This window comes from Ambystoma mexicanum, chromosome 1q (genome assembly GCF_040938575.1).
Source record: "Ambystoma mexicanum isolate Mex_15411 chromosome 1q, UKY_AmexF1_1, whole genome shotgun sequence".
Classification (NCBI taxonomy): Eukaryota; Metazoa; Chordata; class Amphibia; order Caudata; family Ambystomatidae; genus Ambystoma; species Ambystoma mexicanum.
The window spans coordinates 973802231-973946409 of record NC_090922.1 but is presented as its reverse complement, the minus strand read 5'-3'; positions in this window follow the sequence as shown (position 1 = coordinate 973946409).

The window sequence follows — 144179 nt, the reverse complement described above, 5'->3', positions numbered from 1 at the left end:
TTGACTCATATAGGTAGAATAAATGGCAACCTCGGTCAGTAGTAGTAATTATATATATATACCTATTTTATTGGTATGATAAACACAATTTCATAAAAGTAGACAAGATATTAGTCATAAAATGTATACAAACACATGAAAGTTCTAAAAACATTCCAATGTGAGTAAACAATATATACTCTATGTGTAAGGAGAATTTTCTTATGTGAATGAGCCTAAAACAATGGGTACTGAATTGTCCTCATTATAACTAGCCAACTGCCGATATTGTACCTATTTTTATTGATGCTTATGGCTAAATCTTTTCTGATAGTGAATTCAATGCTGCCTCAAATACATGGATGCTAATGGCAAAAGTGCAAAGTATCATAAAGTGCTAAAACAGTGCATAAATGCTGACAAAATTGCAGTGTCGACTACAAGTATCTTGAATGAACTTATATATTGCATATCCAAAAATATCTTGTGTTGCGTAGTTTCGACGAGTATGTATATCTAGTTCAATCGAGAAACTGATATTCCTCTTCCTCAGGACACACAAGGATCAGATAGCACAGCGAGTAGAATGCTCGCTTTGACATCCGTGCAGAGCCTGCTGACGCAGGTTTGAATCCCGGCAGGGCCAAACTCAGCCTTTCATCCTTCCGTGGTCGATAAATGAGCACCACACACTGTGGGAAATAAGCAGCGCTCAGATACCTGAGGGTTCGTAGCGCTATATAAATGCACAAACACCATGAAACAATGTTTAACAATCTATATACGAAACCATATATAAAGTTTGATCATATCCAGGCTTGCTGCAGGCTTGCTCCTGTTTGAATATTCAATTGACTATCATCTTGAATCAATTTCGAGCCACATATTTTGCTTTAAAAGTGAAAATATTAAAGATACAATTCAAAAACAGACCGAGTCTGCAGCCCAAGACCATCAACTTGAGTTCAATATTATAAATTTCAAGAAACAAATCAAAACATTGTCCTTGCTACATTCAATATGGGTATGCAGATCAAGTGCCTCATTCTGCCACCCCATCAATGGACAGATAATGGATAATTTATCTGCAGAGACATAATAAAGGAACTGGTATTAGAACTAAAGTTTCAAGGGGCTGAGGAGTTTTAGTGTCGGGACAGCCGGTCCCCTGTGCACCTCCTATTGGTCATTGTAGTTTTGCCTGCAGCCTGGCACATGGTTTGTTTGGGGACCAGATTCTGGGTTCCCAGGTTATTTTGTGCTTGGTGGGGTGACAAACCCTTGTTAGGTGTGGGCGCTGACTGGATTTGATAGTCCAATTGTGCATGTTTTTGCTGTTTGTGACAGTCTAGTGATAGCCCAGTCATTGGATCACAGACAAGGACTATAAGCCTCCTCCTGGCACCCCAATCTGGGCCGACCAGCCACCAGCTCTACCACGAACCTGCTGCCACTTCACCTCTTCCTTGATGAAGACTTTGGTTGAAAAGCGCGTCGGCTTTTTGTTTCACCATTTTTGGCACCCAATGCCAATTGGCTATGTTGTATTTAAACACCAATAAATCACCATGCTTATGATCCAATGACTGGACTATCACTAGACTGTCACAAACAGCAAAAACTTGCAAAATTGGACTATCAAATCCAGTCAGCGCCCACACCTAACAAGGGTTTATCACCCCACCTGGTATTAGAACTTTCCCTAGTTCAACCTAAAATGCGAAATTTAATAAGACAAAAGACTATGCATGTGGCATTGGGCAAACCTGACCCACCTCCATTGATATATTAAAGAGGCATCATGTGCTTGTAAGGACACCCATATGTTGTGGCGGCCAATAGGACTCTATTGCAGACAATTTATTTGTTCTTATGTAGAAATCCCATGGCAAAGAGACACAGTCAACCCTGATGGAACAGAGAATTTCAGATCATTTAGCATACCTGAACCTGAGAAGTCGTCTGCCAATAGAATACAATTAAGTATAAATGGAAAGTGACTGCAAGCCCTCTAGAGCTCCCTTGCCATGTCAGGTACGTGTTCAAAAAAGGACATAGAACATTAAGCGTTTCTGCCTTTTAACGCCAGATCAAAGTAAATCTGGCTCTAAAATTAAGGTAAGTAAGAAGAAAAAGAAACGTCTATTAATAAAGTCTCAAAAGAGGGTTGCCTAATGCCCTGCTAGCAAACATAGCTGCGAAAAATACTAGACCCAAAAGCTGAAGTATCCAGTGTAGAGCCTCAAGGGTAAAGCAGTCAAACTGTGTTGGTACTAATGGCAAAATTCCAAACGGCTAGGTGCCAGAGGCAAACGTAGTCAGGTTAATATGTTGTGCTAATAAAGTGAATGCAGAGGGCTAGAGAATAAATAGCACACAAGGGCAAGCTACTCACCTTTTCAATTATCGGAGACAGCAGTGCAAGGCTGCAAAACGGTTTCTGGCATTCCAACCAACGTGGAATTGATGCTGCTCTGAGCTGAGTGTTTTAAATGGAGCTGATGAGCTTCTGCTCAACTAAGTTCCTGAGCAGAGGGCATGAACATAGAAATAGGACTGGAACTTCTCAAGGGGTGTATATCCAACATATCCAAAGCAGTCTGCAAATTTAGATCACTCAAATCAGGAATTGTGTGAATTATCCAAGCAGGCTTTGATTCCAGCTATTTAGGAAACAAAGTATGTTTTAAACACAATCGTCAAAATGATCATAGAAACAAGACTACATGCACACCCACCGATCTAGCCTCCCACTTGGATGAGACTATAGCAGTGTCCTTTTATCATCCCACAATGGAAATATACAAGAAAGCAATGCAGTTAAGCAAAAAATGCTTCTTCAGCTAATATAGAGTATTGCATACAATTGTGATCAATTTAGGTAGAGCATCATAAGGATTAAAGACCCTATTAGAGACTAGTGTGTAGCCCATGGCCAAGTTGAAGTTGTACTATTTCGACATCTCTTAGGGTACACAATGGAGCGATTCCTCTTATTGGTTGAGACCCATGTGGTAGCTCAGAGTATTACACATCCGCCATTGTTCGTGCTGTGCCAATCTGGCTGTAACGCTTACCTGTACTCCTCGGGAGTGTAATGCATTCTCAGCCTGTGGACCTGGTGCTTGATACTTTTGGGATTCTCTTTCTGTTTAAACAACAATAACAATAAAATAACACTATAACATCTACTGACTAAAATACTACTGCACAAGATGTGTACACTTTTAATCCCTCCCTTTTCACCTGTGTTTATTTTTTGTGGAGCTCTCCATCCTGCTTTTCTACAGGGGCGCATTGTGATGAAGAAAAGATGGGACATTGGGTAGCTGAAGTAGTCCATAGTCTCTTGTCACAAAATGTCTTAACTTTTTTTTAGGAATGAGACTTGGGGTAAGTAACTGGAGAAAATCCTATGATCTTTAGGGCTTGGATTAATTCCTACGTTGGAGAGATCTCTCTTTCTAATAACTTGCTCTTTTTTCAATCTTTTGCAGGTTCTCTAAAGTTAAAAAAAGGAATTTTGGCTGCGGAGGGCTGCAGAGCTACTCAGGATGAGAAAACGTTTTAAAACATATGTTTTATTATACGGAGCAACTGCAGCCTTCAGGGAAGCGCGAGAAATGACTGTGAGGTTAAAACTTGTAGAACTTTCAGGTACGTAAAATGCTTAGTAAACGTCTTCTTTCTTTAAGTATTTAATTAATTTATTGTTATTTTAAATACCTCTTGTCTTGTCTGCAGGTTTTCGGAATGCTGAGGAAAAATACCTTCGGAAGATGCAGTGGCTGCAAAGAAACTTCTGAATGAAATTGCTGTGATTACAACCGAAAACCACTGACGGAAGATGCTGCGACTACGACCGAAGACTGCTGACTGAAGATGCTGCGGCTGTGAGTGAAAACTGCAGACGGAAGATGCTGCGACTTCGAGTGAAGACTTCTGACTGAAGATGCTGTGGCTGTGAGTCAGACTTCTTACACAAGTCAGTTGCTTCGGAGATAACCTGAGACAGGTAAGTCTTTTTTATTAACTTATTGAACTATGTAGTTTGCTGTAAAGCTATTGTCTCTATTATCTCCTTTTACAGGTTCTGTGAGGAGAAACACTGGTAGCGTTACCTGCTGTCAGCGGAGCAGATTCAAAGCGTGGGTTCCAGCAGAGGCAGGGCTTAAATAGCTCCCTCTGCAATATGAATAGAATGTGCTGCAACTTATAAAAGGACCTTGCGGCAGCCATGTTAAGTGATTGGAATTTCTGTAAAATATCTCAAAAGTCTATGGAGTGTATGCTGAGAATGATTTAAATGCCATGTGTGCCAGACTAAAGCCCACCTTTGACCTGCTGTTGTGTCTAATGTTCTCTGCCTAGCCTGAAAGCCTGAATTAGGGCTATGCCCACTGACTGGGATCATGACACTCGCTCCTGTACTATGTGAATCAACGCCTTCAACCTGCTTTAGAGCCCACCATTTGAAATCATCACAACTGTGATTATTCTTAAGAAAGTGGGCTACTAATGGGGATGTTGCTGTTTTTGTCCGGATCTTAGATTTATGTTCTGTTATCCTTAATTTAATGGGTCTGGATGTTTACCAATGTATGTTTTTAGACAGGGACAGACATAAATGAAATGTTTATTATCACAAGTCATGTGGTGTTTTAAGTACCAAGACCTGCCATTCATAATGACCGATGTACATGCAGTCGTGGATTTACATTGACCACAAAAACTGCTTGAAAAATGTCCTCTTATTGGCTTGGCACCCCAAAGAGCCAAGATAGTCATTTACCTTTTTGAATGCATAGATAGGATGTTCCAAGTCTGGATTGTTGAGCTGAAACAAATGCCAATATTTAGAGATAATCTTCTTGTTTTTAATCTGATGCGTGTTATAGGTCATAGTACAAACTATACGCTCCTTAGTAATGGTGTCCTTGTTTTTATTGACCAGCAAGATATCCCAAGGTTGTTTTTTGGCCCTTTTACAGGATTGCCTTAATAAATGAGGGGGATAACCCATAGCCTGGAGGGTATCTTGGATGGTGTCAGCCTGGGACATATAGTCCTCTACTCTGGTACAATTGCGTCTTGCACTTAAGAATTTCCCATATGGAATGCTTTCTCGCAGGGCATAGGAGTGGAAGCTGCCAAAACGAAGGATAGTATTTCTATCAGTTTCTTTCCGATAAAAATCTGCAATGATGTTGCCATCGCTGATCTTAATTAGAAGGTCCAGGAAAGGTAAAGATAGGTTGCTGGCAGCCATTGTAATCTTAAAATTGGCATTCAACATATTGATCCACAGAAGAAATTCAGTGTATTCGCCTTTTGTTTTGTCTCATACAATGATAATATTGTCTATGTATCATTTATACAGTCTGATGGCAGGCCGAAATGGGTTGGTATCATCAGGATAAATGTTTTCTTGAATTTACACATGTATAAAGTGGCATAATTGGGGGCAAAAGCTGCTCCATAGCCGTTCCCTTAATCTGCAAGTAAAACACTGTCATGAATCAGAAATCATTCTTAGTTAGAGTTACTTCTAACAATTCTAGCAAGAATTCACTCAAATTTGATGAAAACCTTGTCTGATGTCAAGGGATTCTTTCATAGTATTAAGGAACTCTAATTGGGGTATGTTGGAATAAAGAGATTCCACATCTAGTGTGATCAATATATCTGTCTCTGGATTGAAAGGTGACCCCTCTAAATGTATGATTGCATCAGTGGTATCAGACAAATATGTATCTGGACCAGCAGCCACAGGTTTGAGAAAAAAGTTGAGGAATTGTCCGATCAGTTCTAAGATGGAACTGCAAAGAGACATTACCAGTCGACCTGGAGGATTCAAAATATTGTTATGTATTTTTGGCAGTATATATATTAACAGAGGCCTAGTGCCTTTGGCTGTTAGAAATTGGAACTCCTTTTCATTTATGGCTCCAGCATCGCAAGCATGAACTGGATACTTGAGACACAAATTCTCACCAATTGAGAAAGAGAAGTAGTGGGAAGGTGATATTGTGCACACGTACTCATGAAGTGATCTGGGACACCTGGATTGTAATGACTGTACAGCCTGGCATAGTCATGTGCCAGAGCTTCCTTTGTTCCCTTTGTTCCTCCTGGCCTTGATGCACACTCCTTCTTTGTCACTGTCCTCTCTGCACCCTATTTACAAAACTATACCCCCTACTGACACAGCCGAGTTATCAATGCTTATTTTAGTGGGTTGATATAAAAATAACTTTCATATACCATGATTGTGGTGTCAAATGATTGCCCTGTTATTTAGAAATAGGTGTATTTACCTTTCAATTGTGTGAAATGTCATGTTCTGTGCATGCATTGCTCATCTCTTAACATGACATGCTGCATTTTGCCTTTCCCTCAACCAACATATTTTAAGAAAAATGACAATCAATTAACCCTTGAGTATGGCAATATCACAAGGTTATATCTCTGCACCTGAAAAAAAAACAATGAACCTGCATTCAACATAGATTTAGAAAAAATACAAAAAGTGCTACTGTCAAACATTAAACCTTGAGGTGCAAAAACAGTATTAATTATGGAAACTGTATTCTGAGTAATTATGGATAACCAACTGCAATCAGAGACCATATGTTACTGGATGAATATAATTAATAAACATATGACTTAGATCAGCAAAAGCTAATCAAATTACAGCATAATATAATTGCATTAACTCAATCTGGAAGGTTCTTAACATATATATAGCACAGGATCATTAAATGGTACATTTACAAATTGGCTGAGATGATGAATTCATTGGGGAAGTTTAAGGTGCATTGAAAGATGCAAGAGTTCACTAAGTCAGGAAACATTAATGTCCAAAACCGTAAAAGACTCTTGGGTATTTAATGTGCCACTGCCAGAACTAAATTGCTATTTCTTGAAACTGTGTCATTCTCACTTATAGTTTTATTATCCTGGACATCTAAATCCTTTACAATGCCATTACCACAAAGCATCTAAGAATTTGAAGACTATTTTATAGAGCATACTACCTTCTTTAATCAAGGTCTGCCTTTGAATAATTGTCTATTCTGTGTTAACCCATTACGAAATCACACCCTACCATCATTATTATTAAGTGCTACTGGTAGCTTATAAAAATATCTATAGCTTGTTTAGTAATGTTAATGTTAAAGTTAAGGGTATTTATACCGTGCACCATCACCAAATTGGTCCCCAGGTGGCCAGGCAGATCTGCAAAGAAGGAGGTTGGGGTGGGTTAGTAGGGTGTAAAGGTGGTGTCCTGTTGGCAGCTTCAGTTTGGTAGTCACTGTGCGCTGGGCTTGGGTGTGAATATCAGATCAATGCGAGTCCTCATGTGCTGTTGGTGCGATTTATGTGTTGTTTGTTTGTTGTTAAGGTGTGATGAAGTGCATGTGGTATGCTGTGTGAGAAGTGTGAGAAGTGGTTGTGTGGATTTTTGTGTTAAGTACGCAGAAATTTGAGCTCTGGTATTGGTGCTGTATTTAGATCCACCAGCTCCCTTCCTATTTATTTACTGTCAGTGGTCCATTGCTGCCTGTGATTACACTGTGGGCCAAAGTGTTATTGATAGGTCAGCCTTACCCTTCCATCCCGATTGATCTGCGATCGTTCTTTTGGCATGATTCTAGTTTATCTATCTTTTAATTGGTAAGTTGATATGTTGTAGATTGGTATATCCATTACTTCTGTTGATGGTCAACACCTTAGGGATAGGAGATTGGTTTCCTTTCTCAGCTTTGTTTAACTGTGTATTGTATAGTCGTGAAATTAGACAGCACAACGAGTAGAGTGCTCGCTTTGACATCTGTGCAAAGCCTGCCGACACAGGTTCGAATCCTGGCAGGACAAAATGCACTCTTTCATCCATCCTAGATCAATAAATGATCACCACACAACGTGGGCAAGCAGCGCTCAGATGTCTGAGGGTCCGTAGCGCTAAATAAATGCAAAAAATGTTGGCGTTATGGTGGAAAGTAACAGTGGATATTCCTTAAATGTTTCCCTGTAAAATATACAGTGCCACAGAAAAATACATCTGAATAAATATATGGGAGGCTGATGTACAACACAGGGCGAAATACTCACACCGTCAGCAACCTTTATATTTATTATTGGATAATATCTGCCCACTTAAAAATCCAGACATTTTATATGGCTAATTTGGCCTTATTCCCTGTCTTTATTAACATGAATCCTGTAAGAAACCTGAGGGTATTCTCACTCCTACTCCCCTTGGATCCTGTGCGTAGGTGGCCAGGAAAAAGGACATCACTTTTGGATCCTGAACCTGGGGGTGGAGAAGCGAGGGAGGATCACCTGGATGGAGGCTTCTTGAATATTGGGAGTGGTGTGCCCTTGGGAGAGACATGGTATTCCCATTTTCCCATTTAGGATCAACCTATTCCTCCTCCAACCTTTATGGGCTATTATAAGCCAACTCCCATAATTTCCCCAACTGTGACACTTAACAGTACTGAGATGAGGAAGAGAAGTCTGGGAGTAATGCACATCAGACCATTTCACCACTTTAGTATTGGGACAAGGAAGATGCCTATAAAGTTTAGTGAAGGTCAGGAATTTCCTCTTAATCATTATCAGGCAAATTAAATTGGAAGTACACACCTGCAACCTGTTAAAAAGTTACAGGTGTATACAAGCAGAATGAATGTGCACCAAGAGAGAGACAGGGAGATCTGTGGGAAGGAGACCAACAAGAGGCCCGTGTTTGGAGAAAGAAGCCATGGTGTGATCTGTGGGACAGGCAGGACACCGGCCCAAAGTCCAGTGTGCAGGAACATTAGCACCTGTGATGAGAGACATGCAGCAGGAGCTGCAGAAGCATTGGAGGGAGTTGGATGTTGTCTGCGTCCTGTCCAAGGCAGTGGTGCACTCAGTGAGGCAGAGACAAGGCACAGAACAGTTAGAGTTAGGAGAGGCACTCCACATCTGGGGGGCATTCCTAGCAGGTGGCGAAGGTGCAAGGTGCAATACATTACCGAAAACGTACAATTAAATCTGCTGGATTTATATTGAACAGCGAACCAAATGGGAAATTAAAATTAAGCATATTGAACATTTATTGCACAACAAACTGAATGAAACATAACCATTGAGCATATTGCATATTTTATTAATACTGAGCAGATTGAAATCACACAATTAAGCCTGTGGAATATAAATCTAAAGGAAGCTTTATGGGCAAAGCAAGTGATAAAAGGCTACACAAAGAAAAGTGCACAAGTAACAATAACATTTAAGGAAGTACATCAATATGAAAGAGAACCATAAAATGTGGGACAAAAGTAAGACCACCACAAAATGAGCTTTACAAACAGTTGCAGTGCGGCAAGGCCAAAGACTGGCGAGAGGTGTGTGAAATACTCTGACAGAGCCAGGAAGATACCAAGGAGAAGCCAAAGAAGTGTGAATATTATTCACAAAGCCAAGAGGCCACAAGGAGAGGTTCACGCGACCTGTGGTGGGTGGACCGTGTGGTCTGACAACTGCGCCTAGACCAGTGAGCCCTGAACTGCGAGAACCAAAAGACATTGTGGATTAATACTACAAAGGGGAACTGCCAGTGAATGGATGAGGCAATCCAAGAATATGGTCAAACGACCTTAAATTGTGTTAACCTTTGTGTTCGAAAAGGTTAAATTAACTGTAACAGGTGGAGTTGAAGTCATGGCGAAGGGAGCCGTGAGATGTGATACATGTTACTTGGTGTTTTGGGGAAAAATGTTGAGACTATTTTCCTTTGAACTGTATTACTTGGAACTTAGGGACGCGAGAACCATGAGGGTTGTGAGGAAACGGTATTACCTTGAGTGTAAGAAAATTAATTCTAAAACATTTTGGTAGAACTTTTTTGAATTTAGGGAAGGAAGCTGAAGAAGCAGCTGAGAACTTTGGGTTGAACACTGTTTCTTTTGACTTTGACATCCATGAACACGGTCTGTCTTTAATTGTGAAGGTAAGCATAGGTTTTGGACACAGACAGACTGTTTAGTTGAACTCTTTGACTCTGACTTTGTTAGTTTCATTCACGTAGGGAAATTCCACCTTCGCATTGGGTAATTTAGGCCTTCAACCATCCTGACATTTAAGTTAATAAATATCTTTTGTTTGAGTTTTAAGTATGTTGTCTGTGTCTTACTTCCTTATGTTTTCACTATCCACTTCTCAAAAACAAAGAAAAACCTCCACCAGTTAAAATGAGAGATCATGGCATTTTGTGCAGATACATTTGGGGATTTTAAATGCTTTTTAAATGCAACAGTAATGTCCTCAATATGTATAAAAACCAAGGCTGATTCAGCATTATTTATTTTTCTATTATATGTGTATTAAATTAAATTGAGCAAGTGTCACTCAAATCTGTATGTTCAGACATTCAATAAACAACTCATTAGTTATACTAACATACATGAATTTGTGTATTTCAATATGAAATGAGATGACATTAGAAGCTTATCTGATGGAACTTAAGGATTCCTGTCTTGAAAAATCGGTGTGTAAAGATGGTGACAGAAAAACTATGACACTCTGGATAATCTTTGGGACTTTGTTGGGTCATAATATATTACAGTGGGGAACAGCAAACATCAAACATTAAACAAAGTAGAACTGATCAATGACGAGTTACTAAAAGGAAAGGAGACATGATTAACGTATGCTATGTAGTGTAACATGTTGTGGTATTTTCACTAAATCCGATCATATAAGTCTAATCATTTCAGTCTAATGGGTTGGTGTTGCGATAAGGGTGGTCAGGTTCCTCTCAAATCAAGTCAGTGAGTTGCATTCCTGACTGTTGCCATCTGGTGTGTGTAGCTTATTTGTTCAAGAAGTTGGTATCTTATTCCCCATGATTTAGAGAGATGAGAAAAGGTCTCCATATTTCTTGATATATCTGTGCTTGATCTTGTAATCTGTATATTATTTTTTCATAGTTCCCTTTCCAAATTCGGAGGGTGTTCATTTTAACTATCATGAGTGCACCAATAATCCATCTGTGCATATATTTAGAGGTTGATTCTATTTCCAAGAAGAAATAACACTACATGAGCTGTGAAGGGCGGTTTTGTGCCCATGTGATTGGTCATTGAACAACATGTTTTTTCCCAATATTTTTGGATATGAGGGCATGTCCATAAAATGTGAGCTGTGTGTGCTTCACTTTGGTTGCATCGCCAGCACTTGCTCAGCTAGTTGTATATTCCATCTTTGCAGTTTTGCAATAGTCAATGCTACTAATGCAGAATTTCAAGTTGGGGGAGCACCAATCTGCCTTCGCTTATGCATGTAAACTGATTATGTGTAATTTACAGCCATTGTGCATCTGTGAATTGTTAATGTAGTGTTTGCTCCCTTTTGATCATCAGGTGTTGTACTGTTGGCTTAGAATTTATCTCTGACATCAGCAGAGAAATATTCCTGCGATAGATAACCTTTGATCTTTATATTTGAATATTTTTTGCTGCTAACAGAGATAAGGTAATCATATTGCAGCATGTGTCTTGCAGCGCTGCTAGTATACATTTTTTGATTTGGCAGTATTACAGGTTTTCTGAGTGTGGTAGTGCATAGCGCTCTTGTACATTTGAGCATATGGTTTGAAGCATCAAACATGTTGGTGATTCCATTTATTCCGCTGTTGATCCACTTTCGCACAGTTACAGTATTGTCTCCAATTTTCCTTGTTGCTCCATATGGGAACTGCCCTGTGGATGTAAGAGTGTTCTCCTATTATTTTGCAGGGTCTTTCCCATACCAATATATTGGACTTAATTATTGGGTGCTGGATTTTACTTGGAGGAGATACTCTCACAAAATCCATGTATCTGTAAGAACAGCTCTCTTTCTATTCAAACTCAAAAGGGCATATTATATATAATACCAGGAAGTTGTAAATGTTGTTGTAGTTGGGTTGCTAAGAAGAAGGTCTCAGGATTGGTAGGTTTATGCCACCAGCTGATGTTTTAATATGCATGCTGGGGAGCATAGCAGGTATTTTATTTTTAAACATTGGTTTCTCCCCCATAGTGAACGTTTCAGAGATGCCGATTTATGCACAGATGATGTTACTTCATTCCAGACTGCATAACAGTTGTCTTCTACAATGTTGGTTACATTTTTACTTAGTTTGATTCCTAGATATTTCAAGTTGCTTTTCACCCATCTGAACTGAAACATTGATATGTGGGATGTATATGATTGAGGATTGTTGTCCCAATTGATTTACTAGCCAGAAAAGAATTTTGAGATTGTTGCAATTAATTGGCAAACAGAAGTTTTGAGTCTTCTCAGTACTAGCTTGATATCATCCACACAGAGAATTTTTTGGATTTAGCTAGTGCTGTTCATTATACCCTGGAGGTCTCTGTCTTGTTTTATCACTATGGTCAGGGGTTGCAATGCTAGTAGGAATAGTAGGGGTGTAATGTGCATCCCTGTCTTGTTCTACATGTTATGCCAAAGGGGGGTGATATAAATCTTTTACTAGTTATGGTAGTTGTGGAATTGTTGTATTGTATCCTTACTTTGGAGTTGAAGTCCTCTCGCAGGCTGAATTTTCTAGCACATTAGATAAATCAGAGCATTCCATTCTTTAAAACATTTTTCAGTGTTTAATGACAGGGCAAATGATGCAAATGCATGCTCAGCATTCATGTTTTGCCATACAGTATGTAGTAAAGTACTCATATTATTCTTACATGACTTATACAGTACACAGTCTGTCTGAGCATCATCTATTAGGTTTGATATTACTTTGTTAATACGTCTGGCTCGAATGTTCACTAAGACGTTCATGTCCTTATTATTGAGGCAGATTGGTCTATAATTGGAGCATAGGGTGGGGTACTTGCCTGGTTTGTGTATTTCTGATATAATGGCCTGGATACATTCTGGTCACAGGTCATATGGGATTTTGTCTTATTGATAGATCATTTTTGCTACCAGTGCTATTGCACTGCTGCAAAGTTTATAGACATTTCTTGGAATTGTGTGCATGCCCAGAGATTTACTAAGTGGCAATAGATTGATCGTATTCTTAATTTACTTTTCAGTGATCTTTCTCCCTAGTTCACACTTCTTCAGGATTCTTGAGAGTTAAAGTTTTCAGGGAAGTATAGTGACTCGCAAAAATATGGACTTCTTGGTTTATGATCACTGGTGTTGTCAGGTGAAACATGTTTTCAATTATTCTAAATGGGGGATTTCCCATCAATTCTGTTTTAGATGCGCAGCGAACACTCGGCCAGCTTTTTCTTTTTGTTCATATTGGCGTAGCTTCAAGAATAATAGTGATCATTCTGATTTTTTGGATTATAATTTATTAAGACTATATCTAGCTTTGACAAAATACTTTAGGAGTGAGTCGCTAGGTGAGTTGATATATGACTTTGCTAATGTCTTGTTTTCCAGTTCTAATTGATTCTGTTTAGATTGGCCTCTTATGTGTTGCAGCTTTGGCCGTCATGAGGCCTCTTATACACGCTTTGCTTGCTGCCCACAGAGTGCCAATTTGTGAGATTGATTGAATGATTATCTCCAGAAATTCCTTTAGAATTCTCTGTAGGTTGTTTTGTTTCTCTTTAGGTTACCAGTACAGACTGATGTTAATTTGCAATTTAGTTCTAATATGATTTTATAGCTGAAAGTCAACAGGTATTTGGATTGGTGGGTGATCTGAGATTCCTGCAGGCATTATTTTACATGTTTGCACTCCAGAGATTAACAATTGTGAGATTACATAATAATCTAATCTGTCAAATGTGTTGTGTACACATGATTGGTGTGTGTTTCATTTGTCTGTTGGATGTAAAATGCACCAGGGATCCAGGAGGCCATTATCTTTAAGAATTTCTAGTAGGTATTGTCTCCCTCAGTGTGTTAGAAATTAGGTTTCTCAGATCTGTCAGTAATCGTGCAAAAACAATGTCCAAATCTACTCCAATTGTTTCCTTTTTGTGAGATGTTTCTGACAGTAATATGTTAACAAAGGAGAAAAAAAACACTATTCAGATCAAATTTGTATTGTGTCTTCCCCAAAGTGTACATTTATCATGATCTATCTGGCCTTTTGGTCTGACCTCTGTTTCGTGATCATGCAATTTAGGTTTTTGTGTACCACAATTGCCACTCCACATTTCCTTTCATTCACTAGTGAACTGTGATACACTTTCCCAATGCATTGCCTTTTTAATGTGTCTACTTCAGATAGAGAGAGGTGCATTTCTTGTAAAAGTACTATATCTTGGTGCAGTTTTTTAGATTTTGTTTGACCTTTGCTCTCTTCAGGTAGTGAGTGAGGGGGTCATCACAAGTTGGGGCGCATCCCGGAGGTAAGTCCGCTGGCATGCCACCTAGTGCAAATAGCATTTAATGCAACTCGGTCTGTATCCCGAGTTTTAGCAAGGTTGTAAATCCCTATTTTATTCAGGGTCCAAAGGACTCTATGAGGCATTTACGACACATTTACTGTGGCGCCAATTGCACCATGGGAAATGCAAAGAAAATTTCTGGAAAGTCGGCAGATTCACCTCCAGCTCAAAGCTGGAGGTGAATCTCCCAACTTTCTGCAAATATTCAGGATTGAGCGGAGCAGTAATTTTACTGCTCCGCCCAACCAGTGATGAAGCCCTCAATATACATTGAGATAATATTCAAATTGGTCATTATTATTAGGCAGTTCAGTTATTCCTTCACCCAGCATAAACCCTTTGTTTCTCTTTCCATATGAGTATAGTACTGTTTTAATCCTTTTCTTGTGTGTATCCTCGCCTTGGACTGCATGCCTCCTTATATTGCAATGCTATTTTAAACATGTCGTTTACGTATTATTCAAATCTATTGTTTAGTACATTCCTCTGTGGTTGTGCCAGCATTGGAAACATTTTGAATGTGAATAACAATAAACAATTACTCTTAAATATTGTGTTGGCTAAAGTGTTTGGTATATGTATACTTCATTCCAAGATTTTCTTCCATGTTCATTAACCTTGGTACCTCAGAGGTTTGTGATCGGCTATTCTTGTTAGGGGTTTTTATCCAGCTATGGGAATAGATGTCTATTGTTGTCCTTTCTATGGTAGTGTCTCATTCATTGCAAGCTATTACAATTATGTGGGTCTTGTTTCTCAATTGCAGCCATGGGGTATTTAAAAAACTCATTTTACTTTTTGATTGGAGATCTGGACTTGTCTCTAACATTCCTGTCTTGATGACCTTTATGTGTGGGCCTTAGTGGTTCTGTGCACCTACATTTATTTGAAGGGGTTTTCTGATACTTAATCCTGATCCACATGTATTCTCTGTGCAGTTGATAATTCCTTTATGAATGTTATGGTTGCATTTGCTTTTTCTGCAGTGTCCATCTCTGTAGTCTCATTCTGTATGCTGTCCAGGTATATGATCACATCTTCTATGTCTGCATATTCCCTGGTTATCTCATCTGGGCAGATCATTTTGGCCAGTTCTAGCAATGCATATTAGTGTTTCCTCTTTCCTCAGTTCTGGCCCTAGTGCTAGGAATCTTCTACTTCTGGGTAAAGTTTGTTTTGAGAAATCTTCTGATGTATAGAGGTTAGGTGCTTGCTTTGTGTGGAGGGTTTTCTTCTTTGCTCTTTTGGAATGGCTCTTGCATGCTGATGTCAGAGGGTGCAGATTATTATTGGTCTCAGGCTTATTCTCTTGCTGTCCTACCTGTCATTAAACCTATGTGCTTGTTGCAGTTCAAGCAGTGGCATAAAGGTGAATGTAGAAATTGAGGGATCCATGATTCCATGAACTTCAGAATTTCTTTCACTTCTATTTTTTCCATTTTTTTCTGGTAGCCCAAAAATAGAACATTGTTTTTTTCTGCTACTTTGCAGGTGTTTTCTAGCGTTTCTATGCAGGCATTTCTAGTTCTTGGCTCTGAGTTGTAGATTTTCCAATCCTTCCTGTTTTCTAATGCAGACATCCTGTCTTCAACATCTGTCACTGTTCCTGGTAGCGTGTGTATGGCTTCATGTAGTAACATGAACTCTGCTTGGATATTCAAAGTTCACTGTTCCACTGCTAGCAGTGTTTTTTTTGATGTAGGCTAATTCTTGTTGCGTAGATGAAATGTATCTTTGAAGATAGTCATTGGTGGAATCTTTTTCTTTAGGTGCATCTTGCTGTTGCATTTGTTGAGTTATTTATGGGGCTTGGCCAGGTTTTGAAACAGCCCCTTGCAGAGTATTTGGACACTGACATTTGTGCACTGCTAACCATCTTATGGCAAGTAATGTCTGTTATTGTATGGATTCCTGCATTTCTTTCTTGTTGCAATAACTTTGCAGCCTTTTTTTTAATGTCCTGATGCCTCAGGGGGATTGCAGCTAAATACTATCCATGGTTTAGGGACTGTCCCCTCTCTGTGGGCATCTTCATTAGTGACGTTTCCTACTATTCCAGGTTCAGATTCTAGTTGCTGCATTACTCCTAATACGGCCCCCAGATATGCTGCTTAGTTCTTTTTCAGTAGTCCAGTGTTTATTGTTATTTCTATTAATATTTGGTATGTGAAGTATTGTAAATGTTTAGTGGGGTGTTACTGCAGAACCTCTGTCTCCAGAGCTGCAGGGTCACGTTGGTGCCTCACCATTGAAGGCTTCATTGGGCCTCATTGGGCCTCATGATGAGGTGGAAGGTAAGGGATTACCGGCAACGGTAAGGGCACTGGTGCCGGTAATCCCTTACCTCCCTACTACGCAGTTCCCTTTGCGGGTCTATCCTTAACGCCTGGTTTTTGCAGGCAGTCTTTTCCTGCATTGGCGAGTGAGTTTGCATACAACCAGGTCACTACTGCAAATTCACATCACAGCCTTGTTAATGGTGTGCGCCTCTGCAATGGTGATTTGTGGTTCCACCATAGGCCCAGTGTTAACCCAGTGATTAATAGCTTTGCACTAATAGCTTTGCTTTTCTTGTTGTTTTCTCATTATGATTTCATTCTATTTGGTGCATTCCAATAAGGCCATGTGCTCAGTGCTGTGCTTTATTGTATACTGATATGGCTTCCTCTTTTCCGAGTTTACACAGTTATCTTGTGATCAGCTAGACACACCCCACAGATACAGAATCTTAAAGGTTCAGTCTAATTTCATCCAGGTGGTCAAGTGGCTTTTAAAAGCCTCATGACCAATTCAGAATTCTCCACGACCAGCTACTTTGGTACCTGATTGAAATCCGTGTTAATATATGTTACTGTCATAGACGTCATCAGTGTAAAATATTCCACCTACACTTCACATCTTCTGTTCTTTGAAATGTAACCCTGAAACCAAGTCACATACCCAGTGCTAAAAGAAGGTTGGACTGATTTGCTAAAGGGGAGATTTTGCCAGAATCCTTAAGTCATTGGCTCATGCACAGCCCCAAAGTATAAGGTACTTATCCTGAAGGGTGCAAAGGATGATGTGACACATTTCAATATAATAGGGTACACCTTCCAACTGTGTTTTCTAAAAACATTTTAGGAGGTCTAGTGAATATATTCTGCATGGCAGTTAAGTCAAATGAACAACCTTACTTCCCCAAAATGTTATTTGACTTAAAGACGGGTCTTATTGTTTTCATCCATGAAGGACCTCCCAGACAATTGGGTGCATACTTGGATTACCGATATCCACATATAGAGATTCTTCTCAAAATTCCTGGTAAAAGCAAATATAGCTGCAGCTGAATTACTGCCACTTTCACCCTTCAACCCAATTCCAAGGCAAACAAAAATGGTTGGTATTCCTGCGGTGATAGATGGCCTAAAGAACACTCCAACTGCCAGAGGTTTTTCAAGTATTTTCTTTCAACTCTGTTCTAGGACGCTAATGGATGTCCCTGCAATCCTAAGTGATGACAGGCATATGCACTACAAGCCTGAAGTGGACCTCTTCCTTTTACACCATGATGTTTCTCTCCCTATGTCTCTCTACTTCTCCACACCTTCCTGATTCCTCTCTTCCTATCCCCTCCTCCTGTGCTTCAGGATCCAACCAATCTGGATTTGTCTTCCCTGTCTGGGTGTTGTTACAATGTTCATAATTTACATAAAAATGGTTAAGCCCCAACACCTTTCTCATTGCATTGCTGCCATGTTCCCACAGTAGTGGCTATGTTGTCAAGTTTCCAAGTTCATGGGGTGGGCTGCTTTACAGCAAACGTCCAGGTAAGTCAAAGGGGATTGGTAGTAGCATGAAACTCTGAGTCACTTTGTGGGGTTTCTGTAGCTGCTCCCGGCACATGGCATATACTGCATTCACATTGTGGTGCACCACATTTCTCACAGCTGTGCGGTTCCTTTCTCTCTTGGATTGCCAGTTCAGTCTCAGTGTTTAGCACTCCACTAATGTGAATGCTGGTGCTTAAGTCTTCGCAGCCTTGGCTTTTGCAGTCATTGTGCATAGGTTTTGCTGAGATGTGGTTGCCTGTAAGGATAGAAATGAGACAGGCAAGAATTTGGTTTCACAGATATGCTGTCATACAACGCCATTGGGATACAAACAGGCACTTGGAAAGGGATAAGAATTGAGGCCTCTGAACTGCAACCACCCCCCTATTGGGGTAGGACTGGCTCTGGCTTCTACTCTGGTAGGCCTCCCTCCCCGGGCCGAAAGAGATTCCCATTCCTAACAAATTCAGATTAGAGATCTTGTCACACTACCAATGGAAGAATTAGCACAGTAAACTAAATTGATAAATCCACAGCATTACAAATTGAGATACTGGCAAAATCAAAATTCTGCCTAAAAGAAAGTACTAATTCCTCCAAAAAACAATTCAGAGGAAGGCGTATATGGATCTAGGAGATAAAAACAAAACACAGGTAGATCACCTGAAGCACTGGTGAGGTTGAGAAGAATATTGTTGATTGTGAAATGCTGCACATCCTCTGGATTCAGAGTTATCCCCTTATGCCATTGCAACCACTGACTCAACGCATGAGGATGATATTGAGATGTGCATGCCTTCACAGGGGGGATGGTCAGATGGACGGTATGGGTTCATCTCCTGACAGGAACTCATCAACAAAAATTATTCATCATATATGCATTCACCATTCAAAAGACTCTTACACATCACTACAATCACATTTATAAAACAACTAAAACGATCACAGGATTCATTTCTATTGAGTAAAATGTGATTTATTGACACAAACATTCCCATTCCCTCCTACCTCCCTCAAGCCCAAAACAGCTGCCCTTCCAACATCTTAAACCCAATCAACCATGATCTGCCAACATCCTTGACCACAGAACCAATGTCAGTGGTATGACAGTTCATATATTTCCCTTTGTCTACCATGCCCCGGCATAGCTAGTGCAGAATGCTGAGCTATCTGGTGAGAATGTGTTAATGAACTGCTTGTGACAACTTACCTGTGACATATTTTGACTTACTTAGTGTTTTCTGGTGACTGCCAGAACTGCAACAACCATTTCTGGATATTGTTTCAAAGCATTATACTGGAGGTAATAGTCATGGATGTCGATAACATATTGTCACCATCTTCATCTGCTTATTTTCCTTGGGTGCCTGTTGGGAGAGATGTGACACGGTGGTACTTGAAATAAACATAATGGCATTATTCTAATGAGGGCAGTGCAGTGCCACTCAGGAAGGGCACACACATTAATCATGTGGTATATATTTCTGCATAAGGCTATGCTCTGCCTCTGTGAGTTTGGGATTCCTCAGTCTGATTTCAGCTCCCTCCTTCTCTCTTGCATCAGGAAATTGGTGATTTTTAATGGATTCTATTTTTAAAGATTGCCCACCACTCAACATGCCATTGCTCCTATTTTTTTGCCTATCAGTAATTCAGCCATTTTCTGGAGGAATTACCAATCAATCATTTCACTACTCATTGCTGAGATGGATCTTCCTGAGTCCCCCCAGTATGTTGGATTGCAACATCCCTCAGCATGGTTTTATGTGCCTCAGACATGGCATCTGTCAAGACATAGACATCCACCCTCTGTACAACTAAAATCATGGACGCAATGCCATCAGCAAACTGCCTGTGCTTCCTCTCCATGGCTGTAATAAACTTGATACCCCTTGCTCAACACTTTGCATTACCTGTGAATGTCACAGTGGTTCATAGGAAATGTGTTCCATATGTTCCTGGGGTATGACGTTCATTCATTGACAGTGTTTATTCGATTGTCTTTTTGTGGAAAATGATGTTTTGAAAAAAACGATTGCAAAATATAGGGAGCTGTGAGTAATGGAATGTAAGTTGTGGGGAGGGGGTTTGGGAATAGTGTGCAATTAATAGAGAAGGGACGATGGGCGGAACAGCCCAACAATAAAAAGAAACATTTTGATGAGTTTTTTTGAAAAAAAAAACAGTTTGGCAAAACACCCATAGGAAAAAAACAGTCAATTAATGAATATAGAACTGTTCCTGGTGATTCTTCTTCATGTTGAGTTTCTACCATAAATACTTCAGGGTCTGTTGCAGTACTGAGGATGGTGGAACACATGGCTGGCCTAGCCAGATTTACATGTGCCATTCAATTCCATCATCATCGGGGTGGAGTTGGTGTCCCAGTGATGGTGCCTCTACATTGCATGGCAGATGAATATGGGTGAATTAATTGTGGGGCGAGGGGAAAAGGTGGGAGGTAGAGAGGAGCCCCTCATGTGAATGCCCACCCTACCAGCAACCGTAAATGTGTGTAATGGACATGGAGACAGGTGCAAGCAGACACCAGTCTGAGGTGGCAGTGGCTTTAATGTGGTAGGAGCAGAAGAAACATGAATGGCGGCAGTAGCTCAATGCCTTTCATGTATGGTAATGCATGACTCTACTACATACACTACTACATACTCCATGGGGTATCTCTGTCTGCATACGGCCCAGATCAGACTCTATGAGTTTGGAATTCCTCCGCTTCAATCAGGCACTGACATTTTGTATTTTAGCATATTACCTCCCTCCGTCTTCCATGGATTGCACCAGGACTTTGAAAGGATTATGTTTTTGAAGATTTTCCTTTTTTGGTGTTTCACTATATTTGCCTACTGGCAGTTCTGCTGTTTCTCAAGGAATTAGCAATCAGTAATTCTAATGAAATTTACTGAAGCTAGTGGTAAATAGGCCAAATTTGGAAGATTAAACCAGTTGGTCCGTTGGTCCGTTCTAATTTTTGTTCCATTTCTTGGCTTCCATTTTTAATGAAATTACTTGTGTCCTTGGTCTCCCCACTGACTCACTAGCACCTTTTTGGAATTTTCAGGTTTTTTTTATCCATTTAAATCAGGCTTCCGGCCTGGCCGAGGTACCGAATCAGTTTTGGTATCAATAGTTGACGGTTTGGCACGGCTGGTGGACAAGGATGGGGTGGGTGCCCTGATCTTGATGGATCTGTCAGCAGCGTTTCACACCATAGACCACACTACCGTGATTGCCTATGTCCCCTCCGCAGGCCTCTTTGGTCAGGTCCTGGCCTGGTTTTCCTCCTTTCTGGGGGACAATCTCAATCTTTGTCTCTGCCACCTTTCTATTCCCTTCCTGTCTTATGGTTGTGTGGAGTCCCCTTTGGCTCCTCACTTGCCCCCTCCTTGTTCAACGTCTATATTCAACCACTTCTTTGCTTAATCCACGCAAACGGCATCCTGTGCTACTCCTACACCAACAATATGATAATTATTGTGTGACTTGATCTAGTCCAGCCAGAGATGGCTGGTCGGCTGAGGAGTTGCCTGAAGGCAGTGGCTGATTGAATGGCCAAGAACTGGCTTAAGTTGAACGGTGAGAAAATTGAGTTGTTGGTGGTTGGTACAGCTACCCCTTCCTGGTTCTGGACCATGGAGTTCTTGCCTGAAAATCTCTGTCCTTTTCCTCTATCCATCTCTTCTGTGAAAAATCTAGGGGTAAAAATGACAGCCTCATTGCCTATGGCCATACAGGTGTCAGCTACCTGTCAGAAGGGACACTTTAAGTTGAGTACCCTACTGTAAGTGATTTCAATCCGGCACACACCCAAGTCAAAGCTCAGCATGTAGCGCACAACTGAAATCCTTATTTATTTTTGTCTAAAGTTCAATATTCTGAACGATATACCACTCATATCACACCCTTCTCTTGGAACCCCCCCCCCCAGTCACACTGAACCAGGAATCAGGCTGGTTTGCAAAGGTAATTATTTATTTATGTATTTAAAATTTAATCACAATAGGATTTAATAATCAACAACAATCACTAATGGGGTGACAGAACACTGAATAATATCTTTAATACACGAGGAGTAAGTAATGAGCAAAACAATTTCAGCACAGAAAATAATACTTTTGTGTTAATCCAGATCAGATAGCACTGTGGTTAGCAGTTCCCCCTGCAACACCCCTCAAACCCCCAATAGGGAATGTAAAGAGATAGGAAGAGAGAGCAGGTATTCAGGATGGCACAAATCAAACAGAATATCAGTCCCACTTTCCACCTTTCAAACACAAGAGAAAACAGAATTGACTGTCCAGCTGTCAGAATGGCTTTTAAGATTGTTTTTAGAATGGACTGGGCAAACACCAAATATGTTCTAAAATACTGAAATTGTTATACATCCCTATGGGAGCTGCTTTAAACAGTTGCACACACGCACAAGCACAAGCAATGATTTGGTCAGCAGGAAACAATTAAAATCTTAAGGTCTAAGTCAGAAGCAGTTTAGAGCTACTTTACCCATGTAAAACTTTCTGATTTTTAAAATTGCGGCAAACTTTTCATTGTGCAATATTCACGATAACGGGAGAATCACGCTTTCTTTTCTATCACAAAAACTGAGGGAGTAATGAAGGTTTTAGTGAAGGTCGTTTTTGTAAAATAGGTGCGAGAATTGAAAACAGAAATGCACTTTTGAAAATGACAAATGGGTTTGCTTACACTAGGGGATGACTATGAAGAAGTGAATACCACACAGGAATGGTACAGCCACTGGATCAGGGTGACCCACCTGATAAGGAAACTCGACTTCTCCAGGTGAGAAAAGCGTCAGCGCAAAGATAGTTCTAACAATATTGGTTCTGAAGGAAAGGTAGGATGGGTTGATAGGGGTGAGACAAGGCAAAGATACTCCTAACAATACTGGTTCTGAATAAAAGATAGGATGGCTTGGAAATAGGGACAAGACTATGCAAAGTACATCTGCTATGGGACACAGTTCTTCCTATGTACACTCACTGGATAAGTTTTAAATGGGACCGTCAGTTCTGGTCATGGATTGGGCCTGGTCTAGGAAAAACAGCACATCAGGCACGGGACTGGATCCTCTAGGCCGGTCGCCGGATTGGCACAGGATCTGCTCTCCTAGTCTGTGGGTATTATCAGCTGGATAGCGAGTTCCTCAGGCAAGCCAAGTGGTGGCAAGCCAGAGAATTTCTGGATACTGGTTCAAAATGATCGTCTCACACCACACAGTGCTTTACTGGGTAGAGAGAATACATTTGAGGATTGGGGCCTTGCTGGAAATTAATAGTCTCTATTGCTGGCAAGAGATTTAGCATCTGGATCTGGAAGAATTTTTAAAGCTGAATGTGGAAAGTGTATGGGCCAGTTTAGCTAAGCTTGCCCCTGTGAAAGGTGACTGGGTCAGAGTCTACTCTGTGCCTTGATAGGAGGAGAGAAACAGAGTGTCATCTTCATGGTATAATTTTATGATGCTGAGAATCCACCCCTAGCCACTGGAACACAAAGTCTAATTTTGGCAAAATACATATTTACACATGTGCAACCTCTATAAAAATCACATACACAGATTGCATATTTTACATAGCAGCTATTCCTCAAAAGATCGTAGCTGTGGGATCTTGTCTCCGCTTTCTACAGAATTTTACCCTTTTCACTATGAACACAATTTCCAATTTTTCTGCAAATTTCCACCAATGTGCGTTTTTACCATAGGGATATACGTGTCCATTTTCACAATTCTAACAGTAATACATTTAGCGTAAAATCACATATCTTGCCATTCCTGTCCAGAACATGTAACACAGTTTTGCCACCTCTTCACGCATGCAGCCAGAAATTAAATTATCAACTCTGTCATTTTTATATTTTTCACCATTTTGAATAGCAAGTTATAAGTCTTTTAAAATGTGTTCTTTGTTCAGGTTTTGCAACAGATGGTCACTTGGCTCCGCCTCTTTTTGTCTCCCTGCAGTCCAGGGGCATGCTCCTCCTTGTTTGTTCCTTCCAGAGGCCATTTACAACCCTCTTCCCACTTCTAGTTTCCTGAACTGCAGCTTGTCATTGTTCCTTTGCTCTCTGTAGACAAGATTCTGTCCCAACCCTGCAATTAAAACCTCCCTGTGACTTTCTGCTGAGGGGAAGGCCCTCCTTCTGGGAAGAAACCTGCTTTCCCAAGTTTTTTTCAACTTCAGCCAAGCTAATTACTTCTTAAACTTAACAAAACCCACATTTGTTGCATCACATACACATACATTTCTTCCTTGGCCTTAAAATCTGTGGAATCAAAAACACAACTAAAATCGGTATTCCTTTTTGGCAACAATCCTGTTTATGTTTGCTAATTCAGTAGACTTTTGAGTTTTAGGTCATTTTAAAGCTGCCTTAGTACAGCTGTCATTCAGGTCGCCCCGGATACTGCACCAAGATTTTGGCATAGAGGCTGTCAGGTTTCATACTTTGTATGTTTCACAATGTTTCATTTGATACATCGGTTTTAGCAGCAGGCAAGATTGTGAATGTTGAATGTGTTGTTTTATAGGCATTTTAGAGTTTTTGGGCAACAAAGCAAATGACAATTGTAGGCACATTTTTAGGTTTCACTTGCAAAGTGCTGCTTTTCTCTCTGCACTCTGTTTGCTGGTTATGGGACCCACTGGCAAAATTCTGCAGGGTGTGCTCCATTCCACTGCACAAACACCATGGGTGGCAGATTGTGCATCCCTCTTTTTGTATGCTGAAGCACACGGTTTTTGTGGGTTTTTGTAGGTTTTGGCACGCACAAGGGTTTTGCCACCATTGTTGCTGTTTCTTTCCCCATAACTGGCAGGGTGATGCTGCATAGCATAGCGGAGTGGGTCAATACATCCCACACTACTGAAGGTTCTCCCGCATATTCCATCAAAATGCCATGAACTGGTGGTATCCTCTTTGGTAATCACTGGTATTGATAGCTGTAATTTGCTATATCTGTCTCTACCACAATATTGTCTCTGCCGTCTACAGCTGCTGCAGAATATGGCAGAAAGAGCAGTGCTCCACTCCCCATGTGGTGCCCATATGATGCTGCTTCTCTGCCAACTCCACTGGCTTCCATTTGAACAACGCGTTAGGTTTAAGTCTCTGTGCTTGGCTCACAGAGCCTTCTATAAAAAAGGGGCAGAATACCTTCATGCTAAGTTCTGCCCATACATTCCCCATAGATCACGGTGGTACCAAATCTCTAAAATGGTTCAGCTTCCGAGGATTAGACTCTCTCGGGTTGGAATGCATGGAAATCTCTCCCTCTCCACCTGCATGCCATTGAGGCCTATCACCCCTTTTGGCGGGTCTTGAAGCCCTTTCTTTTCTAGTATTCTGCTCCACCCAGTCTGTTCGTAGACTTCTGCGGTTATAGCACCATGATGCCTTTGTGCGAACAATGCACTTTATAAGTACTATTAAGATAAAATAAGATAACGTTATTTTGGAGGTTATTCCAACAGTCAGAATGACTGTTGTGGCAGGCCGATTACAGCATGACCATGAGCTCTTGATATGACTGTAACTCTCTGGGCTCATTAGTGGAAATGGTAATTCCACCTGGAAGAATTGCCATGATTTTTATTGCCAAATGGATAAAAATCCCCAATTAAACCTCTGTATATTTTCTGCCCTTCACACTACACTGACACACAAGCAGATGTCTGGCAACACAACGCCCCTTCAATGAAGTTACATACTGTAGATACAAGCACATATGTTTTGCTGAATATGCAGTATTCATTGAATTGTCATCAAATTCTTTGGGGCTATAGGACATGTACAATAGAATCAAAGCTATTCATTAGAGACTATATAATCAATATTCCAAACAAGTGCTAGGCCTAAATCCATATTTAAGCAGAATGAGGATTACTTAAATCATGCAGTTCCATAGTGCAACACACATGGCCTCATTGCAAGTTGGGTGGTGCAGGGAAAATGCAGCAGTATTACATTATACCACTGCATTACTGCACCGCCAACTATAAGTTTGGCAGAAGTATACGTTTGGCGGAAAGATGGAGGATTCACCTCCAGTTATGAGCTGGCGGTAAATCCACCAACCTTCCACCCAATTCCACCTAAATATCCCTTTGAGTCCAATGGACTGAAATTAATGTGTACTAACACTTGTAACCCGGCCCCAATACTGCTGGGTCAAGTGGGGGTAACGGTAATACCATTTGGTGGTATCTAAGTGTATTTACCGCACAGATAACACCAAACTCATAATGAGGCCCAAATTGTTACGTATTTATTCTGTCAATTGCTGGTGGCAGTGTACTAGCAGTCTCAACTTTAGTTGAAAGATTAATATTAAACAGCTTATTTCTAAATAATTCTTTTCTCATGTGTACATAACGCAGTTGGCTTTGAGACGACGGATATTTGAGGCTATAGCCAAGGCTACAGAAATATTTGTGTTTGAAACTCAGCACCTAGACCCCCTCCAACTCCCACATTTCACTTGGTGCCCTCTAGCCACCTATCCCCCACTTCTAGTCTGATGGCATTTGCATGTTTTTGAGGTGCAATAGCTTGTTTCCTTTGCTTCATTTACCCATATGCTCGGCTATAGCCGCAAATATCTCTCACATCGAGAGAAAAATAAGATGGTGGCGATTTCATTTCTAAAACCCCTGGTTTTGGGTAAAAACCCAAGATATAGCTATCTCTTTTTGAGAAGTGGACAGCCCCTTCTCCATCAAATATTTAAATAACTACTGCATGGAATAACCCCAACCCCAAACCAGGCATGGATCGAGAGTCAACGCTTTGTGCCCAAGTTGTTTTGGACCTGGTCCAAAACTGTCAAGTCGTTTGGGCTGTGCGCTTTTCCAAATATTTAATTCCTTTATATGGTTAAACGGATCTTTACGCACATATGTATTATTAAAATATGAATCGCGTTATCTGAACTGTGATGTTACATTAAGTTAATAATGGATATTGGAATTTTGAGAAATGGAATCTTGCTGCAGAATTAATTTTTCTTGGTAATATCTAAGTAGAAGCTTGTTCCACACCCTTAGTTGAGCCTTTCATTTTCTTTTTTAAAGTCCCCACGTTTCCCAACTCTAACACTTTGTCCCCAGTACAGGCTGTTTGTGCTTCCATTGTGCTGAGCGCGTTGTTTCTCCACCTCCCCCCTGCCCCCTGCAGCCACTTCCTGGTCCTCCCTCCCGCCTACCTGCCCGCCCCCACTCTGATTGGTGGCTTGTTGTGTCCCTCCTGGACTAGAAGATGGCTGCTCTCCCCGTTCACTTCTTTGCAGAGCTGAGCGGGTGTGAGCGGTCGCCACTAGCCCAGACTGCTGATTGCAGCCCAGCATGGTCCCCAGGCCTCCAGTGAGTGTTTTTTGACCATTTATTTATTTTTATTTATTTTTCCAAGACCCGCGCTCTGAGCATGTTGTTTCTCCACCTCCCCCCTCCCCCCTGCAGCCACTTCCTGGTCCTCCCTCCCTCCCTCCCGCCTACCTGCCCACCCACCCCACTCTGATTGGTGGCTTGTTGTGTCCCTCCTGGACTAGTCGACCGCTGCTCTCCCTGCTCGCTTCTTTGCAGAGCTGAGGGGGTGTGAGCCGTAGCGCTAGCCCAGACTGCTGATTGCAGCCCAGCACGGTCCCCGGGCCTCCAGTGAGTGTTTTTTGTCCATTTATTTATTTTATTTATTTTAAAAAGCCCTGTGCTCTGAGCGCGTTGTTTCTCCACCTCCCCCCTCCCCTCTGCAGCCACTTCCTGGTCCTCCCTCCCGCCTACCTGCCCACCCACCTCCCCTTCCCCCCCTCCTATTGGGTGCTTTCTCTGGTTTAAACTGTCCCTCTTGGGCAGTCCCCCTGCCCGGTAGCCCCTCGGCTAAGGGCCCCTTAGGGTAAAGGGCGGCTCCCTGACAGGCGGCTCCTGGTGGTGTCTGCAGGTGTCCGCAGGGGACGCCTGTTGCCACCCTGCTCATTGGTCTGGGCCCCCTGTCCACTGTGTCCACCTGGTTTGACCTACTAACTCAGCTGTGATCTCACTTGCTTCAACTATGCACTGTCTCCATATTTAAAGTTGGTCTGTGAAACCTAGGCCTTTTTCTCCCTCTTCAGGATTCTCAAATTTAGGTGGAATTTTTTACCTGTTATAACATGCACTGTCACCGTATTTAAAGTTGCTCTCTGAAACCTAGGCCTTTTTCTCCCTCTTCAGGATTCTCAAATTTAGGTGGGATTTTCTACCTGTTATAAGATACACTGTCACCTTATTTAAAGTTGCTCTGTGAAACATAGGCCTTTTTTGCCTTTTTAGTATTCTCAAATATTGGTTTGTCTTCTTTCCTGTCTTATAATGTTCTGTTCGTCTCTTGCGCTCACCGCATAATTACAGTCGTCCTGTGCTACTCTCCTTCTCACTTGCCTCTCGCTGTCTTGTCTACCTACCCCTAGCACCCCCTCCTCTCCCACCTACTCTATGGTGCTCTCTGTCTCCCCCATCTGTTCAAACTGTTTCACTATTGACTATCCTGCTCTCCTCACTAAATCTGGTAGGAAAAAGTTTAAAAAGGACATCCTTGTCTCCAACCCAGGCCTCCCTATCGCTGACACCTACATCAGTGCCTCCTCCTCACCGACATCCTCTTTGTTGTTCCTTCTCCAGATCTATGGACCCCACATATGGTCTCTGTTCTCTCGCCTTTCTCCTCTTCTCCCAATAATGGTGGTACCCGTTGGGATGCCCTCCTGGCCTCCTTCCTTTCCTCTAAGGTCATCATTAATGTCTACTCTAATGGAACCATCTTGGTCCTAGGCCTCAGGCCAACCTTCCTCTCTTTGATAAACGCTTTCTGTGCCTCATCAACTTCCTTTCTTCTCCTGCTGTCCCCTCGCCCCTTTCCTTGACTATCTTGCCTTCCTCCTCCCTCTCTGCACCCTCTTGGGCACTTTCTACACCTCTGCAGGGCGTACCTCTGATCTGTACCCCTCCCCGGATGTCCTTCAAGGAGGGTAACCTTCTCCACATTGCCACTCTTAACTCCCGCTCCGCTGTCAAACACTCCTCTGATATCTGCCACCTTCTTGAAGAACTTGACCTCGATGTCCTCTGTCTCACTGAGACATGGTTTATGGCCAGCTCTGTCACCAGCTTTGACACGCTCCTACCTGATGGCTACAAGATCCTCTCCTCTTTTGAATGCCTCGCCTGCAGGCTCTCTCTCTCACCTAGCCATTCCCTTACTGTGGCTACTATCTATCGGCCACCTGTCAGGTTTCTTCCTTTCTCTCTGAGTGGGCAGACCTCTCCTTCTCACTCCTGGCCTCAACCACTCAACTCCTCCTTCTCTGAGACGTCAACATCCGCCTGGATGCCTCCTGTCCCCCCTCTGAACTTTTTCGCGACCTCTGCAACTCTCTCTCCCTCACTATTCTCCCCTCTGGTCTGACTCACTCTGCAGGGAACACTCTCGATGTTCTGATCTCTTCAGTCCTTCCCCTCTCTATCCCTCTCTCCACTCCTCTCTCCTGGAGTGACCACTTTCTCCTATTCTCCCACCTCACCCTCCGTACCCCGCAGGCCAAGCCACCTCTGTCACTGCTACCCACCTTATCGGTCACCCGACCCATGAAGCGCATGTCAGTTGAGGCTTTCGCTGCCACCTTCTCACCACCTCCTCCCCCCCTGGCTGACCCTCACCCTGACACAGCCCTTTCCACTCTGCTATATCTGATACTCTTGACATCCTTGCCCCTGGCATGAGAATCTGCCTGAAGCCCAAAGCCAAGTGCAATTCCTGGTATGACTCAGACCTCGTCAGCCTAAAACGCAAGTGCAGGGTTGCCGAGAGGAAATGGCGTGCTTCAAGTTCATCCTCTGACAAACTGGCCTGCCGCCTGCTGCAAAGGAAATACCGGCTCTTTCGGTCCTCACCAAGAAGAGAGCTCATATCCAAGCCTGCGTCTCTGCGGCATCTAACAACGGCTGAACTCTTTAAAATGTGAAAGGAACTGGCCAATCCTGCCGCAGTCTCTACCTCTCCTGTCCCTTCCCAGGCCCTCTGCACGGCATTGGCCTCTAACTTCATTTCTAAAACTCAGGACATCCTGTCCTCACTCTCCTCCTCTCATCCCCCTCCTGCTTTTCCCTGCTCTTCCTCTGGCCCTTCTGCTGCCACCCCTCCTCCCTCCTTCTCTACCTTTCCCCTTTTCTCTCCAGATGAGGTTTCTAGACAAGTCCGATCTTTGAAAGTCTTGTCAAAACAGGTTCACCCCTGTTCCTCCAAAACTATCAAGGATCACATTGACTCCCTGGCTACTGCCCTGGCGGATTTCTGCAATCACTCCTTCACCACTGGAGTCTTCCCTTCCCCCCTAAAGCACTCCCTTGTGCACCCTCTTCTTAAGAAACCCTCTGCCAACCCCTCCTGCCCGGCTAACTATCGCTCAATCTCCATAACTCCCTTCCTGGGCAAGCTCCTGGAGAAACTGGCTATCTCCCAACTCAATCTCCACACTGAATCTGCCGGTTGTCTTCATGACCATCAGCCTGGCGTCAAAGCTGCCAGAAGCAGGGAAACTGCTCTCCTGAACATTCGTGAAGACCTGCCCTCCAACCTCGACTCTAACTCCCCTTGCATTCTTATCCTGCTTGATCTCTCTTCTGCCTTTGACACTGTCAACCATGCCATCCTGCTCAACCGTCTCCGTGACAACCTGAGTATCACTGGTCAGCCTCTGGCATGGCTGACTTCTTTCCCCTCTGACTGACCATCCCAGGTCCAACGTGGGTCCTTCCTCTCCGACATATTTTTCTCTACCTGTGGTGTCCCCCAGGGATCTTACCTCTCTCCCTGGCTGTCCCACAAATACCTGGCACTCCTTGCCCACTGGATCACCACTCTCTGTCCCAACTTTCAGTGCTATGCGGATGATACCCAGCTCATTTTCATGCTACACTCGGCCTCCTCCTCCCCCTCTCCTTCCCTCATCTCTGACTGCCTGTCTGCCATCCAGGATTGGTGTGCCACCAACGACCTCTGCCTTAATGCCACTAAGACTGAGATTCTACTCATCGGCACACCCACTCCCTCCTTCCCTGCAGCTCTCTGGCCGGCCTCTCTTGGCCCTCCTCCCGTCTCCTACCTGCAATGCAAAAAACCTCAGGGTCATCTTCAAATCTGCACTCTCCTTCTCCCCTCACATCTCTGACGTCTCTAAGAGGTCTCACTACCAGCTGCACCTCCTTAGAGGTATTCTTCCTTTCGTATCCTTCCCCCAGAAGCTCACTGTCACCAGAGCCCTGGTCCTCTCCAAGCTGGACTACTGTAACAGCCTCTATCTAAATCTTCCTGCCTCCACTCTGCACCCTGTGCAACTTATCCAGAACAGGACTGCGAGACTTGTCCTTGACTCAAGCCCAGGGATCGTATCTCTCCAGGACTGAAATCTCTGCACTGGCTCCCAGTGGCTGCGAGGATTACATTCAAAACCCTCTGCATTGTACACAAGGCCTTCTGGGGTCTGGGGACGAAATATCTTCAACTCTCTCTTCCTAAATATCTTCCTTCTCGAGCTCTTTCGCTCATCTGCCTCCAACACCCTCAGGGTCAATCGCTTCACCAAGCAATGAGTTGGTGGCAGATGTTAGGGAGAATTCTCTGTTTAGGCTGAATTTCCTAACCTAGTGAGTCCCCCAGCAGCTTTGCTGGATTTCTGGAATTTGTTTTTTCATCCTGCCAATAGTGAGACTCTTTTCCTCCCACTCTTGGACATGATTTGTGGTATTTCTTTGAATGTTAATGTGTTCTATGGGCTATGGGGTCTTTTACTCCATAGGGTGTCATGTGTTTTACTATGTGTGTTACACAGCACCCTCCATGCCGTAACACTGGGGTGTCCTAGGTGACCCCCACCATAGACTCCATACCCTGGGACTGACTACTGTCTTTCGGGGCATGTAAAGTCACCATTGGCTTTACTAGACCTAAATTTACTAACAGAACTAGTACAAACCATCCTATTGTGGACGTACTGGTAGGGGTAATTCGATTACCCCTGGGTCTGTTGTTCGAGGGGGCACTGTCCCGTCCCCCCTCATCGAGTTTTGGCTGGTGGCAGTGGATACTACTTTTTATATTCAACCGCAAATATATTCCTATGGGATTCTTCCCATTGTTCGAGGCTAATACTTTTTCACATTAGTCTCTAACATACCGCCGGTTTATTTATCTTAAATAAATTCATCGGTTGGTATTTTCTGCCAGAACTTGGTTTTTAAAACGGCGTATGTGTTCGCCTCTGTAACTCCAAACCAAAAGTTGAGCCCTCTGTTCCACTTTTGGCGGGCTTCTACACAGAAGCCCTCCAGAGTGGTGCCATTCTGTCTGGGTACCACAGGGGGTGTGGGAGTGGGTTTAGGCACCCTGGACTGAGTTGCCTTGCCAACTCAAGTCGCACTCTGGTGTGATTGGCCAAAGTGGTGAGCCACCGCGCTCACCGAATAGCATGTTTGAGTGACAGCTAGGCTGAATGAATGGGGGTTTTCTGCATAAAAGCAGGGCTTTTGGGACTGGAATTTCAGAAGTCACCACAGGACCTAAGAATCCGACGAGGGTAAAGCTGAGCCGACCTGCAATGACGACACCTCTGGTGGAGCCCTGCTGAACCGACTCACCACTTCCCGACGACAGAGGAGATCTCCCTGCTGGAGAGTCTTCTTCCCTTGACTGGTGGGAACAACCGGCCCCTTGCTTTTTCTTCGCTTCCAGGACCTCTAGTGGTCGAATTGCCCGTGCTGAGCACCCCGGCAACCGGATAGCCATTAACCACTGTACCGCGACCAAAAGGTGCTGCCTTGTGACAGAGCACTCTGCGGCTGGTCTCTTCCCTGGTGGTGCAACGATCTTCAACTTTTACTCAACGACGAGATCCTCTCATCGTCTGGCAAAGCCCCGACTTGCATCCACCACCAGGAACAACTGCCCCCGCCGGAGCTGTCTCTTCACTTTCAAGGTACTGTGTCCACCTGGCTTCCCTTGTGACGGTTAGCGTGAGGTGTCTTAAATCCTTACCTTTCTACTGGGTCGCCTCCAGACCTTCTTAACTTTTGTTCTAAAACTGGTCCAACCTTTCTGTGACATTTTGCTACAAAGACTTGAAGTGCATTTCCACTGTGATACTTTTTGGGGACATATCGCCTTGCCTCTCTCCGAGTGGGCCTGGCCTCTGAACTTTGTGATCTACAGTAGACCCTGCCTTACTTGTCTTGCATTTGCTTCGTAAAAGTGTTGGTACATAGTTGGTTTCATACCCTGCCTTTTCTCTCCCTTTCTAACGAATATTAGAGTTCCATCTAGGTGAAAGCATTCACCTCTGTCTGCAAATAAGTGGTGCCGTTGAACCTAGACTTGTCGAAATATTTGTTAGGGGATTGATATACTTATAGTAATTGTGATTGAAGTTGTTTGCCATATTAGTGCCAGTGTGTTTTTCGTAGATGTGTTTTTAAATAAATCCTTATATATCTTTACACCAAAGCTCTGATCCATGATTGCTTGTTCTACTGTGTAAATTGCCCTATTTTGTATACTCTAAATACTGCCTAACTCATCTTGAGAGAGGTCTGGCTGCTCAAACACAGCTACCAGGTAAATCTGTGTGGTACAGACTGCTACCAATTGGGTTTACTGCTAACTCCTGTAGACTTAAACTTTTTGCAGTGGTCCCAGAGGGGACTGCACAGGTTTCTGCCTAACAGCAGATCACACTCTTCGGCAGGGTCCTCTCTCTGGAACAGCCTTCCTGCCTCCCTGAAACTCGAGGAGAATCATCTCCAGTTCCAGAAACACCTCAAATCCTTCAACTTTGCTTCTGCTTTCTCTCCTCCCCTCCCTTGCTGAATTCCTGACTGAAATTGCACTGGTTACCTGGCCACCCTCTCTGATCTCTGGCCCAGGCCCTGGCATCTGCCCACCTGCACTGCCTCCCTGGCAACCTCTGCACTTGGGGACCGTTTTCTGTATCCCTTCAGTCCCCTTTCCAGCACTTGTCTGCACTTCCTTGCACTTGCCACCAGCTGGCTGTTTTATGTGTTTTATTTATCTTATTTGTTCCACTTCCCATGTACTGCACTTTCCCCTCTGCCTTCCCCCCTTGCACTTTTCCTTTCTCCCTTCCCATGCACTTGCACGATCTGAATGACACCTGGCCTAGTAGGATCGTTGTCTGTCCTCCCTTTGTTCCCCCCCTTGCCTCGTCGCGCCTTGAAACAATTGTGTATAGGCGCTTTGTAAATGCAATATATCATATCATATCATGCCTCATGATTTAGTTCAGGGGTTCCTGGCCAAAGATGTGTAGTGCCTGTCCCATACTTCCCCCAACTACTTGCTGGGACATTGGCAGCAACAGGGGCAAAACTTATGGATTAAATTTGTGTACCCTATAAGACAATGGGAGAGACTTCATTTATCATTATGGGCAAAAATAAATGCCATAAAGATGATTTTACTACCAAACGTATTATATATTATCCAGTCAATTCCGTTATTAATTACCAAAAAGCAAATATTGCAGATTGACAAAGATTTTCAATGTTTTTTATGGGGTTTGGGCAAAAGGCCTCGAATTCCAAGATGCATATTGATGCAGAAAGTTGAGGAAGGTGGATTTGGTTATCCAGATTTGTATAAGTATTGTAAGGCATTTCTGCTTAATAAGGGAACTTACTATTATTTTAAAAATGAAGATTTTAAAGGTGCTCTTTGGTTGCGCATGGAAAGGGATATTTGCTGTCCGTATTGTTTAAATAACCTTTATACTATGGGGAATATGGCAGCCAGTAGATTGAAGTTAAAGACAATGATGGCAACTAGAAAAGTTATGTGCATGTGGTTTAGAGAGAATGATCAGACATATGGATTCAGTGTGGATGCTTCACTCTGGCATACTGAGGTATTACAGCTCAACAATAGATGCCTGAAATGGCAGAATTGGGTCCAGAAGGGTATTTTGACTTTGGGTGATATATTGGATGGAGATCATCTTTTGACATTTGAGAAAGTACAGAGAAAATATGGACTGAATGCAAGAGAAAGGAGGAAATATGTTGAATTAATCTCATTGATTAACCTCAGGAAAAGTATGGTTAATAATTTCTTAGGTGTCAGACCTGTTCTGTGTCAACTGCGTACTGGGCAGGAATATACTGTGCGTACCTACAAGAACATTTTGCAATTAGAAAGCAAACATGTTGTGGCATGAGAACTGCATGGTCAGTTGATATGAATATTGACTTCACGGATGAAGATTGGAAAGGTGTACTAAGGGTGAGTGCCAATGTGGGTATGGACTTGAATTTGCGTTTGATCAGGCAGAAATAATAGGTAGGGTGTACTGGACACTGGTTAAAATGTATAAACTAAAACTACAAACTGATGATTTGAGCTGGGGGTGTGGAACTGAAAGGGGTACCCTTTTGCACCTCCTCTGGAACTGTTCGAGGGTTCAGAGTTTCTGGAATGAGGTGATTGATAGAATTGAAATGATTTTAAATATAGTTTTACAGAGATCTGCAGGAAATATAATCTTACTCCTACACCGAGATAGATGTAAGCGTTCAATGCAATACAATAATTGGATAAATAAGGCTATGTTAATGACAATGAGACTGATCCTCCGGTTTTGGAAAACTAGCAAGAAGCCTTCAGTAGAGGACTGGTTGGTTGATTTGCAAACTTTATGGAAATATGAAAAACTCTCATTCAAGGTAAAAGATCAGGAAGAGGAGTACACCCTATTTGGGGGACCATTCAATGCCTATATGACTGAATATATATGTTGTGGGTAATAATAAGGATTGGGCTGCTTTCTCTCCTTTTTTTCTTTTCTTTTTCTTCTCTCTCCTTCCCTCTCTCTTCTCTTTCTATTTCTTCTTATACTTCTTCTCTGTCCTTTTTGAGTGGTTTGGTTTGGTGCTGTCTGAGAGATGTTTGTATTTGTGTCTGTGTCCTAAAATTAGTTGTGTTTTTATCTTTTGCAATTTGTTATTTTACTGCTTGCATAAATTAAAGGTTTCTTAGTATGTCTAGGGGGGAGATTTGATTGTGATGTTTATTCATTGTTATGCAATTGACAAAATGTTGTTTAATTGTTCGTTTTGGTTTTGCTAATCACCTCTGTATTATACTGTTACAACATTTATTTGTTGACATGCAAATAAAAAGATGTTTTAAAAAAAAAAGAAATTAGCTCAATTTTGATGAATACGTTGTTCGCAATCAACAACTCGACTTTGGCATGTTTGTAGTTAAATGTTGAGGGGACGTTAACTCAACAGATTAATTGTGGTAGGAAAATTGCATTGAAAAGGCTGTATGCAGCATAACATCAATGCAAAGGGAGGGCAAACAATGAAGTATCTAAATGTTAATGAGTCAACTCTGGATCTGATTCAGAGCAGGTGCTAAATATAGTGAGGAAAGCAGGCATTCTCCCCTCTAGTTTCCAACACCATCATTCTGCAATGGGAGGAAACACTGAAGGGGAAATGTTGTGCGTCCCAGCAGCAAAAGCTCCTAAAATCTATCTTTGTAGGGGAAACATGTATGCCAGCGCCTAGCGAGTATTTCTCAAAAGACTGCCACTTTCCTAATTCAAGAAAGTGCTCTTAAACTTTCATTGAGCTAGAAAAGTGTTGCTGCAGTCTGAGACGTGTTATCTACATAATGGGAGGAAGTGTGATGTGGGGGTTCAACGGCACCTCCAAGTGTACCGTAAATGTACGCATCTTTTGGCTGGTGCAGGAAGGGTGTCCTGGCCTCTGAATGCACTCCTTGCCAGCCCCTTGCACGTGAGGTTGTCGGCAAGGCTGTTGCCATGCTGTAAATCACGATTTTTCAGCAGTGTCGGGCTACATCGGAATGCATGTCTTAATGGAAATGTGTCTCACAGCATTTTGCCATTTCAACCTCTAAATCAGCCTTTTGATAGTATTGCCAACAAGTGTATATAGATATATATATATATATATATATATATACACACACACACACACACACACACTTAGAAAAGTTCACACAGTACCATACAACCACTTGTCCACCACAAACACACACTGAAACAAACACCAGCACATATATAGACTTGGTTGTATGTGTCTCTCTGTATTGAAGTCTATCTATCTATCTATCTATCTATCTATCTATCTATCTATCTATCTATCTATCTATCTATCTATCTATATGTGCATGGATCTACCCACCTCTACATGCATTTCCCTATCACTCAATCTAACTAAAAACCCTAAGGTGCTTAAATAATATGGGTAAGGAATTGTGGCTTTCCGTTATTGAATTAATGCAATTGTCCATACATCTGTACACAATCGGTCGCCAATTGCTGAAGTGTACACGCTGTTCCGTTGCATTTCTTTAAAACAGATATGAGATACGGTAAGAGTATTGTTATGACAATAAAAAAAAACTCAATGTTTTATTTGGAAGGGAAAGGGAATTTGTTAAGAAACCTCCTTGACAGCATGATGGAGCGCACTTCTTTTGTTTTTTTTCCCACAGTGTGTTTGCGTGAGAGCCAACGCAAAGCTACAGTGGGCTTACACCGACTGTCAATTAGATTTTAAAACCCTAGGAAATACGATCTCATAATGGTACCTAATGGGATTGTGAAATAAAGTCTACTCCTCTCATGTATCACCAGGTACTGGGATTAAAAGAAAGAAAGAAAGAAAAAAAACACAAAGAAACTCAATTATTGCAGAAATCAGCTCTTTCGGCCTGCTGTCAAACTGGAAGCTTCCTTTGCTCCACAGCAATATTGCGAACTCCACATCCTGTCTACCATTAGAGACTATTATATCCCATGCAATTAATAAATGTGTATCTACTGATTGGCATCTCGCGATGAATGCAGGGAACATCCCCGGGGATTCCTATTGCTGTTTCTGAAAACGGCAGGTAATGGGATCAAACAATTCATCAATGCAGGCTGGGGAATCCGATCCAGCGTTAACATTCCATGCAGACTGCCTAATTATTCCGCCTTCCTTTATATGGAAATGATGGCAGGACGCAGACGCACAATAAAGACGATCTTGGCTTAACCTGTAACTGGATCAACCCCACTGACAATTCCAAGAGTCTGCATACTTGGAGACACCGGTGGAAACGTCAGTCCTGTTGATTAGGTTAGCGCTCGGCAATTATTAAAAGCACGTGAGCTCGGATGAAATGTGTATCTGTAACCGCCATTAGATGAAATAGTGTCGCAATACGCATTAGACGAGGGGGCGCTTACGCCCCAATGATTGTGCACATCCATCAGTATCACAGCGCTCCCCGAAGTGCTTGCATGGCTGCGTCTCTCAGGTGCGACTGACGAGAGGCTTCATCTTGGTGCAAGGCTGAGATGCCAACACGGGTTGGATCAGGCCGCAGTGGCTTAGTGAATCATCTGTGCTGGTTGCCTGGTAGCGGTGGGTGGTGACAGAGTAATCGTTGATATATTTCCCAGCGGCATCCCAGAGCAGTGCAGAAATAGGCCAATACAATCAGGCTGTCGCATGCGTCCCTTCTATGCGTGCGCAGTGAGGCAGCTGATCGCGGTTGGGCTCAGTACACGGGACAAGACTCGCCTTTTCTTTTTTTTAAACAAAATTCGCTGCTTACATTTAGTAGTGGTGGACAGCCCTCCAACAAGGGAGCTCTTAACTGCTCAACAATAACAATTGGCATTTATATAGCACAATGGCTTTCATATATGATTTTGGGATATTATAACTATGCAATTCGAAAATAAAAAAAAGCAATGTTGCTTTTAACAGGTTGGCAAGTGGTCCTCCATATCATGTGGGAACATATTTGACCCCTACACCACAAATAGATATATTAGCAGCTCCAATACCACCCACAATTTGGCAATGCGAGCGGAGGCATCATTAATATCCATTTATAGGTCTGACACTTAAAGGGTGATTCAGGGAATAAATGTGCGTGGAAAACGGGGCGCACGCGTGGCGCACGCTCCTTCTTGGCGCGCAACGCTTGCGCTGCTTCTGCGCTGGATTCTATGAATCGGGCCCTTAATCAGTGAATCCCAATTCATTTTGTTTAAGTGTTCATAGTAGATTTGTTGGAATATTCGGCCTCACGTTTGAAAGGGGCCACACATTAGCCACACATTAGGATCAATTCACATTTCTTAACAGGTATTCGCTCTGTTTTAAAAATACGAAAACACTATGATGTGTAATATACTAGCCAAACAGCTAAAATGTACCATACGTTCTAACGTATCCATTTATATAGACAGGAAGTATGCGGAAAAGAATACACACATTCTAAAACATACACAGAAAAGTGCGCAAACCTCATGTACACAAAGAAAACAACTCATTTTATAGATGCATTTGGAGTAAATGATAAAGTAAATAAAGTGTTTGCCATTAGATAACAATTGCAGACACGCCCCAATTGATATGGATTAATTAACATGCGTGAGCCTGGTGTTCCGTGCCGTTATTGTAGCGTCTTAGCTCGCATGTGCATCGTTCTGCAGCAATGTTGTACTTTCTGAACAGCCGAATTAACCAATGTCTTCTTAAGTGAACCAGCAGGAAGCGGCAGGATGAAGGCGCATAAGCATGTAGCTGTCGCATAGGGCGGCCAATTCTTAACACAGTTTGCGATCGTTAGGAAGCCCAGGCGCAGCTTCGTGTATAGCTGCATCTGTGAACATTATTACAATGGAGAGAGATACAGGTCTAATGAAAATGCATGTTTCGATATTATATAGTCATCAAACAGAGGATAGCACTACCCTTTGGGGCGCAGGTCCTGTATAGCTCATTCATGGTAAGAATTCTTAAGCCTATGGATGTGTGCATATCAGAGGTCAAAGTGGGCGGGAGTGGTCGGGATCGGTGCGCCTATACTTTTTATTTTTAAATGTCACTGTTCCTATACTTTTATTTTAAATGTAAACCGTTCTGGAATGGTTTTGTTTGAAAATAAAACTGTAGGAAGAAGTTGAACCTTGCACTTCAGAGCGGTGCACTGAACATTCCTTTAAATAGCAGTTGTGTTTGTTTGGGGGTTTGGATTGTGTGTGGGAGGGGGTGAACCGATGGGGTTTGTGGAGAGCGGGGGCAGGCCAGCAGGGAACATAGTTCCACTACTTCTTTTCGTACACTTCGACCACTGGTGCATACTGCATTCACTCAGAGTAATCCCAGAGGCACTGCCAACCAATTGTATACAGCAATGAATGGACGTGTCTAGCCCAAAGTCATGATGATGCTATCATGGAATGTAACACCCGCAAATACAGATCTTTTACACAGTTTGAGTGAAGCCCACCTACGTAGCCGTAACAGCACTGGTTTTAATACAGCCATGCACTGTATGAAACACTGCTATATAGGCACAATATAAATGCCATATCATATATAATATGCCTGCCCATGGACCCTGCATGCACAGTGGTAAATTGCTGGTGCAATTTGGTAGCAAGCGTAATTTTAAAAAACGCATTTCCCCTAATGATAAGTGGTTTCGTATTAATCATTCGCCAAATCCCTGCTCTGTACAGCACTGCTGTAATTGGCTTGTCTCTGTAGATCTCTAAAGGTGGGAGTATGGGACAATTCAGTTGAAGAGGCCTATTAGAATCATGTTGCTTCTGAACAGCTTCCAGCCTCTTATTTCACTCTCTCTTTTTATATATATATTAAAAGGTCTGCGGTAGGAAGAGCAGTTTTTGAGTGGCTTATTACTTTGTCGCCATTCAACAAGTTTACATGAAACTTCAAAGAAAGCATATACCTGATTCTAAATTTGTTTGTAAAGTTTGGTGCAATTTCATCATGTGGTGGCAAACTCAAAGGGGAGTCCCAAAACCTTTGAAAACGGGACAGACATGAATGGAAAAATGTTTAGCTCCTGGCTACAGCCCTAGCCGCTGGCACGATTTGAACCAAATTTGCGCGAGGATCAGGAGCCTGGTCCTGAAAGCATGTTTTGCATTTTTGGAATTAATCCATCCAGTAGATTTTTTAAAAATTCACAAAAAGTAGCTACAAAAACCGTGAAATTTCCATCCGATCTGCTGACTTAATTCCTGATTCAGAGTCCGCAGACACCTCTAGGTAGTTGAGTAACTCTTGAAGACATCATAAATGGGAAATTATTTGTTAATTAAAAATGTGAGGTGCGTCAAAACCTTTGAAACGGACATGATGTTGGATTCGCGAACTGTGTCGGTAGTCTGCGAACATCTTGGTAAAAACATATTAAAAAACATAACATAACACTTGTCAAACAAATGAAGCAATGTCTGGGGAGGTGATGGCTGATAAGGATGGGATGAGATATTCCCAAAAAGCAAAACATCAGGGGCCTGATTCATGGAAGTGTTTTATAAAGGCACAATCCCAGAGGAAAAAGTTCCATGAATCAGGCCCCAGGTGTTTTTCTTCTCTGATGTTCACAACCATCTTAAATGTTTGGGGACATTGCTGCAATGGTCGGGAACATGACAAATATTCTGTGACCTACAAGCATCAGTGTGCATTACAGGGTCGATGAAGAACAGACATCAGACTGCTTATAACTTTGGCACCATTCAAAGAACTTTACAAAATGTTGCATTAAAAATATAGAAAAAACTTGGAATGTTGTTGCAAAGTTTAGTACCATTTTTTCAAAACAGGGCAAAATTAGAGGCGGGGTCCCATCATTTTCGGAAGGCTTATATCTTTGGTGGAATTTGACGAGATGGTACAAAAGTTTGCAAGAAAGATAAACTTTGAATGTTTGTGCAAAGATGAAGGGATATTGTCAAGAGAGGGAAAATGTGTAGTGGGTTCCCAAAATGTTTAAAATCGGGAAAGGCTAAAACGGGAAAAAAATTCTGTTTGTGGTTACAGCCTGAACTGCTGAACGGATTTGCAGCAAACCTGTGCAAGGAGCATTGGCAAGGACCTGAAAGCATGCTTTTGAAACTCTGTCCTGCGTTTTTTTTGAAAAGTGTCATAATGTTGGTATACAAAATCGTGATATAATTTTGGTGCCTGTGGCCGTGGCCAGTGGCCAGATTGTCCAGGGCATAGCATCTGGTGCATGGATGCCCTGGACAATCTGGCCACTGGCCATGGCCACCAGGGACCAGAAATGGGGTTAAAGTGGGCATGGCCACAAGGGACTGTCTATGTGCTAACATTTTTTAAATGTAGGTAGACTTGAATGTGAATAATAATTCTGCTTGGAGCTACAGTTTGAAATGCTGGACAGATATTCAGCAATCTTGAGCAAGGGGCATCAGCAAGGAACTAAAAGCATGTTTTTGAAAATCTGTCCTGTGGTTTATTTTTTCCAAAGTTTAAAATATATATAAAACAAATAGTGATATAACTTTCATGCCTAGGCACTGTTAAGTACAAATGTCTACTCTGATTTAGTTATTGGGGCATGCAGTATGGCCGAAAGCCCATGCCCTAGGATTGTGGACAATGGCCACGGCTGCAAGCCATGTTCACTGGCCTTTTGTCACATTATGGGATATAATGGACACTGGACCAGGATGCTGGCTAAGTGCAGTTGGTAACGAGGGAAGCTTGTTGGAGTCTGGGTCATAGTCGAGCCACTGACAATTACACACATCAGTATGCATTACAAAAAATAGTTTGTTAAAGGAGGTTTATAGCACTTTCATATGTTAAAATAGCAATTATTAATAAGTACAAGTAACATCATGAAACATTTTCACTTATAAAACCATTGAAATCCGTGAACATTTTTCGTTAAAGGGATATTAAGGATAAGTTGCACTAATTAAAACCTATGAAATTCGATTTTACCTTGCAAACATTACGTCCCTTTAAGAAAGATGTTTTTCAATGATTTCCATCTTTTGTTTAGTGCAACTTAAGCATTATATCCCTTTAACAAAGTGTTTTCTGTTAATTACATGGCCCGCGGTAGCAGGTGTGTATTTATCGTTAAGTTGCTAAACGCATAGGAAGAGCACTTTTTTGGCGGCTTATAACTTCGCTCCCCCTGGACAAATCCTCACCAAACCTTGCAAATAAAGTATATGCCCCACTCTGAATTTGTTCACCAACTTTGGTGAGGTTTCGTGCAGGGGGGAAATCTTATAGGGGGGTCCCAACATTTTTTTTCCATAGACTGAATGGGGAAAAACTTTGCGGACGCCTACAGGCGGAACGGCTGAACGGATTAGCACCAAATTTGCAGCAGGAGCTAGGGCTAGGGCTTGGGTCAGAAAGCGTGCTTTTGTGTGTTTGGTGGATATCGGACCAATACTTTTGTTACAAAGGGCTTAAATGTATGTCCCAAAAAATGTGTGATATCGGACGGGTCTGCAAAATATACCGTATGCCATGTGTTGGCGGCAAGAAGGGAGGGAAAGGGAGGTGGAGTGAGAAGTGGTTCATGTGGCATATGTAAATAGGTTGAAGAAAATGGAGGAGTGACTGCAGTATTTGTGCATATTGCGCCAATTCGCTGGTACCTAGACATGCGACTACTTTGTCTGTGGTGAGTGGTGGCCGGTGATTTTCAGAAGGGGAGTGAATTGCACATGACATAGGTTGGGTGGGAGTGCGGGTGGCTTTGCTCTGCGGATGGATAGCGGTAGTTGGGCACATGGTGGCATGCATGGGTGCATGAAGTGGTGGTGGATCTGTTGAAGGATTAGACTATTGGGTCCATGGCAGAAGGTCGTAGGCCGTAGGGCATGCACTCAAGAGCCTAGGGCTTCAGCACACCCACTGCAGCAACGCATGTCTGACTCTGCATCCGGTAGAGGGAGGTGCTTGCATAGTGTGGTGTATGCACATTGGTTGGAGTAGGGCCAATGTTGCAAACCGTATGTGGGTAGGTTGGCAGTGACACACTACTTTGTGAATGGACGTGGGTACGGCCGTAGTATGTGAATGAAAGTGCACAGTGGTGCAGGAGACAGTGTTTTATTTATACATTAGGGTAACTGTTGCAATTTTTTCCTGCATTTCTCCATGGCAGTGCGCAGGTTGGGAAGGAGTGCTAGTGACAGTGCTGTGTATGTCAATTGTCGTAGTTGGTGACATGGTGACATGCCTGGTGGCATTACGTTGTGGTGGGTGTGTGCAAGCCTTAGACAATTGGGTGCATGGCTGAAGTCTGTAGGACGTAGGCCATGCACTCAAGAACCTACAGCTTGACCACACCCACGGCAGTAATGCATTTTTGGCTCTGCATCAGTAAGAGGGTGGTCACTTGTACAAACTGGGTGTGGAGCATATTTCTGACACAATAGAGCAGCAGAAGGGACTGCCATGCGTGCATGTTTGGTTTCACAGGTCAGGCGACTGTTAGAACATGATAAAGTTTTCCATGTGTGGTTGGAGATGGAGCATTGAAAAGTCACGCAGTGTTGGCACTGGGTTCAGTGTTTGCATACTGTTAGTATGGTAGCAGGTATGGTTTCAGGGCAGCTTATATGTGCTTGGATAGTGTGCTGTGTGCAGACTGCTTGAAGTATGGGCAATGTTGTGAACATTTTGTGGTTAGGTTGGCAGTGACACAATACTTTCTGAGGGAAAGTGGGTAAGACAATAGTATGTGAATGAAAGAGTGTAGGGGTGCCGGAGACAGTGTAATGTTTGTACATTATGGTAACTGTTGCATTTAACGCTGTGCATATCCATTGCGGTGTGGAGGTTGGGTAGGAGTGCTGGTGTCAGTGGTGCGTATGTGCAAAGTGGTAGTTGGTGACATGCTGACATGCATGGCTGCATTATGGTGCAGGAAATGTGTGCAAGGAGAACACCCACTGCAGCAATGCAGGTTTGATAGTGCATCAGGCACAGGGTGGTGACATTGGAGGAATGGGTGTGGAGCACATTGTAGACATGCTACAGCAGCACATGTGAGTTGCAAAGTGTTTACTGTGCGTTCCATGGTTGTGGTGATAGTTGCAACCTGCTACAGTATTTAGGCCCTCATTACAACTCAGGCGGTAAGGGGTTTACGGCGCCGTAAACAGCGCCGACCCTTACCGCCTGAGTACGGGGTCCCTTAGCGCCATGGCGGATTTAACACCTGCTTTTAGCAGGTGTTAAAATCCATGGCGCTAAGGGACCATGGAGTTAATTACGCCACCGTAATTTACGGTGGCGTAATTAACGCCTTCCCCACTCCCATTATGCCCTATGGGGCAAAAATGGGAATGGGGAAGGGTAAATGGGGATTGGGGACTTACCGCCCTGCCAAGGTCGGAATGGGGCGGTAAATCCGCCAACCACCATGGCGTAAACCTAGTTTACGCCATGGTGGTAAAGTCACGGCCCAGGCGGTAACTTACCGCCTGGGTCGTAATGAGGCCCTTAGTGTACAACAGGAGATGGTGCAGTGAGAAGTTGTGTAGTGTGGCCACAGGGTGTAGTGTTTACGTAATGTGAATATGGAAGAGGGTATGGTTGAAGTGCATCTTATATGTGCTTGGTTACTCTAATGTGTGCAGATTTATTGAAGTAGGCCCAATCTTGTGAAGCTGTTATGCATAGGTTGCCAGTGACACAATACTTTGTGAATGGTAGTTGTTAGTGGTGGTGCAGGCAGTGGTATGTTTGTGGATGCTGCTAATTGTGACACGTATTAGTGAATGTGTGTTTTATGGTGTGGGGGAGTTGGGTAGAAGTGCCGCTACGTATGTTACATGTGTGCTTAATGTTAGGTGCCCACATGGTCGCATGCATGGATCCATAGTGTTGAGGTGGGTGTGGAAAGGGCTGCACTGTTGGGTGCATAGCCAAATGTGTTCTGGGTGCGCCTCAGGATCTTTGTGGATGCTGCAATCGTTCATTCTTTAGCAGAAGTTACAGGTGGAGAGGCTTTGGAATCAAACGGAATGTGTACTGAGAGTGTTTAATGGTAAATATGCAGTGGTTTACAGAAATGATAGTGTGCAATGCAGAGGTTTTGCGTGTGATTGCTACTTGCGTGTTTGAACATTTGACAGCACCCAATGGGGGAGTGCTGCAAAAATGTACTGTGTGTGCTCTACTGGGCCATGCCCCTCAGTGGAGATGGGAAAGTGCACGTGCCACATTCTGCCATTATCAGCATGGTGGACATGGAAATGAAATTGTGGGAAATAGGCAATTAGGTGTTTAGGGTGTGGTTGACCGGAAAGACCGGTACCATTTCATCCCAATACTGTGTTGTGAGGTTGGTGGAAATGGAGAGACGCACAGTGCTTATCATCGGTTATACCTTTGTGCACCATCTGCACAGGCGTTGTGTGCAAAGATGCGTTGCTGGTAATTGAGTTGGAAGGAATGGTGGACGCATTCTGGGGCTGTCACAGTGACTGCAGCTTCAGCTGGATGGTTCGCTTTTGCAGATATGTGGCATCCATCACGAACGTTGACTTTGTCGTGGTGCACTGTGGAAGATTACATTTGTGTTACATGTTGTGTGGAATTTTGATCTGTCACCTGAAAAGGTTTCTGAACGCAGTGATGCCAATTTTTTCTACTGCCAAGGTTGTTTTCTCATGCATAACACCAAGAGGAGTATGGGCCCATGACGGTGTAATTTGTCCCCAGACAGAAGTCGGAAGGTGTGTTATAAACAGAATTATGCATGAATGTATGCAGACTGCTGGCATGTTCTCCACCCACTATGAGATCATGATGTCGCAAAATAAGCAGTGGTTCCGCAGAATTGGCATTTATATAAGCGCCATTGGCAATGCCTTTTGCTTTTACACTGTGCAAGAAGCATTTACCAGAATGTGATAAAAATGTGAGGCGAGGCATACAGAACCGCATATACAGAGAAAAAATAAAAAAAGTTACTTGCACACACGTAAAAAAAAAATTATCTTTATACAGCTATGATGGAAGACCCAATCCCCTACCCAGCTTGATATTGCTGACCCAACACCCGCCCACTCCTCCCTTAGTATCACAAAAAGGTAGCGGATTCCACAGTACTTTCAGGATTACAAATGCCACTATGGAGAAATCGTGCATACTTTTACTGAGCTTTGTAGTGGACCAGCTTTGGAATGGCATGACACTTGTACAGTAAATGTGTAACGGAACATTTGAAGTGTTGTACAGGAGTGGCAGTGTTGGATGATGGCGGCTTCGATGGGATTGGTGGATCCGTGTGTGCCTATTTATGCATAACCCAATGAGGTAGTGGTGTGGAAAAGGAAAGAAGGACTGTTCCAGCTTTACAGGGGTGTGGCCCTCGCGGTTCTTGGGAGAATCTGCCCTTCACACCATGTTGCCCAATTGACATGGCACTGTGGGGATTAGCCAATCAGGTACTGTGGGTTTGGTTAAGGCGGGAAACTGTTGTACATTATACTCTGCGTACAGAGGGCGGCTGACAAAGCAAAACACATTGGGCCTCAACACGACTTCGGCGGGGGGGAAATCCGCCGAAAATTTGCGCTATTACCGCTGGCGGGAAATCCGCCGGCGGTATTAGCGCGAAGATTCCCCATTGAGCCCAATGGGGAATGGGGCATTCCCGAATGGGCTCAGTGGGGAATGGGGACTTACATTACTGCCGAATTCGTGATTCGGCGCTATTAGCGCCGGGGAGTTCGGCGGTAGGGCTAATACCGCCCGCGCTAATAGCGTTACCGTTACTGCCCAAGTCGTGATGAGGCCCATTGTGTTGACTGTAGGCGAATCCTTTGTCATAGATCTGCACAACTATTCCCTTGAAAAACACTTTGAAGGCACTTTTGGTTTGGAATGAATGGACGCATTGTGGAACGCTGTGTATGAGTTCAATTTCACCGATATGCATGCACTTTACGAAGACCTAGCCACTTTTGCAGCAGTAGATGTTATCGTCATCCAATACGGCGGCATGCATATGGGTTACCTGGCTTGCTTTGATTTGTTCTATATAGACTGGATGTCGTGAAGATGCTTTTTCCCACTGCCAAGGTGCTTTTCTCATCCATTATACCATGAAGAGTATGGGCCACTGGTCATGGATGTTGTTCCGAGCCAGATGCAGGAAGTTGTCTTATCAACAGAAGCATGCATACTTTTTGTCCGCTCGTGGAATGTTCTTCTGCAATGTTCTTCTGCAACAATCATTTAATTAGTTGTGGAAATGTGGAATTCTTCCAAGAAAATGGCGTTTTGTTGTCACCCATTGCCAATGCAGTTTTGTTTGCCCGTCTTGTAAGCGATATTCAATCAACACTAGAGCCAAGTCAATGCCTAGTCTGGGATGCTGAGGAAAACCCTTATTAATGTATTTTTACGTCTAGTTCAGTACTCTGGATGACCACCCTTGTATAACACCCCCCTCTTAGAATCCCCCTGACCCCACTGAGCCAAGAAGTAGGTTTGTTTTGCAAATTAAAAGGTTTGTTTGAGAATTTAAAGTTACTATATATATATATCACACTTTATGATAAATTAATATCTGACAGTACACTTAGACATATGATGTTGATCAACAATGGGTAATCTGGCACTAGCACACTTCTTTACAATCAATGAGGAGTTAGTATAGGATGGATAAAGTAGCAAAAATACTTTTAAGATTTCAAGGGAAAAGCAATGAGGAATAAAATGCAGTGCAGAAATACTTGATATGATTTTAGCAAAAGATAAAATAATCACTTTTTCTCTGGCAATTCACCCCCCTCCACTATGCAATGTACGAAATGGAAGGAGATGGAAAGAGGAGCACACAGTTCTCAGGAATCCCAACAATCACACTTTATAATGCAATACACAGTTCCAGTTCTCCCAGCAAGCTTAGGAAAACAGGGATGAGTTTTAAACACAGGCGAATTACTTTAATGTGGTTTGCAAGGAAGTGAAAAGGTGCTAAAATTGCTTTAAATCCCCTCTAGAGGTTCAGGGTAGGTGATGGCTACTTTATATTAGTTCAGGCTCACTTTAGCAATGCTCTATGAGTTATTACCAAGTTGCAAACGGATTTTAACAAAAGAAAGAATGGAGCTGCTATTTTGACAAGTGGAGAAATTGAGCCAAAATCGCGAATCGCGGTAAATTTGTGTGTGCGTGTCTCGCGATTATAGGGAGTAGTAGGTTCCTTGGAAAGCTTAGATTCTAAGCTTTCAGATGAAAGTTAAATTTCGTTCCTAGCCCAAACGGTTCCAGAGATATGGACGATTAAATAAAGGTAGATTTTCGGATTAAAGTAAAACTCAAAATGATAGGTGACAGCTTGCAGCTTCAGAATTGACAGGTGACAGTTGTGCAGCTTTACAAATGACAGATGACACGATTTCTAGGAGGCTGTTCTACTTAGGTTAAAATAGTTTGGATTAGATTATTTTAACTAAGAGATTGGTTCTGCACAGTTCTGCTAGGTACTCACAATATAAATTTGAAATAGGCCTCGCCACAGATCTGGTCAGGTTTTGGACTGGACTCCGGTTCTGGTCTCGGCACTTCACAGTGATCTGGGTCAGCTCTCTGGCTCTGCTCACAGCGGTCTGGGTCACTCTGGATCTCTGGTCTGGTCTCTGGCAATTGTTCTTGGCAAAAGAATTCAAACAGCTCGCCCGGCTGTGGAATAGTTTGCAAATGATTTTAAGGTTGCTGAGGCCTGCTGAGAAGAGTTGTCAGTTTGTGGGTTTAGGCCCTTGCTTTAAGTTCTGAAGTAACGTTCTGGTCTTTGGAGATTGATGGATTTGAAGTCTGGATCTCTGGATGTGAAGTCGTCGGTCAGCATGCTTCGCAGCAAATGGAATTGAATCTTTCTACCTGTCCCAGCAGTCTCTTTTTATGTGTTTTGGAAAGGGGTGTGTGCCTGGGCCTAGCTAAGCCTGCCCCTCTCTACTTGTCATTGGCCCATTTCTCCCCTCTCCCATGATTGGGGGAAGGAAATGGATTGTCATCATGATGAGGTCTGTTTATGGGTCAGAGGATCCTCCCCTGGTCAGTTTGCCCACAAATCTATATTTGATTCAAATACATCTTTCCCAGATATACAATTTGTTGAAATTACATGTACACATTATATATTCCTTATGGTCCATGCTTGTCCGCCTCTGATCTTCCTGGGGGCTTGCATTCAAAAATGAGAACATTTTGCACTTTTTAACTGGTTTTGCAATATCGGACATTTACCCAAAATTGCACACATGTGCGCAAGGAGTATTAATTGATGAAGTGTCAGATTTTTAACATGCAGACATTTGGAGTAAGACCCTATTTTCCGCTAGCACCCCCCCAGAATAGACTACAGGGTCCTAATACCTCTTAAAATGTTCACAGAAAAATCACAAAAATAATGATATCCCTTATATGATTCTGACAAGTCCGCACTATGAGTTATCTATCTTTTTAAAATTATGCTCTGGTCAAAAAGGGGTGTGGCTTCCCCCATCACAGGGTGGAATAACTGGTTTATCCACTTCCCCCAAGCTCAGCTGCTAGCAGAGGCACTGCCCCTCCCAGTTTCCCCTAAGAGGAAGCCACTTTACGACGCCCCCAATATAACATTTGCCTGAGTCAAGGGAGTTGCATTCTTCTGTTCCTTCCAGTTCCCAGGTGCTCCACCCCTAATCTAATCAGAGAGGTGACAACTCCTTTTGGCAAGGGGCAGCAGGATGCAGCTAGGCCTGGGAAGAGTGGCTGAACAGGTTTCTCCTGTCGGGGGTAGTTGTCAGGCAGAATCCAGTTTCACTAAGCCAGGTTTCAGCTAAATGTCACTTTTTGTTCCCAGTTTTCTACATTCAAATCAAATTGACAATTTTTACCTATACATTAAATAATTATTTCCTTCAAGTCATTTCAGAATATAGTTTTACATTGTATCCACCTCTTAGCAAGTCTTTCCTTGGTCTGGTTTTGTTTCATTTGTTCAGTTTTACACAAAAGTCTGGTGGTTTTAAAACGCCGGCTTTCTGATAGTGGTGAGTATTGGTAATGCAACCATTTTTGGGATTAAGAAAATGAATTCCCCACAGTTCTGGGTTGCTTTTGGCAATCAGCATTGCCATTCCCAATGGTTTCAGGCTACTGTGTGTGTAGCCCAATGGTGGTTTTAGGCAGTGCCCTCCTGTGCTCACTACATAGGCAAAAATGGGTGGCAGCCTATTCTTCATGTTTTCCCTGTGCACTCTCTGGGGAGTTCTGGCCATCATGATGTTTTCCATGCCAGTACTGCACAGTTTTATTGTAGGGCTTGGATGCATGGGTAAAAACATCCCACAGTCTACAGGATGCGGCGAAGAGTTTACTGTACTAATGTGAGCATAAGACAACACGAAAGCAAATAAAACTGACAAAAAAAGGTGTTTCTGTAGAAGCATCTAAAAAAACCAACAAAAAACAAAAAACCTATTTTAAGAGCTCCCCCTTACCATGAACTCGCTCTACCCTGGTTGAAATGTATTCCCCCATGCCCGCACACAGCACGAAAGCCACATCGAGGGGTTTTGCGGGTGGCGGTCACGGAAATGGGACTATGGAGATTGTCCAATCAGGTGCTTAAGGTGTGCAGCAATAGGATGAAGGATTCCTGCTTCACTCTGGCCCAGCCCTCGCTGTACTTGGGGAACCACATGTGCCACATTCTGCGCTTCTCACCATGCTGGCCTTTGGAAATTGGACTGTAGAGATTGTCCGATCAGGTGCTCAGGGTGTGCATCACAGGAAAGCATGCCAATAGGAAGGACTCCTCCTGCTTAACTGGGGCGCAGCACTCGCAGTACTTTGGGAAAGGCACATGCCACATTCTGCACTTCTCACCATGCTGGCCAATGGAAATGGGACTATGACCTTTGGCCAATCAGGTGCTCAGGGTGTACGTCACAGAAAGAGCACTAATAGGGAGAAGGACTTCTCCTGCTTCACTAGGGTGTGGCCCTCGCGCTAATTAGAGAAAGACATGTGCCACATTCTGCGCTTCTCACCATAGTGGGCAATGGAAATGGGAATATGGCGTTTGGCCAATCAGGTGCTCAGGGTGTAGGTAACAGGAAAGGGTGGCAATCATTTCTTCCATTACTTTGTGTAGCACGGCTGGCAAACATGGCAGGAGGAACAGTTTTCGTTGTGAGTGATGCCTTGGTGGAAGATGTGGTCATGTATGCCCTCCAAGAAGGCTTTTTTGGCAATTTCAGTTTGGAGGGAGTGGAAGCTTTGTGGCACAGTGTAGAAGTGTGCTGTTTCGGCACAGTGCTTGTAGAATGTCAATGCATGGCCACTTCTGGACCTGTACAGGTTGGAGTTGTGCACTTAGGAGCCTTCTTTTTGGGTTCCATACCTTGTTCATGTGTGTACCGTCAACTGAAGAAGATAATGAAAGCAGTGCAGCGTGTTTTTCCCACTGCCAAGGAACTTTTATCATGTATACCCCCGAGAATAGTGTGGAACTATTCCAATGATTCCTGTCACCAGCCAGAGGTCGCAAGGGGTCTCATCAACAGAAGCATGCGTGACTTCTTCACTGCTGCTGGCATGTTCTCCTGTGAGAATGACATTTGTGATTGAGATTTGTGATGGCATATTTGATGTCATGGGTGTTAGTCCTTGTAGTGCACACTGTTGGCTCGAGTTATGGTTGCTTATCTTACCATAACTGGCAAATTTCGGGTGGTTTTCGGTTTTACCTGTAACCATAACATCCCTGTAACAACGTTTTGCCATTGCTTTTCATAGGTTTTTGCTAGTGCAACTTAACCATAAAGTCATTTTAACAATGATTTTGTTAGTGATATATTACATGGAAGCAGTAGCGTCCATGTAGTTATGGTTAAGTTGGTGTTTCCATAGGAAGAGCATTTTTTGGGTGGCTTATAACTTCGCTCCCTCTGGACCAAAACTTTGCAAAAAAGTATATGGCCCACTCTGAATTGTCTTGCCAAGTTTGGAGAGGTTTGGTTCAGGGGGGGCAAAGCTATAGGGGGGGTCCCAAAACTTTTGTTTTATCCCATAGACATAATGGGAAAAAACTTTGCCATGTCTACAGCCCAAACCGCTGGACGGATTTACACCAAATTTGCGGCAGGAGCGGGGGCCTGGTCCCAAAAGCGTGCTTTTGTAAATTTGGTGTAAATCAGTCCAGTAGTTTTTTTTTAAAATGACCAAAATGTAAGGCAAAAAAATTAGTGATCTCTCCGTTCGCTCCGCGGACGGACTTCACTGTTCGCTCCGCGAACAGCACCCCGATTGGCAAAACGGCTTCCGTGATGTCCGTGGACATGCAACGTCTTTGCTGATTGGACGGCGTGGTGCGTGAAGCACGTCAGATTTTTTGTGGCACCTGCCATCTTGCATTCGCAGACGACCGCGGACAGCACGGTGAAACTTGGATTAGAAATTGTATTTAGTGGAGTGTGTTGGTGTGTAAGAGTGTTTGGGGAGGGTGGGGGAGTATGAGATAGGTTCAATGTTCTGTTTTTTTTATGTGCTAGACGCTTTTGTTGTGTTCGATTTGTCTGCGGACAACATGGCTGTTCTGAAATTTTCTATATAAACTAAATGGTGGGGTGTTCTGAGGACGGAGTATGTGTCCATTTTGTTCGCAAGTAAGCTAAAATTGAGCTAAGAACACTCGCGGTGTCCTTAAATGTTCGTACATAAACAAAATGGGGGTGTCCTGAGGACGCTGTCCGTATTGTACTCTGGCAAGTTGAATGTGTTGTAAGAACACTTGCGGTGTCCTGAAATGTTTGCAATTAAACAAAATGGGGGTGTTCTGAGAACGCTGTTCGTATTGTTCGTTGTCAGGTTTAAAGTGTTCTAAGAACCCTCCTTATGTCCGCTGACATTACAATTTCCTATGGGCCTTACCCAACTTTTTGTCCACTAAACAAACGATAAATCAGGCTGCTGTGCGCCGACATTATGTGATAATCCTATCACTTGCCCCATTGACCTGGCTGACCTGTTTTTGCAACACTAAATCATATCTCCCGCCCCTAAGCCTGACATTACCAAAGCATTCACATTCCCCGTCTCTCTCCGTGACGTTACAGGGTGCGTAGCCAAACGCGCCCAGTCGTCTCCAGTCCTACGCGACTTTACACAGAACCCAGAAACCAACACACATCATCTCAAAACACAGCGCGCCACAATTCGGAATATGAAACTGTGATTTAAAAGCAAACAGCAACATTGTACATTTCGTAAAGTACATTTATTTGATATCAAATTTTTAGAGAATATTCAGCGGTTTGCATTTGTCTTTGCTGTCGATCCGCAAAAGTTCATCTTGAGTAACGCGCTGTTCCTTTGCGCTACACATGGTGTTGGTTTATGATAAAAGAAGCACTATGGTCGCACTGATAATCGGAAGGCTGTTCCAACAACGAGGCATTATGGATTATAAAATACTAGCATATTAAAAATGGCAGTACATGTTTAAGAAGCGACAACAGAACAACCTAATCATTGTGGGGTTTATTTAAATACTACTGCATTTGCATGTGAATGTATGCATATGTATGTCATGAGTTTGCATCTGTGCATTCGCGACTTTCATTACAAAAAAGGAGTGAGCTCAATGAGAGGCTATAACAACCATGCCCTCGGCAATCACCCATCATGCACCTGGTGAATTATGCAAATTAGGTTATGACGTCATTTAGCTACTTTTATGACCGCCAATAGCTACTTTTCTTACTAAGGAGTTGCCAACACTGCTCCTACGCGACTTCATACAGAATCCGGAAAACAACACAGATCATCTCACAACACAGCGCGCCACAATTCGGAATATGAAACTGTGATTTAAAAGCAAACAGCAAGATTGTACATTTCGTAAAGTACATTTATTTGACATCAAATGTTTAGAGAATATTCAGCAATTTGTATTTGTCTTTGCTGTCGATCCGCAAAAGTTCATCTTGAGTCACGCGCTGTTCCTTTGCGCTACACAGGGTGTTGGTTTATGATAAAAGAAGGACTGTGGTCGCACTGATAATCGGAAGGCTGTTCCAACAACGAGGTATTAGACCACCATAACGGTTGGTATGTTGCTTCTAGCCGCTAGTACCACGTAAGGGCATATTGGTCTTTGGCGATTGTCCCATAAAATGGTGAGGGTCATGAAGTTGTTTACTAGGAGCTGCACCTGGCAGTTAAAAAATTCGTCGGCTGGGGTCTGAAAATCGTGGCATTGACAGTACGGAAGGATATACCTGTTTTAAAAACATAAATTAGTCTCACGAGCCGATCTTCATTAAAAATATTCATTTTATTTATTAGGGCGTGAAACTATTTGCTAGTGAGGATAGTGCAACGGAGTATGTTAACCTATTCCCACTAACCCACCCTCTCTCCTCTGCCTTTTTCAGAGCCGTCTGAGCGCCAGGGGACCACTTCGGCGGTGATAGTGCACGGTACAAAACAATATGCCACATTGAACGAACAAGTACAACTTAACCGGGCTTTAACGCCACGCTATTGTTATTATATTCTGGTATAAAATATTCTAAAGGGTTACTTACATTGTATTGGCATTTTCCATTGTCTACGCGTAATGCAGTCCCTAAATACGACTCCGTCTGTGCCAACGATCTTTCTCAAAGTGATATAATATATAAAAGCGGTTTCGTTTCAGAAATGTCATCCTTATCGTCTCTTACATTTTTGCACCCCTCCTTCAAAAGAAGTCTTTTGGCACGATCCCTGTCTGTCAAGGTCAAAAAACAATAGAACCTTATAGTGCGAGTCGTGGGCCACTCCGGCCCGCGAGCAGAAAATGGAAGCAGCTGACCTTCACTGTTAACGAGCATAAATTCTTACTTTGCAACATTCTGTGCAAAGCCATCCCTGAGAAATTGCTTTTTACACTCCATCTTTGTATATTGTCTGCGTGCTAATGAAAAAAGTTTGTTAAAGGGAGTTTATGGTTAACTTGCGCTGCTAACAACTGATGAAATTCAGTAAAAAAACTTTGTTAACGGGACGTTATGGTTAAGTTGCGCTACTAAAAACCTATGAAATTCAGTAAAAAAACTTTGTTAACGGGACGTTATGGTTAAGTTGCGCAACTAAAAACCTATGAAATTCAGTGAAAAAACTTTCTTAAAGGAACGTTATGGTTCCAAGTAAAACCGAAAAACCCCTGAAATTCGCCAGTTATGGTAAGCTAAGCAACCATAACTCGCGCCATCACTGTGCACTGCTAAGACTAACACCCACGACATCAAAGACATCAAAGATGACATCACAAATGTCATTGATGACATCACTAATGCCAGGGAGCATGTTTTTTTTTCTGATAGCTGTGGCTAGTAAAGGACTACAGATAGCCAAGGGTATCTGTAGTTCTGTTCCCGCCATTACAATTCTTTTTTAAAGATAGTTTTACAGCTACAGTGACGTTGGGGGTGAAAAATCATGACACGGAAGGCATCCAGCACTCCTATCCATGCAGTAACTAGGAGTGACCCTTCCTAGCTTCAAAGTGAGGGCGCACCCCCCGCCCCGCCCCTCAGGCCATGCTGCCTACTAAATGAGCACAAGTTCACGTTACAAAACAAAACCACTTAGAACTTTTTCGTTTTTTTGTCTTTTGCTCAATTATATTATGGTATTTCTAGTCTCTTAGAGAAGGTGGGTGGTGGGGGGTAAAGCCACAATTGTGCACTTTTTGCCTAACACAGTTTTTTAAGGATTTATATATTTGAGTGACACTATTGTATATGTACTACTTTTCAAGTTATTTTTTTATAAAGCAGAGTATTGTTGGAAGCCTTACATGGGGGCGACCCAGGGAAAATATGAGACAGCAAGTAAGTCATGATTATTTGCCCAGGATGTGGAAATAGAGTTTGCAATCCTGAACACTGGTGCAGTTTTTTTCCCCTGATTGTAGCTGCTTTTCAGGGCACAAGTAAAGGACACATGTGGGTGGACAACATAACTTTTTTTTAGAGGGCAGATACAATCCCTTGTTTTTATTTTTAAAGTTGGCAAGCTTGCTCAAGTATTTGGCAATCCGGATTGTACTCAGGTTATCATGTTCAATGTGCAGACCATGAGCTCTTGTCTCGCATAAGGATTCTGTTTTCTAATTATATATATTTTGTTTAGTGTGAAAAGTGCACATTTTGAATTCAGTGCAGTGTGCATATTACCGTCCCTATGGCTGGTGTCTCTAACTCTTCACTTTTTGCATTGCACCTTCTCTACATCCTCCCAATCTCCCCAACCTCTCTACACTGTCCACCCAAAAGTCTACTTCTCACTTTATGTTCTCTCATGTTACCTTATCTGAATCCCAAATGTACTCAAACTACTTCTTCTGTGCCCTTTCCCAGCCTACCCGCCCCCCTTGACCACTACCTGTAATGTTCTCCCATTATCTCTTATACTCTATATATCTCAAAATACAATTTACAAGGCATACTGAATAAACACACAAATCCATATGTAAATAATTATTTTACAAAAAAGAAATAGTAGCCACAGCTTTTGGACAAGCAATGTGAATGGTCAAAACGCACATGTGGATAATTGCAGCAAAAAATGGAGTGTACACCCATGACTATGGAAGCACCAATCACTCCAATTTCACTTAGTCGCAGCTAATCGTGGAACCCTGTGTAATTGAAGCTACACACAGTCCATTGGTACGTCATGTTTTTCCCCAGATTGCATACCTGCGACAACCCGACATTTCAATTGAAACTGCATCACAGAAACAATGAGTGTGATAGGGGGAATTGCAGAGGGTAAGGGAGGTGAGGAAGACAGGGTAGTGGGTGGAGGTGGCAGAGATGGTGGGGGCACTTACAGAGGGCCTTGGAGTACAGGAACATATTTTGTTTCCATCTTTTTTACAGATAGCCACAGCCACGAATCAAGCAATTTAATTTGGCCCAGGCGTACGTAGGCACGCTAATGTATCGCGTCAGTTGAGTGGCTGCTGATGTACATGAAACTATGTAAATAGGCGTGGGAATTAAGCCAAAAATGTCCTTGAAATAATTATATTATTCTGTGGATGTTAGACCACCCATTTTTACTTGTGTTTCTGATTTCATGTCCTCATCTCTACCCATGTCTTCTTTGAATTTTTAAAGGTTGGCATTGTCTGTTTGTGTGGTAATCAAAAATGTATGTGCGTATGTGTTATAAGAGGTTATTTATAGCCAAGAGTTGGCTAGACGCAGCTATACAAGTATGGTTGGAAAACAAACGTAATCTATGTGTTTCGGTATTTGCAATTGGTTGGTGTTACTGTTGTAATGTTGTACTTGCTTGTGATAGGTTGCTGTGAACATGTGTGAGGCATTTTAGTACTTTGCTTACTATATAGTCCTCTTTTTGTGCTATTGATTTTGGAAAGTATAAAAGCCACCATTTTGTCCATGATTATCATTTTGATTACATAACTCATGGTGTACACATGCTGAGTGTGTGGCTGATGTGAAAATAAGTGTCAGTAAATATTTACATATTTAAAGCTTTATTTGCAGTGGTGTGTATGTCCGCTATATTAACCACTGCTATCAAATGGCATATACTGCCTCTATTTGCAACATGCTCACATTAAGTGACAGTTAATTGTATCATGAAAGTGTCCAGACAATGCATGTATGTTAGGTTTATAGCATTAGAAAATACATATTTAGTGCTGCTGATACACCTGTACATTGTCAGTGTTTTACTGAGATGTTATTAAATATAACCATCTCTTTTGATACACCTATGCATTATTTGTGTTAGATTCTACTACTCTTAGAAGTAGGTATACCTAAAGTGTAGCACTGTTTGTCTATATCTAAAGATACACTATTTTATAAGTGCTGCTATCAGATTACATGTAGTGCTAACATAGCACACCTGCTCTTGCACTTATCAGTACTGTAGAAATGTTTTGCTATTGCTTTGTCCTTACTTAAATAAGGTAGAAATGGCAAGGCTCCTAATTCCCTATGCACTAGTTTAACTTTCACTAACATTCTGCTTAAAAAATACATGTTAAAATCAACAGAATTGTTATGCAACTAGTTCCCTTTTTCTATGCAGGTTAATGAGGTTAATTGTCAAAACGTTTTACTGCTCCTCCACCATGAAGTACAGCTGTCTGCAGTTTTCTCTTGGGTGGAAAATGTAAACAAATTGGAAAAGACATGAGAAATGTTACTATGCCTCTGAAAATAAAAATAAAATAAAAAATATATTTCTGAGGCAGAAAATGAAACAATTGTGACATTTGCAGCAGAAAACAATGTTTGCCGTGGAGGATGTGGAAGGTACAGTGCTGGAGGTGTATGCCACAGAGGTTCTTGTGGTGGTGGTTGCTAGTGTGGAGGGTAATACCACAGCAGCTGTTGGCAGAAGTGAGAAGAAAAAGCAATGAAGAAAAGTAAAGAGGTTGTGTGATAAGCAATCCACTTTGTTTTAATTCCCAATGACCAAATGGTTCTTATAAGTGAAGACAAGTGCTTCTCATGAGCCTTTCTGTAGTCCTTGTCAGCATCATCCTAGTCAGTCGACATACTTTTATACGACATAAACAGGCAGATTCATGGAATTAATGCGAAAGTGTGCGAATCGCAGAGAAACCCACGCACAGCGATTCATGGAAGTCCATGCGCGTGTAAATCCCTGGATGTGTGCTAAAATACTGCGTGGCGCACGCTGGCGCACACGTCTCCAAACAGCGTGCGCTAAGCACACGGCGAAAGCGCACATACCGCAGCGCACACAACAAAAGTAGGTGGAACAGGGGGCGTAACACACGGAATGGGGAACAACGCATGAAAATGTGGGCGTTACAGGCGAAGTTCAGGAGGCAAATGCGCGGAACACCCACACGTGCGTCTACAACACGTATTCATGAAATCGAACGGGGGTAATGCGTGCGCCAAAAAAGATGCGCTAATCCGGAAACACGTATGCCAGCAGGAAGCAGGCGTACGTGGACCCACGCAGCATAAAAGTGCGCACAAACAACAAACAATCTCAGACGCCAAGATGAATATACCATTCCTAGCAGCAGTGGTCGTGGGATACCACAGGAGGAGGAGGAGGATAGAATTCTTACACCCAGAACCAGCCTTTTTGGGATGCCTGATGACCAGGTGTATGGGAGGTACAGGTTTCCACCTCACATAATACTGGACCTGGTGAGTGAGTGGGAGGATAACCTCACATCACCCACCCTGTGCTCCCACGAACTCAGTCCCTTGGAGAAGGTCCTCAATGTACTACACTTCTTGGCCACTGGATCATTTCATCGGACAAGTGTTATAGTGGGGGGGGTGTCACAGGCCACGCAGTCACGCTGCCTACACCAGGTGTTGGCCATCATGACTGCACGCCCATCAGTCCGCAGGCACATATACCTGCCCAGAACACCTGCAGAAAGGCAGGCTGCCATCCAGGATTTCTACGGGGTGGCACAATTCCCCAAAGTGCTAGGTGCCATTGATTGCACCCATGTGGCTCTATGTCCCCCCAGGGCATCTTAGCACATCTATAGAAACCGCAAGCACTGGCATTCCATCAACGTGCAGGTAGTATGTGATGCCAAGGGAATCATCACCTCAGTATATCCCAACTATCCAGGGTCCACCCATGACAGTTTAATTTACAGAATGTGAACCCTAAACCGGGACCTGGAAGCTGGGTGGCATGGCGGTACATGGCTGCTTGGTGAGTATAAATGCCAGTGCACATGCATGCATGTCAGATACTGAGTAATGTCACAACCCCACTAATGATACCCATCACCACCTCCCCAGGGGGCAGTGCCTACCCTCTGAGCACCCACATGATGAGGCTAATTCTGAACCCCACCACAGCCCATATTGCAACCTGGGGCATAGTGGAGCGCACATTCGGAGTGCTCAAGTCACGCTTTCGCTCCCTTGACCGTTCTGGTGGGCAGCTGTTATACGCTCCCCCCAGTAGTGTGCAGGATCATAATGGCAGCATGTGTCCTGCACAACGTTGCAACACGCCGGGGCCTGCCGGTGGACATGGTGGTGCCCCCACATCCCCAACCAAATGCACGCCTGCTGCGCATGGGAGTAGAAAGGGCACGTGGTGAGGCAGCCCATACGCAGCTGGTGGCTAATTACTTCACATAAAATCACATCCCTGTGGAGTGCACACAGCCCTGGCACATACCAGCTGACAATCGATGATGATGACATAAGGGACAGTCAACTGTCACAACCAAACCAGCCTGAGATTGGTCACCTGGGTGTGTTACATTGTGTGCATCCCTACCTACCCAAACACCACCAATGCTGTGTCATCAAAAGACATACATCTATGCTGCTACGCTCATTAACCCCTTGCTAAATACAACATGAGAAAAGCGCCATGTCACCCAACCCCTCCCCAGCTCCACCACCAAACACACCATGGCATGTCATGCAATGTGAAAGCAAACAAAGCAATGCACAAGACCTGACACAAGTGTCACAAAGTACACTGTCCCTAATGGAAACTGCCCACACACAATATGCTCCCAGTAATGTATAACTAACAGCACACATTACCAAATACTTACCACCAACACAATGCTGCAACACACCACAGAAAAATGCAAAAACATGACAGTACTAAGTTGAAGTAGTGGAAGTCTTACACCCTGAATACGCCAGCACATCGACCCCTTCCAACTGTAGAGTGTTGCTGCCACGCAAATGTCTCAGTGTACTGCATACAACATGAACTGCATCTGCAAAGTAGACAGCCTTGTGAAGACATGAGGAAGGAACCTGCAAATTAGGAGGAAGACATGGATGCACAAGCACATATCAATACACCATGCAGTGTACAATACAACAACAAAATCCACTAGGGATGTCTACACAGTATTGACTACAGATTGCCCACACAGCTCATGGGAGCCCAACGTCACTGTGTAATTCACTGTCACTTGGTCACACCCTTTGCAAGCCCATGGAAACGGGAAGCAGGAGGGGTGTGTGTCTCACGAACCCAAGCATCTAACCCAAACTCAGGATGAGCCTGCATGTGCCCAGATGGAATACAGTGGATGCCCACGGGAGCCACACAAGGCAACACACTGTAAAGAAAAAAAAATAAAAAAAAAGAAAAAATAAAAAATGGCCATGTGGGGACAGGGGGGAGTGGGGGAGGCCACCCAGGAGGTTCGAGGACAGGGTGCACACCAACACCCACCTGCGTGGATGTTGCGAAAAAAAATACCTCCTTGGGCTCATGGCCTGCACGGCTATGCCATTGTGGGAGAACTGCTGTCGCTCTGCTCATCCTCTGCTGCTGCATCAGGAGATGGTGGCACTATGGGAGGCAGCCCACGCAAAGCCGTGGTATGGTCCTCCATGGCAGCAAGCATGCGGGCTGGAAGGTCTGATTCTAGAGGATTAAAGTGTGGAGATCCCCATGCAGCACATCACGGGTTGCCTGCATTTCTGCACGCATGGCCTCGCGTGATGCCCGGATCTCCTCACGTGTTGCATGCAGCTCAGCTGAGAGCGAACGTGTGAGCTGCTCCAGCTGCTGTTCTGCCCTTAAATTACTGGAAGCCTCAAGTTCAACCAGAGTCCGCCTGAGGTTATGTAGTTCTACCCTCAGGGCTTCCCTGTGGCCCTGGGACTCTATTGATATGGATTTGCGCAGAGTCTCCAGTGCCGCCCATCGGTCCCTGTTGGACGCCAACTTGTCTTCCCTGTGTGATTGGCGAATGGAGTCAGTTGCCTGCTGTTGTTGCTCCATCTGCCTTTCAGGGGGGATAATGGAAGTGGCCACCCTCTCCATTGCCTGAGCCATCATTTCTACTGATGCTGCCTGTTGGGTTGCCATACCGTACATGGAGTTTTCCCATACAGTATTGCCTGGTGGTGCACGGGCACCGCGTTGACGGGCACCACGCCTGTTTGGGGCAAGGCGATCTGCACCTTGCTGTGCTGGCACTGCCTGAGGCTGCAGGACTGCATTCCCCCTCTGATCTGCTGGCCCAGGAACAGGATCAGATGCTGTGGAGTGTGACCTTGCATCCGTAACCACCAAAGGCGGACCTACCAACCCTGACATCCCCATAGAGGGTTCTACCCCTGGTGCAGGTGGGTTGGACAGAACAGATTCCCTGCCAGAAACACTTACCTGCGACGGCACATAAGTCTCATCATCCGATTCAGCACCTGAATAGAGGTCTGGGGAGGTGCACCCAGAGGCACCCCTCGACAGTATGGTCTGCAGTAACATTGGGTTTTCACCCACCACCACACCACGTCCCCCACTGGTGCCCGGTCGTGCCTGAGTTTCCTCCTGGGTCTGCACCATCACCTCAACCTCAACAGCATCAAGTGCGTCATCAACTGCAAAAACATGAAAGACAACAAATGGAAACAGACATGAGCACCATAGCAAACACATAGGCCGTGACAAGCCAGAGATCCAGTACATGATTTACACATGTCCCACATGACTATAACCCTGCCATGCATGCACTGTCAAAGAGTTGGAAGTGGAGTAAAAAAGGCAGACACTGGGGAGAGCAAGATGGAAAAGCAACACATTTGCAGCATGTTGGGTAGCACTTGCATCACACATCAGGCTGTGAGTGGCATGTCCAATACACATACATAACACATGCCACCACACAGATGTCATGTAGCATAGCCACAGTAAATTACAAAACTACAGCAATATGTCATTGAATGAGTACTGTCACACACCCATGTCACATCGACATGATGCGAAGATTAATGCTGAATAGTGTTGCTAAATATGCATGTGCTACACACTGAAACACATCCAGTGTCCAATAATACAGTCATTGTCGGCTGATCAATGGTTGGTCACTTTAACATTACAGGAAACATCTGTCATGTTCCACATGCAAACAGGCCCTAATAAAAAATGTCTGCAGCCCAATACTCCATCGGCCTGAATGGTGTAATCATTAACATAACCAGGTAAAAATAGTGGCACAGTGTGGGCTGTAAACAATGACCGAAGCATATCACATATGTTGCAATAGGGCCGAAAAATGCATAGTAAAAATGGAAGAGCAGAAACAATCAGCCTGAATGAACACTTACAAAATCTGAACAAAGTAGTTGCAAGATGACAGTTCAAGGTAAAGTGCACAAATGTGGGCCTAATTGGCAACTGTGGGCAGAAGGGATACAGTCATACCCAAATCCAAGGCACGTGAATGTATGGGAAGAAGCAAATGGGTGACCCATAACACTCAGGAGTACCATCCCTCACCTGGCACTTAATCAGAACCCATCACCCAAACAACATACACATGGATTACACACACATGCATGGGCATTCACCGGACAATGCATCGTAATCAGGTAGATCTCCCACAACTTGGATCTGTTCCTCTGTGACGCAGGTCCCAGCAACAGACTCATGTTCAGTGAGTTTGTTGTCCTCTTGTGGAGACCCACCACCAGAGTAGCGGCATGATTTGAGGCCAACTTGTTCTTTGCTCTGCGTTTCAGGTCATTCCACCGCTTGTAGCAATCATCAGCTGTGCGCCTCACAAATCCAAGAGCACGTATGCAGTCCGCAATGGCCTGCCAGTGTGCCCTATGTTGACCAGGTGTGGTCTTGCACCCTGCAGTCACCAACATTTTGCAGCTATGTGCCGACACATAGGTCACAAGTGCATTAAGTCCGGGGTCATTAAAGCTAGGCTTCCTTGACGTGCCGGACTGTGTAGCCATGTCTGGGTTCTCAGCCTTTAGTGCCACAGCACCCTTCTTCCTCTTCTTCAAAGGTGGAGCAGAGCCTGAGTGGCTTGCGCCACTCTGGTCAGTAGGAGCAGAAGCGCAGGTGGACTGGGTACTGGAAATGTGCGAATGCACAATGACCATAGGTCTTGTTGCAGGCATTGGCTGAAGTGTTATGTTGGGAGGGGCAATGTCAGTTTGATGGACCAGGACCGACACTGTCCTGGCTGGGAGACTCAGAGCTGGGGTGGATAGAGCTGCAGCTGCCCCTGCAGCCTCCCCATCCTGCCTACTTGGGGCAGCAGATAACATTGCTGCCCCAGATCCACGTGGCCTGGTGACATCAACTTGCACTGGCACACGTGGCTTAGACTTGCTGACCTGGAAGTCAGCTTGGGAGTCATCCTGTGCCGGGTCAGGTGCCACAATGGGCTGGTCCAACAAGGGCTGAGCTGGGATGGTGTCAGCCCAGTTTCCCTCAACCATGGGGGGGGCATGGGTGTCCCTGATTGGTCCTCCACACATGGGGGTATAGGTGCACCCTGCAAATTATGGACACGTCCCCTACCACGCCCACCACGCCCACCTTTTGGAGGTCGGCCACCTTTGCCTCCCTTACTGCTTGGTCACCTCCCAACCATGGCAGTGATGTTGTTGTGCGTATGGGAGTTGGAGTAAACAATTCTCCTGGGCAATTGGGGGTGAAAGGGGTAGGGTACCAGATGGAATTTGTACCCTAGTGCTCTAGCAAGGCTGTCTGTGACCCATGGGGGAAGATGACGGGTCACGCAACGCACAGGCACCCCAAAAACTAAAAGTAACATGCACGCAACCCCTCGTAGACCACGTGCATGGAAAAATGAACCTGCACTATGCAGTGGCACCCAGAAACACAAAAACAAGCGTATGCATGTTACACACAGCCTACAATGACCTCTGAAGGGGTACGCGACACACGGGGCAAGCACAGTTGGTAAATGCGTGCGCGACCGACTCACCGTCTGCCTGGGAAATGAACGTGCAAAAAACACGGGTGTGCGCGTAGGCAACACCACCGCCAAAATAATAAGAACTGTACGCTGTCTGAGGAGACAGGACAAAAGAAGAAGTGAGCGCTGTTTGAGGAAACAGGGCAAAAAAATATAAAGAACGCTGTGAGAGGTAACAGGGAGTACGAACTTGAAACGCTGTGAAGTAATCGCGTGTGAACCAACAAGAAGTACATAATTCACCCACTCGCTCTCCACGAAAAGCACGTACAAGGGAATGGGGTCCTACACGTACCTTTTAAAGCGGCCCACATGTACAGCGTCACTTACGCGTGTACTCGCTAAGGCCCTTTCCCCCAATTACACAAGCTGACAAACGGACGTGCAGTTTTTGGACGTGTACGATGAACATGCACCCATGTTGATGGAAACGCCCGCGCGTGTCATGTGACTTACGCGCGTAGGCCCTTTCCTTGGATTACACGCATTCACACGCGGATGTGCAGTTTTTTCACATGCGCTGAACCACTATGCCCACATCACGAGGAAACGCCCACGCGAGTCATGTCACGGAAGTGCTTATGCGCTAAGGGTCTTTGGTCCAATGAAACCGCGTACGTGTGCTGACGTGCTTACGCACCAAGGGCCTTTCCTCGAATTACACGCTGACGTGCCAAATCACTCCGTATCAAGCTGGCCACGCAACAACACATGGAAGACCACGCTCCTGCCCAGAAGGCTGAATTACTGCACCCCAGAGACCCGAGCACGCTCCCACCTGCCATCTGCTGCTGCCTGACTGACTGCTGCCCCTGTGCCCTGCTATTTGCTGCCTGCATGTCAGACAGGGTTGCAGTTGCTGTGACCACCCCTGCTGGAACTGAAGACTCCCGACTGGAATACCATCACTCCACAGCCCAGCCCCAGGACCCAGTTGCCCACCCACTCCTGCCTCTGGGGTTGTCATGTCGGGCACAACACCATCTGGCACCACTGGCAACCCGAGCCAGAGAGGCAGAGGGCCACCAGCTTCAGTGCCAGGGAAGTTGGTGTCCTGGTGGAGCAAGTCCTGGGGCAGTATGATGCCCTCTTTGGAAGTTTGTGTGCCGACAATGAAGGATGGACCAGGATCTGGATGGACATCGTGACTGCCATCAACGCGGAGGGGGTGACAGTCCGCGACTTACAACATGTCAAGAAGTGCTGGGAGGACTTCAGGTCGAGGACCCTAAACAAGGGCCGGTGCCTCTTGAAGGCAGCGGATGCCAAGGGGCACCGGGGCTACCTGTCCGACCACCAAATGAGGGCCCTGGAACACATATGCCCAGTGCTCCACCTCCAGGTCCTTTAGAGGCAGACCCGTCTGGAGTTGAGCGGTAAGTGTACATGCATACTGATTGGACGCTGTGCGTGTGGTGGTGTGCCAGTAGTGTGCAGGTTGCACATGTGTTTTCATAGGGCCATGTAGGGATGTGTATGAACAGGGGCGTGAGGCTGCCACATGTGAGTCCTCTTAGGTGTGAGACACATCGATGGTGTATGTGATGGTAAGCATGCTGTGCAAATGCAGGTGTGGGAGCACACATGTTTGAATTTATGTGTATGTACGCTGGCATGGTTGTGGTGTCACACATGGATGGTGGTTTCTGCTGCATGTATCTGCACTGTGTACATGTGCATGTGTGTGTATCTGACAAGTGTGCAACTGTGATGCAACATGGATGCACGTGACACTGATATGTAGAAGGCTGAATGCCAGATGTGACATGCATGGCGATCGCATCACTGCGACAGTTGGAGGAGATGTAGACATGCATGTAAGTGTGGTGTCGTGTGTGCATGTATAGTGCACTCCCTGTGTTTCATTCGATGTCAGGCTCACATTCGGCTGTTCATGCTGTTGTATGTGTATGGATGTTGCTGCCTGGTGCAATATTGCTGTGGAAATGCTCATGTGTGTGAGTTGAAATGACATGTGTGTCATGGAGTGTGATGCCATGTCGGAAGTTTGACACTGCCACTCATGTGCAACTGTCATGTGTGTATCAGTCCATTGTACAGTGCCCTGATATCTGTGTTTTATCTCTCCCTGTCTTTAGCGTCAACTGATGAAGAGGGCGGAGAGGGTGCTGTGGAGCACAGCGGCAAGGATCACACCACCAGCCGGAGACGCAAGGCCCGGCTCCCCTCCCAGATTTTCATCTCGTCGGGGAGTGAGGAGTCTGGTGCCGCGTCCCAGGCCGCAGCTGCCGAGGGTATGTACAAGAGGCGGAAGTCAGAGGTGGACTCCTCGGCCGCAGAAGGGGCAGCTGAGACCCCACAGGGTCCAACGGAGGAAGATGGCACGGAGTCATTCAGGTTGGTGGGGGGTTTGGTGGAGGAGGAGGCTGTGGAAGGGACACACATGGGGTCTGGAGGTCGGATTCCACTGGTGCTAGTGGTGCAGTGCAGGGGCAGGGACAGGAGGCAGCACAGGCCACTGCGGAGGTGCCTGTGTGCAATCCTGTCCCTGATCCTGTCACTGCATCATCTGGCACCAGCAGGGATGCCTACGTCCAGACCCGTTTTCAGGGAGGGGATTAGCACACAACAACTGGCCTTCCTCTCCCAGCGGATGTGGCTATCTGTGTTGAGCCTGTCCTGGCCGGGATAGCGTTGCATCAATGGGGGATGCGAGGTGACCTGCGGTCTTTTTGTGAAGAGACTGCACGTCATCTCGGATGCCTCTTTGACCACGTTGACCTGCTGGGACGGGTCACCGGTGCTGGATTCCTCCGTGTGCTGGACCTTCTTGCGACCCCCTCCTCACCTGAACCCCCTACACGCCAGTCGTCCTCCATGCCATCTTCCCACCCATGTATCACCTGGGTACCCTGTGGAGCTGCCTCTGACCCAGCAGCCAGGCTGGTGGAGAACACATCCCTGCCACAGTCGGGAGTCAGACATCCAGCAGGGGTGGACACCACGAAAACTGCACCCCAGCCGGAGGAGGACGTGCAGGCAGCAAGAGCCAGGGCGCAGGCACAGGCACAGCAGCAGCAGCAACATGGTGGGAGCAATGATGGCTCGGGGCCTTCAACATCAGAGGGGCAGGCATCGGCCAGAGGGCAGGAGGACCCAGGATTCCAAGTGTCTTCTGTGTGGCAGCGGTTGGGCCACGCCATAGATGTGGAGCAGCAGCGGGCGGAAGAGGCACGGCTCACAATGGTCAGGGCAGAGAACTCCATGCGGAGGGCACTGAGGCGGGCCGACTGCCTCGAGGCAATTTGCAGGGAGTTGGAGGTGATCATGTCGTCGTCCCTGCAAACCCTCGGGCCATGGAAGAGGACCGCCTCCAGGACATTGAGCGGGAGTTCGATGATGCCCTGGCCCGGGACATCAAAAAGTGAGCCGTCGGACTAGCCCACTGCCATTGTAAATAGTTAGATAGTGTTAGGTTTCCTTTCTGTTTATGTTTATTTTGGGCCGCTTGGACAATGCACCACATTTTTGTATATAGTTCTTTATTAGGTAGTGTTTTTTGTAGGTTTCATTTCATTTGTTGGGCTCATGGACCCTGGATTGTGATTTGTATATAGTTGAACAGTGGATGTTTCTCTTTTTTATTTCAATTTCACCATGGTGCAATGGATTTCATATATTTTTTTCCCTTGGATTTGATTTGTTGGACTGAGACTTTGGACACATTTTCATTTGGATTTCTTTGGATTCTGATTTCATATTTTTTATTCTTTTCCGGACATGCTGCATTTTATTTCTTATTCCCATTATTGAGTGTTTTTTTCATTACATTTATGTTCTGTTCAATACATTTTTGTTTCATACTTCGATGTGTGGTATTCTCTCATTGGTTTCATGCATGTCATGATATGGGTTTTCACATTCACTTGCACCCATTGTGTGTGTGTGACGGACATGTGTTCATGCACATACTTGCCATTCGGGTTGTATCATGTAATGGCCATTTCTCTGTGGGTGGATACAATACTTGGTTGGGTCTTTGGGCTGGGGTGGTGTGGGGTGTGATGTGGGTGGCCATGAGGCCCATGATTGAGGATTGTCATGACGTGGGTGTAGGGGGACATGAGTGGGGGCCTGTTGGCAGGTGCCCCTCACTGCTGGGGGGGTGGGGGTGCTGGAGGACATGTGTGGGACATGAGTGGGGGCCTGCTGGCAGGTGCCTCTGACTGCTGGGCGGTGGGGATGCTGGGGGACATGTGTGGGACATGATTGGGGCCTGCTGGCAGGTGCTCCTTACTGCTGGGGGGGGGGGTACTGGGGGACATGTGTCAGACATGAGTGGGGGCCTGCTGGCAGGTGCCCTCACTGCTGGGGCGTGAGGGTGCTGGGGGACATGTGTGGGACATGAGTGGGGGCCTGCTGGCAGGTGCCCCTGACTGCTGGGGGGTGGGGGTGCTGGGGGACATGAGTGGGGGCCTGCTGGCAGGTGCCCCTGACTGCTGGGGGTAGGGGGTTGGGGGACATGAGTGGGGGCCTGCTGGCAGGTGCCCCTGACTGGTGGGGGTGCTGGGGGACATGTGTGGGATATGAGTGGGGGCCTGCTGGCAGGTGCCCCTGGCTGCTAGGGGGTGGGGGTGCTGGCGGACATGAGTGGGGGCCTTCTGGCAGGTGCCCCTGACTGCTGAGGGGTGGGGGTGCTGGGGTACATGAGTGGGGGCCTGCTGGCAGGTGCCCCTCACTGCTGGGGGGTGTGGGTGCTGGGGGACATGAGTTGGTGTTCACTAGTGCAAGGTGACATGTGGCTTGGCTGGGGGGCACGCCCATGGTGGATGGGCTGCCTGCGGGACATGACCAGGGGTGCAGGGTTGTCCCCTGGTGTGTGGGCTGCCTGCAGGGGCCGTGGAGGGTGTAGAGGGAACACCTGGGAGGACCCACACTGCCAATTCACATGTAGGACTCCCCGCACACCCCCGAAATTACGTGCCCCGCTCTGACAGCAAAATCGCGTGTTCAATACATTTTTGTTTCATACTTCGATGTGTGGTATTCTCTCATTGGTTTCATGCATGTCATGATATGGGTTTTCACATTCACTTGCACCCATTGTGTGTGTGTGATGGACATGTGTTCATGTACATACTTGCCATTCGGGTTGTATCATGTAATGGCCATTTCTCTGTGGGTGGATGCAATACTTGGTTGGGTCTTTGGGCTGGAGTGGCGTGGGGTGTGATGTGGGTGGATGAGGCCCCTGATTGAGGATTGTCATGACGTGGGTGCTGGGGGACATGAGTGGGGGCCTGTTGGCAGGTGCCCCTCACTGCTGGTGGGTGGGGGTGCTGGGGGACATGTGTGGGACATGATTGGGGCCTGCAGGCCCATTTTCATTTGGATTTCTTTGGATTCTGATTTCATATTTTTTATTCTTTTCCGGACATGCTGTATTTTATTTCTTATTCCCATTATTGAGTGTTTTTTTTCATTACATTTATGTTCTGTTCAATACATTTTTGTTTCATACTTCGATGTGTGGTATTCTCTCATTGGTTTCATGCATGTCATGATATGGGTTTTCACATTCACTTGCACCCATTGTGTGTGTGTGACGGACATGTGTTCATGCACATACTTGCCATTCGGGTTGTATCATGTAATGGCCATTTCTCTGTGGGTGGATACAATACTTGGTTGGGTCTTTGGGCTGGGGTGGTGTGGGGTGTGATGTGGGTGGCCATGAGGCCCATGATTGAGGATTGTCATGACGTGGGTGTAGGGGGACATGAGTGGGGGCCTGTTGGCAGGTGCCCCTCACTGCTGGGGGGGTGGGGGTGCTGGAGGACATGTGTGGGACATGAGTGGGGGCCTGCTGGCAGGTGCCTCTGACTGCTGGGCGGTGGGGATGCTGGGGGACATGTGTGGGACATGATTGGGGCCTGCTGGCAGGTGCTCCTTATTGCTGGGGGTGGGGGTACTGGGGGACATGTGTCAGACATGAGTGGGGGCCTGCTGGCAGGTGCCCTCACTGCTGGGGCGTGAGGGTGCTGGGGGACATGTGTGGGACATGAGTGGGGGCCTGCTGGCAGGTGCCCCTGACTGCTGGGGGGTGGGGGTGCTGGGGGACATGAGTGGGGGCCTGCTGGCAGGTGCCCCTGACTGCTGGGGGTAGGGGGTTGGGCGACATGAGTGGGGGCCTGCTGGCAGGTGCCCCTGACTGGTGGGGGTGCTGGGGGACATGTGTGGGATATGAGTGGGGGCCTGCTGGCAGGTGCCCCTGGCTGCTAGGGGGTGGGGGTGCTGGGGGACATGAGTGGGGGCCTTCTGGCAGGTGCCCCTGACTGCTGAGGGGTGGGGGTGCTGGGGTACATGAGTGGGGGCCTGCTGGCAGGTGCCCCTCACTGCTGGGGGGTGGGGGTGCTGGGGACATGAGTTGGTGTTCACTAGTGCAAGGTGACATGTGGCTTGGCTGGGGGGCATGCCCATGGTGGATGGGCTGCCTGCGGGATATGTCCAGGGGTGCAGGGTAGTCCCCTGTGGTGTGGGCTGCCTGCAGGGGCCGTGGAGGGTTTAGAGGGAACACCTGGGAGGACCCACACTGCCAATTCACATGTAGGACTCCCCGCGCACCCCCAAAATTCACATGTCCCGCTCTGACAGCAAAATCGCGTGTGAAACTTCCCGCAAAGCCCAGTTATACATGTACCCCACTTGCACAGGGCCAATTGCGTGTGAAACTTCCCGTGCACCCCAGGAATACACGTACCCCACTCGCACAGGGCCTATCGCGTTTGAAACTTCCCGCACACCCCAGGAATACACGTACCCCACTCGCACAGGGCATTTCGTATGTGAAACTTCCCGCGCACCCTCGAAATACACGTTCCCCTCTCCAATCACATGTGAAACTTCCCGCGCACCCCAGGAATACACGTACCCCACTCGCACAAGGCCTATCGCGTGTGAAACTTCCCGCGCACCCCAGGTATACACGTACCCACTCGCACAGGGTATTTCGCATGTGAAACTTCCCGCACACCCCCGAAATACACGTTCCCCGCTCCAATCGCGTGTGAAACTTCCCGCGCACCCCAGGAATATACGTACCCCACTTGCACAGGGCATTTCGCGTGTGAAACTTCCCGCGCACCCCCGAAATACATGTTTCCCCGCTTCAATCGCGTGTGAAACTTCTCGCGCACCCCAGGAATACACGTATGTTAGGGTTGCTTTCTCTAAGTGTGTGTTTGAGGTGTGTTTGTTTGTTGTAGGAAAGGAGGTGTTAGTGTTGGCTCTTATACTTGCATGTGTGCTGAGCCAGGATTGATGTCACCATCAGAATGTAGGCTGTGAGTCTGGAGTGTGAGATTAGAATGTTTGGGGTTGAATGGGTTCTAACCCAGGCAGTTAGATTATGTGAGCCTGGGTGGTGGGAGCCAGTGGGCTCTTGTCCCTTTCCTCTTTATCTCCTAATGACTTGATGACATCTGATCCTGTAACCTAAGAAGCTAATAAAGTAACCACTATGCGTACCTGGCCTGTGTATCCTGAGTGTCCCTTGGAATGAACCCTATGACCAAGAGCCGGTCATAACAATTGGCGACGAGGATGGTCCAAGGTATTGTGAAGGAGGACCTTGACCTTGGAGTGGACTTCATGAAAGCAAAGATAAGCAGGTACCTGTGTGATGTCATGTGAGAGAGGAGAAGAGACTCTGCTGCGGGGGGGTGCAGGCAAGAGGACAAGTGAATGCAAAGAGAGGGAGAGCCCACTGCCCCCATGGACTGTTTAGCGCCCACCACCCAGGGCTGGAAGAGACAGCCTGTCCGAGGAGACCCCTGGGGAGAGGGGAGAGTGACCCGCTGGAGTCCAGGAGTCATTAGATGCTGCCAAAGAGACAGGATAACCGAAATACCCAGGGCTGTTTGAGTCAACCATTCAGGGCTGTGTGAGGCAGTCTGCCTCAGTGGCAGTTGGGACATTCGTGACTTGCTGCTGCCCAGTCAGGGTCTAATTAGGCTGTCTGGAAGGGAGCTATGGACAGGCAAGCAGAGAAGTTTGGCATCCCTTTGCTGTCTAGGCATTCTAAGAGGCTGTCATTAGAATAGCAGGGAGCCTGCACCTGTGCTACTTTGAATGCTGCCCAGTAGCGTTATCCCTGCGAGGAGAAGGCAGAAAGGGAACTCTGTCTGCAGTGGGAAGTAGCGTTTTTTCCAGTGAAGTAGCGTTTTGCCACTAAGACATGTACTATGATGTGGTGTCTGCTGCAGACCTTGGTTAGGCAAGGGTGCCTAAGGAGCTGTGCGGTCCGCTGTGCTCAGTGGCAGTTCGAGCTGAGAGACCTGTCGACTACGGTGGTCTCTGTGAGAATAGTGACATCACAGGACCTGAACCTGGTGATGGCGATTGAGTGGAATGATGGCTGTACAGCATTCGTTTTCTGGAACTGGTACGGGTTAATTAGCCGGTGTATGTGATGTGTGACGTTTCGGAGGATGTGGAGTGAATTCAGAGTAAGGCACCTGCTGGAACGTGACAACGTGCCGAGGAAACGAGATACGCTGTCGGAGGAAGAGTGTTCTGACCTCATCTAGTGGAGCATTCTATGTGCGGCGACGCACTGTTGGGACTAATGGGCAACGCCGCGTAGCAGAGAGCAATGTTGAGCGAAACAAAGTCGTCTGCCCGCACTGTCCAGCGTATGTTTAACGTAGTGGGCGTCAACAAGCCTGCACTGTCCAGCGTATGTTTAAAGTGGTGAGCCCCAACCAGCTGTGATCAACTGAGGACCTTACCAAGTTTGTTTGTATTTTTATCCAGCATTTGACTCAATGCTGTTTATGGAAATGGACTGATGCCTGAACAATGGTGTCAGCGCTGGAAGCGTGTTATGGTTGTTACCACTGTAATATACTATATTGAAGATTTTGGATGGGTGATTTCATGAGTGTTGGTAGTGCTTGAGAGTAATTCTGTTGAATGCATAATACGTGGTTTTTGAAAATGTAACCATGAGGTATCAATTTTATTATTAGCAGCATTTTATGGTATTTTCATGATGCACCGCATGTTTAGTTGTAATCATTTTGAGGCATTCTAGGTTATTAGAGTTGCCCGCGTATTGGCAACATGAACTTTTAAGTTGCAGCTAAACATGATTGCACTCTAACATGTCAGGATGTCTTTTACTTGAGTGGCTTGTATGAGGTATATGGTTTTGGTGCGTGATCAGAGTGATGTAGTCCACATTATGCATAGCATAACATTTTTGAGGCATTTCAGTGTTTAGAGTTGCCTGCGTACTGGCAACATGAACTTTTAGGAAAAGAGATCTGCAATTCATAATGTGATTATACATATGTCAAACAATTCTTAGTATAACCAGTTTTGAGGCATTGTAGGTTATGTTTTGTTTGTGCGTGTATGGATGTGCAACCCATGATGACTGCTAGAGTGACTGCAGCGCTACTTAGCAGTTAAAATTCTATGTGGGGGTTGTCTGTATTTTGAACATCCTGTGTTTCATGTGTGTGTTGGAGTAGTATGTGAATGTTTTAGTGTTGGTGCATGACCAGTGTTTGGTTTTGAAATCTTTTGGGGCTTTGTGGAATGTGTTTTAATTGAGGTACATGACCAGGGTTGGTCAGGGGACTCTGCGGAGTTGGAGGTGTTTGGTGTTTTGAGGCCTTGCGGGGTCAGTGATGTTACTAGTGGTAGGCTAGTATAGAAGCTAGTTGGAACTTTGATTAATTGGTTAGTGACTCTGAGGGGTCCAGAGGCACCTAGTAGGAGACTAGTACCATAAGCTTTGCAAAGCTGTGTTTTTGTGATAATTGGTGGCTCTGAGGAGTTCACATGAAACCTAGTGAAGCTTTAATGTTGTTTTGGATTGTGGCTCTGCGGAGCAGTCCAGAGGCATCTAGCAGGGGACTAGTGCCTGAAACTGTGTGAAGCTTCTATGTTGTTTCTGAAGGTGTCTAGCTCTGCGGAGTTTACTTGAAGCTGTGTGAAGCTTTGATGTTTTTGGTGACCCTGGAGTTGTTAAGGTCCAGGGATTGCTTGGAATTCTGGAGATGCAAGTTACATTGCATTTAGTGTTTTCTTTTAACTTTAGGTGACTTTTGGAATTGTTCTTGAGTCCGCTCTTGATTAATTTCAGAAGCCTGGCACCGTTTCATCTGCAGCTGGGTTCACTTTGGGGTGTTTATTTGGTTTTGAAGGGCTCATTTGTCTGGCCAACATTTGTAGCGTTATGCTGGTGGTGGTTGTTTAGTGACAGCTGGTTGCGTTTCTTTATTGGTGTGATGAGGTGAGTGACTGGTGATTAGGTGTGTCTGTGTTGCTTGAATTTTGGAATGGATTTGACAGCGGCATGAGTTGTGACTGTGGTTTCTTGGTGACCCAGGTAGATTGTTGGGTTGTTAGTAAGTATCTTGCGCAGTTATGACAGTACCTGGTTTTTCCCGGTTTTGGGAGTTAGTACTCGAAAGTGGCAGTTCGAGGTTCCTTTGTGGCAGGCGGGAACGGAAGGCGATTTGTGATGTTTTGATTGGTTGGGAATGTTAGTTGTGGCGGCTGAGACTGTCTTAGGATGTTAGTTACGCCTGTTTGTTCAATCTCTGGGGTTAGCGGAACTCTGCTGAGAGTGAGGTGTGTCTTGCTGTTGTGCAAGTGTGTGTTGTTCTTTATGCAAGAGGAGGAGGTGTTAGGGTTGCTTTCTCTAAGTGTGTGTTTGAGGTGTGTTTGTTTGTTGTAGGAAAGGAGGTGTTAGTGTTGGCTCTTATACTTGCATGTGTGCTGAGCCAGGATTGATGTCACCATCAGAATGTAGGCTGTGAGTCTGGAGTGTGAGATTAGAATGTTTGGGGTTGAATGGGTTCTAACCCAGGCAGTTAGATTATGTGAGCCTGGGTGGTGGGAGCCAGTGGGCTCTTGTCCCTTTCCTCTTTATCTCCTAATGACTTGATGACATCTGATCCTGTAACCTAGGAAGCTAATAAAGTAACCACTATGCGTACCTGGCCTGTGTATCCTGAGTGTCCCTTGGAGTGAACCCTATGACCAAGAGCCGGTCATAACAACGTACCCCACTCGCACAGGGCATTTCGCGTGTGAAACTTCCCGCGCACCCCCAAAATACACGTTCCCCGCTCCAATCGCGTGTGAAACTTCCCGCGCACCCCAGAAATACACGTACCCCCCTCGCACAGAGCCTATCGTGTGTGAAACTTCCCGCGAACCCCTGTTATACACGTACCCCGCTCCAATCACATGTGACACTCCCCGTGCAGTGGGGTACGTGTATTCAGAGGGGTGCACGGGGAGTTTTACAGGGGTTTTCGTGGTTGGGGCCTGTGCACCATGTACGGGATTTGTGCACTGGGCATGGCGCACGGGGAGGGGTTGGAGGCGTAACTGGCGCTGCTGCAGGGTCGCGCACCACTCTGCGCCACGGCTGGTTTTGGAAGCTAAAATCCATGAATACGCTGTGCGCGGAAATGGATTTTAGCGCACGCGGCTGGCGCAGAAATTCGCACATGCACAATGTGCGCCAGCCACGTGCGCCACTTGTGCGCTGAATTCTATGAATTACCCTGAAAAAGTCAATACATAAAACACAAATTATTCCATATCACAATAATTTATATCAAGTAAAAATCATCATGGTTGCAGCCTCTACCGATTTAGATAGTTTCAGTTATGGATGTGATTTAATTAACTTCCTATATTGAGCTGTTGCAAAGACTAGGTGCTTTGTCTTAGGAAGCTCATTGCTGATTTGGTATCTCTCGTTCCGGCATCTCTCAGCACAGGCTTCTAGTATACTTGTCTCAGATGTTTTGTTTTCTCATATAACAACATAACATGTGACATTGTTTCTACCCCCCACCCCCACACAGCACACATTTATCAGAATTCAATTCTTTCCATTTGGCCATAAAGCTTGCCACTTGGAGGGTCCCCAGTCTCACTTTGATATAAAGAGATTTCTCATATGGGGTGAGATGAAATCTTGATACAATTTCTGCCTGGAGTCAAGAGTTCAAGATATGCCGATCCCACCCATTTTTAGCTCCCTTGCGCTATCCATCAATCGATCCCTTGCTTTTCTGGCCAAGCATAACCGTTGTTCCTTTCTTATACCAGGCAACTGATTTTGGGGGTTCTCCCATGAATTAAAAGCATTGAATTCCTGGAACATCTTTTTTACATGTCAAACCCACTCCATGGGCTTTCCTCCATTCATGGACATCACATGACTCAGAACTTCTCTATATTTGACCTGTCCACTAGTTGTTGAATCAGGTCGGATGTTCCCAAACTCTGAGACAGGACATCTGATGGCCCCCAGTGTAGTTTCTTCTTACATATCTTGCACTTCATGTTTTCACTTTCTTTAAGAGTCTGGTGTTCCTCCACCATAAAATATCTCCATCGGTTGTTTTCTTCATTCCACATGATGTTTTGTCAGGGGTGGTTGCTTTGTTTATTCACACCTCCTGCCCCTGTAACTTTGCCTATGTATTGTATCATTACCATCTGTACCACTGTGCTCCTTACACTTCCAATTTATATCTAACCCATCCTACCCCTTCTTTTCTAACCTATCCAGTTGTAGTTCCCCTCCCATCCTATACCTATGTTTTTTTTTCCCCAATGACCAAATGGTTCTTACCATTGAAGATAAGAACAGTTTGCACAACTCACTTGGACCATATGTGTATGAGGGCACATGTCACAAGCTATGTGATGGGACGTTAGATGGTCCATGGTGCATTTCTTTTACCCACACCCGCTGCACCACTGTGCACCATACCCTTACTCTTTATATCCAACCCATCCTAATCCCTCTTTTGTAACCTCACCCAACCAATACTAGTTTCAGTTCCCCCACCCATCATATTTCCAACCTCTGTATTCTCACCCCCCCTACTCACTCTGTGTACCAGCACCCATTCTTTGTATCCCCATCCACTATAGTCCCACCCATTTACCTTATTGATTTGTTAGTGTATGTTTTTTTTTGTAATCCACCTTGGATTCTTTTCCCAATGCTTATTATATGTGAAGAGAACTACAGTGAACTATGCACACATGTTGCATTGAACATAGTGCATATAATGCACTACATATAAGGGTCAACAAAATTAAGCATGTGTACAACTGTGATTGTATTTCATAAAGTATGTTCTCTAGCAAACTATGTTTTCTTTTGTTGACAGGCAGAAGAGTGCAACGTATACGTTTTTCATCATATGTATTAAGTATCTATACTTAATCTGTAATGCATTCATTTAACCTAACGCTGACTACTCCTACCCATACTCCATATATTCTACCTAAATGCTCTCTTCCACTATCCATCCTAACTCCACCGTCTGCATTCATGCTACTGCACCGTACTCCCATCATCTCCTACACTCTATTTATCTATCTTAAAATTTAAGTTACAAGGAGTACTTCATACATTCATATATACATATGTAAATGTATATATATTTTCTTTTGCAACATAAATCCATAACCGTGACTAGCACAACATCCAATGATATGGTGAGGTTTGTGGCACGGTTACTCTAAGCAACAACTGGATATCGTACCCGCGGCTAAGAGAACTGCAATTGAACCATTGCACACCTAATTACGACTAGACGCAGCCTCTAATGGGGTCCTTAACAGCTGCAGCTAAAAAAGTCAATGAACACATAACCGTGACTATAAAGACAAAGTTATGGGGAATACATTTTAGCAACACAATCTGCATTTTTGTCCATGTTTCTAACTCAGAGGTTGGCCCTGTAAAGTGGCATTTCGGGGGAGAGGGAAGGAGGAGGGTGGCACTATGATGGGAAGAACATTAGGGTTTACACATGTAACAATGGGTAAATAAAATGGGTAACCATTTGTTTGTATTTTGTTTTTTTCTTTGTTTTTTTTTCACTTAAACAAATATTCCTAGTGGCAGTGGACCTGCTGTTCAGAAACAGCCCATCCCAAGCAATCTAGCGTGGAATCTTCCATCATGATCTAGTTGTGACACATAACATTGCAATCGTTTAGATCCAGTGTTGGCAGAAGTGGGGCAGGTTGGGGCCCGGTGGAGGCTGTGATCAGTATAGTGGTGGAGGTTGATGGTCTGGAGTTGGCCCTGATGGTTGCTTCTGTTGAGGTTGTAGCTGGTTTTCTTCTTACAGAGTTTGTTCCATGAGCTTGAATTTTGTGTCACTCATGTGCCTTTCTGTAAACATCAGCAACATCCCAGTGTACTCTCACTAGGGGCTGGATGACGACGTATGCCCCCAAACTCTGAGATGGGATGTTTTATGCTCCCCAGAGTAGTTTCTTTCGGCATAGCTTGCATTTTATGTTCTCGCTTTCTTTGAGCAAATGGTGTTCCCCCACCATGAAATATCTGCAGCTATCTGCCTTTTTCTTCATATAACATAGCTTTTTGAGGGGGCTGGGTTAGTTACCCAGATTAGAAAATTGGTTGCTGGTAAAACCCGACAGTGCCACTGGGATATTACAAGCAGGGGTGGTGATGGTAAATCCCCATTTCCATGGAGTCCTATGAGGTCACTAAATCACAGTAAAAAGGAAAGAGTGAAATGGAAAAAGGTTAGGAAAATGGATGGGTACGTATTAGGAGATTCCTTATGATAAAGTTCTGATACCTTACAGAGAACCTGCTTAGTACACAGAAGAAAAAGCAATGAGGGAAGTTATGAAGTTGTGCATTGGTGCAGTGAATATTCACGGCTATGCCATCAACCAACCAGGCAGTGCAAAGTGTATGCAGGGATATTAGTCATGTGTCACTGTGTTACCGCAGCACATGTTCCGATTGGTCAATTTGTCATGCACGTGTTATCGTCATAGCAGGAGCAATGGAACTCGACATATGATTGGGCCTTGTCATTGTTTAGGCGCATTGTGTATCACAAAATGTGATTGGTTGATGGTCGAGGTGTGAAGACGAGTAACCGCGTCAATAAAACTCATGGTTCTTTTGGCCAGTGCAACATGCACAGATTTCGTCATATAGCGTGGGTGTAACCACGTTAAGAAACCACAGTGCCTGATCAGGCTTTTTCATTGATGCGATTACGGGTCACGTGTAGGTGTGTAAGCATGGTGCGAAATGTGATTGGCTGACAGTTGAGGCGCAAAGATGTGTAACCACATCCGTTAAACTGATGTTCCTATTGGCCAATGCCACACATATGGATTTGGACATACACTGTGTGCGTACCCTCATTAACATTCCACAGTGCCTGAATGGGCCTCATTGTTGACGTGGTTATGAGTCATGTAGAGGCACATAAGTGGAATGCAAAATGTGATTGGTTGATAGTTGATGGCTGAGGCGCAAAGATTTGTAACTGCTTCAATGAAACTCATGGTCCTATTGGCCAATGACGCACATGAAGATTTCATCATATCAGGGACACTAAGATCTGAAATGCCCTACAACTGGAGCTTAGGCTGATAAAGGAATACGATACCTTTCATCGGAAACTGAAGACTGCTCTATTCATCTAAAATCTTTTAAATTCTCACTTGAACTAATCCTGTTTCCCTGATGTGCTGGTTCTTCCTGTTCTTTTGTCCTGTGCCTTTATGTTTGTCCACTGTGTTTTTGTTGTGCGCCCTGATGCCTACAGGTTTCGGGGCCCTATAAATCAATAAATAAAATAAATAAATAAAATATCCTGTGTGCGTACATGCGTTAAGATTCCACTGTAGCTGATTGGGCCTTGTCGACGTATTTACAGGTCATGTGTAGGCACGAAAGCAAAGAGCGAAAGGTGATTGGTTGACAGATGAGGCACAAAGTTGCATAACCACATCATTTAAACTTGTGGTCCTTTTGGCCAATGTTGCATGCATGGATTACGTCTTATTGTATGGTTGTTCCCGTGATAAGAAACTGCAGCACCAGATTGGGCTTTGTCGTGTATTCAGTTACAGGCCATATGCAATGCGCATAGGCGTAGTGCGAAAGATGATTGGTTAATACCTGAAGTGTGACGACCCATAACTGCGTCAATGAAACTCATAGTCCTATTGGCCAATGTAGCATACACCGATTTCGTCATATGGTGTGGTTGTACCTGAGTTAAGAAACAGCACTGCCTGTTTGGGCCTTGCCATTGATGCGCTTATACAATGTGAGCAATCCGATTGGTTGGCCTGCAAGGTGCGATGGTGAATAGCCGCATGTACAAAACTTACTGCCTGACTGGCTATCATATTGACCTGGTTACAAGTCATGTGTGGTTGCATAAGCACAGCATGCAATGAGATTAGTGGATGGTTTAGGGACACATATGTCATTGCGCCTGGGTGTACCTGTGCATATGAAAGTCGCACCATGATTGTCTTTTCCGTGTAACCACGACTATCCCCCACAGCCAAAGACACCTCTTTTTTTTTCTCATTGCTTTTTGTCTCTTAGTGGGTGAACTTGCTTGTGATCCTCCAGGAACTTTTAAAAAGTAGTATCTTCATGTATCCCTTCCATTTTTGTCTTTCTTGTTCCTATCCCTTTGTCCTTTGTATTGTCATTTTTAGTTTGTGATTTTTCTTATTTTAGCTTATTATATTTCTTTTGTTTAAATTGTTCCATTTTAAGGAGCAGAATACTTTTTTCCTCCATGGTCCCATGTTTAAGTATGTCTGGGACGAGTAGTGATGATGAGGTGGTGTGGGTGTCTACTACTTTACCTCCAATGGAAGAAGCAGTGTGCCTGAAGACTGTTGCTGATAGTTGGCAGTATTATCTTGTCAAGGGGCAACAGAGTAAGAAGGAGATTGAGCAACTGTAGTATATGGTCTGTAGGAAGGTGTTGCAGAGGGGCCTTCCAATAATCTATCTGAAAGTTTGGGAACATCGACTTTGATCCAGCACCTGGTCTGGGTCCATTGGGATGATGGGGAGAAACCTACAGGAAGCCTCATTTTGATAACAAGGTGAGAGTACATGGTCCACAAAATGCATGCCAGTATTTGCTGGCCAAAAGCGCCTCTAAGCCACTGCCTTCCACTTCTATTGGTTCTTGTTTTTCAGCAACCATCACCCAACCTAATCCCATCCTGACTGCACCTGAGTTACAGGACTGACTGGTAATGTGTAAAAGATGTCACAACTGGATTGTTGTCTGGAGATGCCACTCTAGATGGTTGGGGATGGGCCAATTTAGAACACCAGGACAATTGCTGCTGCTAGGGAAAAAAAAATATATATATATAAATATATATATATATATATATATATATGTTTTAAAGTGTCAATTTGTTGTAACACAAAAAAACGTACAAAACATAACATTCAAAGAAAAATAAAAGTTCCCTTATTAATGTTTTTCCATTCCCAGTGTATATGACTCATCCTTCCCTCTCCCCAAAAATAGTCCCTTTCAGGGCCAACTTTTCAGTTGTAAAAGCAGAGAATGAAAACACAGAGTGTGTAAATAATTAATCCTTTTAATACAGTGTGTGTTAGAAAAAGAACATCTGTCTATGTATTTTATTATAACTGCAGCTATCCTTTGTGCTAGCCATGGGTACAACCTCCACTCTATGCTGCAATTAACCCCGCCTCAAGTTTAACCAATTCCCTCCTTTGTGATAGCCGCAGGTACAGCCTCCAGTGATTGCTGCGATTGCCGACGCTTGCGGTTTAATTAATCGCGCCTTTCGCAGTAGTCACAGGTACAATGACACTAATTACAGTAGCTGCGGCTACAATCAGTGTCTATGGGCCCTGGAGCCTATTCCAAAACATGATTGTATTTGTAGGAAATTACTGAAGTGGCTGTTACTTAATTCTTTTACTTGAATCATTTCTTTGTCTCTTTGAAAATATTTGAAATATTTTTAAACATTCAACGACATTATAGACTTTAAAGTAGTTTTGCAGGTTACACAGACATTTAAAAACATTAAGCTACGGTATACCTATATGCTGAATGATATGTGTTAGATATACATATTATTGTTAGTCACATTTTACACAAACATAATGAATAAACTCACACAATCAATAATGTTCTGTAATTTGTTATGGTGCCTTCTCTTCAGCATCTTCTTTAAGTATTTTCTCCTCTGTGGGATATATTTCTTTTAGCCAGCCCATGTAGTTGTCTATTTTAGTGTGAGAGTAAAAAACACTGTATGTCACCTCACTTGTTAGAACGAACAAGTGAAGAAAATTACCTGAGGAAAGATGATAGGATTCCCTGCATTCATGTTCTGATTGGGTCTTTGTTGTTTCTATGGTGGGCAGCTGCCAATAGAGCATCATGTTCCTCATGTGCTCTTCAGCTGTTGAAACTATAAGATAATGTTATTTTTTTTAATGATGTTTATATGTACCAATCAGACTGGAGATTATCAGGGTAATTCATAGAATTTTGCACAAAAGTGGCGCACGCGGCTGGCGCATAATGTGCGCGTGCAAATGTCTGTGCCAGTCGCGTGCGCTAAAATCGATATCCGCGCACAGCGTATTCATGGATTTCAGCCTCCAAAAGCAGACGTGGCGCAGTGTGGCGCAGCCACCCTGCAGCTGCGCCAGTTACGCCCCCAAGAACACCCTTGCGCAAGGAAAAGCCATCAAAATTCACAATTCATCGCAAAGGGCTGCGCTAACCCTGGACCAGTATACAGGGCTGCCAAACAGCAAACGGCGAGTGGGGAACGTGTATTACTGGGGAGCGCGGGAAGTTCCACACGCGATTTCAGCAGGGTATGTGTATTTCTGGGGTGTGGGGAAGTTCAACACGCGATTACAGCAGGGTACGTGTATTACAGGGGTGCATAGGAAGTTCCACGCGCGATTGCAGCAGGGTACGTGTATTACTGGGGTGCGGGAATTTTTACATGCGATTTCAGCAGGGTACCAGTATTACTGGGGTACACGGGAAGTTCCACACGCAATTTCAGCAGGGTACGTGTATTTCTGGGGTGCAGGGAACTTTTACACGTGATTTCAGTAGGGTACCTGTATTACTGGGGTGCGCTGGAAGTTACACAGGCGATTTCAGCAGGGTACGTGTATTTCTGGGGTGCGGGGAACTTTCTCACGCGATTTCAGCAGGGTAGGTGTCTCACTGGTGTGCGCAGGAAGTTACACACATGATTTCAGCAGGGTACGTGCATTTCTGGGGTGCCGGGAAGTTTGACACGCGATTTCAGTAGGGCACATGTATTACAGGGGTGTGCGGGAAGTTACACACGCGATTTCAGCAGGTACCTGTATTTCTGGTGTGCAGGGAAGATCAACACGCGATTACAGCAGGGTACGTGTATTACAGGGGTGTGCGGGAAGTTCCACACGCGATTCCAGCAGGGTACGTGTATTACTGGTGTGTGGGGAATTTTTACACGCAATTTCAGCAGGGTACCAGTATTACTGGGGTGCGCGGGAAGTTCCACACGCGATTTCAGCAGCGTACGTGTATTTCTGGGGTGCGGGGAACTTTTAGACGTGATTTCAGCAGGGTACCTGTATTACTGGGGTGCGCGGGAAGTTACACACGCGATTTCAGCAGGGTACGCATATTTCTGGGGTGCAGGGATCTTTTACACGCGATTTCAGCAGGGAAGGTGTCTCACTGGTGTGCGCGGGAAGTTAAACACGTGATTTCAGCAGGGTACCTGCATTTCTGGGGTGCGGGGAACTTTGACACACAATTTCAGCAGGGCACATGTATTACAGGGGTGCGCGGGAAGTTACACATGCAATTTCAGCAGGGTACCTGTATTTCTGGGGTGCGGGGAAGTTTCAAACGCGATAGGCCCTGTGCGAGTGGGGTACGTGTATTTTGGGGTGCAGGGGAGTCCTACACGTGAATTGGCAGTGTGGGTCCTCCCAGGTGTTCCGTCTACACCCTCCACGGCCCCTGCAGGCAGACCACACCACAGGGGACTACCCTGCACCCCTGGTCATGTACAGCAGGCAGCCCATCCACCATGGGCATGCGCCCCCAGCCAAGCCACATGTCACCTTGCACTAGTGAACACCAACTCATGTCCCCAGCACCCCCACCCCCCAGCAGTGAGGGGCACCTGCCAGCAGGCCCCCACTCATGTCCCACCCATGTCCCCTTGCACCCCCCAGCACTGAGGGTCACCTGCCAGCAGGCCCCTACTCATGTCCCCTTGCACCCCCAGCACTGAGGGGCACCTGCCAGCAGGCCCCCACTTATGTCCCCTTGCAGACCCACCCCCCAGTAGTGTGGGGCACCTGCCAGCAGGCCCCCACTCATCTCCCACCCATTTCGCCTTGCACCCCCACCCCCCAGCAGTGCAGAGCACCTGCCAGCAGGCCCCCACTCATGTCCCCCAGCACCCCCACCCCCCAGCAGTGCAGGTCACCTGCCAGCAGGCCCTGACACATTCTAGATCCCTGGCCCTTATGGCTAGCCTCCACATGCCAAAGACCCACCCAAGTATTGCACCCACCCACATAGAAATGCCAATTACATGACGCAACCATGACAAGTATGTAAAAGACATGTCCCTCAAAAACACACAATGGGTGCAAGTGAATCTCAAAACCCATATCATGACATGCATGAAACCAATGAGATAATACCACACATCAAAGTTTGAAGAAAAAAATGTATTAAAAGCAACATGAATGGAATTAAAATCAAACAAACGACAATGGAAATTAAAAAAGAAAAGCTGCATGTCTGTAAAATAATGAAAAACAATAAATCATAATCCAAAGGAAAGGTGTCCAAAGTCACAGTTCCAAAAATGTAATCCAAGGGAAAAACAAAAGTGAAAACCATTGCTCCATGGGAAAATCCAAATAAAAAAGTAGAATCCAACAGTCAACTATACACAGATGAACAATCCAGGGTCCATGATCCCAACTGAAGAAATGAAACCTATCAAAAACTCCTACATAATAAAAAAAACTATATACACAAATGTGGTCCATTGTCCAAAAGGTCCAAAATAAAGAAAAAAACAAAGGAAACCTAATACTAACTAAATAACTATTTACAAGGGCAGCGGGCAAGTCCAACGGCTCACATGTTGATGTTCCGGGCCAGGGCATCATCGAACTCCTGCTCGATGTCCCGGAGGTGGTCCTCTTCCATGGCCCGAGGGTTCGCACAGACAATGACATCTGGAACTCCAGGTCCCTGCGAATGGCCTCGAGGCACTCGGCCCGCCTCAGGCCCTACGCATGGAGTTCTCCGTCCTGATCATCGTGAGCCGTGCCTCTTCCGCCTGCTGCCGCTCCGCATCTATCGCATGGGCCAACCACTGCCACATGGAAGACACTTCCCGTCCAGGGTCCTCCTCCCCTCCGGCCGATGCCTGCCCCTCCGATGTTGATGGCCCCTAGCCATCATTGCTCCTACCTACAGCCTGCTCCTGCTGCTGCTGCTGTCCATGTGCCCTTTCCGATGGTGCCTGCACATCCTCCATCTGCTGGTCTCCAGTTGTGGTGTCTACCCCTGCTGGACCGCTGACTCCCGACTGTGGCAGGGGTGTGAGCTCCACCATGCTGGCTGTGTTGGTCAGGCCAGGTCCAAGGGGGCCCTGGTGGAATCTGGGCTGGAAGACGATGTGGAGAACGACCGGCACATAGCCTCCACAGAGGAGGAGAGGTCAGCCAGAGTGTGCGTCAAATGTAGGAACCCTCCGACCAGGGCCCCTCCCAGCAGTGCCACGTCACAACGCTGCTCTTCGTGATGCGTGCGTTCTCTGCCCAGGAAGAACGCACGTCATCACAAATGACACGCGTGTGCAACGCGAAACCCACCAGGACGGACCCCATACGGTCGCGGGACCCCTCGTCCGCAGGTAGTGGAGAGGCAGGTGATATGGCACTCTCCCCTACCTGCGGACGGGCCTGGGATGGGGCCTCCCAGCTGGTGCATGATGGTGCAGTCACAGGGTCAAGGACAGCGACATGCACAGGCCCCTCCGCGGTGACCTGTGCTGCCTCCTGACTCTGGCCCTGGACTGCACCACTTGCACCAGTGGTACTACCCCCACCAGGCCCCATGTGCGGCTCAGTAGCGGGCTCCTCCTCCTCTGTGGAGGCCGCCAACCTGGATGTCTCCACACTGTCTTCCGCCATTGGAAGCCTCTGTGGGGGCTCACCCGGCCCTTCCGCCACAGCCATTGAGGCAGACGCAGCACCAGCCCCCTCGCTCCCAGATGATGGTAATTCCTGGGAGGGTGGCTGGGCCTTGCGTTGCCGCCCAGTGGAGGCATCCCCGCCGCTTGGGTCCACAGCACCGTCTCCGCCCTCTTCTTCACTTGACGCTGCGTAGAGGGAGACATAGAACACAAGCATCAGGGTAAAGTACAAAATACCCTAGACAGGAAGCAATAACACATGAGTGGCACTGTCAAATGTCACTTCCATCCTGTCATTCCACAACACATGGGTGAATTCACACAACACACACGCAGAAACAGTCCGTGTGCCTGCAATCAACATCCATGTAGAAGGGCCCCTGTAAACCAAGATGTTGCCTTCAAAGTCACATGCATCCATGGAGTTTCAAACTCACACACACACACTTCTCAGGCACACACACACACATGTGCACCATACATGTACATGACATCAGCACCCATTCCTCAACCCCCCCCCTCCATGTCCAGGAACAGAGACAGCCATGCATTCATGTGTGCATACCACATAGAGCTCCCCATGTTGCTTTAAAACACATGCACCAACCATGTGGCTCACACATAACTGGTCTCACATGCATGACCATGATGTCCCTTCACACACACATATCCATACATGGCCTATGTCACACATACAGGCAAGCATCGGACTACCAGCACACTGCAACATGCACTGTCTCACACAGCAATGCTTGGCCACTTACCGCTCAACTCCAGACGGGTCTGCCTCCGACGGATCTGGGCGTGGAGCGCTGGGCCTACACGTTCCAGGGCCCTCATCTGGATGGCACTCAGGCGTGCCTGGCCCCCCTCTGCGAGGTGCCGGGTCTTGTGGAGGGTCCTGGACCTGAAGTCCTCCCAGCGCTTCTTGACGTGCTTGATGTCGCGGGTTGCCACCCCCTCCGCGTTGATGGCAACCACTACGTCATCCCAGATCCCTTCCTTGTTGGCGCGTGATGTTCCGAAGAGGGCATCATAATGCCCCAGGACATGCTCCCCCAGGACACCAACTTCGGTGGCATTGAAGCTGGTGGCCCTCTGCCTCTCTGGCAGGGGGTTGCCAGTGGTGCCAGATGGTGTAGTGCCCGACATGGCAACCCCAGAGGCAGGAGTGAGTGGGCAACTGGGTCCTGGGGCTGGGCTGTGGAGCGATGGAATCCCAGTCAGGAGTCTTCTGCTCCAGCGGGGGTGGACACAGCAACTGGACCCCTGCAGATGGCTGACGTGCAGGCACCAAATAGCAGGGCACGTGGGCAGCAGGCAGACAGGCAGCAGCAGATGGCTGGTGGGAGCGTCCTCGGGGCTCTGGGGGGCAGTAATTCGGCCTTCTGGGCAGGAGCATGGTCTTCCGTGTGTGTACGCATGGCCAGCTTGATAAGGAGTGATTTGGCACCGGAAAATCTTGCACGTCAGCGTGTAATTCGAGGAAAGGCCCTTAGCATGTAAGCGCGTCAGCACAAGTACGCGATATCATTGGACCAAAGGCCCTTAGCGCGTAAGCACGTCAGCACACGTACGCGATATTTTGGACCAAAGGCCCTTAGCGCGTAGGCGCGTCTGTGACGTATTGTGCACAGGCGTTGCCCTTTTGCGTGTAAAACTTGCCGCGTACCCCTGAAATTCATGTACTCCCTCGACCAGGGCCCTTTCGCGTGTGAACCTTCGTGCGAACACCGTAACACACGTACCCTGCTGAAATTGCGGGTGAAACTTCACGTGAACCCCAGGAATACACGTACCCCGCTCGCTCGCAGAGGGACAATATTCCTGTGGTCGCGTGAAGTTTCACATGCGATAGGCCATGTGCGAGTGGGGTACGTGTATTTCAGGGGTTCGTGTGAAGTTTCACACGCGATTTAGCTGTCAGAGCGGGGTACGTGAATTTCGAGGGTGCACAGGGAGTCCTACACATGAATTGGCAGGGTGGGTCCTCCCAGGTGTTCCCTCTACACCCTCCACGGCCCCTGCAGGCAGACCGCACCACAGGGGACTACCACGCACCCCTGGTCATGTCCCGCAGGCAGTCCATCCACCATGGCCATGCACCCCAGACAAGCCACCTGTCCGCTTGCACCACTGATCAACAACTCATGTCCCCCTGCACCCCCACCCCCCAGCAGTGCAGGGCACCTGCCAGCAGGCCCCCACTCATGTCCCACCCATGTCCCCTTGCACCCCCACCCCCCAGCAGTGTGGGGAACCTTCCAGTAGGCCCCCACTCATGTCCCACTCATGTCCCCTTGCACCACCACCCCCCAGCAGTGTGGGGCACCTGCCAGCAGGCCCCCACTCATGTCCCACTCATGTCCCCTTGTACCCCACCCCCCAGCATTGTGGGGCACCTGCCAGCAGGCCCCCACTCATGCCCCACTCATGTCCCCTTGCACCCCCACCCCCCAGCAGTGTGGGGCACCTGCCAGCAGGCCCCGACTCATGTCCCACTCATGTCCCCTTGCACCCCCACCCCCCAGCATTGTGGGGCACCTGCCAGCAGGCCCCCACTCATGTCCCCTTGCACCCCCACCCCCCAGCATTGTGGGGCCCATGCCAGCAGGCCCCAACTCATGTCCCACTCATGTCCCCTTGCACCCCCACCGCCAGCATTGTGGGGCACCTGCCAGCAGGCCCCCACTCATGTCCCACTCATGTCCCCTTGCACCCCCACCCCCAGCAGTGTGGGGCACATGCCAGCAGGCCCCCACTCATGTCCCCTTGCACCCCCACCCCAGCAGTGTGGGGCACATGCCAGCAGGCCCCCACTCATGTCCCACTCATGTCCTCTTGCACCCCCACCCCCCAGCAGTGTGGGGCACCTGCCGGCAGGCCCCCCCAGCATTGTGGGGCACCTGCCAGCAGGCCCCCACTCATGTCCCCTTGCACCCCCACCCCCCAGCATTGTGGGGCACCTGCCAGCAGGCCCCCACTCATATCCCACTCATGTCCCCTTGCACCCCCAGCCCCCAGCATTGTGGGGCACCTGCCAGCAGGCCCGCACTCATGTCCCACTCATGTCCCCTTGCACCCCCACCCCCCAGCAGTGTGGGGCACCTGCCAGCAGGCCCCCACTCATGTCCCACTCATGCCCCCTTGTATCCCCACCCCCCAGCATTGTGGTGCACCTGCCAGCAGGCCCCCACTCATGTCCCCCAGCCAACACATCATCACGATCTAGATCCCTGGCCCTCATGGCCAGCCTCCACATGCCAAAGACCCACCCAAGTATTGCATCCACCAACATAGAAATGCCAATTTCAACCCCAATGGCAAGTATGTAAATGAACACATGTCCGTCACACACACACAATGGGTGCAAGTGAATGTCAAAACCCATATCATGACACGCATGAAACCAATGAGATAATACCACACATCGAAGTATGAACAAAAAAATGATTAAAAGCAACATGAATGGAATAAAAAACAAACAAACGACAAAGGGAATTAAAAACGAAAAGCTGCATGTCCGTAAAATAATGAAAAACAACAAATCATAACCATTGCTCCATGGGGAAATAAAATAATAAAAAAGATGAATCCAATAGTGAACTATATACAGAAGAACAATCCAGGGTCCATGATCCCAACTGAAGAAATGAAACCTATCAAAAATACTACCTAATGAAAAACTATATACAGAAAGGTGGTGCATTGTCCAAGCGCAACCACAATAAAGAAAAAACCAAAGGAAACCTAACTCTATCTAACTATTTACAAGGGCAGCGGGCAAGTCCAACGGCTCACATGTTGATGTTACGGGCCAGGGCATCATCGAACTCCTGCTTGATGTCCCGGAGGTGGTCCTCTTCCATGGCCCCGAGGGTTTGCAGGGACGATGAAATCTGGAACTCCAGGTCCCTGCGAATGGCCTCGAGGCACTCGGCCCGCCTCAGGGCCCTACGCATGGAGTTCTCCGCCCTGACCATAGTGAGCCGTGCCTCTTCCGCCTGCTGCCGCTCCACATCTATCGCATGGCCCAACCGCTGCCACACGGAAGACACTTCCCGTCCAGGGTCCTCCTGCCGTCTGGCCGATGCCTGCCCCTCCGATGATGAAGGCCCCGAGCCATCATGGCTCCCACCTTGTTACTGCTGCTGAGCTGCTGCCTGTGCCCCGGCTCCCGCTGACTGCACATCCGCCTCCAGCTGGGGTGCAGTTGTTGAGGTGCCCACCCATGCTGGACGTCCGACTCCCGACTGTGGCAGGGATGTGTCCTCCACCAGCCTGGCCGCAGGGTCAGAGGCAGCTCCACAGGGCACCCAGGTTACACATGGGTGGGAAGATGACACGGAGGAAAACTGGCGCATAGGGGGTTCAGTTGAGGAGGGGGTCGGAACAAGGTCCACAAAACAGAGGAATGTTGAGCTGTCCCAGTGGCTCAACACAGTCAACGAGCCATGCGAGAAGACGTGCAGTCTCCTCATGGAAAGACTGCAGGTCAGCTCGCATGGCACGTTGACGCAACACCACCCCACCCAGGACAGGCTCAACCCGGTGCCGGATAGCCACATCCGCAGGGAGAGGAAGGCCAGTTGGTTTAAGCCAATCCCCTCGCTGAGAACGGGTCTGGACGTAAGTATCCCTGCTGGTGTAAGATGATGCAGTCATAGGATCGAGGACAGGATTACACACAGGCACCTCCGCGGCGGCCTGTGCTGCCTCCTGTCCCTGCCCCTGCACTGCACCACTAGCACCAGTGGAATCCCCACCTCCAGACCCCGTCTCTGTCCCTTGCACGGCCTCCTCCTCCACCAAATCCCCCACCAACCTGGATGACTCCGTGCCATCTTCCTCTGTTGGGCCCTGTGGGGTCTCAGCTGCCCCTTCGGCTGCCGAGGAGTACAACTCCAACCTCCCCCTCTTGGACCTCCCCTCGGCAGCTGCGACCTGGGACGCAGCACTGGACTCCTCACTCCCCGACGAGATGACAACCTGGAAGGGGAGCCGGGCCTTGCGTCTCCGGCTGGAGGTGCGATCCCTGCCGCTGTGCTCCACAGCACCTTCTCCACCCTCTTCATCAGTTGACGCTGAAGACAGGGAGAGATAGGAGACAGGCATCAGGGCACTGTACAATGGACTCATACACACATGACAGTTGTACATGAGTGGCATTGTCAAACCTCAGACATGGCATCACAATCCCCAACACACATGTCATTGCAACTCACACACATGAGCTATTCCACAGCCATATTGCAACAGCCAGCACCATCCATACACATACAAACAGCATGAGCAGCCAAAGGTGAGCCAGACATCACATGAAACACAGGGAGTGCACTAGACATGCACACACGCCACCAAAATTACATGCATGTGTACACCTCCGCCAACTGTCACAGTGTCACCCATCCATGTCACATCTGGCAATCAGTCTTCTACATATCAGTCTCACATGCATCCATGTTGCATCACTGTTGCACCCATGTCAAATACACACACATGCACATGCACACGGTGCAGATACATGCAGCTGGAACCAACATCCATGTGTGACACCACAACCATGCCAACTTACATACACAGTAATCAGAACATGTGTGCTCACACATCTGCATTTGGCCTGCATGCTTACCCACACATACACCATCCATGTGTCTCACACATGAAAGGACTTGCATGTGTCAGACTCACAGCCCTGTACATACACATCCATACATGTCCCTACAAAAACACATGTACAACCTGCACACTACTAGCACACCACCACACGCACAGCTTCCAATCAGTATGCATGTACACTTACTGCTCGACTCCAGACGGGTCTGCCTCTCAAGGACCTGGAAGTGGAGTGCTGGGCGTATGCGTTCCAGGACCCTCATCTGATGTTCCGACAGGTGGCCCCGGCGCGCCTTAGCATCCGCTGCCTTCAAGAGGCGCTGGGCCTTGTTGAGGGTCCTGTACCTGAAGTCCTCCCAGCGCTTCTTGACATATTGGAAGTCGCGGACTGCCACCCCCTACGCGTTGATGGCAGTCACGATGTCCGTCCAGATTTATTTATTTATTTATTTATTTATTCGCATTTGTTAAGCGCACATACAGCCCATAGGGCATCGTGGCGCTTGTTACAGAGATGACTTGTTATACATACAAAGAAGTCATTACTTAGTTACAAGAGAGTAGTAAGGAGAAGATAGGAAAGGAAGAGGAGATGATGTTGTACGACGAGCTAGTTGAACAAGGTGGTGTTCAGTTTTTTTTCGGAAGGCAAAGAGAGATGTTTCTGCTCTGAGTGTGCTAGGAAGTGCGTTCCATAGCTTCGGTGCAATGTAAGGGAAGCTTATTCCACCTGCTCTGGCTCGTTTGATGCGTGGGACCCTAAGCTGGTTGGTGTGGCATTGTCTGGTTGGTCTAGTGGAGTGCGATCTGACTGTGTCAGACAGGTAGGAAGGTGCAGATAGGTGAATACATTTATGTGCAGTGGTAAGTATTTTGAATGTGATGCGCTCTTTGACAGGTAGCCAGTGTGCTGCCTTTCTGGATTGCGCGATGTGGTCCCGTTTAGGTATATTGGGGGCTGCTCTTAGTGCATTATTTTGTGTTGTTTGGAGTTTATTGAGATTAGTGATGGAGGTACCAGCCAGTAGTGCATTACAATAATCTATCTTGGCTCCTATGGTGGCTCTTGCATTAGATAAGCAATTATCTTTGGTTAGGAATGGTTTAATGGCATTAATGAGCTTAGTGCTCAGAGCGGAGGCAGAGACAATGGAGTTGACTTGCTTGTCCATGGATAGTGATGCGTCAATGTGGACTCATAGTGTTTTTACAGAAGGTAGAACTGGGATGACACAATTGTCTATGCAGAAGTTTGTGTAGAGAGGGTCAGGATTCTTGAGAGTGGATTTTTGGCCAAGGATGAGAATTTCGGTCTTGTCACAGTTAAGACATAGGCCATTTGTGGCCATCCATGCTTGGATGGTGGCGTATATATTCTGGAGGGTGGTTGCGTCCTGGAGGTAGTGTCCTGTGAGCGGGAGGAGTACTTGGGTATCGTCAGCGTAGTTGGTGTATGTGATCCCAAGTGCGTCCAATTTGTCAAAGAGAGGTTTGGTGAAAAGATTATAGAGAGTGGGAGCTGTACATGAACCCTGAGGGACTCCATACCTGATGGTGGTAGGCTCTGCGTTGGCTATATTGGAGAACACTTTCATCACTCTGCCTTTGAGGAAAGAGGTAATCCAATTTGTGGCTTGTTTGGAGAAATGAGCGGCCTGAGTTAGGTGGTTCGTGAGAATGGCATGATCGACTAAATCAAAAGCCGCTGAAAGGTCTAGGAGGAGCAGGAGGGCCGGCTTACCTTTATCTAGGATTAGGGTGATTTGATTCTTCAGATCTAGTAACGCAGTTTCAGTTCCATGACCTTTACGGAATCCGGACTGCCTTTTGCCTAGGACAGAGTTGTTTTCCAGGTAGGCCTGTATCTGCATATGTGCAGCTTTATCTAGGATTTTTAAGAGAAATGGAACCGTTGTAATGGGCCGGTAATTGTTAGGTTGGGCGGGGTCCAAGGTTGGTTTCTTTAAGAGCGGGCGTACCCACGCCTCTTTAAGGCTGTCCGGGACTTTACCCGTGTTGAATGAGGCATTAATGAAGGCTGTGATGATCGGTGCGAGGGGTGCAGCACACTCTTTGATAATGTTGGGGGGGCAAATGTCGCCTTTGCATTGAGATGGTTTGAGCTGTTTAAGGATGCGGAGAGTGTCCGACTCGGTGATTGGCGAAAAATTGAATTTTGAGGTGTGCTTATCTTTGGCGGTATTGACGGAGACGGTCTGTTGGGGGTGTAGAGCCCTATAGTGTTCTGCTATTTTAGTTTGGAGAAGGTCTATTTTATTTAACATCGCTGTTTGGATGCTATTGCACCAGGCTTCATCCTTAACGATCTCATCTGTGCAGATAGGGGGGATAGTGAGCTCTTTAAAGATGGTGAAGAGCTCTTTTGAGTGGGAGTTGGCTTTCAGGATACGTTTATTGTAGGTTTCTGACTTTGCCTTGAATATGGCATACTTTGGTGGCCTCACAGGGATTTGCCTGCCATGTTTTGAGGGCTTGGCGCTTACGTTGGCGCAGATTTAGTAAGTCATCCGTGAACCATGAGTTAGAATGAAACGATTTTTTTTCTTTTTTGTTTTCAAGAGGGGCTGCGGTATTGATGGCCATGGTGAGCGTGTTTTTGAAGATCTCTGCTAGAGTGTTGGGGTTGGAGGAAAATGGGGGTGCTCGGCATGGGGTGTTAAGGAAGGGACGTATATTGTCTGCTGTGAGTTTTTTTGGCACTTCTGGTTAGCGTGGCCGGTGCAGGTTTTAGAGGTTTGGAGTAAGATGATATGGGGATGCAGAATTGGAGCTAGTTGTGATCAGACCATGGGAGGGCTGTGTTAGAGTTGAGAGTGGATCCACAGTTGTGATCTGCCACCCAGTCTAAGATGCAGCCTTTATTATGGGTCGGGGCAGTGATTATTTGTGTGAATCCTAAATCTGTGAGGTTTCTTGCGAGGGTGGCAGCTTCTTTGTCGAGTTTATCATTAAATCCAAGATTGAGGTCTCCTAGAAACAGTGTTTTAGAAGTTTGTTTGAGGTTTTTTCCAAGAAGATGGTTGACTATGCTTTTGAAGTTATTAGCCGGGCCTGGGGGTCTATATATGATGTGAATGTTTACCGTATTTTTGGGAGAGAGGGTAAGTTTGGCTGAGAGGATGTCAGTGGTGTCTTCCTCGGGGGTGGGAGTCTGTCTTAAGGCTAAGGTGTCTTTAAAAATCAGTGCAACTCCGCCTCCTATTTTAGTTAATCTATCCTGTTTTAGGATCGAGTATCCTGATGGTACAGCTAAGCTGATGGTCGAGATCCGAGTCCGTCCTTCCTTGTCGGCGGCCGACCTTCCGAAGAGGGCATCATACTGCCCCAGGACTTGCTCCACCAGGACACCAACTTCGGTGGCAGTGAAGCTGGTGGCCCTCTGCCTCTCTGGCTGGGGGTTGCCAGTGGTGCCAGATGGTGTAGTGCCCGACATGGCAACCCCAGAGGCAGGTGTGGGTGGGCAACTGGGTCCTGGGTCTGGGCTGTGAAGCGATGGAATATCAGTCGGGAGTCTTCGGTTTCAGCAGGGGTGGTCACAGCAACAGCACCCCGGGCTGACATGCAGGCAGCAAATGGCAGGGCATGTGGGCAGCAGGCAATCAGGCAGCAGCAGATGGCAGGTGGGAGCGTGCTCGGGGCTTTGGGGGGCAGGATTTGGCCTTCTAGGCAGGAGCGTGGTCTTCCGTGTGTGAATGCCTGGCCAGCTTGATACGGAGTGATTTGGCACGTGAAAATCTAGCACGTCAGCGTGTAATTTGAAGAAAGGCCCTTAGCGCGTAAGTGCGTCAGCACGCGTATGCGATTTCATTGGACCAAAGGCCCTTAGCACGTAAGCGTGTCTGTGACGTGCGTGCGCGGGTGTTCCCCTGAACCCGGTTGCATGTTACACGTCCAAGAACTGCACGTCCGAGTGTCAGCTCGTGTAATTGGAGGTTAGGGCCTTAGCGCGTATACGCGTAAGTGACGTTGGACGTGTGGGCCGGTTCAAAAGGCACGTGTAGGACCCCATTTCCTTGTACGTGCTTTTCGTGGAGAGCGAGTGGGTGAAATCTGTACTTCTTGTCGGTTCACACGCGATTACTTTACAGCGTTTCTAGTTCGTACTCCCTGTTACCTCTGACAGCTTTTTTCTGATTTTCTGTTGGGCCTGTTTCCTCAAACAGCGTTCACTTCTTCTTTTGTCCTGTCTCCTCAGACAGTGTACAATTCTTCTTTTGCCGGGGGTGTTGCCAACGCGCACGCGTGCATATTTTTCACGCTCATTTTACAGGCAGACCGTGAGTCGCGCACATATTTACCAACTGTGCTTGCCCCGTGTGTTGCATACCCCTTCAGAGGTCATTGTAGGCTGCGTGTAACACGCGTACCTTCATTTTTGTGTTTCTGGGTGCCACAGTGTAGTGCAGGTTCATTTTTCCACGCACGTGGTCTACGAGGGGTTGCATGCACGTTATTTTCTGTTTTTGGGGTGCCTGTGCGTTGCGTGAACCATCATCTTTCCCCAGGGGTCATATACAGCCATGCTAGAGCACTAGGATACGAATTCCATCTAGTACCCTACCCCTTTGATACCCAATTGCCCAGGACAATAGTTTACTGCAACTCCCATACGCACAACAACATCAGTGCCATGGTTGGGAGGTGACCAAGTGGTAAGGGTGGCCAAGGTGGCCGAGCCTCAAGAGGTGGCCGTGGTGGGCGCGGTAGGGGACATGGCCGGGATTTGCAGGGTACCCCTAGCCCCCCATGTGTGGATGACCAGTCAGGAACACCCATGCCCCCCCCCCATAGTTGAGAAAAACGTGGCTGATACCATCTCTGCTCAGCCCTTGTTGGACCGGCCCATTGTGGCACCTGACCTGGCAGAGGGTGACTCCCAGGCTGACTTCCAGGTCGCCAAGTCTAGGCCACGTGTGGCGGTGCAAGTTTGTGGCACCAGGCCACGTGGATCAGGGGCAGCTATATCATCTGCTGCCCCGAGTAGGCAGGGTGGGGAGGCTGCAGGGGCAGCTGCAGCTCCATCCACCCCAGCTCGTTCCCCCTGACTACGTAACACTTCAGCCAATGCCTGCACCAAGTCCCATGCTCAGTGTGCATTCCCACACTCCAACTACCCAGTCCACCGGTGCTCCTGCCCCTAGTGGCCAGGAGTGATGGCCACTAGGGGCACCAATGTGTGATGGCACTCCGGATCCCCACCACCTTCCAAAAAAAAGAGGAATAGTGCTCGTCCACTACATGCTGATACCCCAGCACGGCTACGCAGTCCGGCACGCAAAGGAAGCCTAGCTTCAATGATGCCGAACGTGATGCACTTGTGCAGTATGTGTCCGCACATGACAGCAAAATGTTGATCACTTCAGCGTGCAAGACCACACCTGCCCGACGTCAGGCACACTGGCAGACCGCCGCGGACAACATAAGTGCCCTTGGATCAGTGTGGCACACAGCTGGTGAGTGCTACAAGCGCTGGAATGACCTTAAGCGCAGGGCAAAGAAAAAGCTGGCCTCAAGTCATGCCGCTACTCTGGTGACTGGAGGTGGGTCTCCACAAGAGGATATTGAACTCACTGTACATGAGTCTGTTGCTGGGACCTACGTCACAGAGGAACAGATCCAAGGTGTGGAAGATCTGCCAGATTACGAGGCATTGTCCGGTGAGTGCACATGCATGTGTGTGTGATCCATGTGTATGTTGTGTGTGTGTGAGGGGTTCTGATTGAGTGCCAGGTGAGGGTGTGTGTGCCTGAGTGGTTTGGGTCACCCATGTGCTTCATCCAAGACATTCTGTGTACCTGGATTTGGGTATTACAGTATCCCTTCTGCCCACAGTAGACTTTTTGGGCAACATCTCGCCAGTTGCCCTTGGAATGGCATCTTGCAACAACATTGTTTCGTATTGTCATTGTTCATTCAGTCTGATTGTTTCGATCCCCCCACTTTCACTACTCATTTCTCAGCGCTATTGTCAAACGATATGTGACATGCCTATGGCACATGCCATCTGTGTGATGGCATGTGTCATGTATGTGGATTGGACATGCCACTCACAGGCAAATGTGTGATGGCTCTGCTAGCCAGCATGCAGCTAATGTGTTGCTCTTCCATCTTGGTGTCATCAGTGTCTGACATTTTCCTTCCCTTCAAACTCAGTGACAGTGCATGCATGGGAGGGTTATAGTCATGTGGGACATGTGTCAATGAACTACTGGTTCTGTACCTTGTGAGGCCTAATTGTGTGCCATGGTGCTAATGTCTGTTTCCATTTTTTGTCTTTCATGGTTCTGCAGGGGATGACGCACTTGATGCTGTTGAGGGTGAGGAGATGGTGCAGAACCAGGAGGGATCTCAGGCACGATAGGGCACCAGTGGGGACGGGGTGTGGTGGTGGGTGAGAACCCACTCTTGCTGCAGACCGTTCTCTCCAGGGGTGTCTCTGGGTGCACCTCCCCAGACCTCTTTTCGGGTGTTGATTCGGATGATGAGACCTATGTGGCTTCGCAGGTAGGTGTTTCTGGGAGGGATTCTGTTCTGTCCGACCCACCTGCACCAGGGGTACAGCTCACTATGGGGATGTCAGTGTTGGTAGGTCCGCCTTTGGTGGTTACAGATGCAGGGCCACACTCCGCAACATCTGATCCTGTTCCTGGGCCAGCAGATCAGAGGGGGAATGCCGTCCTGCAGCCTCAGGCAGTGCCGACACAGAAAGGCACAGTTCGCCTTGCCCCAGACAGGTGTGGTGCCCGCCAACGTGGTGGCCGTACGCCACCAGGCAATACCGCATGGGAGAAATCCATATACGGTATGGCAAATCAACAGGCAGCAGCATCTGAGATGTTGGCTCAAGCTATGGAGAGGGTAGCCACTTCCATTGTCCCCCCAGAAAGGCAGATGGAGCAACTACAGCAGGCAGCAGACTCCATTTGCCAATCACTCAGGGAGGACATGTTGGCGTCCAACAGGGACAGACGGGCGGCCCTGGACACTGCGGGAAGCCATTTCTTTAGAGTCCCAGGGCCAGAGGGAAGCCCTGAGGGTAGAAGTCCGTCACCTCAGGCAGACTCTTTTGGAGCTTGAGGCTTCCACTCTCACGAGGACAGAACAGCTGCTGGAGCGGGTCACACGTACGCTCTCAGCAGAGATGCAGGTAACTCGGGAGGAGGTCCGGGCATCACGTCAGGTGGTGCATGGGGACCTCCGCACCATAATCATCCAGAACGAGACCTTCCACACCCGCATGCTTGCTGCCATGGAGGACCAGACTAGGGCTTTGCGTGGGCTGCCTCCCATAGAACCACCACCTCGTGTGGCGGCAGCAGCACTGGGTGATGAGAGCGACCACAGCGGTTCTGAATCTCTCACTAGCGTTGCCATGCAGGCCAAGAGCCCATGGAGGTGTTTTTTTTTCCGCAACATCCACACAGGTGGCTGTTGGTGTGCACCTTGTCCTCGGACCTCCTGGGTGGCCTCCCCCACCCCCCTTGGCCCCCACATGGCCATTTTTGATATTTGATTTTTGATTTTTGGTTTTTGATTTTTGAGTTTTTGTTACAGTGTGTTGCCTTGTGTGGCTCCCGTGGGCTATCCACTGTATTCCTGCTGGGCACATGCAGGCTTGTCCTGAGTTTGGGTTAGATGCTTGGGTTCGTGAGACACACACCCCTCCTGATTCCCGTTACCATGGGCTTGCAAAGGGTGTGCCCAAGTTACAGTAACTTACACATTGACGTTGGACTCCCATGACATGTGTGGGCAGTCTGTAGTCAATACTGTGTATATATTCCTACTGCATATTGTTGTAGTATTGTACACTGCATGGTGTATTGATGTGTGCTTGTGCATCCATGTCTCCCTCCTAATTTGCAGGTTCATTCCACATGTCTTCACAAGGCCGTCTACTTTGGAGATGGAGTTCATGTGGTAAGCAGTGCACTTCCAGATTTGCGTGGCACCAGCACTGTACAGTTGGAAGTGGTCGATGTGCTGGCATCACCAGGTTGCAAGTCTATGTATCCTTTAACTTAGTACTGTCATGTGAATGCTATGTTTGGGGTGGCTAGCTGCATTGTATTGTGGTAAGTCTTTGGTTATGTGTGTTGCCAGTTCTACATTAATGGGAGCATATTGTGTGTGGCCATTTTTCATTCGGGACACTGTACTTTGTGACACTTGTGTCATGTTTTGTGGATTCCTTTGTTTGCTCTCACATAGCATGACATGCCATGGTGTGTTGGGTGGCGGTGCTGGGGAGGTGTTGGGTGACATGGCACTGTTGTCATGTTGTATCTTGCAAGGGGGTAATGATTTTAGCAGCATAGAAGTGTGTCTTTTGATGACACAGCATTGGTGGTGTTTGTGTAGGTAGGGATGCACACAAAGGAACACTACCAGGCGAACAATCTCAGGCTGGTATGGTTGTGACAATTGACTGTCAGTTGACTCATCATCATTGATAGTCAGCTGGTATGAGCAGGGCTGTGTGCACTCCACAGGGGTGTGATTTTAGGTGAAATAATTAGCCACCAGCTGCGTACGGGCTGCCTCACCCCGTGCCCTTTCCCCTCCCATGCACAGTGGACGTGCATGTGTTTGGGGATGTGGGGGCACCACCATGTCCACGGGCAGGCTCTGGCGTGTTGCAACGTTGTGCAGGACACATGCTGCCACTATGATCCTTCACACTACTGGGGGAGCGTATAACAGCTGCCCGCCAGAACGGTCAAAGGAGCGAAAGCGTGACTTGAGCACTTCGAATGTGCTCTCCACTATGCCCCGGGTTGCAATATGGGCTGTGTTGTATCTTACCTCGGGTGGCGTGGTGGGCTACAGAATTGGCGTCATCATGTGGGTGCTCAGAGGGTAGGCACTGTCCCCTGCGGAGGTGGTGATGGGTTTCATTAGTGGGGTTGTGACATTACTCAGTATCTGACATGCATGCATGTGCTGTGGCATTTATACTCACCAATCAGCCATGTATCGCCATGCCGACCAGCTTCTAGGTCCCGGTTTAAGGTTGATATTCTGTAAATGAAACTGTCGTGGGTGGACCCTGGATAGTTGGCATATACTGAAGTGATTATTCCCTTGGCATCACATACTACCTGCATGTTGATTGAATGCCAGTGCTTGCGGTTTCGATATATGTCCCCATGGCCTTGGGAGGACATAGAGCCACATGGGTGCAATCAATGGCACCTAGCACTTTGGGGAAGTGTGCCACCCCGTAAAAGTCCTGGACCACGGCAAGCCTTTCTGCAGGTGTTCTGGGCATGTATATATGCCTGCGGACTGAGGGGTGTGCAGTCATGATGGCCAACACCTAGTGTAGGCAGCGTGACTGCGTTGCTTGTGACACCCACCCCACTATGGCACTTGTCCACTGAAATAAACCAGTAGCCAAGAAGTGCAGTACATTGAGCACCTTTTCCAAGGGGCTCAGTGCTTGCGAGCACAGGGTGGGTGATGTGAGGTCATCCTCCCACTCACTCACCAGGTCGAGGATTATGTGTGTTGGAAACCTGTACCTCCCATATACCTGGTCACCAGACATCCCAAAAAGGCTGGTGCTGGGTAAAAAAATGAGGGGCCTGCCTATCTTCCTCTTCCTGTGTTGTCCCACGACCACTGCTGCGAGGAACGGTATATTCATCGTAGCGTCTGAGCTTGTTTGTTGTTTGCGCGCACTTTTATGCTGTTTCCGGATTAGCGCATCTTTTCTGGCGCAAGCCTTTCCCCTGGTCGATTCCATGAATACGTGTTGTTGCCGCGCGTGTGGGCATTGTGAGCATTTACCTCCTGTACTTCCCCTGTAACGCCCACATTTTCACGCATTGTTCCCCATTCCACGTGTTACACCCTGTGTTCTGCCCACTTTTGTTGTGTGCGCTGCGCTATGTGCACTTTCCCTGTTTGCGTAGCGTACGCCGTGTAATGACGTGTGCGCCTGCGTGTGCTACCCACGATTTTAGCGCACATCCCAGGATTTACACGCACACTGAATTCCATGAATCGATGTGCACGGCTCTGGCATGCATGCGCTGCGATTTTCACGCTTGCGCTGCGATTTTCACGCTTGCGCTCCCCTTTTTGGCGCACATTTATTCCATGAATCAGCCCGACTTAATTTCTCTAATGATCTTGTTACTCTACTGCTACTTGATACAGAAATACTGGTACCTGTCAATGACGGTTTTCTGGTCACACTGGTTCTTCCATGGAGTTAAGGTGAAAATTTAGCATAACCATGCACATCTTCATTTATTTATTTATTTATTTACTTATTTATTGTTTGCTTGTTAGGCGCTCATACAATAAGAATACACTGTTTCAACACACTCAAAGGGCTCGGGGTGAGGGAGGGTACCTTACAACACAATATTAAGATCTGATGGGAAGAGGAAGAGGGATGAACCTACTATGTCTTGTGAGTATTCAGAACGTGCAGAAAGGAAGACGGAAGAGGGTCTAAGTGCTGGGGAGTCCGAGGGAGAGGCATGGAGGAAGCAATAGGAATGTTGAGTGCTACACGGCCAGAGCCGTTGGAGGTGTAAGTGCGAGTCTACAGAGTGGAGGATATGCAGATGCTAAGTGCTGTGGATAGACAGGAGCATCAGTGGATAATCAGTGAGGGAGGTCAAGGCCCCGAAGATGCATAAGGGCCAAGGACACTGAATCAGCGACTGTGGGACTAGCAGAGGAGAGAAGGTGTGAAGGAGGAGGAAAATAGAAAAGTCTTAAGGAGCTTCCAGAATTTGAGAAGATCCTGCTCAAGGTGCAAGGAGAGGGGGAGGCTACTCCAAAGGAGGGAGCCTGCAGAGGAAAGTGTGTAATCACCTGCCCTCTTTTTAGCAAAACGCTTTACACACAAAGAGTTGCTGCCAGAGGAGCAAAGAGGTCTAGTGGGAGAGTATTTAGTGAGATAGAATTGAAGATAGTGTGATCTCTGATCCCAGGCAGCCTTGTGAATGATGCAGAGGGATTTGAATTTAATCCATGCAGAAACTCAGAACCAGTGAAGACTTTTTAGAGCAGGAGAGATGCGGTGCCTGGGCTTAAGGCCAAGGATAAGTCTTGCTGCTCATATCTGGATAAGCTGAAGGGGTCGCAGTGTGGAGGAAGGAAGACCCAGGAGAAGTTTATTACAATAGTCAAGTCTGGAGAGAACTAGGGCTTGAGTCACATTGAGCCTCTGTGGGAAAGTGAGAAAAGGTAGAAAAGGTAAAATTCCTTTGAGAAGGAAGAGCTAGTAGTTGGACTTCTTGGCAATATCCTGAGTGTGAGGGAAGAGGGAGAGAGAGGAGTCAAATATGACTCCAAGGATTCTGGCTTCAGTTGAAGGAGCAGGGGGAGAAACCAAGGAGGAAGGCCAGAGTGAAGGGAAGAAAGCAGGAGCAGGGTTCCCAATGGGAAGGATATCAGTTTTACAGGTGTTGAGGCAGAGATCATTGGAGGCGCCCCAGGAATGGATGGCAGAAAGGCAGTCAGGGATGATGGAGGGTGCAAGAGGGTCAGCAGGGAGTCTGAAGAAGAGCTGTGTGTAATCTATGTAACACTGGAAGTTGGAGGAGATGAGACGTGCAAGAAGAGCAAGGTAGATGTTAAAGAGCCTGGGAGTGAGAATAGAACCCTGTGGGACGCCACAGTTGGAGATGGAAGTAGAAGAGGAGAATGTGCCCAGGATGACGTGGGAAGAGTGCTTAGTGAGGAAAAAGCCAATCCAGTCCCCACTCCAAGATACCAAGTGTATTGTGTAGCCTTTGTATGAGGATGGAATGGTTAACTGTGCGAGATGCAAATCAAAGATCAAGAAGGATAAGGACCGCTGGGGAGTTGGAGTCAAGAGAGGCGAGCAGTTCTTGACAGGTGTTCAGAAGAGCAGTTTCCGTGCCTCTGGATGCTCGGAATCCAGATTCATGGTTATGGAGGCCACCAACAAGTTCAGTTTGAGAGTTAAGTTGGGACAAGGCCAAATAACTTCCTTGCATTGCAGTTTGCAGAATGTGTATAGGTAGGATATTAAGAGGTTGGGTGAAGGTGGCTGGAACAGAGCAAGTGATAGAAGTGGAAGAGAGATGCAGACATGCTTTTCTATAGCTGATACCTGTGCGCAGATTGTAGGTCATGGGTTTGTACATTTTTATGTAAATTAGCTTTTGTATAGGGTTGCTCTATATTGTCGTAATGGGACTGGATGAGGTGCTTAATCAAATTAGAGGTTGCTAAAGTTTGGGATAGTTTATTGGAAGCTTCCATCTGCAATGCCTGGACTGCAGGCTCTCTATCTCTCCTGGGCTCTCTCTCACTGTGGGCCCTATCTACAAACCACCTGGCCAGATCACCCTCTTCCTCTCTGAGTGGGCTGTCCTCTCCTCCTCACTCCTTGCCTCTACCTCTCCACTTCTCCTCCTCTGAGACTTGCACATCCACCTGGATGCTACCAGCCCTTCTTCAGGACTCTTTCGCAACCTCTGTGATTCTCTTTCTCTCTATATTCTTCCCTCTGGCTCCACTCACTCTAGAGGGCACACCCTGGATATTCTGACCTCCTCAGACATCCCCTTCTCTAATCCTCTCACCACTCCTCTCTCTTGAAATGGTCACATCCTCCTTTCTTCCCACATCCCTCACTCTCTTCAAGCCGACTCCAGCACTGCCACCTGCGTTCTCAGTCAGACGACCCATGAAGCATGTGTCAGTTAAGGCTTTTGCCACTACATTTTCTTCTCCTCATTCACCTTTGTCTGACTCACACACTGACACAGCCCTCTCTAACCTTCATCTCTCTATTTATAACACTCTGGATATCCTTGCCCCTTCATGAGGATCCACTTGAAGCCCAAATCCAAGTGCAACTCTCGGGATGATTTTGACCTCGCCGCCCGGAACCGCAAGTGTGGGGCAGTGGAGAGGAAGCAGAGGGCCTCATGTACACCTATTGACAAACTGGCCTACATCCAAACCTGCATATTTGCAGCATCTAACAACTCGCTCGTACCTTTCAATATCTGCAAGGAGCTGGCCAATCCTGCTGCAGTCTCTACCTCTCCTGTTCCTCCCAGCCCCTCTGCACGGCATTGGCCTCTCATTTCACTACTAAAACTCAGGACATCTTGTCCACCCTCTCATCCTCTACCTACTCTTCATCCACCTGTACCACTCCTAGCCTGTCTGAGGCTGTCTCTCCTCCTCCCTTCACCTCCTTTCCCCGGTTCACTCCTAACAATGTTTCTAGGCAAGTACGATCTCATAAAAGCAGGTTCTGCCCTGCTCATCCAGAACAATCAAGGACCTCATCGACACCCTTGCTCCAGCCTTGGCTGATTTCCGCAATCCTTGCTCTCCGTCTATCACCCAATCTCCATTACTCTTTCCTGAGCAAACTCTTGGAAAAGCTGGCCATCTCCCAGCTTAATGTACATACTGAATCTGTTGGTTGCCTCCCTGACCACCAGTCTGACTTCAGAGCTGCCATAAGCATGAAACCTCAATCCAATCTTGACACTAATATCCCTTCTGGCCTCATCATTCTCCTTGATCTATCCTCTGCTTTTGACATGGTCAACCATGCTATCCTTCTCAATCATCTCTGGGACAATTTTGGTATTACTGATCAGGACCTGTCCTGGTTGACCTCCTTTTTCACCGACAGGCCCTTTCAGTTACAACTGGTGTCTTTACTCTCTTCTGTCTCTCTCTCCATACTTTTGGTGTTCTCCAGGGGTCAAACCTTTCTCCCTGGCTCTTCAACCACTACCTGCCACCTCTTGCCCACTGCATCGCTACTTTCTGCTCCAATTTCCATATGTTATGCGGATGACACTCAGCTCTCTTTCAGGCTCGCCTGAGCTTCCTCTGCTTCTCCTCTCATACCAGGCTGTCTGGCCACAAATTCAGGAATGGTGTGCCACCAATGATCTCTGCCTTAATGTCAGTAAGACTGAGATCCTCTTCCTATGGGAAACCCACTCCCTCCTTTCCTCTCTCTCTCTGGCCACCCACTTTGGACCCTCTTCCTGCTCCTTTGTGTGAGGCTAAGAACCTTGGTGTCATCTTCGACTCCACCCTCTCCTTCGCTCCTCACATCACTGACATCTCTAAGAAGTCAAACTATCAGCTGCACCCCCTCAGAGTTATTCTTCCTTTTCTCACTTTCGCCCAGAAGCTCACTGTCTCCAGAGCCCTGGTCCTCTCTAGGCTGAACTATTGCAACTGCCTCTTTCTAAAGTCTCCTCCTGTTACTCTTTGACCTTCACAAGTTATCCAGAACAGGACTGCAGGACTTGTCCTTGGCCTCAAACTCAGGGATTATATCTAACGAGCTCTGAAATCTCTTCACTGGCTCTCTGTGGTTGCAAGGATCAACTTCAAGACCCTCTGCATTGTCCACAAGGCTTTCTGGGGCCTGGGACCGCTCTAACTCCAACTTTCTCTTCCAAAACATCTTCCTTCTAGAGGTCTCTGCTCATCCACATCCATCTCTCTGAGGGTTAGACGCTTCTCTAAGCAGAGAGTTGCAGGCAAATCTATCTCCTCAGCTGGGTCCTCCCTCTATAACAGCCTTCCTGCCTCTCTCAAACTTGAGTAGAACCACCTCTAGTTCCAGAAGCAACTCAGGACCTTCCTTTTCACTTCTGCTTTCTCTCTTCCTCTCCCCTGCTTATGCACCTGAGTGCTCTGCACACTTGTCACCTGGTCACCCTCTGAACTCGGTCCCAGGCTCCTGCATGTCAAGTTGCCCTTGCACTGCCCCCGTGCTCCCCAGCACTTAAGGGTCTGTATCTGCAACCCTACAGTCCCTTCTCTCCGCACTTATGAACCACCCACTGGCTGCACTTGTGAGTTAAATCCACTTCCCCTTCCCCTCCCCCCTAGCATTCTTCCCTTTCCCTCCTCCCCAGACTTGCATGATCTGAATGACACAAGGCTTACTAAGAACGTTATTTTGTCCTCCATTGTTTCCCCCTCCTTGCCTTGTTCCACCTAGAATCACTTGTGTACAGGCGCGTAATACATGCCACATCATATCATATCAATGGATTACAATAGGAAACACAATTAACTTTTGTAATATCCTTATTACTCTACTGCCACTTGACACAGGAATATTGCCAGCTGTCAGTTACAGTTTTCTGGACACACTGATTCTTCCATGGAGTTAAGGCAAATATTTAGCATACCCATGCACATTTTTATACTTTTATTTTATTGTTTTTTCCTCTCAGTGCTGAGCAGGTTTCCTGTAAGGTTTGAACAGGTGATTTGCAAATTCTCCAAGAAAGTGACAATGTCCAATGCAACTTATACATATGCCAGGTGTTTATTTTATTTATATGTTGAAATGTGTCAGCAGGATATGAAGTCAAAGGTGTTTAAGCTAGTGATTTATATAAAAATCAAACAAAACAGAACAAGTAACACATGTTTATTATTTACCAAACTGGTGTTTCTCAAATAGGGGACGGACAATGGGCCTCATTATGAGTCTGCCTGTCCAGAATCAAGGGTGCCGGTTGCAATGTACCGGCACCTGTTCCGGACCGGCAGACTATAACTCTGCCTCGCGGAGCAGATGTGCGCGATAGGTCAGAGTTGTCAAAGAAGGGAATGGGGACTGACATTTTCTGTTGCCCGACTTCCCGATCCGCCCGGACTTGTAATGTCCCGGTGGTGCAAAGAAGTCAGGTGCCGGAAACAGTGTTACAGGGTTGGCGGCAACCCGCCCGTGGCACTGGTGGGTTACCGCCAACCTTGTAATGAGGCCTACAGTTTTAAAGAATGAATGAAAATTATTTTTTTGTTTGTTAGGGTTTTCTTTGATGAATGAATTGTCAAATAATTTGCCCTTGGCTGTTGCTGCCTTTGATGTTGGTAGGTTGCTTGAAATAGGATATATTTATACTATGATGGCCCTTTTCCTTTCTGTTGTGATTTTACTGTTGGTATTATGCAGTAGGCATGTAGCGTTTGGGCACATTTTGTCAGAACGGTAGGGTCTATGCTCCTCCTGGTCCCAACACATTCAGTAGATTATCTTGGTATGATTTACAGATGCATCAAGCTGTTTTTTGATGTGTTTAGTATACATGCCCATGCAGGTGAGCATAATTTTGTCTTTTTAAGGTGTTTCAGCAATTCTTTTTGGCAGATGTGGGTTGGGACACTTATTCCATAATTTGTTTCTGCCTTTTTTGTCCAGTGGTGTTCTCAACCTCCTCATCGCTACGTCGCTATTTCTGTTGTTGGCTTCTATTCTGATGACCAGAGATGAGTGAGAGCGTCTGGGCCAAAGTTATCTCCATTATCCTTCTGATTCTACCCTGTCTTTCTATCTTTAGAGCTTTATGTCTTTATCTTCACTGGACTGCTCTGGCGTGCTGTCATTTTCCTCGACCAAGATGGGCGAGGATATTTTCTACAATGTGCTTTCTTTTATCCTCTATATGAGTGCTTTTCTTTTGCTACTTTTCTCTTTCTGTGGTGTACTCGGAGGTGTGTAGCCAGCATGTGCCCTCTGGGCTTTCTTTCTTCCCCCTTTTCTCTTTCATGGTCACCTGTACTTCTGATCTTGTCCATGCCTTGGGAGAACCAATTCTGCATGAGTGATAGATGCTGTGAACTATGTCTCAAACTAGCACCTAACGCCTTTCGGATGGTCAGGCCTATAATGGGCTGCAGCCTTTTTTGGCTTACATGTGGTTTTATCTGTTCCATGTAGCTGTGAGCGCTGGTTGTGCAGAATCAACCTCCACCCATTAAAGGTGCTGACAGCAACAGCCAGAGGTTTGAAGCTCTGGAGCATTCCATTTGAAAAGTCATCAGAAACGTTACTGAGGTTCAGAGAGGAGGCTTCATTTTAGAGTTGTTATTTTTGTTATTTTACATTTTCATTACCAGTTGGACATTTTAACATGTCTAATCATGCGATCAGCAAGAGCCGCGATGACAATGCAATCTGAGTCCCCAAATCTGTAACCACCCAGGGAGAAAGCCTCAGGAATAAAAACCCCTGTAGACAGTTGGAGATATTTCACAGTTAGAGAACAGTGCTCTAAAAGGGAGACAGAGGATGTTCAGTGCACAAAAACACAAAGACGCAGCCCTTCTAATGTCCGTCACAAAGCCTGGGAATATCAATCATGATAAATCATCTGGTGCAAGTCTACTGGGATGATGTTGATGATGCGTATTGGAAATTGCACAAGCACCCCAAAATTAAAATGTATGGTGCTCATGCATTATATGCATGGAAATTGGCACCACATCGAGCACCTGATTCCACCATTGCAACACGACCGACACTGAATGAACCCTTGACTTTGGCAGATGTGTCAACTCTACATGCTCCAATTTTACCAGCTCCTAAAGTCTAAGTTAAGTCTAAGTTAAGAGAGTCATCTATGCCACCAATGTGTCACTGTGGGAGGTGCTGCAACTAAGGATTGTGACAAGTTAATAGCTGAATACAAGATTCACTGTCATCCTTAGTTGTTTTTTAAGTGGCAATTTTGTCCTATCTTCTTTAGAAAAAATAAAAGATTAAGGGGGTAATTCTTAGAATTTCGTGCACAAGTGGCGCACGTGGCTGGCGCAGAGTGTGCGCGTTCGAATGTCTGCGCCAGCTGCATGTGCTAAAATCGATTTCCGCGCACAGCGTATTCATGGATTTTAGCCTCCAAAACCAGCCGTGGCACAGAGTGGCGCAGCGACCCTGCAGCAGCGCCAGTTACGCCCCCAAGAATGCCCTCGCGCAAGGAAAAGCCATCAAAAACCCCAATCCAGCGCAAAGGGCTGCGCTAACCCTGGACCAGTTTACAGGGCTGCCAAACAGCAAACGCCAAGCGGGGAATGTGTATTACTGGGGTTCGTGTGAAGTTTCACACGCGATTGGAGCAGGGTACGTGTATTACGGGGTTCGCGGGAAGTTTCACATGCGAAAGGGCCTGTGCGAGTGAGGTACGTGTATAACTGGGGTTCGCGGGAAGTTTCACACGCGATTGGAGCAGGGTACGTGTATTACGGGGGTTTGCGGGAAGTCTCACACGCGATTGGATCCGGGTACGTGTATTTCGGGGGTGCGTGGGAAGTTTCAGACGCAAAAGGGCCTGTGCGAGTGGGGTACATGTATAACTGGGGTTCGCGGGAAGTCTCATATGCAATTTCAGCAGGGTACGTGTATTACGGGGTGCGCGTGAAGTTTCACACGCGAAAGGGCCTGTGCGAGTGGGGTATGTGTATAACTGGGGCTCGCTGGAAGTTTCACACGAGATTGGAGCAGGGTACGTGTATTATGGGGGTTCGCGGGAAGTCTCACACGTGATTGGATCTGGGTACATGTATTTCGGGGGTGCGCGGGAAGTTTCACACGTGAAAGGGCCTGTGCGAGTGGGGTATGTGTATAACTAGGGTTTGTGGGAAGTTTCACACGCGATAGGCCCTGTGCCAGCAGGGTACGTGTATAACAGGGGTTCGCAGGAAGTTTCGCACACTATTGGAGCGGGGTACGTGTATTACGGGGTTCGTGGGAAGTTTCACACGTGAAAGGGCCTGTGCGAGTGGGGTACGTGTATAACTGGGGATTCACGGGAAGTCTCACACATGATTTCAGCAGGGTACGTGTATTACGGGGGTGCGCTTGAAGTTTCACACGCAAAAGGGCCTGTGCGAGTGGGGTATGTGTATAACTGGGGTTCGCGGGAAGTCCCATACGCGATTTCAGCAGGGTACGTGTATTAGGGGGGTGCGCGTGAAGTTTCACATGTGATAGGGCCTGTGCGAGTGGGGCACGTGTATTCCTGGTGTTCACGTGAAATTTTACACGTGAAAGGGCCCTGTGCAAGTGGGGTACGTGTATTCCTGGGGTTTGCGTGAAGTTTTACACGCAAAAGGGCAATGCCTGTGCGCGATATGTCACAGACGCGCTTACGCGCTAAGGGCCTTTGGTCCAATGAAATCGCATACGTGTGCTGACCCGCTTACGCGCTAAGGGCCTTTCCTCGAATTACACACTGATGTGCAATTTTTTCACATGACAAATCACTCCGTATCAAGCTGGCCATGCATACACACATGGAAGACCACGCTCCTGCCCTGAAGGCCATTTTCCTGCCCCCCAGAGACCTGAGCACACTCTCACCTGCCATCTGCTGTTGCCTGACTGCTGCCCACGTGCCCTGCTATTTGGTGCCTGCACATCAGCCATCTGCAGGGGTCCAGTTGCTGTGTCCACCCCTGCTGGAACAGAAAACTCCCGACTGGGATACCATCGCTCCACAGCCAAGCCCCAGGACCCAGTTGCCCACCCACTCCTACCTCTGGGGTTGCCATGTTGGGCACATCGCCATCTGGCACCACTGGCAACCCCCAGCCAGAGAGGCAGAGGGCCACCACCTCCACTGCCACCGAAGTTGGTGTCCTGGTGGAGCATGTCCTGGGGCATTATGATGCCCTCTTCGGAACATCACGCGCCAACAAGGAAGGACGGGAGAGGATCTGGGACAATGTAGTGGTTGCCATCAACGCGGAGGTGGTGTCAATCCGCGAAATCAAGCACGTCAAGAAGCACTGGGAGGACTTCAGGTCCAGGACCCTCCACAAGGCCCGGCACCTCGTGGAGTGGGGCCGGGCACACATGAGTAACATCCAGATGAGGGCCCTGGAACACATAGGCCCAGCGCTCCACGCCCAGATCCTTTGGAGGCAGACCCGTCTGGAGTTTAGCGGTAAGTGGACAAGCATTGTTGTGTGAGACAGGACATGTTGCAGTGTGCTGGTAGTCTGATGCTTGCCTGTATGTGTGACATAGGCCATGTATGGATGTGTGTGTGCAGGGACATCATGGTCATGCATGTGAGACCAGTTATGTGTGAACCACATAGTTGGTGCATGTGTTTCAATGAAAAATGGGGAGCTCTATGCAGAATGCACACATGAAAGCATGGCTGTCTCTGTTCCTGGACATGAAGGGGGGGTGAGGAATGGGTGCTGATGCCATGTACATGTATGGTGCACATGTGTGTGTGTGTGCCTGAGAAGTGTGTGTGTGACTTTGAAACACCATGGATGCATGTGACTTTGAAGGCAACATCTTGGTTTACAGGGGCACTTCTACATGGATGTTGATGTTGATTGCAGGCACCAGGACTGTTTCTGCATGTGTGTTGTGTGCATTTACCCATGTGTTGTGGAATGACAGGATGGAAGTGACATTTGACAGTGCCACTGATGTGTTATTGCTTCCTTTCTAGGGTATTTTGTACTGTACCCTGATGCTTGTGTTCTATGTCTCCCTCTACGCAGTGTCAAGTGAAGAAGAGGGCTGTGGAGCCAAGCGGCGGGGATGCCTCCACTGGGCAGCGACGCAAGGCCCAGACACCCTCCCAGGAATTACCATCATCCGGGAGCGAGGGGGCTGGTGCTGCGTCTGCCACAATGGCTGTGGCGGAAGTGCCGGGTGAGCCCCCACAGGGGCTTCCAATGGCGGAAGACGGTGTGGAGACATCCAGGTTGGTGGTCTCCACAGAGGAGGAGGAGCCCGCTACTGAGCCGCACATGGGGCCTGGTGGGGGTAGTACCACTGGTGCAAGTGGTGCAGTCCAGAGCCAGGGTCAGGTGGAAGCACAGGTCACCTTGGAGGGGCCTGTGTATGTCGCTGTCCCTGACCCTGTGACTGCACCACCATGCACCAGCATGGAGGCCCCATCCCAGGCCCGTCCGCAGGTAGGGGAGAGTGCCATGTCATCTGCCTCTCCACTACCTGTGGACGAGGGGTCCCACGAACGTATGGGCTCCGTCCTGGTTGGTTTCATTCGTGATGATGTGCGTTCTTCCTGGGCGGAGAACGCACGCCATCACGGAGAGCAGCTTCGTGACGTGGCACTGCTGGGAGGGGCCCTGGTTGGTGGGTTGCTACATGTGTCGCGCACTCTGGCTGACCTCCCATCCTCTGTGAAGACTATGCGCCAGTCTTTCTCCACACCGTCTTCCGGCCCAGATTCCTCCAGGGCCCCGTGTGGACCTGGCCTGACCAACACAGCCAGCTTGGTGGAGCTCACATCCCTGCCACAGTCGGGAGTCAGCGGTCCAGCATGGGTGGACACCACAACTGGAGACCACCTGATGGAGGATGTGCAGGCACCATCACACACAGCACATGGACAGCAGCAGCAGGATCAGGCTCTAGGTGGGAGCAATGATGGCTCGGGGCCATCAACATCGGAGGGGCAGGCATCGGCCAGAGGGCAGGAGGACCCAGGAATGGGAGTGTCTTCCGTGTGGAACCGGCTGGGCCAGCAGATAGGTGCGGAGCAGCGGCAGGCGGAAGAGGCGTGGCTCACCATGGTCAGGGCGGAGTTCTCCATGCGTCGGGCTTTGAGTGGGAAGAGTGCCTCGAGGCAACTCGCAGGGAGTTGGAACAGGCCATAAGTGCCTCCCTGCGAGACCTCAGGGCCAGGACAGAGGCCTGCCTCTGGCAAATAGACATGGAGTTCGATGATGCTCTGGCCCGGGACACCACAGAGTGAGCCGCTGGACTTGCCCGCCGCCATTGTATATAGTTAGATAGTGTTAGGTTTCCTTTCGTTTTTTCTTTATTTTGGTTGCGCTTGGACAATGCACCACGTTTTTGTATATAGTTTTTTATTAGGTAGTATTTTTGGTAGGTTTCATTTCATCAGTTGGGCTCATGGACCCTGGATTGTTCATCTGTACATAGTTCACCATTGGATTATTCTTTTTTTGTATTTTCACCATGGAGCAATGGTTTTCACTTTCTTTTTTCCCTTGAAATTGCTTTGTTGGACTGTGACTTTGGACACCATTTCTTTTGGATTTCTTTGGATTATGATTTCTTGTTTTTCATTCTTTTACGGACATGCAGCTTTTCTTTTATTATTCCCATTGTTGTGTGTTGGATTTTGATTACATTCATGTTGTGTTTAATACATTTTTTTCTTCACACTTCGATGTGTGGTATTATCTCATTGGTTTCATGCATGTCATGATATGGGTTTTCACATTCACTTGCACCCATTGTGTGTGTGTGACGGACATGTGTTCATTTACATACTTGCCATTGGGGTTGTATCATGTAATTGCCTTTTCTATGTGGGTGGATGCAATACTTGGTTGGGTCTTTGGGCTGGGGAGTCTGGCCATAAGGGCCATGGTTGAGGATCGTCATGACCTGGGGGCAGGGGGGCATGAGTGGGACATGAGTGGGGGCCTGCTGGCAGGTGCTCTGCACTGCTGGGGGATGGGGGTGCAAGGGGACATGAGTGGGCCATGAGTGGGGGCCTGCTGCTGGGTGCCCTGCACTGCTGGGGTGTGGGGGTGTAGCAGGCCCCCACTCATGTCCCACTCCTGTCCCCTTGCACCCCAACCCCCCAGCAGTGCAGGGCACCTGCATGCAGGCCCCACTCATGTCCCACTCATGGCCCCTTGCACCCCCACCCCCCTAGCAGTGCAGGGCACCTGCCAGCAGGCCCCCACTCATGTCCCACTCATGCCCCCCTACATGAAATAAAGATGCACAGTCATGGCCCACTTCTACACCAAAAAATACCACATCACGCCACCCCATTCTTGAGACGCAATGATTTCCCAATCCACCCCACACTGACATGCCTATCTCAAGAAACAAACCAAAACTCAACTATGTACATCAACACATGTCCATCGCACACATACACTGGTTGGCATTGCCTGTGTAAACCCACAATTTCACATGCATCTACCCAATGAGCAAATCCCACACATGGAACTAAAATATGAAAATGTATTATGTACATAAATAAATAAATGAAATGATAGCATACCAAAATATCAAACATGAAATGAAAGGCATGTGAAAAAGATGATAGAATGAAAATGATAAGCAATGCAAAAAAATTTGAAAGAAAAACAGTCCAAACTCTCCCTCCACCAATGCAAATCCAAAAAAAGGTAATAAAAAGATATCCATTGTTTCATGTTCATAATGATAAATAAAAATGTGAAAGCAATCCATAGTGCAACTATTTACAATACATTGTCCTGAAAAAAAAACATTACTCCATGTCCATAATGAAAGATAAAATCCAAATGAATCCATGATGTAACTATATACAATACATTGTCCAAAATAAAAATCCATTAATCTGTGTGCAAAAATCCAAAAAAAAAAAACATTCATTGTCCAACGATGTAAAGGGTCCATGAGCCCAACTAAACAAATGAAACCTACCTAAGAAACTACCTAAAAATATAACTATATACAAATGTGTGTCGCATTGTCCATTGACCACAAATAAAAGGAAAACGAAAAGGAAACCTAACTCTAAAAACTATTTACAATGGCAGTGGGCTAGTCCGACGGCTCACTTTTGGATGTCCCGGGCCAGGGCATCATCAAACTCCTGCTCAATGTCCTGGAGGAGGGCCTCTGTCCTGGCCCCGAGGTCTCGCAGGGATGCACTCATGGCCTGTTCCAACTCCCTGCGAGTTGCCTCGAGGCACTCTGCCCGCCTCACGGCCCTCCGCATGGAGTTCTCTTCCCTGACCATCGTGAGCCGTGCCTCTTCTGCCTGCTGCCGCTCTGCATCTATAGCATGGCCTAACCGCTGCCACACAGATGACACTTCCATCCCCGGGTCCTCCTGCCCTCTGGCCGATGCCTGCCCCTCCGATGACGAAGGCCCCGAGCGATCATGGCTCCCACCTTGTTGCTGCTGCTGTGCCTCTACCTGTGCCCTGGCTCTTGCTGCCTGCATATCCTCCTCCGGCTGGGGTGCAGTTGTTGGTGTGGCCACCCCTGCTGGACGTCCGACTCCCAACTGTGGCAGGGATGTGTCCTCCACCAGCCTGGCCGCAGGGTCAGAGGCAGCTCCACAAGGTACCCAGGTGATATATGGGTGGGAAGATGGCATGGAGTTTGACTGGCGCATAGGGGGTTCAGTTGAGGAGGGGGTCGGAACAAGGTCCAGAAAACGGAGGAATCCGGCCCTGGTGAACTGTCACAGTAGGTCAACGCGGTCAACAAGCCATTTGAGAAGACGTGCAATCTCCTCATGAAAAGACTGCAGGTCACCTCGCATGGCCCGTTTGTCAGTCTAGAAATAGGGATACCTCTACTTTGAGACCGCAAATGCATTTTGGTGGCCGTGGGCCAACCATCTCATGCACGATATGACAAAATATAGGTTTTCGAGTTTGCCAATGAACGGTCATTTTGATGTAACAAGAATCTCCATTTTGTTTTCTAACCATTGCTCATTGCTTTCTGTTCCTATTGCTTCACAGTATATTTTCCGCTTACACTGCTCAACTGTGAAACATTGTTGTCTGTATGTGAAAAGGACAAGGCCGCAGGGCGTGAGGATAACAAGAGTTCACTGAAACACAAACGTAGGCAGCGCCAGGAAGAATACCCGGCTACCTCCCGAATGTAGCCTTGAAGCAGAGCTGCAGGGCATTTAATCATTTCACAGCTGCCAGCAATAGCGGTCGGAGATGTTCATCATCACACCAAGTTCAAAGAAACCCAATAAAGGGGGGTGTTAAACATGTCATAGCTGATTGTTTGATATGCATTTTGTATATATGTAATTGATGTACGTAATTCACTCTCTTGCATCCCTCGAGGTCTAGAGATAAACGTTGCGGGCGTGAGACCGAGTTGGCCAATTGAGACTTTTGTTTTGCAATAAACCCAAGCTTTGAGAATACAACCTTATGTCTGGTGTATCTATCATGTGTGGTGACTCGCCTTGTTTCCATAGACGTCAGGGTCCCCTAGGGGCTCCTTTCACGTTGACGCAACGCCACCCCACCCAGGACAGGCTCAACCCGGTCCCGTATAGCCACGTCCGCAGGGAGAGGAAGGCCAGTTGTTGTAAGCGGATCCCCTCCCTGAAAACGGGTCTGGACTTTGGCATCCCTGCTGCTGCGGGATGATGCAGTCACAGGATCGGGGAAAGGATTACACACAGGCACCTCCGCGGTGGCCTGTGCTGCCTCCTGTCCCTGCCCCTGCACTGCACCACTAGCACCAGTGGAATCCCCACCTCCAGACTCCGTGTCTGTCCCTTGCACGGCCTCCTCCTCCACCAAACGCCCCACCAACCTGGATGACTCCATGCCAACTTCCTCTGTCAGACCCTGTGGGGTCTCAGCTGCCCCTTCTGCTGCCGAGGAGTCCAAATCCAACCTCTGCCTCTTGGAACATCCCTCGGCAGCTGTGGCCTGGGACGCGGCACCGGACTCCTCACTCCCCAACAAGATGAAAACCTGGGAGGGGAGCCGGGCCTTGCGTCTCCGGCTGGCGGGATGATCCCTGCCGCTGTGCTCCACAGCACCCTCTCCGCCCTCTTCTTCAGTTGACGCTGCAGACAGGGAGAGATAAAACACAGGCATCAGGGCGCTGTACAATGGACTGATACACACATGACAGTTGCACATGAGTGGCATTGTTTAACTACAGACACAGCATCACACTCCACGACACACATGTCATTTTAACTCACACACATGAACATTTCAACAGCAATATTGCACCAGGCAGCACCATCCATGCACATAAAACAGCATGAACAGCCAAAGGTGAGCCTGACATCACATGAAACACAAGGAGTGCACTAGACATGCACACACGCCACCACACTTACATGCATGTCTACATCTCCTCCAACTGTTGCAGTGATGAGATCGCCATACATGTCACATCTGCCATTCATCCTTCTACATATCAGTGTCACGTGCATCCATGTTGCATCACAGTTGCACACTTGTCAGATACACATACATGCACATGTACACAGTGCAGATACATGCATTATAAACCACCATCCATGCCACAACCATGCCAATGTACATACACAGAAATTCAAACATGTGTGCTCCCACACCTGCATTTGGCCAGCATGCTTACCAACACATACACCATCGATATGTCTCACAACTGAGAGGACTCACAGGTGGCAGCCTCACGCCCATGTTCATACACATCCCTACATGGCCCTACATAAACACATGTGCAACCTGCACACTACTGGGACACCACGACACGCACAGCATATTATCAACATGCATGTACACTTACCGCTCGACTCCAGACGGGTCTGCCTCTCAAGGATCTGGATGTGTAGCGCTGGGCATATGCGTTCCAGGACCCTCATTTGATGGTTCGACAGCTGTCCCCGGCGCCCCTTGGCATCCGCTGCCTTAGCGAGGTGCCGGGCCTTGTTGAGGGACCTGGACCTGAAGTCCTCCCAGCGCTTCTTGACATGTTGTAAGTCACGGACTGCCACCCCCTCCGCGTTGATGGCAGTCATGATGTCCATCCAGATCCTGGTCCATTCTTCATTGTTGGCGCACGAACTTCCAAAGAGGGCATCATACTGCCCCAGGACTTGCTCCACCAGGACACCAACTTCGGTGGCAGTGAAGCTGGTGGCCCTCTGCCTCTCTGGCTGGGGGTTGCCAGTGCTGCCAGATAGTTTTGTGCTGGACATGCAACCCCAGAGTCAGGAGTGGGTGGGCAACTGAGTCCTTGGGCTTGGCTGTGGAGCAATGGAATCCCAGTCGGGAGTCTTCGGTTCCAGCAGGGGTGGTCACAGCAACTACACCCCTGGCTGACGTGCAGGCAGCAAATGGCAGGGCACGTGGGAACCAGGCAGTCAGGCAGCAGCAGATGGAAAGTGGGTGCGTGCTCGGGGCTCTGGGGGGCAGTAATTCGGCCTTCTGGGCAGGAGCGTGGTCTTCCGTGTGTTTTCGCGTGGCCAGCTTGATACCGAGTGATTTGGCACGTGAAAAAATTGCACGTCAGCGTGTAATTCAAGGAAAGGGCCTTAGCGCGTAAGCGCGTCAGCACATGCACGCGATTTCATTGGAACAAAGGCCCTTAGCGCGTAAGCGTGTAAATTACATTACGCGCACAGGCGTTTCCCTCATAGCACGTGATGACAGAGCACATGTGGAAAAACTGCACGTCCGAGTACCATCGCGTGTAATTGGATGGAAGTGCCTGCGTACACGCGTATCTGACGTGTACGTGTGGGCCGGTTTAAACGCTACTTGTAGGACCCCATTTCCTTGTACGTGCTTTTCGTGGAGAGCGAGTGGGTGAAATCTGTACTTCTTGTCGGTTCACACGCGATTACTTTGCAGCGTTTCTAGTTCGTACTCCCTGTTACCTCTGACAGCTCTTTTCTTAATTTTTGTTGGGCCTGTTTCCTCAAACAGAGTTCACTTCTCCTTTTGTCCTGTCTCCTCAGACAGCGTACAATTCTTCTTTTGGCGGGGGTGTTGCCAACGCACACACACGCATATTTTACACGTTCATTTTCCAGGCAGACGGTGAGTTCCGCACGTACTTAGAAACTGTGCTTGCCCCGTGTGTCACGTTCCCCTTCAGAGGTCATTGTAGGCTGCGTGTATTATGCGTATGCTTATTTTTGTGTTTCTGGGTGCCACAGCGTAGTGCAGGTTCATTTTTTGACGCACGTGGTCTACGAGGGGTTGCGTGCACGTTAATTTTTGATTTTGGGCTGCCTGTGCGTTGCGTGACCCGTCATCTTCCCCCAGGGGTCACAGACAGCCTTGTTAGAGCACTATTGTACGAATTCCAGCTAGTATCCTACCCCTTTGACCCCCAATTGCCCAGGACAATATTTTACTGCAACTCCCATACGCACAACAACATCAGTGCCATGGTTGGGAGGCGAGCAAGCGGTAAGGGAGGCAAAGGTGGCCAACCTTCAAAAGGTGGGCGTGGTGGGCATGGTAGGGGACGTGGCCGGGATTTGCAGGGTGCTCCTATACCCCCATGTGTTGAGGAACAATCAGGGACACCCATGCCCACCCCATGGTTGAGGGAAACATGGCTGACACCATCCCAGCTCAGCCTCTGTTAGACCAGCCCATTGTGGCACCTGACCTGGCACAGGATGACTCCCTGGCTGACTTCCAGGTCAGCAAGTGTAGGCCACGTGTGGCGGTGCAAGTTGGTGTCACCAAGCCACGTGGATCTGGGGCAGCTATGTCATCTGCTGCCCCAAGTATGCAGGGTGGGGAGGCTGCAGGGGCAGCTGCAGCTCCATCTGCCCCAGCTCTGACTCTCCCAGCCAGGACAGTGTCAGTCCAGGTCCATCAAACTGAGGTTCCCCCTACCAACATTACCCTGCAACCAATGCCTGCATCAAGACCTATGGTCATTGTGCATTCCACACGCCTACTACCCAGTCCACCAGAGATTCTGCCCCTACTGACCAGAGCGGCGTAAGCCACTCTGGTTCTGCTGCACCTTTAAAGAAGAGGAAGAATGGTGCTCTGGCACGACAGGCTGAGACACCAGACACGGCTACACACTCCGGTACCTCAGGAAAGCCTTGCTTTAATGAGGCGGAACTTGATGCACTTGTGTCCTATGTGTCGGCACATAGCCGCGATCGCCGACCGCATAAGTGCCCTTGGATTTGTGAGGCGCACAGCTGATGATTGCTACAAGCGGTGGAATGACCTGAAACGTAGAGCAGAGAACAAGCTGGCCTCAAATCATGCCGCTACTCTGGTGACTGGCGGTGGGTCTCCACAAGAGGACAACAAACTCACTGAACATGAGTCTGTTGCTGGGGCCTTCGTTACAGAGGAACAGATCCAAGGTGTGGGAGAACTACCTGAGTATGATGCATTGTCCGGTGAGTGCCCATGCATGTGTGTGTAATGCATGTGTATGTTGTTTGGGTGACGGTTTCTGATTGAGTGCCAGGTGAGGGTGTGTGTGCCTGAGTGGTATGGGTCACCCATGTGCTTCATCCAAAACATTCAGAGGCCTTGGATTTGGGTGTGACAGTATCCCTTCTGCCCACAGTAGTAATTTAGCGCAGCATCACGGCAGTTGCCCTTGAAGTGGCATCTTGCAACAACATTGTTTGTATATTTCAGTGTTCGTTCATGCTGATTGTTTCGATTCTCCCACTTTTGCTACGCATTCCTCAGCCCTATTGTCACATTTGTGACATGCTTCTGTCATTGATGAACCCCACATTGGCCCACATGTGTTACCTTGTTAGGTGAATGATTTGACCATTCAGGCTGATTGAGTATTGGCCTGATTACATACATTTTTGGGGCCTGTTTGAATGTGGAACATGATAGTTGTTTCCTGTCATGTTGAAGTGCACAATCATTGATGTGTACATCGGCCTGCAAATCACTGTATTTTTGTACACTGGATGTGTTGCAGTGTGTGGCACATGCGTGTTTTGTCACACTATGTAGCATTTTTCATCTCATCATGTCCATCTCACATGGATGGCTGACAGTACTCATTCACTGACATATGGATGTTCTTGTGAAATGTACCATGGCTATGGTACATGCCATCTGTGTGATGGCATGTGTCATGTATGCGTGTTGGACATGCCACTCACAGGCCAATGTGTGATGGCAGTGCTACCCAGCATGCAGCAAATGTGTTGCTCTTCCATCTTGGTGTCATCAGTGTCTGCCTTTTGCCTCCCCAGTGCATGCATGGGAGGGTTATAGTCATGTGGGACATGTGTAAATCATGTAGTGGTTCTGTAGCTTGTCAGGCCTATTTGTGTGCTATGGTGCTAATGCCTGTTTCCACTTTTTGTCTTTCATGTTTTTGCAGGGGATGACGCACTTGATGCTGTTGAGGTTGAGGAGATGGTGCAGACCCAGGAGGGATCTCAGGCACGACCGGGCACCAGTGGGGGACGTGGTATGGTGGTGGGTGAGAACCCAATCTTGCTGCAGACCATTCTGTCCAGGGGTGTCTCTGGGTGCACCTCCCCAGACCTCTATTCAGGTGCTGATTCGGATGATGAGACCTATGTGCCGTCGCAGGTAAGTGTTTCTGGTAGGGATTCTGTTCTGTCCAACCCACCTGCACCAGGGGTAGAACCCTCTATGGGGATGTCAGTGTTGGTAAGTTCGCCTTTGGTGGTTGCGGATGCAGGGTCACACTCCACAACATCTGATCCTGTTCCTGGGCCAGCAGATCAGAGGGGGAATGCAGTCATGCAGCCTCGGGCAGTGCTGGCACAGCGAGGCGCAGATCGCCTTGCCCCAAACAGGTGTGGTGCCCGCCGATGCGGTGGCCGTACGCCACCGGGCAATACTGCATGGGATCAATCCATGTACGATATGGCAACCCAACAGGCAGCATCAGTTGAGATGATGGCTCAAGCAATGGAGAGGATGGCCACATCCATTCTCCCCCCTGAAAGGCAGATGGAGCAACTACAGCAGGCAACAGACTCCATTTGCCAATCACACAGGGAGGACATGTTGGCGTCCAACAGGGACCGACGGGTGGCACTGGAGACTCTATGCCAATCGATATCAATAGAGTCCCAGGACTACAGGGACTCCATCACCTCAGGGAGACTCTTGTTGACCTTGAGGCTTCCACTAACTTGAGGACAGAACAGCAGCTGGATCGGCTCACACGTTTGCTCTCAGCTGAGATGCAGGCAACTCGGGAGGAGATCCGGGCATCACATCAGGTGGTGAATGGGGATCTCCGGACTATAATCCTCCAGAACGAGACCTTCCACACCCGCATGCTTGCTGCCATGGAGGACCATACTAGGGCTTTGCGTGGGGTGCCTCCCATAGCACCACCACCTCCTGCGGCAGCAGCAGAAGGTGATGAGAGCGACAGCAGCAGTTCTCCAACATTGGCATAGCCGTGCAGGCCATGAGCCCATGGAGGTGTTTTTTTCCCCAACATCCACACAGGTGGCTGTTGGTGCGCACCCTGTCCTCGGACCTCCTGGGTGGCCTCCCCCCTGTCCCCCACATGGCCATTTTTGATTTTTGATTTTTGATTTTTTTGTGTGTTGCCTTGTGTGGCTCCCGTGGGCATCCACTGTATTCCGGCTGGGCACACGCAGGCTTGTCCTGAGTTTGGGTTAGATGCTTGGGTTCGAGAGACACACACCCTCCTGCTTCCCGTTTCCATGGCTTGCAAAGGGTGTGCCCAAGTGACAGTGACTTACACAGTGACGTTGGAATCCCATGAGCTGTGTGGGCAGTCTGTAGTCAATACTGTGTATACATTCCTAGTGGATATTGTTGTTGTATTGTACACTGCATGGTGTATTGATATGTGCTTGTGCATCCATGTCTTCCTCCTAATTTGCAGGTTCATTCCTCATGTCTTCACACGGCCATCTACTTTGGAGATGGAGTTCATGTTGTAAGCAGTGCACTTACACATTTGCCTGGCAGCAACACTCTTACAGTTGGAAGTGTTCGATGTGCTGGCGTAATCAGGTTGTAAGACTACCACTACTTTAACTTAGTACTGTCATGTTTTTGCTATGTTTGAGGTTGTGTAGCTGCATTGTATTGTTGGTAAGTATTTGGCCATGTGTGTTGTTAGTTCTACATTACTGGGAGCATATTGTGTGTGGCCAGTTTCCATTAGGGACACTGTACATTGTGACACTTGTGTCAGGTTTTGGGGATTGCTTTGTTTGCTCTCACATAGCATGACATGCCATGGTGTGTTGGTTGGCGGTGCTGGGGAGGGGTTGGGTGAGATGGCACTGTTGTCATGTTGTATTTTGCAAGGGGGTAATGAATTTAGCAGCATAGAAGTGTGTCTTTTGATGACACAGCATTGGTGGTGTTTGTGTAGGTAGGGATGCACACAATGTAACACTTCGAGGTGAGCAATCTCAGGCTTGTATGGTTGTGACAGTTGACTGTCCCTTATGTCATCATCATTGATTGTCAGATGGTATGTGCCAGGGCTGTGTGCACTCCACAGGGGTGTGATTTTAGTTGAAGTAATTAGCCACCAGCTGCGTACGGGCTGCCTCACCAGTGCCCTTTCCCCTCCCATGCACAGCGGCCGTGCATGTGGTTGGGGATGTGGGGGCACCACCATGTCCACGGGCAGAAGTATACCAGATTGTGGAGTTTAAGGAACTCACAACTTAAACAGACATTTCGCCAAGCTTGTGGCTTCTTCCCTGTGTGGTGCAGTCACCAGTGGCCATGTGTGGAAAACATCTATGTAATAACAAAACCCCTGAAATTCAAGGAAAACATTTTTTTTTTAGTTGCAGGGACGTTAAGGTGAGCAATATATTGTAACAAAACCTGCAAAATTCAAGGAAACAATGTTAGTTGTAAGGACATTAAGGTTAAAACTTAATGGAACAGAACACTTGAAATGTTGCTAAAGCCACCTTAATTTTGCATTCCTTGTTGCACAGCCTATGACCTTAATGATGACATCACAGATGACATCCCTAATGGCATCACTAATTACATGTTGTATGAAGACACTGATGACATTACAAATCACACCTCTGATGACCTCACTGGTGACAATACTAATTACATCGTATATAACTGATTACATCAATAATGGAATTAGACATAGCATAATTTATGAATTAGCTCATGAAAGCTTTGATTTTTCAAATAAAAAGGTAAGCCATGGACCTGGCCATTACAAAGGATGTGGTCACTGGCCATCACCAAACACAATAGCTAGTGGTTAGTTAGTGTTGCAAAATACTAATGTACATCGTTAAAAGCCATGCCTAGTGGCCCATCACTGTTTTAAAATATACAGGGCCCGATTCATGGAATAAAACAGGGCGCATGCATGCAAAACGAGCGCAAGCGTCCATTTTCAGATTCATGGAACAAATTGCGCATGGCTTACCTGAGACCTGCGTTGAATCCATCGGGGTCCAACACTTCACTGCGACATCACAACCGCCTTGAGCGAGACACCGAGTGAAGGCGCACACTGTCCAGCGCACACACCTGAAAAGGGGGTGGAACACGTGGAATGGGGAACAATAAGCGTAAATGTGGGCGTTACGTGGGAAGTACCACAGTAAAATACTCGCAACGCCCACACGTCCGCTAACAACACGTATTCATGTAATTGAACAGGGCTCTCCTGCGCGTGGGAACAGACATACTAATCCGGGAACACGTCCGCTATGCAAAAGCAAGCGTAAGCGTCACTGCGCACCGAAAACAATGCATAATAAGTGCTCGTGAACCCCATCACGCATATACAGCTACTATGAATGTACCATTCCTCGCAGCAGTGATTGTGGGACACCGCAGGAGAAGGAGGAAGATAGCCAGGCCCTGCATTTTTTACCCAGGACCAGCCTTCTTGGGATGCCTGATGACCCCATGGAATACAGCACATCTAAATCCAGGTATGTCACCTAAACCCTCCCAAACATCACGTTACCCAGTTGCCACACCGTGTCATGGCATTCATTGTCAAAAGTGACAAATAAATGGGCAACACATAATGCTACTGTCACAATGTGCACTTTGACAAATGGAACTAGGTCAGAAATAAATCTGACACATAAAAATGAAATCATACAAAGAACATCCATATTCCAGCATAACATAACATAAACACAGGACCCAAAAGTGACAATGACAGACAATGACCAATCGTAATAGCACAAGTGCCTCAAAGTGACAAAGCTACCACATGGATCCCTTCTATCTTGAGTGTGTCTCTGCTAGCTAAAGGGGGCAGGGTAACGCATACAGCAGGAAGGGCTTCAATAATGGAGACAGTCAAGGTAATACATGAAAATGTAACATGAAAAAGTGCACATTAACCAATGTCCAAACAAAAAGGTATGCTAACCATGCACTGGACAAACAATCATGAATCCTCACTAGGGGTGTATACACAGGTTGGACTTCAGGCTGACCACAGAACTGATGGAAGGCCAATGCCTCTGTGTAAGTTACTTTCACACGCTGCCCTCCTTGCAAGCCCATGGAAAGGGCAAGCAGGAGTGGCATATGTGTCTGGACCCTGAGGCACAAACAAGGAGTGTACCAACAAGAGACAAGCTTTTATGGGCACAGCCAGAACACACAGTGGATGCCTTCGGATGCCACACAGAGCAACACACTGTCACATGAATGCACAATAGACAAAAAATAAAGTTACAAAAATGATAAAAAATGACCATGGTGTACCAAGGGCAGGGGGGGCACCAAGGAGGGAGGAGATGCAGGGTTCACCTCAACACCCACATGTGTGAATGTTGAGAAAAAAAAATCCCTCATGGGTTCATGGCCTGCACGGCTAGCATAGAGTGGGAGAGCTATTGATGCTGTCATCGCCCTCTGGTGTAGCATTAAGGGGTGTGCATGGTAAGGGAGTCTGACCATGTATAGCCCTGGTCTGCTCCTCAATGGAGCGAGCATGCGGGCCTGAAAGCTTTGATTCTGCACCATGATGGCCCAGAGGTCCGCATGCAGCACCTCACGTGATGCACAGAGTTCCACCTGCAAGATGTCATGGGATGCATGGATCTCCACTTGCAAGATCTCACGGGTTGCACAGAGTTCGACAGAGATGTTGTGCGTCACCTACCACATATGCTGTTCTGCTTGTCTACTGCAGGCCAATGCAAGTGCAGCCAGAGTAGATCAGAGGGAGATATTTTCTTCCCTCAGGGCAGTCTTGTGGGCATCAGCCTCAGCAAAGCCCAGCTCAGCCTGTCAGTCCCTGTTGCTGGCCAACATGTCAGCCTGTGCAAGCAGCATGTGGAGTGCTACGCCTGCTGCTGGAGCTCCATCTGTCTTCCAGGAGGAGCATATAATTGGCTACCCTATCCATGCCCTGTGCCAACATCTCACATGATGCCCCCTGTTGCTGTGCAATAGTATACATGGATTGCTGCCACACAATATTTCACTGTGTTGCCGGACCCCACAGCCACCAGACCCAATGATTCCTGGCCCTTTCTGTGCTGGCTCTGCCTGTGGCTGCAGGACTGCATTCCTCCCTTGATCAGCTGCCCCAGGAACAGCAGCCAATACTGTGGAGTGTGACCCTGCAGCCGTAACCACCACAGATGGAGATACCAACGCTGACTGGCCCCGTGAGGGGTTTACCCCCCTGCAGATGTTTGGGACAGAACAGCATCCACAGTAGATTCACTCACCTGGGACAGCAATGAGAGTTCCATGTCCGATTCAGCACCAGAGGCATAGGCGTCCTCAGAGGTGTTCTCAGAGGCACCCATGTCCAGGGTGGTCTGTAGCACCAATGGATTCTCATGGGCTAACACACCACATCCTCCACTGGTGCCTGGTTGGGGCTCAGAATACATTTCCTCCTCCACCATCTTCTCCTCCTCCACTTCCTCGGCCACTGCATCCAGTGCCTCATCACCTGCACAAATGCAAAAAAAGAGACATGAATACACATGTTAATAGCATTCGCCACACACATAGGCATTACAATGTTGTCAGCCAACACATTAACCTGCCATGTCACACATGACACAATCTCAGGCACGGACGCAGTGTCAATTAAATGGAAGGGGAGCCTGAAAGCAGACATGGTTGTGTGTTAAAGGGAAGAAAAACACATGTACTGCATGGTGCATAGCACCTGCATCACACATAAGCATGTCACTGGCATAGTCCTTCCACAAAGATGACTGATGACAATACACAGATGGAGTGTAGCATAGCCATGTGTAATGCTCACCTGGTATCCACGGGGACGTCATTCAGCCTGTTCTGACCTCTTACGACCGTGAACCCTTCCCTGGAGTCTACTCGACTGGAGACTGGGCCTGAAACACAGGATTGGTAGAGTTTAACTCCCTAGTGTCTCTGTGTTCTTGAACCCCTTGTTCCCTGGGGTCCAACCCTTCCCTTTGATCCACAGCTCACCTTGTTCTCTTGGAAAGTGTGCTCTCCGTCCTGCTTTCAGCGCAGGGGCACGTTGATTGATGCCTAGTTACTTCACTGGCAAGAGTCCGACTGGTAAGTATAATGAGTCTTTTGAGCAGTTATCTAACTTCGTTCCTTTCCTTCCTTAGATGATGGCTGGCGTCCGGGGATGGCGACGTGCTGTTGAGAGGAATATCGCTGAAGGTGAGTGAGAGCGCGTTGCGCGATACAACCCTTTCGTATTTGTATTGAACTGAGTTCTTTTTCTGTGTCTTTTAGGTGCTGCGACGTTTTGAACGTGGATGCCGGTTATGAAGAAGAAATGCGGTGAGTAAGCGCGGTATGCGGCGCCTCTAGATGTTTCCACGCTAACCTGGAGTGTCTTTTCCCTCTTGCAGATGGATGAGAAGTTCCAGAGACAGAGTTCCCCCAGAGCGGCTGGGATTCAGGTAAGCGTTTGAAGCTCGTACAGTCTTTAAAAATAAGCAAAGATTTGCTGAATGCTTACTAATGCCTTTTTTCAGTTTTTTTCCCTTTTCCTTAGGAAGCGGCATGCCGGGATGGGAATGACACGGCCGAAGATGCCCGCAGAACAGAAGAAGTGATGAATGATGGGCAGAAGCACCGCAAGGTAAGGCTGTTCCTAACAGTGTTCTTGTTCTTGCAGGAGCTGAGCACAGAAGAAAGATGCAGGCCCACCTGAGACCGATCCGAAACGGTGAGTGTCACGCTACAGGTGCAGAAAACACAAAGCATGTTTCTCAGCCTAGGCGTGGCTTAAATCGTCTCTGGGTATCCCAGGTGTCTCTGGGCTGAAACACACCCAAAAGACTAGACTGCACATGCAGTTCTGTGAATCGAAATATGTGGGGGCATCCATCTTGTCCCCATCAATGCACTACAAGTCCAATACCCAATGTTATCCTATGGGAGTGAGTTAGTCTGGTGCCACAAGCGCCAAGTCTGACTCCAAGTGGGTCTTGGGAGGAATGGAGAGGCCCTTGAGGGCCATGTAGGTGATCGTGGCCTGGCTCCAGCCTGACATCTTGGAGGGCTGGGGACATGAGGGGCAGGAATCATGACACCAAACTAGAACGGTCAACCATCCTCAGATGGAAGTTGAGTACTACTGTCCGTGAGCCATGTACAATGCATGTCAGACCGTGTTGTAGCAGACAGTGTGGGCATATGGCAAGTGCACTGTGTCAGTCATCTGGGATTATAGCAGGGGAGAGGAGGACAGAAAACACAACACATGAGGAACCATCAGAAGTACCTCCAGATCCGGAGAAGCTACACCTCCAGTTACATAGAGGCAGGGAGGCTGTACCAGAGGGAGGCCCAAGCTCAACACAGACGAAAACCACAAACTAATTTCCATGAGGAGCAACTGACCCTGAGGGAGCATGAAAGGGATGATCAAAGACCATGAGAAGGAAGTAAATATTGGAGATGGAGTAGAGGAATTGCTGGCCCAGCACCCATAGGGACTTGCTGAGAATGCATAGGGTTCAGGAATGAACATTCATAGCCACTGTGAGCCTGTGCCATCATCACAGTCCTACGCAGATACCTTGCACCAAGCCTAAAGGACTTCCCACAAAGTCCAGGTCTGGCAGAGTTGCAGAGGGAAGAGTGTAGAATCACAGCAATACAGCAATCATGGTAAAGCCTGTTGCAGTAGTCCACCATAGGAATTACCATTCCTTTGGAGACAGTGAGCTGCTGGGGGATGGAGAGGAAAGGAAGAATGCCTCTGAGGAGGAGCAGCTTGCAGGGTGACCTCATAGAGACGTCAGTCATGTGACGATAGAAAGCAACTGTTGAGTGGAAGATCATCACAGGCTTTCCGCAACCACAGGAGCAAGAATAGGGCCAAGAGAGGCTGGACAGAGAGTGTCATGGAAGGAGGGAGCAGTTGTGTTGATGAGGATTGCCTCTGTGTGCAGCACATGGTTTGTATGCATTCTGCACGACAACAAGCACTTATCAGTGAAACATCGCTTGGGTCACACATGACAGTCATGTCAATGTAGCCTGAACTGGCAGACAATCATAACACATCACCCAAACAGCAAACACATGGCCTGGACACACATGCATCACCACTCACCAGGCATTGGCTCATACATTGGCAGGTCTCCCACGACTTGGACCTGCTCCACTGCAATGAAATCACTAGCAATCTCCTCATGTCCAGTGAGTTCATCATCCTCTGGTGCTGACCCACCACCAGTGTGGGACTGCTGTGCCATGTCTGGGGTCCCAGCCTATACCACTGGTGCACGTTTCTGCCTCTTACGAGGTGGTGCAGACCCTGAGTGCTGGAACCACTCTGGTCAGTAGGGGCTAGAGTACAGGTGGATTGGCCTATGGAATCAGTCACTGATGTTTCTATAGAAGGTCGGCTTTCAGGCATCGGTAGGTGGGTGCTGTTGCCAGGACCCTGCACCGCACATGTCTTGGCCTTCGGGACATGGAAATTGGCCATTAAGTCACCCTGTGCCTGGGCTGGGACCACTATAGTCTGGTGCTGGCTGACCCTGAGCCTGGGTGGTGGTAGCCACAGCTGCCCCTGCAGTTTTCACACCCTGGTTGCTCTGGACAGCAGATGGCACTGCTTTTCCGGGACCACATGGCCATGTCGTCCACCTAGGCCTCCCTCCCCAATTGTTGCCCTCCCAGTCATGGCACTGATGGACTAGCACAATGGGAGGTTCATCCAACAATATCCCTGGGAATTTGGAGTGAGGGGGCAGGGTACGTGATGGAAAACATACCACTGTGCTCCAGCGAGGCACTATGTGATTCCTGGTGAAAAAATAACAGGTCGCGCAACACTCAGGCACCCCAGAAACATAAATCAACGTGTAGGCTGTGAATTACATGCAGTACCCTTTGGGAACACTACACACAATTAATACTACAGGTGTAAGCACAATCTCACCTTTGGCACAAGCCTGTAGTACACAGTTATGTGGTAGTAGTGGCTGAGCAGCCAGACTTATCTCAAGAGGGATTTGAGCAGTACAAGGTGTTAGACAAAGGACTTGCAATCACAGTGGTTCAAACAAACACTCACTCAAGGTTTCTTGTTAAAACAATATACATTTATTTACACATTTGGTTAGAAAACATTCCACTAGTAATAAACAGCTCTATATAACACACCAATACACTACAGTACTAAACCAGTAATTTTCTGAACAAGTTAGGCTCCCCTGAAGTGGGACCAAAATGCCACTTGAGTAACTTTCAAAAGAGGTAGAAAGACAAAGGTTAAAAGAATCAAAACACAGTTACTTTCATAGGCAGGGAAAATAGTTTCAGTTCACTACAAGAGACAATTCAATTCAATAGGCCTGGGCCAAAGTCAATGGTTCAGTGTCTTGGATAGGATAGCACAATTCTGGTAGGAAACGGTTAAGTCTTTGCCAATGTTCTTGGAAGTAGTCTGCATAAAAAAGAGTTATAGGTCGGTTTAGGAGCGAACAAAACTCCAAAGTTGGAAAAGTTTCACAAACCTTCACCTTGGCAGAGAGGAGTTCTCAACCGCATTTGCACAGTACCTTATGGATGAAGAAAAGCTGTAGCTGAGGCAGTTGTTCCTGGCAGTTCCTGCAGATCTCATTGTTCCTGAGCCTCAGTCGTGGGGACAAGAGGGAGAATGTCGGGAGGTTCCTGCACCACACAGGGAAGAAGCCACAAGCTTGGCAAAATGTCGGTTTAAGGTGTGAGTTCCTTAAACTCCACAATCTGGTATCCTTCTCACTGGCTATCTGGTCAAGGTGGCTTGCGAGTTGGTTGTTCCCACCAGCTCAAGGGAAGAAGGCGTCCTTGAAGGGCTTCTCTGTCAAGGGAGTTTCAGGCAATTCTGACCAGCAGCAGGGCTTCACCGGGCAAACCAACGGTCCAGGTGTTGCAGCAGTCGTCTTCCTTCAGCTCGTCTTAGGTTCTTTCGTTCCAGTGGTCGACTCTGCCTTCCAAGTCCCAGAGACCTGCTTTTAAACAGTTTTCTCCCATGTATTCCAGCCTAGCTGTCACTCACCCAGCAGGGTGGCTGTCCCTGTCGGACAGTCAGCCAGCCAATCACACCAGAGTGCATTCAGGTCTCCTAGGAGACTAAGCACAAGGAGTTTCAGGCACCTCCCTCACATCCTGTCCACCCCAGACACTCAGGCTCTAAAGGCGGGCTTCAGCACTGAAGCCCACCAAAGGCCAACGGACAAAGGGACCAAACCTGGTTTAGCGTGCAGAGACAAACACTAGAAGGACCTTTCCAAAAAGAAATGGCAACACATCAAAATACATGAAAGAGTGGGAAAAAAAGGCTCACACTCTTTCCAGGTGAAAATTAAAGTCCTAGAAATCCAGCAAAGTTGCTGGGGGTCTCAAAAGGTAATGGAAATTAGCACATTTATGAGAATTCTCCCTAACATGGGTGACCCCTCAGTAGCCCACGTTTGAGTAAAAAATGTCCCACAGTACACTGTTGCACCCAGCAACACAAAAAATGCATACGCTAGGAACACGTATGCTACTATGACCTAGAAAATGGGGTATGTGACACTCAGGGGCAACCACAGTGGGAGAAATGCGTGCACAACTCACTGTCTGCCTCATAGAATAGTAAAAATCACACACGTGTGCGCGCGTAGGCAGATCCACGGCAAAAACAAGAAGTATGCACTGCCACAGTAGTGCACTAATCGCGTGTGAACCCACAAAAATATGAAATTCATGTGTCAGTCCCCATGAAAGGAACATACATTGCGTTGTTGTCCTATGCACACCTTTATCGCATACTGAACGGCAACGCCCAACGTCACGTAATTTACACGCTTAGGGCCTGTCCTCTGATTACATGCTGTTTCTGCATGTGCAGAGTCACTGTGTTTCCGGCTGGCCACGGGAAAGAATACGGTAGACCCACACTCCTGCCTACAAGGCCATTTACCTGCCTCTAACTGTCCTGGGCTGCCTCCTACGAGCCATCTGCTGCTGGCAACCCACTGTTTGTGCCTGCTGCCCACTTGCCCTGCATTTTGGTGCCTGCTCTGAAGCCATTGCCAGTGATCCTGTTGTTGTGACCACCTCTGCTGATCCTGAAGACTCCCGACTGCCATACCACCACTCCACAGCCAGCCCAGCCCAGGACCACCTTGCCCCCCCCACACCTGCCTCAGGGGTTGCCATGTCCGACACAGCACCATCTGAGGCAAGTGGCAACCCCCAGCAGAGTAACAGAGGGCTGACAGCTTCTCATCCAGGGAAGTTGGCATCCTGGTGGAGCAAGTCCTGGGGCATCATGATGCCCTCTTCCACGGCCCATCGCAAATCGGCAATGAAGGACAGAAGAAGATCTGGGAGGACAACATGGGTGCCATCCACGCAAGGGGGTGGCACCCTGTGACTACCAACATGTCCACAAGCGCTGGGAAGACTTCAAGTCCAGGACCCACAACAAGGCCCGGTGCCTCCTCAAGGCTGTTGAAGATCAAGCGTTGCGCCCAGGCCAGTTGACCACCTACGAGATGAGGGTCCTGGAGTGCTTCTACCCAGTGCTGTACCCCCAAGTCTTGGAGTTGGTGCTCCGTCTGCAGTCGACTGGTAAGTGTTAATGTGTTCTTGTCCACCATAGTGCATGTGCATGTTAACATGTGGCTGGAATGTGCACCTTGGCTTTATGTCTGGCATGCCTCCTGTACAGATGTCTGTGTGCATGGCCCTGACAGTGCTGCATGTTCGTCCATTCAAGACTGTCCCACATCAATGGTGTCTGTGTTGCAATGCGTGATGTGCACCAGCATATAACGATGCGCGCATGTTTGCATACCTGTGACTGGACTGGGGCATGCAAGAGGTGTGACACATGGGTGCTCATGTCACCATTATGGTCATGAATGTGCTACATGTGCTGGCCACTGCTGTGACCCCCCTCATCTTTGTCCCCTGTGCGTCAGTCATCCTCCCTGCCGTCTTCTGGCCCACATACCACCAGGGTGCCCTCTGTGCCTGTCCCACCCTTGGTGGCCAGACTGGTGGAGACCACATCCCTGCCACAGTCGGGAGTCAACGGAGGATCAGCAGAGGTGATCACCGCAGCAACAGTGCCAATGGCAATGGAGGAAGTGCAGGCACCAAGCAACAGGGCATGTGCACGACAGCCCCGGGGGTTGTCATCATCCAGGAGGCTGTCCCTCTTCTCAGGTGGGTGGGTTTCTTTCAGAGCAGCAGCCTACTTTATTGTGAGCTGCTGCATTCTTCATACCGTAGCAGCCTCTGGCTTGCTTACGGAAGCTCTGACACTCACCTGAGAGTGTACACGGAATACCTTTGTCTCTGTCAGCTGATTCCGGTTTCACTCTCCACTGTGTTCTTCGTTCCGGATACCTTCTGTGACTTCACCCAAACCTCAATAGCTAAGCGGAAACACAGAAAAGACTTATCATCAACCACAGGATGCCACGTTGTTTTTTTTTTCAATATTCAGCTTTTTCCCCAATCCTGCCTGCTTTGGTAAAAGAGCCACAGCGCTACAGCTCACCGGTGGCCACTGTGGCTTCCTACCGAGGTCACATCCGCAAAAAGAAGAAAAGGACTACCAATACCGACAGAGCAAGGATCTCTAGAGATCTGACTCCAGCTATTCAGGTGAGGAGACGGAGGAGACGGAGGAGGGCAGTGGCTCAGAAGATATTGAACCGGTGCAGTGTGGGCTGCCTGCGGGGTATGGTCACAGGTGTTGGGGGGCCCTTGTGGTGTGGGCTGCCTGCGGGGTATTGTCACAGGTCTTGGGGGGGCCCTTTTGGAGTGGGCTGCCTGAGTGGTATGGTCACAGGTCTTGGGGGGCCCTTGTGGTGTGGGCTGCCTGCAGGGTATGGTCACAGGTCTTGGGGGGCCCTTGTGGTGTGGGCTGCTTGCAGGGTATGGTCACGGGTCCTGAGGGAGCCCTTGTGGGGCTGGCTGCCTGCGGGGTATGGTCACAGGTCTTGGGGGGACCCTTCAGGTGTGGGATGCTGCGGGGTATGGTCACAGGTCTTACGGGGGCCCTTGTCGGGAGGGCTGCCTGTGTGGTGTGTTCGTGGCTAAGGGATGCATGCGTGGGCCTTTCCACACGATTTGGCTGGTGCTGGCCAGGTACGCGATTTCACTGCGGTGCGGACAGGGTACCCATGGGCCTTTCCATGCGATTTGGCTGGTGTGAGCGGGGTATGCGATTTCACTTGGGTGCAGACGGGGTATGCGCAGGCCTTTCCACACGATTTTGCTGGTGAGAGCAGGCTACACAATTTCGCTGGGGTGCAGACCGGGTACGTGTGGGCCTTTCCACGCAATTTGGCTGGTGCGAGCGAGGTATGTGATTTCGCTGTGGTGCGGATGGGGTACGGAAGGGCCTTTCCACAGGATTTGGCTGGTGCGAGCAGGGTATCATTAATATGTTTGAATATACAGTCACCGCGGCCAAATGCTAGTATTGTTTTGAAGATCATGGTTAATGGCTGGTTAGTGTATATAATATACAGTGGGTATGTCCTTATGCCATAGATATGGGCTGGTTAGTGTTCCATAATACACAGTGGGCACGTCCGAAGTCCATCGCTTATGGCATGTCAGTAATTTAAAATAAGCAGTGGACATGGCCAAAAGATGTACAAACTGCTAATGAGGCCCATTTATGTATTAGAATATAGAGTGGGCACAGTCAAATATTGTGGCCACTGGCCAGTATTGTGCTGAAGCCCATGTCTAGTGGCTGATTAGTGTATTTAATATACAGTGGACACAACTGAAAATTGTAGCCACTGTTGAACGGCAAATTCTATATTTGTTGGCCTATTAGTGTTTTAAAACTTACAGTGCACATGGGTGAAGACTGTGGCCAGTGTCCATGACTGAAGGCCATGAATATTACCCATTCATGTCTTAAAATCTATGTGTCCATGCACACAATGATGTGATCTGTGATGTCATAATTGCGATCATAGGCTGCGCAACATGGGGAGCAAAGTTAAGGTGGATTTAGCTGAATTTCTGGGGTTTGTTTGTGTTACATTCTCACATTAACATTCCTGCATCTAAAGTTTGTTCCTTGAATAAGTATATATATGTTGGCCAGCACGACAGGCCATAACTAGTGGTTTGTTATTGTTCAAAAATACCAATGTGGACGGTTAAAAGCCATTCCTAGTAGCCCATCACTGTTTTAAAAGGTATCCATAGAAAAAGTTTAAAAAGTAACATATAGTATAATTGTTTGAATTTCGGCTGCATTAAAATGTTATACAGACAAAAATGTCAAACAATTAAACTGTATGATCCCATTATAGTCAACAGGGGGAGCGGGGATACGGGGGTGCCCCCGCTCTCTTGTTCACTATAATAGGACCAGGAGTTGCAGGGGTGTTTCCCGCTTTCGTTCAGGCAGACCTGCAGCACCGGTTGCTATCCACATAAGTGAAGGGAACAGGCACTGCAAGGAGACAGATGAGTTAATCATACACAATCGTGTAACATACTTCTTCTTTCTATAATTAATTCTGCACGCTTACTTCACTTTTAACTTTAAATTTCATAGTGTTTATGCCTGCACTTGTAATACTAACATTAATCCCCAATACAGAATTATTGGGCCTCATTACGAGAACAGCGGTAGCCATGGAATTATTATCTCCGTGGCTGCCACCGTTTCGGGCTTCATTACCGGATTCCTGCAATGGGGACTTACTGGGTTACTCCAAGATAGGAGGACCCGGTAAATCCTCCATGCAGGAACCCTTCCCCATTCCCATTTGAGCGCCAACGGGGATCAATGGGAATGGGGAGGGCGGTAATAATGGGCAGATTACATCTGGCCGTTATTGCCTCCCTCTTCCCCTCACGGGACCCGGAAAGCACGCCTGGTTTTACCGATGGGGAACTTGTAATCGGCACTCCTGGAATGAAGGGGCTGGTGCTGTACCAGCCCCCTTCAAACCGGGAGCACCAGGGTCGTAATGAGGCCCATTGTACTTTACAAACACATTCATTTAATGTTTGGCTCTTTACACTTTTCTCTTTTGATATTTTCACATACACCCTTTTAAAATATATAGAGGGCAACATTGAAAGCTGTAGTCAGTGGCCATAGCTTAAGGCCATAGCTAGTGCCTATTAATCTGTTAGAACATACAGTCGGCACAGCCAAAGGCTGTGGCCACTGGCTAGTATTGTGTTGCTGACCATGGCGAGTGGCCGGTCAGTGTACATAATATACAGTGGGCACGGCCAAAGGCCATCACTTTTTGCATTTTATTATTTTAAAATATACAGTGGACATGGCCACAAGATGTACAAACTGCTCAAGGTCAAAGGCCCATTTATATGTTAGAATAGGTAGTGGGCACAGCCAAAGATTGTGGCCAATGGCCAGTATTGTGCTAAAGTCCATGGCTAGTCCCTGATCAGTGTATATAAAATACAGTGGACACGGTTGAAAGCTGTATCCACTAGTAATAGCTAAAATGGATTGTTGGTAGCCTTTTATTGTTTTAAATATTGAGTACAGATGGTTGAAGATTGTGACCACTGTCAATAACTGAAGGCCATGACTTGTACACATTCATATGTGAAAACATATTTAGCCATGCACTCTGACCATGGTTGAAGGCCATGCATAATGCCAGTTACTGTTGTAATGTAATTAGTGATGTCATCAGTGATGTGATCTGTGATGTCATCATTGTGGTCATAGGCTGCGTAACAGGGAGTGCAAAGTTATGGTGGCACTAGCTGAATTTCAGGGGTTTGGATCATTAAGTTCTCACCTTAACGTCCCTGCAACTAAATTGTTTTGCTTGAATTTCAAGGGTCTTGTTATTGCATGTTATTACACTTCGAGACCACCAAACAAAACATGGTTGCATGTTATTACACTTCTAGACCACCAAACAAAACATTGTATTTAGTCTTCAAAACCTCTTCCATTCACAGCTGAATGAAGGCTAGCATCAATTTAGACACCATGCTCACTTCATCTACAATCAAGTTATTTAATTTTCTAAGAGCATTTCCTACATCTTGTGCTGCACTTGCTACACATTTTGGATATCTTAGTTTGTTATCATGCTCCACTGGTAATATCAACAGTCAATGTAAAGTAACACCTCCTACATTGAATGCTGCTAAAACTCTTGGGACAGTTACAATACATGTAAAAGAGCAATCAGTTTACATTTAACATGATAGCTCTTATTGCATGAATTAAAAAAAATGTATCTGATCCTGCTTGTCCACTATCATACAGCAATACAGGTTTGTTTTGGACTCAAGAACATTGATGCTTGTCATGCTGTAACCCACTTAAGAACATAGCATTAATTTTATAATAAACTTCTTTTGCTCTATATGAAATGTGCTAACTATTTCATCGTTATCTGCATCTGCAACTTTAGTTTATTGCATTGCTCTTTCAACTTCTTCTATGGCAAACTCAACATAAGTTTGAATAATTGGCACAGCAAGCACATTATTTTTTTTCCTACTTCAGAATCTTGACTTCCCTCAGGAGTCTGTTTTGCTAATTCAGCTGCCAGAAGTTCTTCACGTAGTTCTTTCTCCACTAACTCCACATACTGCTCAAATTTGGTATATGTAATTAAGCTTTTTTGTTTATCAAAAAATGATTCTTCAAATGTTTCAAAACTTCCAAGTAAATCACTCCTTGCATGCCATTGGGAAGAATAACTAAAAACACAAAAATGAAATAATTCCTTTTTCTCTGCATTTTGGCAAGACAGTTTCACGTGGTTAATGAGATTTGACTTCTCATGTCTCACTAGACAACCAGTACAACCATGTACTGTAAACCATCCTCTGTCACTGTTTGCTTCAATATTTTGATAGGAGTAGCATTGTGCTATATCATATAAACAAAGATCCTACAACTCCACAGATCGATTTGGATAATATGTATCAATCAAATTAGTTTTTAGAATCTCTATACTATAAGATTCTGTTTCAGCTAACTGCTAAATGTCTATTAAAAACTTCAGTACCCTATTTCTAGTAGTAGCTGGACCAGAACTCAACCAAAGTACATTAATGCTTCACCCATACATAGGCAAACTAGTCCACCAATCTGCAGCTTTGTAGCTACTACACTCTCTATGTAATAGCATCTTCATACCAAAGTTTTACCATTTCTGACTAGGACTTTTATCTGCTGCTAAAGCTGCCAATACCTCAGCTTCAGTGCTCTTTTCAGCTTTTGTCATATACACTGTAACATATCGAGCAACAACTCTTGTATCATCTGCAATATACTGTACATCAATATTTGGATTCCAAAGCTAAGCAATGACAGGATTCTAATCATTAATGATTTGGCATTGCATAACTCTTTTTAAAAGATAGGTATTTATGGGTGACTTACCAGTTACCTGACACTGAATAGATGGCATCAAATTATTCACTCAACCAAATATTTATTCCACAACAGCTAATGTATATGTGCAGCCCCACCTGCTGGTATTCCTTTCTCCAAATGAAATGTTCCACAATGCCTATTGGACTATGTTCCTTATTGAAAGTACATTTTAACATGGCTGAAAATCTATGATTAAAGAACTGTAATTCACTTACAGGGTTCATGGAACACAATTCTCCTGATCTCATGTGTTCTATATCTTCTTTCTGTGGATAACTTTCTCAAATCCACTCTCCAAAATCATCTCAACCATACTTGTCACAAGTTAAAGTCACAAACCAAATTGGAGGGCCTAGGTTTCTGATCATGCATCTAACCTCAGAGTGTCTCTTATACCAATAATCCTTAGTTTCTCTCACTTTAGCAAGAATATTGGTAAGTTTACCATCTAAAACTTCATTTTTTTCTTTGATCTATTGCAACATCTCACATGCAGAAGATTTTCAAATCTCTACAGATCTACACTGTATTGCAACAGCATAACATAATGGTGCAAATTCACTTTCATACAATAAGTGTAAAATATCTTCTACATTAGAGCGGAATCAGGAATCTTCAGAATACATTCTTGTACAGAGATATTCTGAAGAACAGATTGGAACCTTCCAATCATCCAATCTGCCTCCTGTACCAGAGGAAAACGCATAGGGAAACAACAAGCTTCTAACATATTTTCCCAGGCATCGTTAGGTGCACCTTTTGTTGCTTTCATTGATACAATTCTAAACTGTCACCCATGACTTCACGTGAGTGTAGAGGATGAATAGTGTAATGTTCATACAAACATTTCCCTTCTGCACAAATAAATATTTCCAAGCTCATACCCCATTTTCTTTTTTATTTTTTCAGTTGTGAAATGCTGCAGTATCTTCAACTGAGTAAAGACACGATTAGTACCCCCAGATGTAGTGGATGAAGACTTCCGGTAGATGCATTGCATCAGAGAGAAAAGGTCCTGGCAAGGCCTCTCGCTTGCACTAGATGATTTATCATGATTGATGTTCCCAAGCTTTCTTACTGAACATTAGAAGGGCCACATTTTAGTATTTTCTTGCACAATGTTAGACATGTTCAAATATCCAACTGGTGAGCAAAACATAAAATAACAAAAATGACTCCCCTTAAAAGACAGTGGCACAAAAAATGAAGCCATCTCTCTGAACCTCTCTAGCATATCTAATAACTCTTCAGATAGAGTGTTTCAATGCTGCAAATATTTGTAACAAAGCATTACAATGGCCATGTGTTACTGAGTTCTTGCACAATATGCACTGAACATCATGTGCCTCACTTTTAACGCATGGCCTATGATCTGCACACAGGAATCTACTGTAAAAAAAACATCACTACTGCTGCTGTTCTCCAAACAAATAAAGATACTGTTGCTACTCCAGAATAATAAGCCACAGTCTTTATGAAAGCTCTCATGTTGGTTGTACCTATATTCACCTTACCTCCAAGGAAGAACCAGTGTGCCCAGTAAAGTGGCTTTCAAAGCTGCCACAGTTGCAGCAGTAGAGTAGCAATAACTTTAAAACAAAATCGGTGTGTTTCCTGTTTTGTTGTTGCACAAAGAAACTTCTAATAAACCATCCCAAAATGTTAATAGCTCTAATTTGTGAACTAAAATTGGATTGCTAAGCACATACTGCACCTGCATTTATTAGGACAATTTGCACTAGAACATCCATTCCATTTCTATTTTACATAATAACAGTTTGCACAACTAATACCATTCCTATGTTCCTTATGAATTTATATTTAAAGATAAAACCAATCACACACATCTTTCATGAAATTAAACACTAATTTCACAAAACAATAAACAAATAAATGCAGTGCATTTTCTCCTATATATAACCACACAGTAACAAACTTCAGCAAACCAAATCTTTTTTAAAGCACACACTAGAAAAAAACTTCTTTTAAAAACAAACACATGTTCATGTCACCCCAAAAAACACTTTAACACACACCTTAAGTGATTATAAAAGCATTGTAGATGAAATAAAATTTCTACTGCTATGTGATCATTCTTTTATATTGAGTGCAGGAAGAATACTTGATTCTATATCATGCGCGTCGCCAAAATTCATTTTCTTTCCTAATAAACAACTTCCCAACCATTGTTCCCGTCCATTCTCTACATATACAGCATGACCACTTCATTAACAAATACAGGAAATAAATACAATAACTAAGAGCCCCATTATCAACAGATTATCAAATAAAACTTTCAACAAAACAATGACACACAACGGGAATAATATTTTATCACAGTTAACATGAACTGCACAGTTTTATACTTTCCAAAATCAGAACCAGAAAAAGAGGACTATATTTTAAGAAAAATAATGAAATGGCTGACAAATATTCACTGCAACCTATCAAAAAGAAGTGCACATATAAAACATTAACACCAGACAATTAGAAACACTGAAACACATACAAAACCTTGCCCAGCATCACTACTAGCTGCTGATATTCAATATGGCTACAAAGCTTACTCGTAGCAGTGGCTACACGTACATTTTATGCAAACTAAACACCAAACTAAGCCAACCTGTAAAACTTTAAATAAAACAAGACAACACATAAGCACACAAAATAACACACACATACAATTCTGTGTTATGTCATCCACATAACAATATGATTAATGCACAGAAAATGTATGTTTATATATGCGGCTATAAATGTAACCGTGCCTACAAACACAACCAATAAAAATATCAAAAGCATTGATGCACCTACACACATGCTTTTTATACACACGGTTATACAAAACCCATACATGAGCATTTTACTGATAGCCGCGGCTATTTGCGAAACCTATGACTTTAAACATTTTATTTCCCCCACTTTAAACTCCAACCAAGTGTCCTTAACACACATATCAGCTCCCTATACTCCCTATGGTCATTTCCTCCCAATACCCCAAAACACTCAATGCATCTATTGTGATGCTGGAAATGCATCGGAGGGACAGGGCCTCTGTATCCTTGTCCTTTACTGCTTTTTATTGTGTGTTCTGTCGTGTTTTCCGCGCAGGAGTTCATGTGGGACTCCTGGCGGTGCAGCTCTCTTTTGGTTTGGTGAACGGACCTGTGGGATACCCTTATGGCACCCATGGGTGGGGGTACAACCCTGTGCCCCTAGTGTATGTTTTTGGGCACCTGTGGTGGCCCGCAGAGCGGGGTATGGGCTGGTGGCAGCTCCATGCAGAATTTGAGAGGTGCGCGGAGTATCCTCCATTGTGGGATACCCCGGCCCTGCCATTGGGATCAGTTGATTCCTGATGGAAAACAAGATGGCCCGATGGCCTTTTGCTTTCTACTATCCATTACCTTGTTTTCCGAAAGTCCTGGGAAGCCCTGACTCTGTCCCTTCCCCCTGACTGGC